General features: G+C 43.8%; 1 protein-coding gene and 1 long non-coding RNA gene across 3 annotated transcripts; both read right to left on the bottom strand.

Moving 5' to 3' along the window:
* Positions 1 to 31607: 31607 nt before the first annotated feature.
* On the bottom strand, positions 31608 to 68095 carry LOC120993249 (cysteine-rich venom protein 6-like). Of its 2 annotated transcripts, none has more exons than XM_040421801.1 (4): positions 68036 to 68095; positions 49234 to 49297; positions 48339 to 48374; positions 31608 to 32061 (listed from the first exon to the last, which is right to left on the bottom strand). In XM_040421801.1, exons 2-4 carry the CDS (start codon positions 49268 to 49270, stop codon positions 31712 to 31714), a joined length of 423 nt encoding a protein of 140 aa, XP_040277735.1. In that variant the 5' UTR covers positions 49271 to 49297; positions 68036 to 68095; the 3' UTR covers positions 31608 to 31711. The 2 variants fall into 2 exon arrangements, with proteins under 2 accessions (XP_040277735.1, XP_040277741.1); XM_040421807.1 differs by having other exon boundaries at positions 67970 to 68057.
* Positions 68096 to 68582: 487 nt separating this feature from the next.
* LOC120986813 lies at positions 68583 to 106257 on the bottom strand. Its single transcript, XR_005775802.1, has 3 exons — positions 106071 to 106257; positions 104524 to 104727; positions 68583 to 68685 (listed from the first exon to the last, which is right to left on the bottom strand). It is a non-coding gene; the product is annotated as an uncharacterized LOC120986813 (long non-coding RNA).
* Between the last annotated feature and the right edge of the window lie 11372 nt (positions 106258 to 117629).

The following is a 117629-nucleotide window of genomic DNA, read 5'->3' as shown; positions in this document are numbered from 1 at the left end:
GACACATCCATCAGGTGGTACAGGACAGCCAATTGAGACATTTCAGCACATGGACATACCCCCTACCTTATAAATAAACCTGATATGGCCGCCATTTTACATTCAATGTTTTGCCAGTGTAGGGAGAGGTTGCTGTGTGGAGCAGGGACAGGCTGTTAGGGACACCAAACGCTAGTTAATAGGGCCACAAAAGTCCTTTTAAGCACTGGTACAGGTGTGCTATCGATAGGTGTGACATACTGAGGGGTGCAATATACTTATAATATACTTTTATAATGAGTCAAAAACACATAGATCTATATAGTGATCACCTGGAAGTCAGGGGCCTAGGGGCTAGGGGCTTACTAGGGCCATTTTTATATAGGGTAAGGTTCCGGACGGGGTCGCTCTTATCAGGGCGGGTGGTCTGTGGTTAGGCTATCAGGGCCAGAATAGCACCCCCCGGTTTTTCAGGTTCGTCTGCCATTAAAATGAATGGGAACCGCCGCGAACTTGCGGTTTGCGAACATTTGATTTGATGCCAGTTCGTCCATCACTACAGGCATATATTGTGAGTTATAAAAGAACGAAGTCCGGCTCTCAAGTGGTTTAGGTCTTCTGACCCGCTTTGCACGGATCCGGTTCACACCCTCCAAATATGCAGCAAAAAATTGAATTGTATCCAGAAAGTAAAATCAAGGGATTTTTATTTCTTACATTAAAAATATATATAGACAATTAATCCTCCTGCATATCGATTAACGCGCTTCAACCTTCAACAGGTCTTCTTCATAGATTCATAGTATAACAATAGTCAGCCAAAGGCATGTTACTAAATTTAAATAGGAAGGGCAGAGTCACATGACACTCTAAAATCCACCCAACAAATCAGCTGCAAAATCAGTGATGGGTAATATTAACCCTTTTGTTCATGCTTCTGGCTGAAAACTGACACGATCTACATAATAATACAATACACTGAATATTAATAATGCAATAAAATATCTGTATGGTAATTAATTTCAAAAGGTAAACTGAATTCAAAGTAAAGATCCAAAAAGCTTCTCTAAGGCCTCATGCACACGACCGTTTTTTTTTGCGGTCCGCAAAAACGGGGTCCGTAGGTCCGTGATCCGTGTCCGTTTTTTCTTCCGTGGGTCTTCCTTGATTTTTGGAGGATCCACGGACATGAAGGAAAAAGTCGTTTTGGTGTCCGCCTGGCCGTGCGGAGCCAAACGGATCCGTCCTGACTTACAATGCAAGTCAATGGGGATGGATCCGTTTGACGTTGACAAAATATGGTGCAATTGCAAACGGATCCGTCCCCCATTGACTTTCAATGTAAAGTCAGGAGTCCCTATTATACCATCGGATCGGAGTTTTCTCCAATCCGATGGTATATTTTAACTTCCCATCACCATGGGAACGCCTCTATGTTAGAATATACCATCGGATTTGAGTTAGATCGTGAAAACTCAGATCCGACAGTATATTCTAACACAGAGGTGTTCCCATAGTGATGGGGACGCTTCAAGTTAGAATATACTACGAACTGTGTACATGACTGCCCCCTGCTGCCTGGCAGCACCCGATCTCTTACAGGGGGCTGTGATCCGCACAATTAACCCCTCAGGTGCCGCACCTGAGGGGTTAATTGTGCGTATCATAGCCCCCTGTAAGAGATCAGGTGCTGCCAAGCAGGAGGGGGCACACCCCCCTCCTTCCCCAGTTTTAAATTCATTGGTGGCCAGTGCGACCCCTCTCCCTCCCTCCCCTGTATTGCATTCATTGTTGGCCAGTGTGACCTCCCCTCTCCCCCCCTGCATTACTGTACATTCATTGGTGGCCAGTGCGGCCCCCCTCCCTCCCCTGTATTACTGTACATTCATTGGTGGCCAGTGGGCCCCCCCTCCCTCCCCTGTATTACTGTACATTCATTGGTGGCCAGTGAGACCCCCCTCCCTCCCCTGTATTACTGTATATTCATTGGTGGCCAGTGCAGCCCCCCTCCCTCCCCCTCCTAATTAAAATGTCCCCCCATCATTGGTGGCAGCGGAGAGTTCCGATCGGAGTCCCAGTTTAATCGCTGGGACTCCGATCGGTAACCATTGCAACCAGGACGCTACTCCAGTCCTGGTTGCCATGGTTACTTAGCAATTTTAGAAGCATTATACTTACCTTCGCTGCCTGTGACCGGCCGGGCGCTCCTCCTACTAGTAAGTGAAAGGTCTGTGCGGCGCATAGCTTATAGCACAGACCTGTCACTTACCAGTAGGAGGAGCGTCCGGCCGGCCACAGACAGCGCAGGTAAGTATAATGCTTATAAAAATTGCTAAGTAACCATGGCAACTGATAGGAATCTCTGAGTCCCACTTGGTACCCCTGGCACCAAACTTCTAGTATCGGCTTGGTTTGAGTCCTTTTCTGACGTCAGGAGAGCGCTTCACTCAGTAGGTAACGAAAGACACAACAGTGATGTACTGAATGAACACTCTAAGGTTTATTTTTAATGCACACAGGTTATATAGAGGGGGCTTTACCCTCTTTATTAGCATCATCGTATGTTATGTATTTAACCTATCATATTAACACGTTTCATTCTACGTTTACAGAAAGAGAAACAAAAACGGAACTTCCATATTAGGAATATTGTCCGGGAGTAGTGCCAAAGAGATAAGATTCAGGGTTACAGAGAATAGAAACCTTACAGTATATTAGTTTCACAGCAATCAGAGTTAGTACCTAACATAGAAATGAAACTTCAGCAAAAAGCAGAATTGATTTTGACATAATAAAGAACATGGATTCCTTTCAAATCCCCTCTTAAGAACCTTTAGTGGATCACACTACATGGTTCTTTCCTTTCTTGTCCTTTTTCTCTCTATACGATATTAGGTAATTCTTATACCCATCTGGGCTTCGATCCTCCTGGGGTAGAGTAGTCTGATATAATGACATATTAGAGAGCCCTTTTTCTAGCATTCGTCTCACACAGGGAATAACACATAATGCTACTACACCTATTACTACAATTACTATTAGTATGACAATCCCTAGTTGCATGAGACCTTGTTTCCAACTTGTGAACCACCCAAAGTATTGATCCCATGGATCATTTATACCTGAGTTCTTTTTCAGTTCTACTGACAGATCTTCAAGCTTTTTTATAGCTATTGTGACCTTACCAGTGGGGCCAGTATTATTTGGTATGTATGTGCAACAGGAGGTTGGATCAATCAATACTCGGCACACTCCGCCCTTCTCTGCTAGAATCATATCCAACACCATTCGATTCTGGAATGTCATGATCGAGTCTGCTTGTAGTTCTTCTGCTACCCCTAGAAATGCATCTCTGGTATAGTTTACAAACCTTTGCTGATTGTAGTATATGTAATTTATCCAATCCACATTTTTATTCACAGTAATGATGGGAAATATTGATTCAAATCCGGCGGCTACTTGATCTCTAGCTTTGAACTCATCTGGGACCCCTCTTGGAACACCTATTGCATCTATATACACATGGGGATCAAAACTTGAAAGGGGGGCGCTTCTTTTGTTTCTCTTTAGCACCCCTTTGTCTATAATATCCGATTCAGTAAAAATGTGCATGTTCATTAAAGCTTTGGCAAGCGCACATTCACCTTTCCAGGCACCTTCCAATCTGGATCTTATTTTTCCATCTCCACAGATCCAGTACACATCTCCTATGGAGTACACTTGGTTCTGAGTGAGGGATATGTTCAGATTGCTGTATTTGTGACAATAACCTTTGGTGAAATTCTGTACATTCCTCCCATGTGTACTCCCCTTGTAACATGTGTAGTTACCTGGATATACCTGGATACCTGTCCCTGGGCGAGGATTTTTTAACAAAAGAGGGTATTTTGATTTCCATTCTGTACATGCACTGTGGTTATAAGACATATTAACAAAAAGAGTCAAAAAACATTCTTCAACACTTTCTGGTAACACTAGGGGTACGGAACCTAGGTGTGGCTTGGCAGCACCGCATATGTAAGAGTTACTTTTATTCACAGAGGCTGCACTATACTTCATCCACTCCAGCAACAAATTAGCATCAGAAAAACCCGTCCCCATGGCCAAAGTATCCTCATATGTGGAATTAGATATGGCCCTTAGGTTTTTTAGAGAAACTATATGCGGGGCTAGTGGGTTTTTGGGGACACCTGTGATGGGCTGGTATTCCTTAGACTTATACATATCTCTAAGTTTGAACATTTGTGTTACCTGAGAAGTCTCAGCTCCCCACATGTTATGGAAGTACCATCCTAATACATAATCTCCTTCATCATATTTACCAGGGTTGTCTATTGTCAATACAATCTTCATTTCCGCTGACCTTTTTTTGCAATGATACATTGAAGAGGTGTCCACATAACACGTCCCTCTCTCAAGGAGTGTCATTCTAGTCAAAAGGGACTTAGAATTTTTATCCCTCCTTTTGAGGGCACTTTCTGGTTTATATCCCCATTCTGTCCCTGTATTCCATCCCACTGATCCCCAGTATCCACAACCTTTTCCCCAGTATGAGTCTGTTACACATATATAGGCCTGTCCTTCTACATAGTCGTTGGAACAATAGTTATAATATGAACATGTTTTCAAGATATCACAAAGGCAAAAGGTGAGTGTTAGATGAATTATACCAAAAAGTGATGACGCCGCCCTTGCTAGTTGCGGCTACTTCTCCCTTACTACTAATTGGTAAAATCAACAAGATTATTGAAGCAATCTTAGTCAGTACATTCAACCATTTCCCAGAAAGGAGTGAGGAGCTCATCATGTTGGAGGTCAGGGCTGTCTGCCCCCGTTAGTACCTCTAGGCCTTGTTGGAGGTCAGGGCTGTCTGCCCTCGTTAGCACCTCTTGTCCTTCTTCAAGGCCAAGGCTGTCTGCCTCCGTTCCTGCCTCCTCTCTTTTTCTCACAAGCTTCACTCGGGTGGCGTGGATCCAAGTTGGAGATTGTTCAGTCAGCACAGCTGTTCTGGTCACTGCAACCACGGCAGTGGGTGGGCCATATGCGAAGTCACCTTGGGATTTTGCTTTCTTCAGTGTTTTGATCACTACCTCATCCCCCACCCTGTATGGGTGGGTGGGTTCCTGTGGAAGAGAGGGAGACTTACAAGCAACTTTTTCCTCAGTTTTATTAAGAACCTGTATCAATTTGGTGACATATTCTTCCCTTATTAAATCAAGATCACCTTCCTGCACTATCATTGGGCGTCTTGCCCAGGGGGTGGGGAAAGGCCTTCCCATGAGTATCTCGAATAGTGATAACCCTAACCTCTTATTAGGTGTCATCCTTATTTCTGCAAGTATTATGGGTAGGATCTCTTTCCATTTTTCAAAAGTACCTGCAGTGGCCTTCCTCAATTTATCTTTGATAGTCCTGTTCATGCGTTCCACAATGCCAGAACTTTGCGGGTGATATGGAATGTGAAATTTCCATTCTATATGTAGTAATTTAGCAATTTCCTTGTTGAGTTTGGAGGTGAATGCTGGCCCTTGGTCAGATTCAATCATCAGAGGGCATCCCCACCTAGGAATGATTTGTTGAGTAAGTATCCTTGCTGTTGTTTTAGCATCCTCTGATTTGGTGGGGAATACTTCAGGCCATCTGGAGAACATGTCAACAATCACCAAAGCATATTCCTGTCTACCATGAGTTTTGGGAATATGTGTGAAGTCTACCTGTAAATGGGTGAATGGAGTAGTGGGATAGTCAAGGTGTTGATGGACTACCTTCAAGGGGTTGTTGGGGTTGTTCCTCAAACATGTAATGCACCTGTGTACATATTCTGTTACTAACTTTTTGATGTCAGTAATGTAAAAATCTTGACTCAACAATGACTGAGTTGTCTGTATGCTGTTATGTCCTGCTCCATGGAAATGTGCTATGAAGATGGAAGCACTGTGTTGGGGAATGCATGGTCTCCCCTCTTTGCAGAGTAATTCTGTCTTAGAATTTTTCTGCAATACTGGATAACACCAGTCTTGCCGTTCCTGTTCAGTGGCGTATCTTTGAAGATCGGTAAGCATTTGTGACATCTCAAGGGTTGGAGGTGCCAAACATGGCATCTCCCAATGTTTACATGGACCTGAGGGGCTGTAGTCGGCCGCTCGTTTCGCCTCCCTATCTGCCAGCGCATTGCCCTGTGAGACATGATCCTTACCATTGGTGTGTGCCTTGCAGTGGATAATTGCCAATTGTGAAGGCAATCTGATGGCTTCAAGTAGATCTGCGACCAACTGTGAGTGTGAGATGCGTTTACCATCTGCTGCAGTGAAACCTCTTCTGTGCCAAATCATTCCATGATCCCACACTACCCCATGTGCGTACCTACTGTCAGTATAAATGGTGACTGGTTTTTCAGCATGTAGAATGCATGCCCTGGTAAGGGCAATGAGTTCAGCTGCCTGTGCAGACTGAAACTTTATGGGCTTTGCCTCTAGTACAACATCTGGGAGCATGACAATGGCGTAGCCTGTACAGTAACTGGTGTCATTTGGTCTGGTGCATGAACCGTCTACAAAAACCTCTGGAGCACCTATAATGGGTGTGGATGACAAATCATGTCTTGGAGAAGTTTCGTGTTCCAGGACCTGTAAGCAATCATGTGTATCTGTGAGGCAATCTTCCTGTCCTTTAAGGCCTAAGAGAGCATTCAGTATTGGTGCTGGTCCTGAGGTGTGGGAAGCATACTTGATTTCGAGTGAAGGGTCACTGAGCAGTAGTACCTCAAATCCTGAAAGCCTTTGTGCAGACATGTGTTGTGTGTGGATGCCCTTGAGTAGGCCTACAACATCATGTGTGGTGTGCAAAATGGTGTAATGTCCCATTGTAAAAGGAGTTGCCAACTCTACCATCATAGCACAGGCTGCAAGAGAACGCAGACATGCCGGCATCCCTTGGACAGAGGTGGGCATTACCTTCGAGAAAAATGCACATGGGCGCAACTTGCCTCCATTTTCTTGTGTCAGCACGCCCGCCATGGTTTTACAGTTTTGTCGTGCAAACATGTGGAAGGGCAGTTTGTAGTCAGGGAGGCCCAATCCTGGACTTGACATTAATGAACATTTCAGATAATCAAATGCATTGTACATTTCTGAAGACCATCTTATTAAATCAGGTTTGTCCTGCAGTGTTGCCTGTCTCAAGATATTATCATGGTAGGAACAGTCTGGGATCCATTGTCTGCAGTAGTTTATCATTCCAAGGAAGGATAGCATTTCCTTCTTGGAGTGCGGGGTGACCAATCCCGCTACAGACTGAACTCTCCCTGGACTGATCCTCCTTTCCCCCTTTGTCAGGACAAACCCCAAGTATTCGACTTGCTGTTTACACCATTGCATTTTCTCTAATGACACTTTGTGTCCACATTCAAACAACCATTGTAACAGTGATATACCATCCTCAATGTTGGCCTCCACTGACATACTGCACAACAGTAAATCATCCACGTATTGCAACAACACAGAACCTTGGGGGGGGGGGGGTGCCATGGTTTTAAAGTCATTTGGAGGACAATGCTGAACACTACAGGTGAATCAGCATATCCCTGTGGCATTCTTGCCCAGGTTAGTTGTCGCCCCTCGAAGGAAAAAGCAAAAAGTAGTCTGGTCTTCTTGTCAACTGGGATAGAAAAGAATGCATTTTTCAGATCTATCACACTGAACCAAACAGCGTCTGCTGGAATGGCAGATAGCAACTGAGTAATGTCAGGTACAATAGGGGCTATAGGCACAATGATGTTGTTGATTTCCCTTAAATCCTGCACAAAGCGAATTGAACCATCTGCTTTTGCCACAGGATTTATGGGAGTGCTGAAGGGTGAAATCACCTCTTCCAGGATGCCTTCCTTTAAAAACTCTTCGATCATTGGCCTCAAGCCCTCAATTTTTTCTGTGGACAACGGGTACTGTTTCTGGAACACTGAGAGGACACCTGATATCACAGTAGCCTTGTAAGGTGTGCAATCTATGAACCCCGTGTCATATTCATTTGAAGACCATAATGCAGGGTTGATGTTGTTGAGTTCTGGGTGGTCCTGTATGTTTGCAAGAATCAGTGGCACTGGTGTAGAGATTGGAATGAGATCTGAGTGTACTCTTATGCCCTGATTTTTGGCTGACACTTGTAAATCAAGCTTAATGAACAAATCTCTCCCTAACAGGCTGACAGGGCAATCTGGTATAATGCTGAAGGCATGGTCTGTGATGTACTCCTTGTCCATGGTCTCAAGTGGTAGTGAGTTAGTTTTGAAAGTTTTTGTTAAAACCCCATTAATTCCCATAGAGGGCTCAGATTTTCTCAATGGTCCCTTGTATAAATCTTTACTTAACACACTTGAAGTTGCACCGCTATCTACCATGAATCCTACTCTTCTTCCTCCCACTCTCAGTAGAATAACAGGTGTGTCTTTCCAGTGTGTGGTGACCTGTGTGAAAATCGGGGTACCTCCCTCCGGGCAGCATCAGTATGATTGTTGTTGCTGATTCCAATCAATGGGGAATCTTGGTTGTTGGCCTGTTTGTTGGGGTCTTTGTTGAGGAAGGTTAAAAGACTGTGTATTTGTGTCTGGTACCTGACTTTGGCCCTGTCTACCCCGGTGCCTCCTGGGCTGTGTACACTGTCTTGCCCAATGTCCTTCTTTCCCACAGTTATAACAACAGTTATTTTGTATCTGATCTTGTGGGTGTCCTTGCTGCCACTGTGTGTTCTGGTTGTAACTAGTATGTCCTCCTCTCCTCCTTCCTCTGCCCCCTCCCCTGTTGTTGGCATAGGCATGTGTGGGTGTGATTTTTCTGATTTCGAAACATCCTGCTGATTCCTTTTCATAAAGGTGTTTTTCAAAAGTGACAGTGTCATCTGAGGTCCATGAGGATACACCTTGTTTCACTGGAAGGGTTAATTTGTCCGACAGATTGTTAATGAATGTGGAGATGATCAGGCTGTCGTTCTGGAGGGTAGGGAGTCCTGCCTCCAGTCTCCAACAGTCCATGAATCTCTTCCAAAACTCAGTAACAGACTCTGTGGGCTTTTGTTTACAAGCTACAGCAATAGGCAGAGATGATTTTTGTTTGAATACCTTATTCATATGATCCTCAACTTGGGTCCAAATCTTCTTCATTCCTTCTTCTGTATTGCATATGTACCGGCTGGCATCAACAGTTCCATCTACTAGTGTAGAAATGGATGGGACTTCATCCCAATCCCAAGCAGTATGTGTCCCTATGATGCCATCTATTATGAGCCTTAAATCTTCTTGTGTACAATTTCTGCCTTTACAAGCCTTTTTAAGATAGGTGATGGTTCCCAAAGGAGCCACTGTGGGTTTAGGGCAGTGTTTGATAATTTTATTAAGGTCCTCGATGTCCATGGGTTTCTTCATTAAGTGTTCTCCTATTGTTATGAAGGGTGCACTGAGTTCTACCTGTTCTTCTTTAGCTTCTATTCCCTTGCTGCGTGTGTGGTACTTATATTGTTCTGCAGCTTTCTGTTGTTTTTTACTGTATTTTGTTTTCTCTAGGTCGTCATGGACCTGCATAAATGTAGCACCTATATCTTCGTCCTTTATCTCCTGCATGCTTGGACATATGTGTCCCGGGTTTAGTCTGAGATGGTGTGCAGGGGCGGACGGGACAGTGTAAGGTGGTGGGTTTGGCTTTTCAGACACGTCTTTTAATTCTGTTCTTTTCTCCATTTTATGTAACTGACTGTCATCTTTTGGAATCTTATTAGTTTTCCCTTTCTTCTTATTTGATGGTACATTGTACCAATGTGGGGCTATCTCCAACCATTGTTCACCCCCTTGTATCATGTAATCCATATTCCAGGACGGATCATGGTCAAAATGTGGCCATGCTTCTTTGTCTTCCAGACAAAGACCCTTTATCATGTCCATGTGGTACGGGCTATTATCGCCGTCCCTGGGAAAGGGGCTAGCAGCTTGCATGAACTCAGTCCATCCAGCTAAGTTATCCACCCATGGGTTAACTAGGAAGTAATTTGTGGGACTACACCGTGCAACATAAACTTTGCATGTTTCTCCCGTCTCAGGTTTGGGATAATTGGTTTTAGACTCTTGTGATCCCATTCCGTCTGATATTTTAATGATGCTACTTTCCTAGGACTGGCTGCACTGAACCTTTAAGGCTCAGAGAAATTAATCCTGTCAACTAGGCAAAGGACTCAGGTCTGATCACAATATATCAGAGAGTTTCATCAAACATATAATTTGTTGCTTTGGTCTGCTGCTTGTGTTCACCTATCTGCGGGTTAACGGATTGCTCCCAGCCGGGGGTGGGGCGTATTGCAGACCTCCGCAACACAGTAAAACAACAATGCAATGTCCTTAAAACTCTATGCAAATAGGGGGCGGAGCTTGCGCCGGAGCCGAATGGTCGCATCTGGTTGAGCTCCGTGCTTAGACCTGCTGAGAACGAAGCTACCGCAAGCTACAAAGACCTCCTAACATGGTCAAGATCGGAGGACAGAGACCCCTCAACCCAGGAGCCATCCCTAAAGCTCCGAATCCTAATTCAGGTATGGCTAAATACCTTAAAAAGCAAGCGGCTGCTCCGGGGACTAAAGAATCCAAGATGGCGCCGCCGAGTGAGCGCACCTCTGATGGCGGCGAGGAGGGACAGTCAGAGGTGGAAAGTGAAGCAGGGGACATCGGATCCCCTCGGGCATTACCAGTGTCCAGGAAATTTATAAAGCAAGCGCTGGCTGAAGCCTTGCTGCCGCTGCGACAGGAGATATCTGGCCTCACACAGGAAATCCATCATGTAGGCCACAGGGTAGAAACCCTGGAAACGTCACAGGCCGCTATGATTGAGCATAACACTGCGATCGCCCAATCTCTCACCATATGCCAATCACACATCAATGCCCTCTACAATAACCTGGAAGACCAGGAAAATCGTGGACGCAGGAACAATCTGCGTTTTAGAGGTATACCAGAGCATGTGAATAATGAAGAAATCATACCAGCGATTTTGTCCGTTGCAACCTCACTTCTAGGCGGTGAAGATCCCCCTAACATCCTAATTGAAAGAGCGCATAGAGCTCTTAGGCCCAAGCCAAAAGGCAATGAGCCTCCAAGGGACATAATTTGTCGCTTCCTGAATTTCGCGGATAAAGAACGAATTCTAACTGCCGCAAGACAGGTGAAAACTGTCACCTATGACAACATACCTATCTCAATATTCCAAGATCTAGCGCCTGCTACGCTCCAGAAGAGAAAAATCCTCAAGCCCCTTACTGATTTTCTACGTGAGAAACTGATCCTTTACAGATGGACCTTTCCATTTGGACTATCGTTCAGTTACTCTGGGAATTTCATCAGAATCTCGACCTATGCAGACCTACAAGATTTTCTCTCATGCTCAGATGTCCCTTCTCTAGAAATAGCCTGCTGGGACTCTGTTTCTGATATCACCTCTCTTCCAGATTTACCGAAGATGACACCCTGGGAAAGAGTAGGCACTCCTAAACAGCAGAGAGCAAAGAGAAGAAACAGCCCCTTGACGCCTAAGAGAATTGCATGGTCCACATCTTAATGTCTGATGGACAATTGATGTCTCTAACCTTAGGTTACTTTTGTCCGTGACCTCATCTGTCCTCCTTCCTCTCCTCTCTCCCTTCCCTTCTTTTTTCCAGCTTTACTCCCCCTTACCACTACTCTTTCTCTCCACCTTCCTTCCATCTCCCCTTCTTCCCACCTTCTTCCCCTTTCCCTCTTCCCCCTCTCTCACCCTCCTCCTTTTTCGCTTCACTCCAATGGTCTCAACATCATATACTCAGTCTTTCTTTAGCAGGTCGCTTTATATGGGGTTATTACCTCCTTTCCCCCCTCTCTTTAATTGTTAAATATCTGATTGATAAGTGACAATTATAATCCACACTAATGTTGGTTGCACAAACGCGACCCTGTTTTAGGTTTTGTTATATGTTTGTAATTCTTTTTTTATTTTTTACTTTTCTGCTATTTCACATTCAAGAGATATTGACACACTGTATGGGTGTTCTCGGGATTGTGATGTGCTGGGTCCTGACTCCTCTTGAGGCTGCCAATCTCACCTTTCTCTCCCCTTCTGATGCCATAAACTATAGCGAAATCCTCCCTGCCCATTCCTCCACAATTAATCCACTATGACAGATTTTAAACTCGCATCCTTCAATGTGAAAGGATTAAGATCACCCTCTAAAAGATCTCAGATCTTCTCCCTTCTCTGGAAGGAGAGATGCTCAATTATCTTTCTACAGGAAACCCACTATAAACAGGGAAATTACCCTGATCTCTCCTACTCTAAATTCCCAGATTGGTACCATTCTAGTTCTGATGGGGCGGCCTCCAGAGGAGTCAGCATTGGCTTAAAGAGGAACTTCCCTTTTCAATACTCCTCCCACATCGCAGACTCCGAGGGAAGATATGTTATATTAAAGGGCCTTATTGGACATAAAATGTTCACTTTGGTTAATGTCTATGCCCCTAATTACGACCAAGTCCCTTGGCTTTTGAAGGTTCTTTCTATTGTAGAAAATATCGGAGAGGGAACAGTTATCCTGGCTGGTGACCTAAACTTAGCCTTACATCCGCTCTCAGACACTTCGTCTAAGAAGTCTTCTACTTCGGGTAAACTACTAAAAAAAGTTAGGCGTAAGCTACATGATTTAGGTTTAGTTGACATATGGAGAAGTATGAATCCGACTGGTATTGATTACACCTTTTATTCGGCTCCTTCTCATTCATACAGCAGAATCGACTACATCTTTGTGCCTAAAGATTTCTTACACCAATCCTCTGATCCACAGATTGGAAACATCACCGTTTCAGACCACTCTCCAATTTTTTGCTCCTTCCACCCTCAACCTGGATCTGGTAAGTTCTCCGGTTGGAGACTTAATGAGTCCATATTGAGCGACACTAGCCATGTTTCCTTTTTCACCTCCCTTCTAGAGCAATACTTCAAGTTAAATGATTCCCCTGAAATTTCCGCACAGACACTATGGGACGCCCACAAAGCGTATATACGCGGACAGTTCATAAGCAAATGCTCTCACCTAAAAAAATTAGCTGACAAGCACTTTTCATCCCTCTTAGACCGCATTCATACCTTAGAGAACCTACATAAACAGACGTTGGACCCCCAACAACTGACTGAATTATTAGCTACTAGATCTGAGCTGAAAAATATCTTAAATAAAAAATCAGCTAAATATTACCTTTCCTCCCAACAAAAATTTTATGCCCACGGCAATAAAGCCTCAAGATTCCTTATGAACAGAATTAAAAAAAGAAAAAATGATAGGTACATAGCCTCTATCAAATCCCCTCAAGGACACCAACTTTTTTCACCTGAATCTATTGCGGAACAATTTCGTGTTTTTTATAAAGATCTTTATAACTTACCCCCCCCCGTCTGGCATTATGTCAGCCACTGGATCAATTTGTCACCCCAACTCTTTCTTAGACACTCTCAAATTACCTTCTCTGACCTTGTCCCAGAGGGAGGACCTTTCAAAGCCCTTCGACCTGGCTGAACTTTCTAAAGCCCTAAAATCCTCTCCGAAGAATAAATGTCCCGGCCCAGATGGTCTCCCGACTGTTTACTACTCAGTTTTCCAAAATATATTAGCCCCCTTTCTCCTTCGAGTTTGTAACCAAACTCTTCTAAACTTTCCCCTCTCTACAGACATGATGAGAGCGGTGATCTCGATCATTCCAAAAGAGGGAAAAGATCTTACTAACTGTGCTAACTACCGCCCAATATCCCTCCTAAACACAGATTTGAAAGTACTGGCGAAAATGTTAGCAAACAGAATACAGCACATCCTTCCTGTTTTGATACACCCTGATCAAGTAGGGTTTGTCAGAGGAAGAGAGGGGAAGGACAACACTACTAAGATTCTCAATGCCCTATATTATGCCTCCAATAAAAAACTCCCATTGGTTCTCCTAGGTACCGACGCGGAAAAAGCATTTGACGCATTAACTGGTCATATATAAAGCTTACATTGCAGAAATTTGGATTTCCTGAATCTTATATTCAAGCTATCTTTGCAATGTACTCTAATGCTTCCGCGTCGGTCCTAGTGAATAATCATATTTCAAATAACTTCCAGATCAAAAATGGCACTCGCCAGGGCTGTCCTCTCTCCCCCCTTATTTTCGTATTAGTTATGGAAACTCTCATGCAAGCACTTAGGCAAGAGGAATCCATCAAAGGGTTAAAGATTGGTTCACAAGAACATAAGCTAGCCGCTTTTGCGGATGATCTTTTGATCCTAACCACTAACCCCAGTACCTCCATGACTAAAATACTTCATACACTAGATGTTTTTAGTTCATTCTCTAACTTCAAAGTCAACCCCCAAAAGTCTCAGATTTTACATATTGGTTTATCCCCTGCGTCCGTTAAAAAAATCCAAATTAATTCCCCATTTAATTGGACGACACAACTCATAACATACTTAGGAATTAAGATTAATGCCCATTTACCAGACCTCTTTCATTTGAACTATACCCCCCTTTTAAAGTCTATGGCCGCTCAATTGGACTCACTAGAAAAACATTTCCTCTCTTGGTTTGGAAGGAAAAATATTGTAATGTCATTGGTCATCCCAAGACTGACTTACCTCTTCCAGGTTCTCCCCATCATGATCCCTCGGTCTTTCTTCATCAAATTAAATGCACTGATACGACAGTTCTTATGGGATAAGAAAAAGCCCAGAATTTCACTTTCCTCCCTCATAAGACCGAAAAAACTAGGAGGTATAGGCCTTCCTGATCCCGAACTATACATGAAGGCTATACACCTTTGTAGAGTGGTTGATTGGATACGTTCTCCTACACATAAAACATGGCTCCATATTGAAAATTCCAACTTTACTTCCTCTATTAGATCCCTTCTACTCTCGAACAAGCCACTATCTCACCTTCCCCATATGACTAACCCTTTAATAAGGTCTACTATTAACGTATGGAAGTGGTTCTCTTCCAACTATGTTGACCAATTGCCTTTGTCTCACCTCCTTCAAATCAAAGATATATTTTCTCTCGCCCCTAAGGAAATAAAATCTTCCATCCCCACCCAACTTAGATCCTCATCTTCTCCTATATTAGAGCTACTGGATAGTGATGGCTGCGTTCCCCCTGAATCTATTCTAGCCTCCAATAGCGGTATACTGCCAGCTAATTTTATTGCTCTCAAATATCTCAAAGAAGAGCTGCTCAGTTACTCCAAATCTATCCCCATGACACATACCTCTGGATGGTTCGAGAATCTGATTTCCTCTACCACTTACCCACCCAAGTTAATCTCCTTTCTTTACAAAAAGCTCATTCAGCCTCACACGAGAGTTAAACCCTCATATATAGGATTATGGGAAAAAGATCTAGGCAAACAATTCTCTGATACTGAGATTAATTCAATGTTGATCACCCCACATAGGTCCTCAAGGTGCGTCCGGGTGCAGGAGAATGGTTACAAAATCCTGTCCAGATGGTACAGAACACCTGATAAAGTGGCTCTCATGTACCCTGGCGTACCAGACTTGTGCTGGAGATGTGGCTTAGATAAAGGCACTTTCATGCACATTTGGTGGAACTGCCCTCCTCTGTTAGGTTGGTGGGAACAGATTTTCCGCGTTAGTAACTCTATAACTGGTTCTTCCGTCCCATGCACACCTGAAATCGCCCTTCTATCTCTAGATACATCCAAATATGATAAAAGTCATGGTCTACTTTTACACCTTTTGTCAGCGGCTCGTCTCCTTGTTCCCACAAAATGGCGCTCTGACGAGATCCCCTCCATTGAACAGTGGACGAACAAAGTTGACCAAATTTATCATCTTGAGGAGCTTTCCAATTGGGAGTTGGGTTCCAGAAAGAAATTCCTCTTGACTTGGTCGGCCTGGAGGAGACATAGAAACTTCTCTTAACTTGCCCTTCCCTAAATAATTTTGAGTTGTCACATTTTGGTCAAATGGGTTCCATAATAGCTTGATAGCTAATAATCTATTGATGTGCGGTTATATGATTATTCCCTTAAACTGGAATTTTGCTCATTTTCGCTGTATAGCTACTTCAAGGTTGACACATGTAACATCCCCTGCTACGTCAGGATATGACAATTGCTTCTTGTAATGTGATATATTCTTCTTTTTTCTTTTCTCTTTCCTTTCTCTTTTCTCTTTGTATTAAATTACAAAAAATCAATAAAAACTGTTTATAAAAAAAAAAAAAAACTCTATGCAAATAGTGAACTTCAGTCCGTACACTTACCACCCGGACATCAGTATCCTTATATCAACTCTAATATTCTTATACTTTAAAACAGCTTTAAAAAGTAAAGAGTCCAACCAAGCTCCGTCTTTGTCTCCCTGAGACAATATTATCTAGTGCGCACTATATTTTCTCTGAGTGATCCTCACGGCGGACTCCCGGAGTCCCCGGGTCACTCCCCCAGACTCCCGGAGTCTGTACCCTGTATCCCTGATACAGTAATTATACTAGAAGTTGTAGGTTCTAACCGAACACGAGGAAAACCTTCCCGATCCCGGACGCGAGCCCCCAAACTGATAGGAATCTCTGAGTCCCACTTGGTACCCCTGGCACCAAACTTCTAGTATCGGCTTGGTTTGAGTCCTTTTCTGACGTCACGGAGAGCGCTTCACTCAGTAGGTAACGAAAGACACAACAGTGATGTACTGAATGAACACTCTAAGGTTTATTTTTAATGCACATAGGTTATATAGAGGGGGCTTTACCCTCTTTATTAGCATTATCGTATGTTATGTATTTAACCTATCATATTAACACGTTTCATTCTACGTTTACAGAAAGAGAAACAAAAACGGAACTTCCATATTAGGAATATTGTCCGGGAGTAGTGCCAAAGAGATAAGATTCAGGGTTACAGAGAATAGAAACCTTACAGTATATTAGTTTCACAGCATTTAGAGTTAGTACCTAACATAGAAATGAAACTTCAGCAAAAAGCAGAATTGATTTTGACATAATAAAGAACATGGATTCCTTTCAGCAACCAGGACTGCAGTAGCGTCCTGGTTGCCAGGGTTACCGATCGGAGCCCCAGCGATTAAACTGGGACTCCGATCGGAACTCTCCGCTGCCACCAATGATGGGGGGGGGATTTTAATTAGGAGGGGGAGGGAGGGGGGGCACACTGGCCACCAATGAATGTACAGTAATACAGGGGAGGGAGGGGGGGCCCACGGGAGGGGGGGCCCACTGGCCACCAATAAATGTACAGTAATACAGGGGAGGGAGGGGGGGCTGCACTGGTTTACCAATGAATGTACAGTAATACAGGGGAGGGAGGGGGGCCCACTGGCCACCAATGAATGTACAGTAATACAGGGGAGGGAGGGGGGCCGCACTGGCCACCAATGAATGTACAGTAATACAGGGGAGGGAGGGGGGGCCCACTGGCCACCAATGAATGTACAGTAATACAGGGGAGGGAGGGGGGGCCGCACTGGCCACCAATGAATGTAATACAGGGGAGGGAGGGGGGGGCACACTGGCCACCAATGAATTTAAAACTAGGGAGGGAGGAGGGTGTGCCCCCTCCTGCCTGGCAGCACCTGATCTCTTACAGGGGCTATGATACGCACAATTAACCCCTCAGGTGCGGCACCTGAGGGGTTAATTGTGCGGATCACAGCCTCCTGTAAGAGATCGGGTGCTGCCAGGCAGCAGGGGGCAGTCATGTACCCAGTTCTTAGTATATTTTAACTTGAAGTGTCCCCATCACTATGGGAACGCCTCTGTGTTAGAATATACTGTCGGATCTGAGTTTCCACGAAGTGAAAACTCAACTCCGAAAAAGCTTTTATGCAGACAGATCTGCGATCCGTCTTTGTGAAAGTAGCCTACGGCCACGGATCACCGACGCGGATACCAATCTTGTGTGCATCCATGTTTTTTCACGGACCCATTGACTTGAATGGGTCCGTGAATCGTTGTCCGTCAAAAAAATAGGACAAGTCGTATTTTTTTGACGGACAGGAAACACAGATCACGGCCGCGGATGAACAACGGTGCATTTTCCGAGCTTTCAACGGACCCATTGAAAGTCAATGGGTCCGCAGAAAATCACAGAAAATGGAACATGAGGCCTTACCAGAAGCAATTTTTTTTAAATCACCCCCTCTTTTATGCAATTTTACTTTTTAGGAAAAATTTGATTCGCACCGAATTCGAATTTCCTCATGCTTCGTGGTAACGAATCAAATTTTTTCCTAAAATGGCTGCTGCACTTGTGAGGACACGGAGCAAGGAACTCTGGGAAGGCGGGTCACCCATAATGCCATGCATTCAGCCAATCAGCAGCCAGCCAGCCCTGTGATGTCACAGCCCTATAAATAGCCTCAGCCATCTTGGATTCTGCCATTTTCCAGTGTACTTAGTGCAGGGAGAGACGTCAGCAGGCGCTAGGGACAGTGCTAGGAAAGACTTAATTGTGCTAAAAAAACTATTTACAAGTGCATGGAAAGATTATTCAAGGTGTAGGGAAAGGATAGGGATGAATCATTCCACACCTTTCAGTAGGGGAGGTTAAAGCCTGGGTAATAGGAACAATCCTATTACACCTTGCTGCACTGGTTGGGAATCCAAATTGCCATTATACAGCTCTGTAATTCCAGCAAACCGTTCTTATTAGGGTGCACGTGCTGTTTGATACAGCCATTAACAGGATTTATTACAAGGAAATATTTCTTTGTCTTATTTGCCCTTGTGCAGTGCAGTTATATTTTCTAAAGCATTTTTTGGCTTGTATTAGTGGGAAAAAAAGGGCTTATTAGTAGGGTTGAGCAAACCCGAACTGTAAAGTTCGGGTTCGTACCGAACTTTAGGATTTTTAGACCCCGGACCCGAGCCCGAACCCGAACATTTTAGTAAAAGTTCGGGTTCGGTGTTCGGCGCTTTCTTGGCGCTTTTTGAAAGGCTGCAGAGCAGCCAATCAACAAGCGTTTAACTGTGTGCCCTTAGAAGCCATCACAGCCATGCCTACTAATGGTATGGCTGTGATTGGCCAGTACAGCATGTGACTTAGCGCTGCACGTCACTCTGCTGTTACTAGTGTAGGGAGAGGATGCAGCTGGTGATTTCAGGGAGAGAATAGGACTGAATCTTTGTTCAGAACGTGAATCTAACTCAGCGATCGACATACAATTAGTTGTGTGGGTGCAGGGCACAATCTTTTTATCCTGCCCTGCGAAAAAAAACAACTTTTATCCGTCAGTTAGGTGGGCGGCGGTGGCGGCGGTGGCGGCCATTTTATGCAAACTCAGTGCACCAGCACTGCATCTGAGCTTTTGTGACATTGAAATCCAAGCTTGAAAAACTGCACTAATATTCTTGTTGTAAAAAATCACCCTTTTTTGGCAATATCTAACATCTGGTGCATTTGCAGGATTAGTCAGTGTGCAATTTAATCTAGAAATACAGCCATAATTTTCTGGGTTTTTAAAAACACATTTTTTTTGCCAAAATCCACTATTTTACAGATCTGCAAGTGTGAAATTCAAGTTTAATGTATACAGCTTTCATATTCACTTTTTTGGCAGTATCCAACATCTGGATTAGTCAGTGTGCAATTTAAGCTAGCAATACAGCCATAATTTCCTGGGTTTTTAAAAACACACTTTTTTACCAAAATACACAATTTTTCTGGCCTTGCAGCATCAGCACGTGTGAAATTCAAGGATTATATACTGCTGTCATATTCAGTTATTAAACAAACACAAGTTTGAGGAAAAAAGTTTATTTTGCAGCCTTTGCTGCATATGTCATTGTGAGATACAGTCTTTACATAGTGTGGTTCTATTCACTTATTTGAAATAAAGCCATTTTGGGCACAAATATTTAATTGAGGCCTACTGTGGGTCAGGGCGTGTGAGATACACCCTTTATATACTGGGGTTATATTGTTCTATTAATAAAACACCCTTTTTTGGGCAAAATACACAATTTTCCTGCCCTTGCAGCATCTAGACGTTTGAAATTCAAGCGTTATATACTGCTGGCATATTCAGTTTTTTTTTTTTTTTTTTACAGGTGATTAGTAGTTTATTGAGGAGCAGAACAGGTACAGTATATAACGTATTACTACCAGTGGCAGTATCTCATCATGTCTGTCAATGTCTATGTAGAAACAAATCTGATTATGTTTTTTTTACACTAATCTTTGTTAACAACATGACAACATCAACTAGAGACAGGCAGACATTTTACAATATTATCTACAGACAGACACATACTGTAGTAGTAGTTACTGTTTTAAGCACTACAATATCATCATTTTATTTTTTTATTAAATATTTTTATTAATCATCCAGCAATACACGTTATCTAAAAATAACATTAACAAAAAAAATTTTTAACCCCCCTTTCCCCCCCCTCCCCCGCGATGCGTCTACATTCACCGTCAGTCCTCGGTTCTAAGACCGAGGAAAGTGGTGACAAGTGAGGACCGAAAGTTCTATGGATTCCAGTCTCCCCAGATTTTAGTCCATTTTTTCTCCATGTTTCTCTGCTTATACAGAATATACTTATATCTCTTAGTAATGTTTACCAGATTTAACCATGTCATAATCAGTTATTAATCAAATACCCATTTTGGGCACAAATCTTTAATTGCGGCCTAGTGTGGGTCAGGGCATGTGAGATACACCCTTTATATACTGGGGTTATATTGTTCTATTAATAAAACACCCTTTTTTGGGAAAAATACTCAATTTTCCTGGCCTTGCAGCATCTAGACGTTTGAAATTCCAGGGTTATATACTGCTGTCATATTCAGTTATTAATCAAATACCCATTTTGGGCACAAATCTTTAATTGAAGCCTAGTGTGGGTCAGGGAAGTGTGAGATACACCCTTTATATACAGGGGTTCTATTCAGTTATTTGAAATACAGCCATTTTGGGCACAAATCTTTAATTGTGGCCTACTGTGGGTCAGGGCGTGTGAGATAAACCCTTTATATACAGGTGTTCTATTCAGTTATTTCTAATACAGCCATTTTGGGGACAAATCTTTAATTGCGGACTACTGTGGGTCAGGGCGTGTGAGATAAACCCTTTATATACTGGGGTTATATTGTTCGATTAAAAAAACACCCTTTTTTGGGCAAAATACACAATTTTCATGGCCTTGCAGCATCTAGACGTTTGAAATTCCAGGGTTATATACTGCTGTCATATTCAGTTATTAATCAAATACCCATTTTTGGCACAAATCTTTAATTGTGGCCTAGTGTGGATCAGGGCGTGTGAGATACACCCTTTATATACAGGGGTTTTATTCAGTTATTTGAAATACAGCCATTTTGGGCACAAATCTTTAATTGCGGCCTATGGTGGGTCAGGGTGTGTGAGATACACCCTTTATATACAGGGGTTCTATTCAGTAATTTTAAATACAGCCATTTTGGGCACAAAACTTTAATTGCAGTCTAGTGTGGGTCAGGGCGTGTTTTGCACAGGAGGAGTGGGAGACGCTAAACGTTCGGTCTGTGAGGTATGATGTGATCCAGGAGAGGGCCAGGTCAGTGATGCCAAGGGATGAGAGAGTTTGCAACACAAGGGAGTGGTCAACAGTGTCGAAGGCAGAGGACAGGTCAAGGAGAAGGAGGACAGAGTATTGTTTCTTGGTTTTGGCTGTCAGTAGGGCATTGGTGACTTTGGTGAGGGCAGTCTCAGTCGAGTGGTGGGGTCGGAAGCCAGATTGTAGGCGGTCAAAGAGGGAGCAGGAGGAGAGGTGAGAGGACAGTTTTGAGGCGTACGGAAAAAGTGATATGGGGCGATAACTGGACAAAAAAGATGGGTCAAGTGAAGGCTTTTTGAGGATGAGTTTAATGGGGAAGACACCAGAGGTTAGTGATAAGTTGAAGAGATGAGTTAGGGCTGGGATAAACACTGTGGTGAGGTTAGGGATGAGGTGGGATGGGATTGGTTAAAGTGCACAGGTGGTGAGATGTGATCTGGAGAGTAGAGTGGAGAGTTTTTCTTCTGTAATAATGGAGAAGCGGGTTTTGGGAGAAGAGGACCGAGTAGTTGTGTAGAGTAGTTGTGTAGTGAAGCTTTCTCTGATGTTGACTAGCTTTTGTTTGAAATATTTGGCAAAGTCCTCAGCTAAGAAGAGAGGAGAGGGTGGGGGGCGCTGGGGGACGGAGAAGGGAGTTAAAAGTGCTAAAAATTTGTTTAGTGCTGTGGGCCAGGGAAGATATGAGAGATGAGAAGTAGGCCTATTTTGCATCAGCGAGTGAGGATTTGAATATGAGGAGGAAGTGCTTGTATGCAGTGAAATGATCTTTAGAATGGGATTTCTTCCATCGCCGCTCAGCAGCCCTGGAAGCTTGTCTGAGTTTTTTGGTCAGGTTGGTGTGCCAGGGTTGTCTGTTAATTTTTCGGGTTTTGTTGTGTGTGAGGGGGGCAACAGTGTCCAGAGCTGTACTTATTGTGGTGTTATATAGAGTGGTAGCAGCATCTGGGTCTTGGAGGGAACAGATGGTAGAGAGTGGGAAAAGAGAGTCAGAAAGCAAGCGAAAGTCGAGATGTTTAAGGTTCCTGCGGGGGTGTGCTAGTGTGTGGCCCGGGGGAGCAGCAGAAGAGACAAATGAAGAGAAGGTGAGTAGGTTGTGGTCGGATAGGCGGAGAGGCGAATTAGAAAGGTTAAATAGGGAGCAGAGGCGGGTAAAGATAAAATCCAAAGTGTGACCGTCTCTGTGGGTGGGAGCTGAAGACCACTGTGATAGGCCGAAGGAGGAAGAGAGCGATAGGAGTTTCGAGGCGGCCGAGTGGCAGGTGTCAATAGGGATGTTAAAGTCACCCATGATGATAGTGGGGATGTCGGCAGAAGGAAAGTGTAGTAGCCAGGTGTTAAAGTGGTCAAGAAAGATGGTGGCTGGGCCTGGGGGGCGGTAAATGACGGCTACTTGAAGGTTGGAGGGAGAGTAGATGCGAACAGAGTGTACTTCAAATGAGGTGAGCGTAATGGAGGGTGGCAGTGGAGTTGGGCTGTAGGAGCGGGTGTCTGATAGGAGAAGACCAACTCCACCACCATGTTTGCAGCCGGGGCGGGGTGTGTGAGTGAATTGAAATCCACTATAAGAGAGTGCAGCAGGGGAGGAGGTGTCAGAGGGTGTCAGCCATGTTTCTGTGAGACCCAGAAAGGAAAGGTTTTGAGAGATGAAAAGTTCATGAATGTAGGACAGTTTGTTACAGACAGAGCGTGCACTCCATAATGCTCCTGCAAGAGGAACCAAAGGAGCAGGGGTCACAGGAATGGTTATTAGGTTTAAGGGGTTGCAGAAATTTGTAGAAGGAGATTTTTATTGGGACGTAGAGGTGATAGTGGGGATTTGCTGAGGGGGGCCTGGATTTGGAGAGATATCACCAGCAGTAAGCAGAAGCATAGAAAGTGTTAATAGGTGAGAATAGGAGAGGGCAGGCGGTATCTGTGTGTGTTTGGGAAGGAAGTGTTTTATGTTGCCAAACAGGTTTGTGCAAGTGGTCAGATGAGAAGGTAAGATGAAGGAAGAGATGAATAGTTCCTTGCTGGGTGAATGGACGTGGGGATATTTCAGGAGGTTGTGCAGAAGTGGCAAGAGTAAGAGGAAAAATTGAAACATTGTTTGCATTAACTATGTCTGTAATTACCTGTGGTCCCCTTCTGGTCCAATTCTGGTATAATTCAGTCTGTGCACATAAGAGTTGCACTTGAGAGATGTTGCATGTTCAAAAGACCAAGGTCTCAAAATACCTAGGACCTTAGATTTATACTACTTAGTGTTCAATCAGGTGTGACCAAGAGGGGAGGGGGCTACATTTGGCCTAATCAAGGAGGACCAGATACAGGGGTGAAATAGTCAATGTAAACAAATACTCAATAAATCCACAAAGAATGGGTCGCACTACTGTATGGGAAAACCCGGATGGGTGGTCACAGCCCGCAGATTCACCCAATCTAACAAGCAAAAATTATACAAAAGAAAGGGCTGGGCACTGACTATATCTAGTAGCCGTAGTGCTTTATTAAATAAAATCAATTAATATATTATTAAAAACACATATTCTACCACACATTCATACACATCGATAATGGTATCTAAAATATAAATATAATCACTGTGACACAATGGTAAAAGGACCTATTTGGTATATATAAAAGTCAGATATAACCAATAATAAGCATATGACTAATAATACGCATATGTGGAGGATAAAAACAGAAACTATCCGAATATTCAGTCCAATATCAGAGGTATATCATATACAAAAAGTCAATCCGATATCCTGAAATCTTCTACAGAGACTAATAGTCCTGAATTCAAATGTTCGCACAGTTCAAAGTAACAGCGTTAATTTCCAAATGGATAATTTGTCAGTTGTGTAATAGTCTACTCACATAATAAATGTACTTGAGCGGCTCAGATCAGCAGTCCGCGTCGTCCCGCGTAATAGTCAAGGTATGATCTCCGCTTGTATGTGTGAGCCTCAACTTCACAATGGAATAGTCTTTGATAACTCCTAGTAGGTTTCACAGGGAGTTTTCAACAAGCTGTTTTTCAATTGAACAATCAAAGTTCCTCACTTACTAGCGCCAGTAGTATCTTTATAGTCCACAGCTCTGCAGATATGCGTTCCACCTTCAGTTTGTTTTCTCCAAAAAAGGGGTCGAAGCTGCAAAGGTTGGTGGTCCTTAAGTCCAATCGGGGGGTCCAGTACCAGACGCGTTTCGGGGCTCTTAGTGGCCCCTTCCTCAGTGGTTGACCTCCCCTCCCTAATGTCTCTCCTTTTATAGAGGACTTCGGTAATCAATCCTACTTGGAAATGAGCCAAGTATTCCTCAAATTCTGAAATGGATCGGGTTCTCCTCAAAATCTGTGGTGGATCTCAATATTGGGATCTCTTCAAATAAATCAATATTAAATGCATCAAAATGTCCTCCATACTCCTTTCCATAATTTTCATTAGATATGTATAGATCTGGATTGTATATATCGAAGATACACCAAATATAAAGAAACCGCTTGTGCGGTATTGATGCGTCTTTGTTGCATATTTTGTTGCATTTATATTCAAAACAATCCAGATTTCATAACTGTATAGATCCCTCATATACATATCTATAAAAATATATAAATATCAAATAATAGGTCACCATCGTGTCAGGCTATGTTATATAGCCTAATTACAGTAAGCCGAAGATTTTGCAATAAATCCAGCAGGGAAGGAGACATTAATAGTTCAGACAAGACATACCAGGATTTAGAAGGAGAGATTAGAGGGGTGGACAATATCAGACTGTGGAAAACTGGGTGCAGCAGTAAGCTTCAGACAAGAAGCTTATTATAACATTGTACACTGAATTATTAGAATATACATAAAGATAAAACGTAACCTTTAATAATTTTACTATGAGGGTCCATTCACACGTCTGTAAGTGTTTTGCGGATCCGCAAAACACAGACACCAGCAATGTGCATTCCGCAATTTGCGGACCGCACATCGCCGGCACTATAATAGAAAATGCCTAATTTTGTCTGCAATTGCGGACAAGAATAGGACATGTTCTATTTTTTTGCGGAAATGGAAGCACGGATGCGGAAGTGCAGATCCGCAAATGCGGATGCGGACAGCACATTCCGGCCCCATTAAAAATGAATGGGTCTGCACCCGTTCCGCAAAATTGCGGAACAGATGTTGACCCATTTTGCGGAAGTGTGAATGGAAAAGATATTCCTCAAAATGAAAATAAATTAAATTATTAAAGTTAAGCAAAAAGCATAGATGTGGTAGGCAATAACAAGTGCTCGGCGGCACTAAATTAGGTTCTCGGCGTCACCAAATCAGAAACCATATGTCCTACCACAAACCGGGGGGTTCCGGTGCACATCCATGAATCCTGGAGGGAAAGCAAAAAACATCTATCCCTGGGCTAGATGATGATGTGGTATTGAAGGACAGGGTGGGCAAAGAACTGTCCCTGGTATTGCCCTACAGTGGGGTGCTATTCTGGCCCTGATAGCCTAACCACAGACCACCCACCCTGATAAGAGTGACCCCATCCGGAACCTTACCCTATATAAAAATGGCCCTAGTAAGCCTCTAGCCCCTAGGCCCCTGACTTCCAGGTGTTCACTATATAGATCTATGTGTTTTTGACTCATTATAAAAGTATATTATAAGTATATCGCACCCCTCTGTATATCACACCTATCGATAGCACACCTGTACCAGTCCTTAAAATGACTTTTGTGGCCCTATTAGCTAGCGTTTGGTGTCCCTAACAGCCTGTCCCTGCTCCACACAGCAACCTCTCCCTACACTGGCAAAACACTGAATGTAAAATGGCGGCCAGATCAGGTTTATTTATAAGGTAGGGGGTATGTCCATGTGCTGAAATGTCTCAATTGGCTGTCCTGTACCACCTGATGGATGTGTCATGGGTCAAAGTTCTTCACAATGTAAAAGAATATGGCGGGCGCAAATATCTCCATATGTTCGCATGTTCGGCGAATCGCGAACATTTGGTCCATCTACCACTCAGGTATCAGCCTCATCCAGTACCAGTGGCGAGACTGATTTTTTAGAGAGAGGTTCACCAAGACCCAGAGAAGGAGGCCGCCGAGGAGGTCAGGGAAGAAACACAAGAGGAAGAAGACGTGGGTATTATCAACAACAGCGGGAACCAATTGGAACGAGATCCACTCACCAGATATGATAACCCAGACCGACCAACCAACTTCAAATGATCTAGTCATCAACCTATCACATAAAACCTTGTCAAACGATGAAATATCTGCACTGACCCCTACCTCCTTGACAAGGAAATGTCAAAGTTCTTCAGAGCCATCAGACTTCAGGCATACATTGAGAAGCCATCATGGACCCTAACGAACCAAGACGTCCTTCCGCCCTTCCAGGATCGCATCAAAGGCTGTAAACCTCCAAGTCGATTCATCCCCCCCAACAAGGTTTGAGGTGGTTGAAGAATATATCTCACATGTCTTACAAGACCTCAGATCCTTGGAGAAAAGATCTCCAACTACTAAGGTAAGACATAATATATCTAAAAAACAGTCCCTTGCCATAAAAAACCCACACGACAACAAAGACACATTAATCAAGCCGGCTGACAAAGGCTCGGGGATTGTTGTGATGGACAAAACGGACTATAGACAGGAGATCCTTTGGCAACTTGCAGATCGAGGGATCTACTTACCTATAGACTATGACCCTACCAGAGACTGTCTTAAGGAACTTTCTGGTATAGTTGAGACAGCTCTCAACAATGGTATCATAAATAGAAAAACAGCAGATTACCTTATTCTGACTCACCCCCGTATCCCGGTCATCTACATATTACCAAAAATTCATAAGAATAAAGATCACCCCCCAGGCAGACCCATAGTCTCTGGTTGCGAGTCTATCTCCCAACGAGCAGCTAAAATGCTAGACAACCTTTTAAGGATATATGCACAAAAAGGTGTCTCCTTTATCCAAGATACTACAGATTTTTTGAACAAAATTCAATGTCTGCAATTAAAGGGTGATAATATTCTTCTTGCAACAATGGATGTCAGTAGCCTCTATACTAATATCCCCACCAATGAAGGCATAGAATGTGTCAGAGAAACCATCCGACAAGAAGCAGAGTTCTCTGTTTTAGAACAAGAATTCATTATCTCTCTCTTATCCTTTGTACTTAAAAATAACTATTTCCTCTTTGAGGATCAATTTTACTGTCAGACCTCCGGGACAGCTATGGGCTGTAATGTGGCACCTACCTTTGCGGTTCTATACATTAACCATTTTGAGAACCTTTTTGTATACACTAATGAGTTGTTTTGTAAACACGTGAAATGTTGGTATAGATATATCGACGATATCTTCTGTATTTGGCAGGGTCCATCAGAAGATTTGTATACATTCCATAGAACCATTGACTCGGCCACAGATTCCATCTCTCTCTCCTTGGCCTGCAGCGACACCGAGATCTTTTTTCTGGACGTTCTACTCAAGGTAAGAAATAACACACTACATACAGATCTTTATACTAAACCCACAGATAGGAACAGCCTTTTAAGGCACAATTCATTTCACCCCCCTGGACTTATCCGCTCTTTGGCACGTTCACAACTCATACGAGTTAAACGTATTGTGTCGGATCCAAATATCGTCAATTCCCGACTTTTAGAAATGTCCAATAAATTCCTCAACAGAGGTTTCCCACAACACGTTTTAGAAGACCACATTGAGAGAACGACTCACCTTTCCAGAACTGATCTACTCAAACCCAGACCTCCCAGGCTTGACCATCCACAGACACGTATCCCTTGCGTCACCACATTTTCTCATCTGAGTTCTGATATTAAATGAATCATATACAAACATTGGTTCGTATTATCAAATCATTTCACCAATATATTTCAAGACAAACCTCTAATGTCATATAAGAGGGCTAAAAATATCAAAGACAGAATTGTACGATCTGACCTTGGTTCCAACAAGGTACATAGCATACAAAGCACAATCACTGGCTCCGCCATCAAAGGAACATACCCTTGCCTGTCTTGTGCACAATGTGGGAACGTCACAAAAGGCCCCACCTTCACACATCCATCTACCGGAAAAGCATACAACATTAATGGACACTACTCATGCCTTTCTAATTATGTAGTTAACCTAATCAAATGTCCATGTGGCCTTGGATACGTTGGAGAAACAATCCAAAAAATCTAAGAACGCATATCTCAACACAAATCAAATAAACGCACTGTTAAGTTAGAGGCCCCCCTGGTACAACATTTCATTAAACACAACCATTCAGTTAGTCAACTTCGATTCCAGGTTATTGACTGGATACCGCCTCTAAGACGAGGGGGTAATCGTGAACTGCAGTTACAGGAGAGAGAGATGTCGTGGATCCGACGTCTCAACACCCTTGAACCCAATGGTCTTAATAGAGATTATGTCTTAGATTAAAAATTCAGCCTCCTCTTCTATGCTAACCTTTTTTCCTTTATATTTCATTCTAGAGCCAGAGCCGTCTAATAACGGGTGGCGACACTCGTGAAGCACGCCCTAGCCTGTTGGGTTTGTATACCCGACTCAGCTGTTGGTGTATGTCTTATGTGATGTCTGTATTCACACTCGAACTATGTTGAACAACTGTACCACTGAGGTCTTACTTTATTCCTCCTAAAAACTCTTATGACATCACATTTCCCCTACATTTTTGACTAACATATGCTCACCGACTCTCCACTAGGGCTCTTATACATATAAGTACCTGTATACGCACAGGCAGAAGTATGCTTCAGTGGCACCCAATCCACGCGGCCATATATTAAAAAGTCATATCTAACTTCAGGAACTAACAACACTCATAAAGTTACATATACACTTTTTATATCATGGGGTCCTCACACCATGATATCCCATATCATGTAATATTGCACCCCCTGTACCATGTGACCAGAAATCAACTGACCGATCATATACTCGTATTGTTATAATGGTATTTCCCATTTAAGCCATGCCACACTAACAATTTGCCATTCTCTAAATTATATGAATAGATCCACATCTCTTTTTAATATATGAGCGATTTTCCCTATCCCAAGATGGCCGCCGCCTATTACCCGGCTCTTGGGCGCATGCGCGCAGATAGAGCGATTTTCCCTGCTCCAAAATGGCCGACCTCTGCCATCCGGCTCTTGTGCGCACGCGCGCACAGATAATCTAAACCATATGTCACTTGACCAGGCCGACGCTCGATAATGACACTCGCAATATCGCGAGACTTCGAGCGCCGGTTACAAGGCGCAAATCGGCCTATTTAAAGCGCGGACTGGCGTGCTTCAATCATGCCGGCCATTTATTCATATGAGCACATAACCAGGTAAGCAAGCCCAACCTTAGCTCTATCTGAGCAGACACTTATGTAGGCTTTCTATTCTATCCATATGGCTCTCTATTACTGCTTGTCATTTCTTTTATTTCACCTCTAGTAGGATGGGAGGACCGCTCCCTATATATACACACAGTGCATATAGTGTATATATCTAGTGCCCTTACCTCGGTATTATTATCTCCCCTCTTTTACTCTATCTGTTGTACATCTCATCAAGTGGTCCAGCTTGTTCTGATGTCTGATGCAATTGATGTGTTTAAGGCCTCATGCACACGACCATTGTGTGCATCCGTGGCCGTTGTTCCGTTTCCTGTTTTTTTACGCGGACCTATTGACTTTCAATGGGTCCATGGTGAAATCGGAAAATGCACCGTTTGGCTTCCGCGTCCGTGATCCGTTTTTCCAGTCTGTGAAAAAAATATGACCTGTCCTATTTTTTTCACGGACAACGGTTCACGGACCTATTCAAGTCAATGGGTCCGTGAAAAATCACGGATGCACACAAGATAGTCACCCGCGTCCGTGATCCGCGTCCGTGATCCGTGTCCGTTTTTCCTATCATTTTCAATGCAAACTTGACTTCGTTTATTTTTTCACTTTTCATGTCCGTGGATCCTCCAAAAATCAAGGAAGACACATGGAAGAAAAAACGGTCACAGATCACGGAACAACGGAAATCCGTTTTGCGGACCGCAAAAAAAACCGGTCGTGTGCATGAGGCCTAATGCTTATGCATGTTTTCTTCAATAGAATGCTTGCTATTATGAATTTATATAGCCATAATTTTTTCCCATGGAGTAAATGGGATTCGTTATTTCATTAGAATCATGTATTTCGTTTATTATTTGTCATTACAATCATGCAGCATATCACTAAATTATGTATAGGAACCATACATTATGTGAATTATGTACTTATATAATTTTTTTTCCTTTCCTGTTTTTGTCGTTTTTTTGTATTACAAAATCATGTACCTCACATATTATATATTCACACATATTTATTTTCTTACATCAGCCTGATGAAGGGCATGCTTTCTGCCCGAAACGTTGTTTCAAAAAGGACCACTATGTCCGGCTAAAAAAAATCTATTAATCAAATTTGGAGTGCTGTCTAAATTGTTGAATATTTATACGTTCCAAGAGGTGGAGCAAGGAACATACCGAGACGTGCACCCAATACCAGTCAGTAAAAGATAGAGTGCCGTGATCATTACGAGATTCTAATACTAAAGTTCCCCGCAAAACGACCGCCGGGCGAACCGCAAGGCCATCTCTATATGCTTGCAATAGAGTTGTGCCTATACATAGCACAACTCCACAAAGTGAGCCTCCAACTGTTTTCAGAGTGCCGTCTGCAGGATTTAAAATTTATATTTTCAGAACTATATCACTAAACTAAAGGAGAAAGTTATGCATCACTACCTATCCTCGTCCACTAACTATGTCTGTCAGCAGTTTTGTATCAAGAAAACTGCTGACAGATTCTAAGACAAAAAGACTTTGTTACAAATAAGAAGGATCACAATCAGATCAGTAGATCATTTCCACATCAATAAAGATTGACTGTGACCTGATCAGTCAAAGGTTGGTCAGTGAGTGGTCAGAGACCCTGATCACTTAATGAATCAATAAAAAAAGAGAAAAACAATTACTGCAATCACTTTATTTTCATTAGAAACATCTCAATATAATTGGATATGGACACTTTAAATTTTGATGAGCACTAATAACACACAAATAGGACAGTTTACTTGTTGGAGCCACTTTGGGGGAGATCCTGAGGAAGGACACATCTGTTGCTGTCAGGTAGGCGCTCATAGGTGGGTTTACAGATGCAGCCTTTCAGACAAAGCATTAGGCATGTGAAAGGAGGTTTTACTTTAGGGCAGGGATTGATACATGAGGTATATGTTGTGTTGCCACTGCAGAGCTTGCAATTGTCAGTTTCCACACATTCACCTAAGCCATTATCTACAGTGCCGGTTTTGCAGAAACATCCTATAGCACACTTTTCGGCACAATTAGGCCTCAGGTTATCGCAGGTTGGTGGACAGGGGCTCCCACAATAATCACGTTCTTTGTCTTTAGCACAGATGACTGCAAAAGAAGGAGATAAAGTTAAAGGGATGACCCAAAAACAGCCTACACCTTTCCAGAGGATGTTTGTACTATCAAGACTTTTCACATCAATGAAGCTGAACTGTAATACCAGACACAATCCATGTACAAGAGGGGGGTTGTTTCTGAAAGCAGCCATTGTATTCTTGGTCAGACCCTTGCCTACCATAGAGGCTCAGCAGTCACATGACTCTTGAGGACACGACTTTAATAAGGCAAGACAATAACTACAGCAGACAATGGATGGGACATTAAACTTCTGGCCCACAGGAGACCAGATAAAGCAAAGACTGGAGCCTCGTTGTTGGAACAGAGCACCATTGAATATGTGAGTGGTTGTTTTTCTTTCCTGTAGACACTCTCCCAGCCCTGGATTGAATTTGTGTTGGGGTTGTAAAACCCCTTTAACTAACCAACAGAAAAAACTATAAACTCACAAAGAAATGTATGTAATAAAGGCAACCAATGTACAATATGTAAATATACTGAGTTCTTATAAAAGTGACCAAACAGCAACGATGGTCCTGTTGCGTTCCTTTATCTGCTGTGCTGATTAGAGACGAGCGAAGTTGAAAAATGAAAAATTTGATTTGGCAGCTTTGCCGAAGTTCACAAAGAAACTCGATATGTTATGAATTACTTCATCACAGATCGCTTTCCATTTTACTGATGTTCAAATGTGGTTAAAATGGAAAATAATGAAATTGCTAAAACGGAAAGCAAAACTGAACACTGTAAACGCATTACATTTTGATTCATCCTCATGGAGTTCAATTAACTGAAAGCAGCTTTTCATCAGGTTTCTGTTCAAAATATCAGTTGAACTCTATGAGGGTGGACAAAACGGAATTCCATTTAAAGTGTTCTGTATCACTCTCTGTTTTGGAAATTCCGTTATTTTCCGTTTTAGCCACTTTTGAATGGATTGCTATGGAAACTGAAACATTAATGTGAACCCCAAAATGATTCGTTACCACGAAGCGCGAGGAATTTGGATTTTTTAGAACCAAATTCGGCTTTGGATGCTTTGCTCAACACTAGTGCTTATCTGCCAGTCCAGATACAGTATCTCACAAAAGTGAGTGCACCCCCCACCTTTTTGTAAATATTTTATTATATCGTTTCATGGGACAACACTGAAGATCTGACACTTTGATACAATGTAAAGTAGTCAGGGTACGGCTTGTATAACAGTGTAAATTTGTTGTGCCCTCAAAATAACTCAACACGAAGCCAATAATGTCTAAACCGCTGGCAACAAAAGTGAGTACAACCCTAAGTAAAAATGGCCAGATTGTGCCCAAAGTGTCAATATATTGTGCGGCCACCATTATTTTCCAGCACTGTTTTACCTCTCTCGGGTATAGAGTTCACTAGAGCTTCACAGGTTCCACTGGAATACCCTTACACTCTTCCATGACGACATCACGGAGCTGGTGGATGTTAGCGACCTTGCGCTCCTCCATTTCCGTTTGAGGATATCCCACAGATGCGCCTCTCCACTATCTCTTATGGTTAATATAATGTCATTCTTTGCATTAATCTCCAGATCCTGCCAAATGCGTATATTTATTTCCATGTTTGATGTACTGTGCCTGGTTCACCAGCAGATGGCGGCAGTATTGGCAAAATTAGTTTACCTGGAATGGAGCATTTTGTTCCATTCTAGCCCTCTGTAGAGAGGGAGAAGTTTAGTTAGTGAAAGTCAGTGTGGAGTATCCCTTTCGAGGGGAAGGCTGTGTGCCAGCCAGCAGAGCACCCTCAGCTCTGCTGGACCTGTAGGCCCATGCTACAAGCCTCAAGAGCCAGGGAGAGACAGCTCCTCTAAGTAAAGAAAGCTAAATACAGACGAGATGACAAAGTTAAGTTGCAGCATACAGCAAAGGAAAAGATTCCTATATAATCCTGTCAGCACAGCAGAGACAGAGAGTAACAGATGTAGCAGAGCGGAGTGCGTTTTCCTGCCAGAATTCATGCCAAAGCCTGCTGGTGACCAAGATAAAATTGGAAGATTGTTGCCTGATGAAAGTTTATTCAAGTAAAGCGGTTATCAAGTTCATTACAAGGTCTGGACTCAATTTATTTCATCATCCCACCACCATTCAAATACCCCTTTTTCTGAAACGGACGGCCACGCCTGGGGTTCCAGCGTATCCAGGTAGGAGCAACGTGACAATTGCACCGCCTCATCTAAAGGGACATTATAGGCTACTAGTGTAGATCGAGCACCAAAGTGCTCGGGTGCTCTGGCCGAACACAGCGGGAAGCTCAGGTTCTCTACCGAGCACCCGAGTAAGTCAATGGGAGAACCCGAACAATAAACCAGGCACCCCCCTGCTCTGAATAGGGGAGGGTGACTGATTCATAGGAAAAGGTCAGAAATAGATGGAAACACCACTGAAATGGTTTGGGAACAGCATGGGGAGGATGTCTCGATGCATCTTGGACTCCTAGGTCGCTGCAGGGAACCATGTTGTCCGAGTAGTACGCCACTTTTACAGAATGACAATAATACGCACAAAACTGAAAAAAAAAAAAAAATTTTAGAGGGAAAATTGTTAAGAAACATTCTTTCCTGTATATTTACTTGTATATAAAGTGCAAGTGCTGCTAAAAATTACAAGGAAGAGGTACTCCGATACAACCTGTATATCACATAATGGAGCGACTCATTCTCATTGTGGTACAATTGTTCAGGTAGTGGGTAGGGATGAGCGAACCCGAACTGTATAGTTCGGGTTCGTACCGAATTTTGGGGTGTCTGTGACATTTTCGTAAAAGTCCGGGTTCGGGTTCGGTGTTCGGCGCTTTCTTGGCGCTTTTTGAAAGACTGCAAAGCAGCCAATCAACAAGCGTCATACTACTTGCCCCAAGAGGCCATCACAGCCTTGCCTACTATTGGCATGGCTGTGATTGGCCAGTGCCGCATGTGACCCAGCCTCTATATAAGCTTGGGTCACGTAGCGCTGCACGTCACTCTGCTGATACAAGTGTAGGGAGAGGTTGCTGCTGCGACGTTAGGGCGAGATTAGGCAGATTAACTCCTCCAAAAGACTTAATTCAGTGATCGATCTCCAGCTGTGGATCATTGAAGTGCTGATATTGAATTGCTCACTTTTTTTAGGCTGCCCAGAGCGTTTTTATATCACTTTTTTCTGGGGTGATCGGCGGCCATTTTGTGGCTTGTGGTGCGCCAGCACAAGCTACCACCAAGTGCATTTAACCATCAATAGTGTGGTTATTTTTTGCTATATCCTACATCAGGTGCAGGCTGAGCCTGTGTCACCCAAGTGCATTTAACCATCAATAGTGTGATTATTTTTTGCTATATCCTACATCAGGGTCAAGCTTTCATCAAGTGCATTTAACCATCAATAGTGTGGTTATTTTTTGGCCATATACTACATCAGGGGCAAGTTGAGCCTGTCACCCAGCGCCTAAAAAATAGGCCTGACATTTCTATTCCTCCAAATCAGTACAGTTTTAGCTGGTCAAGTTATATTTAGTGACCGTAAAAGCACAGTTTTTGTTCTGGGTTGAAAAACTATTCCCAAATTTGCCATTCTCAAAATTAGTAGTTTCTGCTATATCAGGCCTACTTTAAATCTATCCCAAAAAGGATATCTTAGATTCAAGGTGCTGATAGTGTCATTCTGAAAAACTTAACACACACGCTACAGTGCAGATACAAGTCTAATTCTGTGATTAAAGGTATATCTGTCACACAGTGCGCAAAAAATAGGCCTCACATTTATATTCAGCTAAATCTGTCATTACTGGTGTGCCTGTATTAGTGTAATACGGTACCTAAATAGATAGCCAGATAGTGTTAGGTGTCTGTAAAAAAAGGCCTGAATTTTAATTCAATACATTGGCCCGAATAATATTTTTCTTATTGTGGTGAACGGTAACAATGAGGAAAACATCTAGTAAGGGACGTGGACTCGGACGTGGACATGGTCGTGGTGGTGTTAGTGGACCCTCTGGTGCTGGGAGAGGACGTGGCCGTTCTGCCACAGCCACACGTCCTAGTGTTCCAACTATCTCAGGTCCCAGTAGCCGCCAGAATTTACAGGGATATTTGGTGGGGCCCAATGCCGTTCTAAGGATGGTAAGGCCTGAGCAGGTACAGGCATTAGTCAATTGGGTGGCCGACAGTGCATCCAGCACGTTCACATTATCTCCCACCCAGTCTTCTGCAGAAAGCGCACAGATGGCGCATGAAAACCAAGCCCATCAGTCTGTCACATCACCCCCATGCATATCAGGGAAACTGTCTGAGCCTCAAGTTATGCAGCAGTCTCTTATGCCCCAAAGGCAGCTTCAAGGAGTTCCCTGGCATGGCACTTCTTCAAACAATGTGCTGACGACAAGACCCGAGTGGTTTGCACACTGTGCCATCAGAGCCTGAAGCGAGGCATTAACGTTCTGAACCTTAGCACAACCTGCATGACCAGGCACCTGCATGCAAAGCATGAACTGCAGTGGAGTAAACACCTTAAAAACAAGGAAGTCACTCAGGCTCCCCCTGATACCTCTTCTGCTGCTGCCACCTCGGCCTCTTTTGCTGCTGCCGCCGCCTCGGCCTCTTCCTCCGCCTCTGGAGGAACGTTGGCACCTGCCGCCCAGCAAACATGGGATGTACCACCAACACCACCACCTGCGTCACCAAGCATCTCAACCATGTCACACGGCAGCGTTCAGCTCTCCATCTCACAAACATTTGAGAGAAAGCGTAAATTCCCACCTAGCCACCCTCGATCCCTGGCCCTGAATGCCAGCATTTCTAAACTACTGGCCTATGAAATGCTGTCATTTAGGCTGGTGGACACACACAGCTTCAAACAGCTCATGTCGCTTGCTGTCCCACAGTATGTTGTTCCCAGCCAGCACTACTTCTCCAAGAGAGCCGTGCCTTCCCTGCACAACCAAGTGTCCGATAAAATCAAGTGTGCACTGCGCAACGCCATCTGTGGCAAGGTCCACCTAACCACAGATACGTGGACCAGTAAGCACGGCCAGGGACGCTATATCTCCCTAACTGCACACTAGGTAAATGTAGTGGCGGCTGGGCCCCAGGCGGAGAGCTGTTTGGCGCACGTCCTTCCGCCGCCAAGGATCGCAGGGCAACATTCTTTGCCTCCTGTCTCCTCCTCCTCCTTCTCAGCTTCCTCCTCCTCTTCTTCCACCTGCTCATCCAGTCAGCCACACATCTTCACCACCAACTTCAGCACAGCCCGGGGTAAACGTCAGCAGGCCGTTCTGAAACTCATATGTTTGGGGGACAGGCCCCACACCGCACAGGAGTTGTGGCGGGGTATAGAATAACAGACCGACGAGTGGTTACTGCCGGTGAGCCTCAAGCCCGGCCTGGTGGTGTGCGATAATGGGCGAAATCTCGTTGCAGCTCTGGAACTAGCCGGTTTGACGCACATCCCTTGCCTGGCGCATGTGCTGAATTTGGTGGTGCAGAAGTTCATTCGCAACTACCCCCAAATGTCAGAGCTGCTGCGTAAAGTGCGGGCCGTCTGTTCGCGCTTCCGGCATTCACACCCTGCCGCTGCTCGCCTGTCTGCGCTACAGCGTAACTTCGGCCTTCCCGCTCACCGCCTTATATGCGACGTGCCCACCAGGTGGAACTCCACCTTGCACATGCTGGACAGACTGTGCGAGCAGCAGCAGGCCATAGTGGAGTTTCAGCTGCAGCACGCACGGGTCAGTCGCACTGCGGATCAGCCCCACTTCACCACCAATGACTGGGCCTCCATGCGAGACCTGTGTGCCCTGTTGCGCTGTTTCGAGTACTCCACCAACATGGCCAGTGGCGATGACGCCGTTATCAGCGTTACAATACCACTTCTATGTCTCCTTGAGAAAACACTTAGGGCGATGATGGAAGAGGAGGTGGCCTAGGAGGAAGAGGGGTCATTTTTAGCACTTTCAGGCCAGTCTCTTCGAAGTGACTCAGAGGGAGGTTTTTTGCAACAGCAGAGGCCAGGTACAAATGTGGCCAGACAGGGCCCACTACTGAAGGACGAGGAGGACGAGGATGAGGAGGAGGTGGAGGAGGATGAGGATGAAGCATGTTCACAGCGGGGTGGCACCCAAAGCAGCTCGGGCCCATCACTGGTGCGTGGCTGGGGGGAAACACAGGATGATGACGATACGCCTCCCACAGAGGACAGCTTGTCCTTACCTCTGGGCAGCCTGGCACACATGAGCGACTACATGCTGCAGTGCCTGCGCAACGACAGCAGAGTTGCCCACATTTTAACGTGTGCGGACTACTGGGTTGCCACCCTGCTGGATCCCCGGTACAAAGACAATGTGCCCACCTTACTTCCTACACTGGAGCGTGATAGGAAGATGCGCGAGTACAAGCGCACGTTGGTAGACGCGCTACTGAGAGCATTCCCAAATGTCACAGGAGAACCAGTGGAAGCCCAAGGCGAAGGCAGAGGAGGTGCAAGAGGTCGCCAATGCAGCTGTGTCACGGCCAGCTCCTCTGAGGGCAGGGTTAGCATGGCAGAGATGTGGAAAAGTTTTGTCACCACGCCACAGCTAACTGCACCACCACCTGATACGGAACGTGTTAGCAGGAGGCAACATTTCACTAACATGGTAGAACAGTACCTGTGCACACCCCTCCACGTTCTGACTGATGGTTCAGCCCCATTCAACTTCTGGGTCTCCAAATTGTCCACGTGGCCAGAGCTAGCCTTTTATGCCTTGGAGGTGCTGGCCTGCCCGGCGGCCAGCGTTTTGTCTGAACGTGTATTCAGCATGGCAGGGGGCGTCATTACAGACAAACGCAGCCGCCTGTCTACAGCCAATGTGGACAAGCTGACGTTCATAAAAATGAACCAGGCATGGATCCCACAGGACTTGTCCATCCCTTGTGCAGATTAGACATTAACTACCTCCCCTTAACAATATATTATTGTACTCCAGGGCACTTCCTCATTCAATCCTATTTTTATTTTCATTTTACCATTATATTGCGGGGTAACCCAAAGTTGAATGAACCTCTCCTCTGTCTGGGTGCCGGGGCCTAAATGTGTGACAGTGGCCTGTTCCAGTGGTGGGTGACGTGAAGCCTGATTCTCTGCTATGACATGAAGACTGATTCTGTGCTGACATGAAGCCAGATTCTCTGTTACGTGACCTCTCTCCTCTGCCTGGGTGCCTAGGCCTAAATATGTGACAGTGGCCTGTTCCAGTGGTGGGTGACGTGAAGCCTGATTCTCTGCTATGACATGAAGACTGATTCTGTGCTGACATGAAGCCAGATTCTCTGATACGGGACCTCTCTCCTCTGCCTGGCTGCCTGGGCATAAATATGTGACAGTGGCCTGTTCCAGTGGTGGGTGACATGAAGCCTGATTCTCTGCTATGACATGAAGACTGATTCTCTGCTGACATGAAGCCAGATTCTCTGTTACGGGACCTCTCTCCTCTGCCTGGCTGCCTGGGCCTAAATATGTGACAGTGGCCTGTTCCAGTGGTGGGTGACGTGAAGCCTGATTCTCTGCTATGACATGAAGACTGATTCTGTGCTGACATGAAGCCAGATTCTCTGTTACGGGACCTCTCTCCTCTGTCTGGGTGCCGGGGCCTAAATATGTGACAGTGGCCTGTTCCAGTGGTGGGTGACGTGAAGCCTGATTCTCTGCTATGACATGAAGACTGATTCTCTGCTGACATGAAGCCTGATTCTCTGTTACGGGACCTCTCTCCTCTGTCTGGGTGCCGGGGCCTAAATGTGTGACAGTGGCCTCTTCCAGTGGTGGGTGACGTGAAGCCTGATTCTCTGCTATGACATGAAGACTGATTCTCTGCTGACATGAAGCCAGATTCTCTGCTATGGCATGAAGAGACTGATTCTCTGCTGACATGAAGCCAGATTCTCTGCTATGGCATGAAGAGACTGATTCTCTGCTGACGTGAAGCCAGATTCTCTGCTATGGGACCTCTGTCCAATTGATATTGGTTAATTTTTATTTTTTAAATTTTTATTTTAATTCATTTCCCTATCCACATTTGTTTGCAGGGGATTTACCTACATGTTGCCTTTTGCAGCCCTCTAGCTCTTTCCTGGGCTGTTTTACAGCCTTTTTAGTGCCGAAAAGTTCGAGTCCCCATTGACTTCAATGGGGTTCGGGACGAAGTTCGGGTCGGGTTCGGATCCCGAACCCGAACATTTCCGGGAAGTTCGGCCGAACTTCTCGAACCCGAACATCCAGGTGTTCGCTCAACTCTAGTAGTGGGCCTCCTACACTCATAAAGCCTATGCACTAAGTGAAAGGGCTGCCAAAAATTACAAGGAATCGGTGGTCCAAAACCCCCTTTTTTACACATAAAGGAGGGCATCATACACACCCTTGAAAAATTATGATTGATGGCCTGCCGGTGACCCTCAAAAACATTTGGAGCAAGGGCCTGCTGATCTGACCATCTAAAACATTAGGAGCGAGGGCCTGCTGCCGCATTGTTTACTCTAGATAACCTCTGGGCTATTGCACGTCCCTGTGACGGTGACGATCCATTCGGATGTCTGCCCTATCAACTTTCGATGTTCTTTTCTGCGCCTACCATGGTGATCACGGGTAACGGGGAATCAGGGTTCGATGCCGGAGATGGAGCCTGAGAAACGGCTACCACATCCAAGGCAGGTCAATGGCTGAAATCAGATTGGCTGTTGTTGCCTTGCCCCTTTTTTCCTAATTGTGAACCACCTACAGAGGGTGGGTCAAGATATTAAAGCACAAGCGTCCAAGGAAGGCAGCAGGTGCGTGGCAATTATTCACTCCCGGCTCGGAGAGGTAGTGACGATAAATAACAAGGGGCCCTGTTATTGGAATGAGTACACTTTCTGTTAACAAGGATCTATTAGAGGGCAAGTCTGGTGGCAGCAGCCGACTTGTTCCTTGCCTCCACAACGTTCACCCAGTGTGCCGTCATGGTGAGGATTGTGTTGACCAGACTCTTGGCTAATGAGACTGGACTTGTAGGTGAGGGCCTTCTGCCACTTTGTTGACTCTAGATAACTTCTAGGCGATCGCATGTCCCCGTGACGGCGACAATCCATTTGGATGTCTGCCCTATCAACTTTGGAGCAATTTTTCAACAAGGACCTTCTGGTATAGCACCGTTTTGCTTGTCCTCTCCACCAGAGGAATGAGAGATGAGAAGTTCTCTTTGTAGCGGGGGTCAAGAAGGGTGAACAACCAGTAATCTGTGTTGTCTAAAATGCGTATAATGCACGGGTCGTGGGAAAGGCAGCCTAACATGAAGTCAGCCATGTGTGCCAGAGTACCAACAGGCAAGACTTTGCTGTCGTCATCAGAAGGTGATCTGACCCTGTAAAACATTATATGCGAGGGCCTGCAGGTGAGCTGACCCTGTAAAAAATTATATGCGAGGGCATTACATGCGACGAATAAGCATGTTGATATGATGGAAAAGGAGGAGGATGAGAAATGGAAGATTTAACCATATACCCTTTTTTGTGGTAGAAAGGGTGCATGGGAATACAGTGTATTGAGTACATTAAACAACACATTTAAAGTGCCTTTGTTCATCCGCTTTCCCCTAGGGGAGTAGAGAAGTCTGGGGCAATCCAGGCCTTGATCATTTTTATAAGAGTCAACCTGTCAGCATTTTTAGTTGACAGGCGGATACGCTTATCTGTTATAATGCCACCAGCAGCAGTAAATACCCGCTCAGACAAAATGCTGGCGGCAGGGCAGGCCAGCACCTCCAAGGCGTAGAGCGCCAGTTCGTGCCACATGTCCAGCTTGGACACCCAGTAGTTGTAAGGCACTGAGGGATCACTGAGGACGCTGACACGGTCTGCTACGTACTCCACCATCTTCCAAAACTTTTCCCTTATTGTGACACTAGGTCGCCCATCAGGGTGAGGGTGCTGGCGGGGTGTCATGAAACTGTCCCATGCCTTGGAGAGTGTTGCCCTGCCTCTTGGTTGCCCAAGGAACTACGGACTCTGCCGCCAGCATTTTTACATGAAAATTTTTGGAGCAATTTTTCAACAAGGACCTTCAAGTATTGCACCGTTTTGCTCGTCCTCTCCACCTTTGGAATGAGAGATAAGAAGTTCTCCTTGTAGCGGGGGTCGAGAAGTGTGAACACCCAGTAATTTGTGCAGAGTACCAACAGGCAAGACTTCGCTATCGTCATCAGGAGGATCACTCTCAATCTCTTCATCCTCTTCCTCCTCTTCTGCTCCACCACGCTGAACAGATCAAAATAAACTTCCGCTGATGTAGCGGAGGCAACTGTCTCCAGCTCCTCCTCCTCTTCATTGTCCAATTCGCGCTGAGAAGACGGACGGAGGGTGGTCTGGCTATCACCCTGTGTAATGTCTTGTTTCCCATTTCCACCTTTTCCACATGCAAAGCGTCCTCCTTAATTGTGAGCAGCGAGCGTTTGAGTAGACACAGAAGTGGTATGGTTACGCTGATAATAGCGTTATCGCTGCTCACCACCTGTGTTGATTCCTCAAAGTTTCTTAAAACCTCACAGAGGTCAGATATCCATGCCCACTCCTCGCGTCTGATTAGCGGAAGCTGACTGGAAAGGCGACGACCATGTTGCAGCTGGTATTCCACTACTGCCCTCTGCTGCTCAAAAAGTCTGGCCAACATGTGGAACGTCAAGTTTCAGCGCGTGCTCACGTCGCACAACAGCCGGTGAGTTGGCAAGTTAAAGCGCTGCTGCAGCGTTGACAGACTGGATGAAGCTGTCGATGACTTGCGGAAATGTGCACACACACCTTTACCAGTAGCTCAGGGAAATTGGGGTAGGTTTTGAGAAACCACTAAAACACAAAGTTTAAAACGTAGGCTAGGAATGGGATGTGTGTGAGCTTACTGAGCTCCAAAGCCGCCACCAAGTTACGCCCATTATCTCACACAACCATGCCTGGTTGTAGGTTGAGTGGAGAGAGCCACAGCTCAGTCTGGTCTCTTATCCCCTGCAACAGCTCTGTGGCGGTGTGCTGTTTGTCTCCTAAGCATATCAGCTTCAGCACGGCCTGATGACGCTTCCCCACTGCAGTGCTACACTGCTTCCAGGTACCGGCTGATGGCTGACTGGTGCTGCCCGCGGATAATTCGGAGGTGGAAGCGGAGGAGGAGAAGTGGGGGTTGGAGCCACTAACTAAGGTGCTGGCGGAAACCCTGATGGAATTAGGGCCCGCAATCCTCGGCGTCGGTAGCACCTGTGCCATCCCAGGGTATGACTCGCTCCCAGCCTCCACAATGTTCACCCAGTGTGCCGTCAGGGAAATGTAGCATCCCTGGCCAAATGCACTTGTCCATGTGTCCGTGGTTAAGTGGACCTTCCCAGTAACTGTGTAGGTCAGGGCACGTGTGACGTTTCGGGACACATGTTGGTGTAAGGCGGGCATGGCACACCTTGAAAAATAGTGGCATCTGGGGACCGTGGGATGGCGGCCGAGTACCGTGGGATGGCGGTCGACATCAGGCTGTGGAAGGCCTCAGTGTCCACAAGCCTAAATGGCAACATTTCCAGGGCCAGTAATTTTGAAAGGTGCTTATTTAGTGCTATGGCCTGTGGGTCGGTGGCAGGGTATATGCGCTTGCATTCAAATGCCTGGAGTAATGACATTTGGACGCTGCGCTGGGACAGGGAAGTGGATGTGGTCGCTGATGGTGCTTGCGAAGGTCCAGGTGCAGGGCAGGAAGCATCCTCACCTACGCCTTCGATAGGCGATTGGCCAGCACGTACCATAGGGGAAGAGGAGGCAGTGGTGTGACCCGCAGACACAAATTGTGGACCCAGGCGTTCGTCCCATTAATTATGGTTCGTGGATGCCTTGTGTCGGATTATGCTGGTGGGAGTGAGGTTGCTAGTGTTCACGCCCCGGCTCATTTTGGTGTGGCACAGGTTGCAAACTACTATTTATTTTGTCGTCCGCACTTTCCTCAAAAAAGCGCCATACTGTGGAACACCTACCCCTTGGCAAGGAAGATTTCCGCAAGGGGGTTCTCCGTGGAACAGTTGCGGGCCTGTGTGGTGTGGCCCACCTTCTCCCTTTTGCCACCCCACTGCCTCTTCCAGCCTGTTGCGGTGCTACAGATCCCTCACCCTTTGTATTGCTGTCCTCACTCAGCTTTCCACCTTCCCGGGTTGAGTCAGTGACCTCATCGTCCACCACCACCTCTTCCACTTCCTCACTCTGATCATCCTCTTGATTTGTTGACCTATCAACAAACTCAGTGATTGACAACTGTTTTATCCTCTTCATCAACAACTTGAGACAGTAATTCCGGTTTACTCATTGGCAACTGTGTCTCGTCATCATCCACCTAATTAAACACTAATTGCCGTTCCCCACCGTAAAGGTCTTGTCATTGTGGATGCTTAAGAGGTTGGGAATCAGGGCACAAAATTTCATATCCCTCTTCAAGCGTGCTTGGCGAGAGGGCACAATGAAGTAAGGGCAATGAAAAGAGCTCCTCGTAATTTCCGAGTGTGTGATCACTTGTTTGGCCAGACTCTCCATGGTGGGAGAAAGGAGGATCAGGGGGAGGATTCTGTTGAACAGACTCTTGGCTACTGAGACTGGACTTGGTGGAAGACAGGGTGCTACCTAACCGACTGGAAACATTATCTGCCGCAATCCAACCGACCACCTGGTCGCACTGGTCTGACTTTTGAAAGAGTTTTGTCCTGCGACACCCTGAAAACTGGGACATGAAGCTAGGCATCGTGGATGATTGTTTTTCTTGTGCTCTGGCAGCAGGTACAGTTTCAACACGCCCAGGGCCACGGCCTCTGCATGAACCATCAGCATCACAGACTTACCTGTCCCTTAATGCTTGCCTTATTCATATTAAATGTTATATGCACACTTGACACACAAGATGTGGCACGGAAGTCACAGTTCACAGCAAGCACAGTATATGGAAAAAGTACGTAAAAGTACTTGAGGGGTCAATTGTGCGGATCACAGCCCCCTGTAAGAGATCGGGTGCTGCCAGGCAGCAGGGGGCCGTTATGTCCACAGTTCTCAGTATATTCTAACTTTAAGCGTCCCCATCACTATGGGAATGCCTCTGTGTTAGAATTTACTGACGGCTCTGAGTTTTCACGATCTAACTCAAATCCGATGGTATATTCTAACATAGAGGCGTTCCCATGGTGATGGGGATGCTTCAAGTTAAAATATACCATCGAATTGGAGAAAACTCAGATCCGATGGTATATTAATATTATCCGAACACCGAACCCGAACCTGAACTTTTACTGAAATGTTCGGGTTCGGGTGCCGAACACCGTAAAGTTCGGTACGAACCCGAACTTTACATTTCGGGTTCTCTCAACCCTAGTAAAGAGGAATGGTCAAGAATTACTCCTGACCGTTGTGCACGTCTGGTTTAAGTTATTGCTGCCAAAGGAGGTTCAACCAGTTATTAAATCCAAGGGTTCACATACTTTTTCCACCTGCACTGTGAATGTTTACATGGTGTGTTCATTAAAAACATGGTAACATTTAATTCTTTGTGTGTTATTAGTTTAAGCAGACTGTGATTGTCTATTGTTGTGACTTAGATGAAGATCAGATCACATTTTATGACCAATTTGTGCAGAAATCCATATCATTCCAAAGGGTTCACATACTTTTTCTTGCAACTGTACTTGTCCTTGTACTCCTCACCTGCTTGCCACCACACACGATTGACACCATCTGAACCAAATAAGTTTATCTTGGTCTCATTAGGCCACAGGACCTGGTTCCAGTAATCCATGTGCATAGTCTGCTTGTCTTCAGCAAACTGTGGGCTTTCTTGTGCATCATCTTTAGAAAAGGATTCCTTCTGGGACGACAGCCATGCAGACCAATTTAATGCAGTGTACAACGTATGGTCTGAGCACTGACAAGGATGACCCCCAACCCTTTAACCTCTGCAGCAATTCTGGCAGCATGTTTATTTTGAAAACACAACCTCTGGATATGACGCTGAGCACGTGCACTCAACTACTTTGGTCGACCATAGCGAGGTCTGTTCGGAGATGAACCTGTCTTGTTAAACTGCTGTATAGTCTTGGCTACCGTGCTGCAGCTCAGTTTCAGGGTGTTGACAATCTTCTTATAGCCTAGGCCAGTGATGGCTAACCTTGGCACTCCAGCTGTGGTGAAACTACGACTCCCAGCATGCTCCATTTATTTCTACAGAGTTCTGAGAGCAGCCAAGCAAGGGGGGCATCTTGGGAGTTGTAGTTTTTCCACAGCTGGAGTGCCAAGGTTAGCCATCACTGGCCTAGGCCATCTTTATTGAGCAACAATTCTCTTTTTAGATCCCCAGAGAGTTCTTTGCCATGAGGAGCCATGTTGAACTTCCAGTGACCAGTATGAGAGAGATGACACCAAATGTAACACACCTGCTACCCATTCACACCTGAGACCTTGTAACACTAACGCGTTACATGACACTGGGGAGGGAAAATGGCTTATTGGGCACAATTTGGCCATTTTTACTTAGGGGCGTACTCACTTTTATTGCCAGCTGTTTAGACATTAATGGCTGTGTGTTTAGTTATTTTGAGGGCACACCAAATTTACACTGTTAGACAGGTCGTATACTGACTACTTTATATTGTATCAAAGTGTCAGATCTTCAGTGTTGTGAGATACTGTGTATACAATCCAAGATTATTACAATTATAGTGTATGCCACGAGAATGAATAATTCACACAGGGCTTCATAACATAGAGGACATTGTCAGAAGCATTGCTCTGAGAAAACTGGTGTGTGAGGTCTAGTTAATCTGATCAAATCCTTCATCAGAAGGTTCTTCTTTCATCAGGAATCTTTACAAAGGAAGATGTTTCTTCAGAAACATGTCATAAAAGGTATGACCCAACCAACTATCCATACCTAGTGGCGTCACTCACCTGGCACTAAGTACCTCATGGATTTTGTATGTCAGAGCAGCACTATTAACCGAGGTCTCTCCGTTGTGAGACTCCATCTATGCATTACTTTCTGGTGGTACATGCTATACTTGGATTTTCCTTAGATTACATATTCTGATCAGCAGATAAAGGAATTTAACGGGAAATTCCATTTATGAGGCAAACCTCATCATTGGTCACTTTCATTGTAACTCTGTATAGTATAATACAGTTAAATATTAAACACCGGTTGCTTTTATCATATCTGTTGTTTTGTGAGGACGAGTTAGTTGTTTTTGGTTTGTCACCAATAATAGAAAGTCTGAAAGGGAATGATGATTTTTAATTAGAAGGAACACTACAAGTAAAACCGAATTATTCCTAGTGCAGGGTCTGGGGACTTTACATGAAAAGCATGACACGGAGATTCATTTGAACCCATGCAACTAGGCATAATGCAGCAAACCAATTAGGCCTGATGTGTCCCTTTAAGTAAGAAAATAGTCCCTAAACTGGCATTTCAGAGTCCCATTTTGTGATGGAAGCTGCATCCAGATGCTTCCTACCCTGGTCAGATGTTCTGCCTACACTTACCTTCCCCTTCTGTTAAAGGGAACCTGTCATCAACTTTATGCTGACCGCACTGAGGGCAGCATAAAATAGTGACAGAAGTGCTTCAGCGTGATGTCATTAGCTAAAAGTAAGTGGTTGCTGAGGACCAACATCATAATCATTGCAGCACAGGCCTTGAAAAGAGTCAAATCTACTTGTGAAGAGTCATGGTATTCATAATCTTCTGCTCTCTCACCTATCTGCTGATGATTGGCAGTTCTCTCCTAGAGAGAAAGAGAGAAAACTAGGTAGAAGACTGTCAGTCATCAGCAGGTGGGCAGGAGAGCAGAAATTCATGAATAACCATGACTCTTCTCAGGTGGCCGTGACTCTTTTCCAGGCCCGGTCTGCAATGATTGTGATGTTGGTTCTCGGCAACCACTTACCTTTAACTTTTAAATAACAGACCTCTGAAATCAACTCACCTGTCTCTACTTTATAATGCCGTTAATATGGGCAGCATAAAGTTGATGACAGGTTCCCTTTAAGTGAGTGATGGGAAGAAACAACAATTCTGAGCCCATTTTATGGCCGGAGCAGCAGCTGTCACTTTGACTAATGGACTGTTACCTGGGGACTATAGACTCCATATGGAGAAAACTAAATCTAATGCTTATATAGCAATAGTAATTATATAATGTAGAATATCACATAGAACAAAATCTGGGGACAATTAACACATCTTTAGGGTTTAAATCCTTACTTTCTGATTCTGTGGTCACCAGAGCGAGGAGCACACCTGCAAAAAGAAAAACAAAAATTCTTAGTATATATAGAGTAAAATCCAAAGAACACATACAATGTGAGGGGTTATAAAGAAACTGGTATATAAGGGTATAACAGTCCAACAGTCCAACAAGATGAAAGGTATGAGAGGGACTACTGAGGTACCAGCTACAATAGGGTCTGGCCACCACAAAGGTCCTATTGAAAGTTATCAAATTGACAATAATGCTATAGCCCCTCCCCCCACCATCAATAATAATTTGGAAGTATCTGTCTTTTAATGAGCAGACAAATGAGATACAACTACTGAATACTTTCATTGCCCACCAAGGACCAGACGTTGACTGTACCACTGCCTGTAAGGATGCAAACATTTTACTAGAAATTTTGAGCGACTATGGTTTTTTACGGGAAGGCTTATATTTCTCTTACAGCAGATGGCAATGACCTAAGGGACATCACTATATGTTCCTACAATGTAGTGAGGTTCACAAATCTGTGATTTTGTAGGCTCCACCTTTTGAGGACAATCTACTTGGTGACACTGCTGTATTACTTGCTGGTCCTAGCTAGTACTGAGGAAGATTCATCAGCTTCAGAAACATAGAGATGTAAGGGTTTAGGTGTATGTAGCTGATTGGTATCATATAGTTCAGCAGATAAATTGATCTTGAGATTGTGCTGAGACTTCCTGCTCTGAAAGGGAGAGAAAGAGCTGGTAGAGTCTGAAATCTAAACTGTTCATTATCTACAGAGACCCGAGTGACAATGAAATACTAGTAAAATGAAAAGTAAAAACGGATGCTTTTACTTGGGGATGTAATTTGTAGTAAGAAACCATAGTATACAAACATATCATATGTGCAACTCACTTAGGGATATCAGCAGCAATGTGATTGTTCGTGTCATGTTTAACTGGGAGGTCTAACTTTTTTCCTGTAAATAATGAATTGAATTGATTAGAGTGATCAAATATTATCAGAGGTCTGCAAATATACTTATAGGATTCACACTTTGTCTGTTCTTGAACCAAGTTGCTTCCCCACTCCCAACACACACACCATGATGGCACATTTGAGTAAATCAGTTGGATAATTTCAAAGTATGACAACTTCATTTCAGATTGAAGTCACATCCACAATCTACTGATGGATGTGGGTGCAGCTTCTCTAATCTCTGGTGATCTGTAGGGGAAGCACAATGTGGCCGCTCAGTTTCCCTGCAGTGGCCACTTCAGGAGAAATGTGGCATTACATGTCAGCAATACAAGTGAATATGCAACTAGAGATGGCCTTGCAGTTCGCCCGGCGGTCGTTTCGCGGCAAACTTTGCTCCTTCGCTATTCACCGAACATGCGAACATATGGCGATATTCTTTTGCACTGCGCCTAACTTTGACCCATGACACATCCATCAGGTGGGACAGGACAGCCAATTGAGACGTTTTAGCACATGGACACACCCTCACCCTATAACAGAACCCGATCTGGCAGCCACTTTACATTCTGTGATTTAACAGTGTAGGGAGAGGTTGCTTTGAGGAGCTGGGACAGACTGTTAGGGACACCAAACGCTAGCTAATAGGGCCACAAAAGTCCTATTAAGGACTGGTATAGGTGTGCTATCTATAGGTGTGATATACTGAGGGGTGTGATATACTTATAATACACTTTCTAACATAGAAAGTATATTATAGTGCATTTTTATTGTGCAGCAGTTGTGTGCGGTTCTGCTACGATACCGCAGCTATATAGAGGTACAAACACTATTGGAATAACTAATTGCAACTGGTGTGATATACCTCTTGCCCCCAAAAAAACTGATTGAGGGGTGTGATATAACTATAATATAATTTATAACATAGAAAGTATATTATAGTGCATTTGCATTGTCTCAGCAGTTGCGTGGGGTTCTGCTGCGATACCGCAGGTATATAGAGGGACAAGCGTTATTGGAACAACTATTTGCAATGAGTGTGAAATACCTGTTAACCCAAAAAAAAAAAAAATAGATTGAGAGGTGCGATATTTCTGCTTCCACAAAATACTGATTAAGGTTTTGATATACCTACTTCCACAAAATACAGATTGAGTGGTGCGATATACTTGCTTCCACCAAATATTGATTCAGGTGTTCTATATACCTGTTTCCACAAAATAATGATTGAGGGGTGCGATATACCTGCTTCTGCAAAATATTTATTAAGGGGTTCTATATACCTGCTTCCACAAAATACTGATTGAGGGGTGCAATATACCTGCTTCCACCGAATATTGATTGAGGCCTGTGATACACCGGCTTCCACAAAATACTGATTAAGGGGTGAGATATACCTACTTCCAACAAATATTGATTCAGGGGTTCTATACACCTGTCTCCACAAAGTAATGACTGAGAGGTGCGATATACCTGCTTCTACAAAATACTGATTAAAGGGCTCTGTATATCTGCTACTACAAAATAATGAATGAGGGGTGCAATGTACCTGCTTCCACCAAATATTGATTGAGGCCTGTGATATACTGGCTTCCACAAAATACTGATTATGGGGTTCTATATACCTGCTTCCACAAAATACTGATTGAGGTATGAGATATACCTGCTTCCACCAAATATTGATTCAGTTGTTCTATATACCTGTTTCCACAAAATAATGATTGAGTGGTGCGATATACCTGATTCTACATAATACTGATTGAGGGGTTCTATATACCTGCTTCCACAATATACTGATTGAGAGGTGCAATATACCTGCTTCAAAAAAAATATTGATTGAGGGGTGCGATATATCTGCTTCCACAAAGTACTAATTAAGGGGTTTGATATACCTGCTTCCAAAAAAAAGAGATTGAGGGGTGTGATATACCTGCTTCCACAAAATACTGATTAAGGTGTTTGATATGTCTGCTTCCACAAAATACTGATTGAGTGGTGCGATATACCTGCTTCCACCAAATATTGATTCAGGTGTTCTAGATACCTGTTTCCACAAAATACTGATTGGGGGTGGGATATACCTGCTTCTACAAATACTGATTAGGGGTTCTATATAACTGCTTCCACAAAATACTGAATGAGGGGTGCGATATACCTGCTTCCACCAAATATTGATTCGGGGGTTCTATAAACCTGTCTCCACAAAGTAATGACTGAGAGGTGCGATGTATCTGCTTCTACAAATTACTGATTAAAGGGTTCTATATACCTGCTTCCACAAAATACTGATTGAAGGGTGCGAATTTTCGCAAAAAATACACATATAGATTGTAATTTAGCTAATATAGTGCTATAATCCTTTTTTTTTTCTCTAATTTTTTTTGCCTCTTCTGAACTTTAGTTTTGGAAAATATGTACACTATTAAAAAAATTACTATAGCAGTATATTAGCTAAATTACAATCTATATGTGTATTTTACGAATATTCTTAATATTGCTCTAACTCCGTCTTTTAGAATATTCGTAATATTCTAAAAGACAAAGTTAGAGCAATATTAAGAATATTCGTAAAATACACATATAGATTGTAATTTAGCAAATATACTGTTAAAGTAATTTTTTTAATAGTGTACATATTTTCCAAAACTGAAGTTCAGAAGAGGCAAAAAAAATTAGACAAAAAAAAAAAGGATTATAGCACTATATTAGCTAAATTACAATCTATGTGTACTTTTAGGATATTCGTAATATTGCTCTAACTCCGTCTTTTAGAATATTACGAATATTCTAAAAGACGAAGTTAGAGCAATATTAAGAATATTCTAAAATACGAAGTTAGAGCAATAATATTCGACTTTGGCATACTGCTCCCCGACAAGCGTCCCCGTCACCATGGGAACGCCTGTGGGTTAGAATATACCATCGGATCTGAGGTTTTACGATCTCAGGGAAAACTCAAATCCGATGGTATTTTCTACCCCACAGGCGTTCCCATGGTGACGGGGACGCTTGTCGGGGTGTTTGTTGTATGCTGAAGTTGATTAAATAACGATTTTGTCATGCGCTCGGGCACACATATTAACCATTACGATTTTTCTGTTGTAATATTCGTGAACTCGAATATTATAACCGAGATTATTGGTTTCGATTAGAATAGGACGAATATTCTAAAATTGAATATACAGCAATATATTATTTATTTCGAATATTCCGGTCCATCTGAAAACGTGATTCTTTCCAGCTTCAATTCAGTTGCTTGTGGGCCAATGGCTCATTGACCCACAAGCAAGAAGCAGGGAGGAATCATATATTTTCAGATAAAAAATATAAAATAAAAAAATACGAATATTCGATTTTGCGAATATATGGAACTATATTCTAAATATTCGCGAAATCTCGAAATTGCGATATTCGAGATAAAAATTGAAATTCGAATATTCGCGCTCAACACTACTATATACCTGTTTCCACAAAATTTTGATTGAGGGGTGCGATATACCTGCTTCTACAAAATACAGATTAATGGGTTCTATATACCTGCTTCCACAAAATATTGATTGAGGGGTGCGATATACCTGCTTCCACAAAATACTGATTTAGGGGTGCAATATACCTGCTTCCACAAAATACTGATTAAGGGGTGCAATATCCCAGCTTCCACAAAATACACATTGAGGGATGCTGTGGCGAAACCAACCTCGCCACTGGGTTTCGGGGGGGCCTGGCTACCAGCCTCTTGCCTCAGGATTATGGCCCATACTAACTTTAAAGGAGAAGACAGACCGGCCGCACAGCTTAAATCTGTCTTTGGAATTGTATATTATGTTATGTGAGGGTACCCAGATAGCTAATTTTATTGTATTCGTGTAGTCTGAGTGCCATTCACCTAATAATATGCACTCAGACTTGAGCTATCTGGGGATATGTTAAATGTCTGTGTTTACTGTAAGGGTTGTGACATTGCATGTTTAAATGGTGATTTCTGTCCTGTTGTCCCCACATGTGTATTGGCGATTTCCCTTTGTCTTGAGAGATAATTGAATTACTCCTCGGGTGTCTCCAGGGCAGAGAGGAGGAAATCATGATGCATTGTGGGGATGTATTGTGTCTGTGTATCCTGAATTGCTGCATATCTGTCCTGTGTCACAGTCTTCCTTCTGGTCCCCTAGGGGCGTGTCCACCAGATGGGGACCTGCATAAATATGGGCGGGTAGCCCTCAATAAAGAGTGCCTGTTTTATCCTTCATCATGTTGAGGCTGGTGTTTGGGTAACTGATCAACACTGGGGGATTGCTATACGCTGAAGATTTGCTATACTCCCCTGGCTTTATTACTATCTCTTGTAAGAGCTGTTCCTGCTCTCTGGATGTAGGAGAGGTTCACCCACTGGAGCCTGGAGCCTTGTCGTAGGTCCAGGGTGGGTAGGAGACGGTGAGACCTCAACCAAGCTTCGGCGGTTCGTGGGGTCTGCAGTGCGTACGGTGTAAAGTGGAGTGCTTGGAGTCCTCGGAAAGCACTAGGAGCATCTATCAACGGAGGTACCCGGTCGGGGTGTCAGGAGATCCGTTACAGGTGCGATATACCTTCTTCCACAAAATACTGATTAAGGGGTTTGATTATACCTGCTTCCACAAAATACAGATTGAGAGGTGCGATATACCTGCTTCCACAAAATATTGATTAAGGGGTTTGATATGACTACTTCCACAATATACTGATTAAGTGGTGCAATATACCTGCTGTCATCAAATATTGATTCAGGTGTTCTATATACCTGTTTTGTCAAAATATTGATTGAGGGGTGGGATATACCTGCTTCTACAAAATACTGATTAAGGGGTTCTATATACCGGCTTCCACAAAATACTGATTGAGGGGTGCGATATCCCTGCTTCCGCAAAATACTGATTGAGTGGTTTGAGGTACCTGCTTTCACAAAATACTGATTGAGGGGTGCGATATCTCTGCTTCCACCAAATATTGATTTAGGTATTCTATATACCTTTTTCCACAAAATACTGATTGGTGGGTGCAATATACCTGCTTCTACAAAATACTGATTAAGGTGTTCTATATACCTGCTTCCACAAAATACTGATTGAGGGGTGTGATATACCTTCTTCAACCATATACTGATTGAGTCTTGCGATATACCTGCTTCCACAAATACTGCTCTTCTCTAGGGACTTTGGCATAGGGTCATTTTGAAAATGACAGGCAGAGGATGAGGCAGGTGCAACAGGCCAGAGCCAAAGTGGGAAGTTGGAGAAGGTGCGTGTGATTATGTCAATGGACGCACCAGGGTTGGTTTAGTGGCTCACTCAGCCTTCCGCTTCTGCACCCTCCTTATCCTCTGTATCTGCACCCTCCTCACTATCTGCTGTGTGCACCCCCAAAGACACCACCACCACCACCATAGCCTCTCCACTCGAGTCAGAGGAATTATTTTCACATCCATTCCCAGACCTTACCGATGCGCAGCCATTAATGGCATCGGATGAGTTAGAGGAGGTAGCAACGGCCGCCATCCAGCGGTGTGACGACAGTACCCAGAGCAGCCCAAGAAGGGTGGTCCCCACTGTTGCTGCCTACTCCGAGATATCTAATGTCAGTGTTGGTAAATTTGACAATGAAGATGTGTCAATGGATGTCACATAGGTGCTCACAAGAGAGGAAAAGGTGGGGAGTTCAGAGGGAGAGACGGAGCAGAAGATAGGGAGGAGAAGGAGGAGAAGCAGGCAGAACTCGCAGTGCACAGGATGCAAAAAGCAGACTGCAAATGTATCTGTAGCGAGCCATCCACCATGCACGGTTACATCTTGCGCTCCCATGACGCCGGCACATGGCTCCGCAGAGTGGGCTTTTTTTAACGTGTCATCTGCTGACAATAGTGTTGCCATCTGCAGCCTGTGCTGTAAACGCATAAGTTGCGATAAACCCAACACTCACCTTTGGACGACTGCCTTAAGAAGGTACCTGGCAACGCCGTCAGAACCCACAAAGCCCCACTCCCGGCGCTCCACATCCTGCCTCTTCTCCTATCTCCTTCCATTTGTCCTCCACTCCACCTTCCACCGTGCCATCGTCGCGTTCATCTGGCAGAAGGCAGGCTTCCGTTGCCCAAATGTTGGAGCGTAAAAAGTTGATGACGCCAGATAACCCTCTTGCCCAACGGCTGACCCGCTGGGTTGTCCGAACTGCTAGCCCGCCAACTACTGCCATATATACTGGTGGACTCGGAGGCCTTTAGAAAATTACTGCAATGGAAAGTCCCCGAAAGGAAATATTTCTCACAGAAGGTCATCTCAGAGCTACATGGCTACGTTCAGCGGCAAGTGAATATATCTCTCGCACACAGTGTCAGTGCCAAGATACATCTGACCACAGACACATGTTCTAGCATACACAGGCAGGGAAGGTACATAACTTTTACTGCCCACTGGGTGAACCTTCTGACGGCCGTCAAGCATGTAACCCGTGGCACCCGTGTGGATTTGGTGTTCCCGCCATGTAATGCATTAAGGCCTGCCTCTTCTTCTCCTCCTCCTACTCCATCCTCCGTCTCCTCCTCGGCTGACTCCTGCTTTTCAACTGCTACTGCCTCTACCGCTGCCCCCCATAAGCTCCCCAGAACCTATTTGACGTGCCAAGTGAGACGCTGCCATGCTGTGCTGCAGCTGTTGTGCCTGGAAGCCAAGAGCCACACTGATCCTGCACTGCTTTCAGCTCTGCGGTCACAGGCCGATCAGTGGCTAACCCCGCTCAATTTAAAAGTTGGTAAATTGGTGTGCGACAACGGTGCCTGTAACGGAACGCCTAGCACCCCGACCGGGTACCTCCGTCGATATATGCTCCTAGTGCTTCCAGAGGACTCCAAGCACTCCACTTGACACCGTACGCACTGCAGACCCCACGAACCGCCGCAGCTTGGTTGGGGTCTCACCGTCCTCCACCCACGCTGGACCCAAGACTGGGCTTCAGCTTCCAGTGGGTAAACCTCTCCTACATCCAGAGAGCAGGAACCATGAACAAGCTCTTACAAGAGCTTATACTCAGGGGAGTATTGTGATATAGCAATCCCAAAGAGTGTAGTTATCGCATTCCCTAAACATGAGCCAAAACTTCATGAAGGTATAAAAGCAACCACTTTATTCTAACACACAAGCATTTTATACACATCTTCCAACAAGGCCACCACCCACAGGGTTTTGTAAAAACAGCCAATCACATGCATTTACAGTATTCAAACCTCCCCAGCAATTGTACACAAAATCCCCTTCCCTCTGTCTGTAACGCAATAAACAAAATACAATGAGCATTGTCTGAAACGCAATTAACTAACACAATGAGCATTGTCTGAGACGCAATCCACAAAATACAATTACCAAATGTAATGGACTAACTTGAACCCTGGTCTAATTCGTGGGGGTGAGAGTTCAAGTTAGTCCAAGTCCTTTGTGAACAAATGAGGCCTGGCTGATGAGAGGGCCCATAATCCTGGGGCAAGAGGCTAGTAGCCAGGCTCCTCCAAAACCCAGTGGCGAGGTTGGTTTCGCCACACATCTCCCCCTCCTAGGGAAGACTAACCAGATACCTGACCTCACGGTCAGTACCTGAGTTAGTCTGGCAGTCCACCCACAACCCAATACTGGACCTGTTGAATTTTTGGGCCTGGCTCTGTTCTGTATGTCCCCAGCTATTGAGTGGGCATCTGCTACTCCTTGCTTCCTTGTGGTTCTCTACCTTAGATCTGTAGGTACTTGGTGGGCAGAGGCCGACTGCGCTCTGGACAGATGCCAGCTCTTCCGCTGGGGTAGCCAGTGGGGAGACAGCCTGTGGACACAAGGATAGGGGAGGGCAGAGGCCAACTGCGCTCTGCCCAGATGCCAGCTCTTCCACTGGGGTAGCCTGTGGGAAGTCCGGCTCTGGAGAAGAGGATAGGGGAGGGCAGAGGTCGACTGCACTCTGCCAAGATGCCAGCTCTTCCGCTGGGGTAGCCTGTGGGAAGTCCGGCTCTGGAGAAGAGGATAGGGGAGGGCAGAGGCCGACTGCGCTCTTCCCAGATGCCAGCTCTTCCGCTGGGATGGGGTCAGGGAATCCTGCCCCCAGGACCTTGTTGCGGATCAGCTGTGGAGAAAAGGGATCGTTTACCTCCTCCTCCTGGCATTCCTGCAGGGTTGGTGGGGGATCCGTACCGGCCGTCAAGCATCCCGGTAGGCCTGGTGCAGAGACTGCGGTCCCATCTGCACCTGCCGACTGGGGTTCCTCCCAGTACCAGTCTATGAAGTCCCCTACCTCCACAGTTGGTGAGGAGGTAGGGGATACCTCAGCTTGCCAGGGGTAGGGCTGCAGGTCTGGGCCTGGTATCCAACTGTCTTGTATCTTGCGCTGGGCTTGAATGGAGCAAAACAACTGCTGATAATCTTGCTCCAGCTCCCACTCCCTTTGGACCAGAAAGGTCAGATCTGCCCTCACCCCACTAGTTGTAGGCCAATTGTGCAAGTCCCACCTGTAGTCAGTAATGTCCCAAAATCTAGACTCTTCTGTGCTCCCAAAGTCAATGTCTTCAAAAGACTCCCACAATAAACCAGGGCAATTATATTCCTCACCTTCGGGCTTGGCGTACTCCTCCATCCATGGAGACTGTCGTACTGTGTCCCACCATAGTGCTTGGTAAGCGTCATCCAGCCAGGTCTCCTGCCATACCAGTGTCTCAAGCTCTGACACCCACTCCATCAATGGTTGCTCTCCCAGTAGAGGTAATCACAGCGCCAATCGCATTCGCAATCTCTGCTCCTCACTGGGAAGACTCTCACCCCTCCGACGCTGCACGTCCTCCAGGGCCTGGTGCCTTTCTGCTTGGCATCCCTGTAATCCGGGTGATCTTCCTCATGGAATGCTGTGCAGGAACCAACGGCATCCATATTGCTGTAGTCAGGGACGCTGTACGGATACTAGCGTTGCCCTCAATGTACTCCACGAACGGTGTCTCCGAGCTGCTCCTCCTCACACTAGGACGCTATCCCACTGCTTGCCACCAATGTAACGGAACGCCTATCACCCCGACCTGGTACCTCCGTCGATATATGCTCCTTGTGCTTCCAGAGGACTTCAAGCACTCCACTTGACACCGTACGCACTGCAGACCCCACGAACCACCGCAGCTTGGTTGGGGTCTCAACGTCCTCCACCCACGCTGGACCCAAGACTGGGCTTCAGCTTCCAGTGGGTGAACCTCTCCTACATCCAGAGAGCAGGAACCATGAACAAGCTCTTACAAGAGCTTATACTCAGGGGAGTATTGTGATATAGCAATCTCCAAGAGTGTAGTTATTGCATTCCCCAAACATGAGCCAAAACTTCATGAAGGTATAAAAGCAACCACTTTATTCTAACACACAAGCATTTTATACACATCTTCCAACAAGGCCACCACCCACAGGGTTTTGTAAAAACAGCCAATCACATGCATTTACAGTATTCAAACCTCCCCAGCAATTGTACACAAAATCCCCTTCCCTCTGTCTGTAACGCAATAAACAAAATACAATGAGCATTGTCTGAGATGCAATTAACTAACACAATGAGCATTGTCCGAGACGCAATCCACAAAATACAATTACCAAACGTAGTGGACTAACTTGAACCCTGGTCTAATTCGTGGGGGTGAGAGTTCAAGTTAGTCCAAGTCCTTTGTGAACAAATGAGGCCTGGCTGATGAGAGGGCCCATAATCCTGGGGCAAGAGGCTAGTAGCCAGGCCCCTCCAAAACCCAGTGGCGAGGTTGGTTTCGCCACAGTGCCAATCTGCTAAGCCCGTTAAAAAAGGGCAAAATGACACACGTGCCATGCATGGCACACATCCTGAACTTAGTCTACCAGCGATTCATTGCCAAATACCTCGAAGTCCAGGACGTTTTGCGGCAGGCCAGGAAAATCTCTGGCCATTTTGGAAGATCTTACACGGCCACGGCTCGCCTTGCTGACGTTCAGCAGCGACACCACCTGCCCATCAGACGTCTGATTTGTGACAGCACGACGCCCTGGAACTCCACCTTGTATATGCTTGATAGGCTGCTCCAGCAGCAACGTGCCGTTAACGACTACCTGTACCAACTCTGCGGCAGGACAGGTTCTGTGGAGCTTGGTTTCTTTTCTCCGCGTCAGTGGCTGCTCATGAGCGACACATGCAGACTTCTGCAGCCATTTGAAGAGACCACCAAGCTGATCAGTCGCAGCAAGAGAAACCCCTGGACTACTGGGTGTGCAGGCTTGACCTGTGGCCAGAGCTTGCACAATTTGCCATAGAACTCTTGGCTTGCTCCTCGTCAAGTGTCCTGTCCGAATGGACGTTTAGCGCAGCAGGGGGGATCGTGACCGACAAGCACACTCGCCTAGCTCACGACAGTGTGGACTAACTCACATTTCTAAAAATGAATGAGGCATTGATCTCAGAGGAATTAAACACCTGTGACGACCACATGCAATTGAATTTACTCATGTCAAACCACACATATCCGCCACCACCCAGAACAAAGAATGGTCCTTGTTTTATGAATATACAGCGTCATAAAAGGCCTTTTCTGTTAGGTGAATGCCTAATTTTGGGGACCTGTACTCCACTGGACTACAATAAAATTGTTATTCAGTGACCGCCTAATGTACAGTTGTGTTCAAAATAATAGCAGTCAGACATCACTAACCTGATCAATCACTGTTTTTGGTAAAAAATTATATTTCTACATGGCAAATAATTTACTAGCAGGTGTAGTAGAGTAATAGAAATCCAACAGACCAAACAGTCATGACATGCATGCTGCTGATTCTGTGTAATTGAATCACTAATTGAAAGGGGCATGTTCAAAATAATAGCAGTGTGGAGTTCAATGAGTGAGGTCATTCATTCTTTGAAAAACAGGTGGCAACTATTGCCCTTATTTAAAGAGGACCTTTCACTAGAATAAGACATCTAAACTAACTATACAGACATGTAGAGCGGCGCCCAGGGATCTCCCTGCACTTACTATTATCCCTGGGCGCCGCTCTGTTCACCCGGTATAGGCTCCGGTATCTTCATAGTTAGGCTCTACCCAGGGGAACCTGCCGGCGTCTCATTCTCCCATGCTGTAGCGCTGGCCAATCGCAGCGCTCAGCTCATAGCCTGAGAGAAAAAAAAGCCTCTCAGGCTATGAGCTGAGCGCTGCGATTGGCCAGCGCTACAGCATGGGAGAATGAGACGCCGGCAGGATCCCATGGGTGGAGCCTAACTATGAAGATACCGGAGGCTATACCGGGCGAACGGAGTGGCGCCCAGGTATAACAGTAAGTGCAGGGAGATCCCTGGGCGCTGCTCTACATGTCTGTATAGTTAGTTTAGATGTTTTATTCTAGTGAAAGGTCCTCTTTAAGGCAGAAAATGTTGTACATGCTGGTTACAGTGCATTTCTCTCTGAAATTCTGAGGAAAATGGGTCGTTCCAGACATTGTTCAGAAGAAAAGCGCACCTTGAATAAAAAGTTGATTGATGAGGGGAAAACATATAAAGAAGTGCAGAAAATGATAGGCTGCTCAGCTAAAATGATCGCAAATGCTTAAAAATGGCAACCAAAACCTGAAAGACGTGGAAGAAAGCAAAAAACTACCATTCGAATGGATAGAAGAATATCCAGAATGGCAAGGACTCAGCCAACAATCAGCTCCAGGAAGATCAAAGAAGGTCTAAAGTTACCTGTGAGTACTGCTACAATTAGAAGACGCCTATATGAAGCCAAGCTATCTGCAAGAAGCCCCCGCAAAGTCCCACTGTTTAAAAAAAAAAAATGTGCTGAAGAGGTTACAATTTGTCAAAGAGCACATTGACTGCCTAAAGAGACATTTTGTGGACTGATGAAAGTAAGATTGTTCTTTTTGGGTCTAGTGGCTGGAGACAGTTTGTCAGACGCTGAATTCAAGCCACAGTGCACTGTGAAGACAGTGAAGCATGGTGGCACAAGCATCATGATATGGGGATGTTTCTCATACTAAGGTGTTGGGCCTATTTATCGCATACCAGGGAACATGGATCAGTTTGAATACATCAGAATACTTGAAGAGGTCATGCTACCTTATGCTGAAGAGGAAATGCCCATGAAATGGGTGTTCAATCCCCGGATCTTAATCCAATAGAAAACTTGTGGGGTGACATAAAAAATGCAGTTTCTGGGGCAAAACCAAGAAATAGAGAAGAACTGTGGAATGTAGTCCAATCATCCTGGGCTGGAATACCTGCTCACAGGGGCCAGAAGTTGGTTGACTCCGAGCAACACAGATGTACAGCAGTTCTCAGAAACAGGGGTTATACAACCAAATATTAGTTAAGTGATTCAAAGGAAAGCCAAATATTCAAACATTTTTCAGTTTATACGGATGCAGTAGAGTTAACACTCCTGTTTTCTGAGTTGTGTGTATAGTGAATGTTTGAGTTTGTAAAGAAGAATATAAACACTGCTATTTTTTTGAACAGTCTAATATTCACTTTTCTACAATTTTTTTTAGAGGAACAACACAAATTTTAGATATTTTTCTTCAAGTTCATGTGTCCAGCTTTTATTTACAATAAAATTCCCTCATAAAATAACAATTCCACAGAATGGAAAGTAACAGAAAATTACATTAAAAAAATTAGTATATACTATATATCGCTTGATGGTATACAGTATGTTGCAACCAATTGTGGTCTCAGTCCCTCTTCAGGTTCCTATTGCGGAGCTCACGCAATTTGCTGGAACCTGTATTTGTGTGCAGCGGTATTTATAAAAGTAACATAGTCCTCCAGTTCTCCACAGTATGTTTGTATTAGAACATAGTGATCTTATTGCTACTTTATATTGCACTTTCCATACGTTTTGTATTTTGTTATGAATTTTTGTTCGATGCAATTTACAACAGTTTCGCTTACCAGCGTTCAGGAGTCTTTGTGCAATATGACCGATAATGGTCTAAACATACGTGGCTTCCTCTTATGTACTTTTTTCTCTGAAAATGCTGTGTTCCCCCGTCCATTGTTGGGCTCGTGGCGGGCTCTTGTTTCAGCGCATGCGGGCTGTGGATCCCGTGACGCCAACTCCGCTGTATCGCACATGCTTTCCTTGATGGAGGATTTTCGCTTTACCGCTTGCGTTATATTGCTTTTCCAAACGCGTTTCAAAACCTTCAAGGTTTCTTCTTCAGTGGACAAAAGATTTTATATAAAATGAGGGACAGGATGCCGTTTTTATTGGGTTATCAGCGCAGTCTTTTGAAAAACCCAGACCAGACTTTGTTAGGTCTGTATAATTACTGAAGACATGGACCGGACCACTATCACTTTTAGGGCTTGTTCACACGACCGTGCCGTTTTTTGCGGATGCCGCCCGTGTGCCTTCCGCAATTTTTGGAACGGAACAGAAGGTCCATTATAAAAATGCCTATTCTTGTCCGCAAAACGGACAAGAATAGGACAAGACTTAGGACAAGATAATTTTTGCGGGGCCATGGAATGGAGCAATGGATGCGGACAGCACACATCGTTTGCGGACCCATTGAAATGAATGGTTCCGTATACGCAAAAAACGTTTGTGTGAATGAGCCCTTAGTCTCTTATTCACATGTTGCGACATATTCAATTTCTTATAATACCCTTCATGTGACTGATAGATCGTCACATATACTATACGATGTGTAGGGAGCAGTGTGTTATGTTATATTCTTATAACCCATGAATAAAAATAAACATGTAAAATAAAAATAAAAAATAATCATAAAATGTAAAAAGTGCAAAAATACATAATATAAAATACAGAAATATAAGATACATTTTTGCATAGATGTTTTGAGGTCGATGGGAGGATGCAGGTCATGTCGATGCGCTGGAAAACAGTCTGGCATCGACATGTCGTGTAAATCTACCGTTCACAGAAAACCCAAAATTTCCAATTCCGAATCGAGTCCCAAAGGAGCCCATAGTCCAAATTCATAGATCATTCTAGATTCATATCTTGACATTTTCGAGATGAAGTCTCCACCCCTCCAATCTTTCTTCACTGATTGGATTGCTGGCATGGCGTATTTTAAAATGATACTAAAGGGTATGTTTCTCATATCCTTTTTTGATATTGTTAAACCCTAGTTTTAAACGTTCTTCCTTTACGGCCTATGTACTGTTTAGCACACGGGCCTTCCAGGACGTATATAACTGCTTAACCCCTTAAGGACCCTGCCTTTTTTCACTTTAAGGACCAGGCCATTTTTTGCAAATCTGACATGTGTCACTTTATGTGGTAATAACTTTAAAACGCTTTTACTTATCCAGGCCATTCTGAGATTATTTTCTCGTCACATATTGTACTTCATGATAGTGGTAAAATTTGTATTTATTAAAAAATTTACCCAAAATTTGGAAAAAGTTGAACATTTCCAAATTTCAATTTCTCTAGTTTTATAATAGATAGTAATACCTTCAAAAATAGTTATTACTTTACATTCCCCTATGACTACTTCATGTTTGGATCATTTTGTGAATGCCATTTTATTTTTTGGGGATGTTAGAAGGCTTGGAAGTTTAGAAGCAAATCTTGAAATTTATATTCATAATAGAAATAGGCTTACATAATAGAAATCACCCAAAAATGGCACAATTTTAGAAACTAAACCCCTCAAGGTATTCAAAACTGATTTTATTAACTTTGTTAACTATTTAGGTGTTCCACAAGAGTTATTGGCAAATGGAGATGAAATTTCAGAATTTCACTTTTTTGGCAGATTTTCCTTTTTAATCCATTTTTCCCAGTAGCAAAGCAAGGTTTAAAAGCCAAACACAACTCAATATTTATTACCCTGATTCTGTACTTTACAGAAACAACCCATATGTGGTCATAAACTACTGTACGGCCACACGGCAGAGCCCAGAAGAAAAGGAACACCATATGGTTTTTGGAAGGCAGATTTCACTGGAATAATTTTAAGCTGCCATGTCACATTTGAAAACCCGCTGATGCACCCCTAGAGTAGAAACTCCAAAAAAATGCCCCCGTTTTGGAAAGCAGTTTTGTTGGTACTAAGTACATATGATTTTTGGTTGCTCTATATTACACTTTTTTGTGAGGCCAGGTAACAAAATATAGCTGTTTTGGCACAGTTTTTAATTATTGTTATTTACAGTGTTCATCTAACAGGTTAGATCATGTGGTATTTTTATAGAGCAGGATGTTATTGACGTGACAATACCAAATGACTACTTTTTTGGTTGTTTGTTTCAGTTTTACATAATAAAGCATTTTTGAAAATTTAGTGTCTCCATATTCCGAAAGCTATAGTTTTTGGGCGACTGTCTTATGTAGGGGCTAATTTTTTTCAGTATGAGATGACTGTTTGATTTGTACTATTTTAGGGTGCATATGACTTTCTGATCACTTGGTATTACACTTTGTAAGGTGACAAAAATGGCTTTTTTGACACACTTAAAAAAAAAAAAGTACAGTGTCTACCTGAGGGGTTATGTCATGTGATATTTTTATACAGCAGGTTCTTATGGATGCGGCAATACCTAATATGTATACTTTTTTTATTTAAATGTTACACAATAACCAGCATTTTTTAAACAATAAAATCATGTTTTAGTGTCTCCATATTCTAAAATCCATATTTTTTTTTAATTTTTTGGGTGACTGTCTTAGGTAGGGTATAATTTTTTTGCTGGATGAGATTACGGTTTTATTGGCACTATTTTGGGGTGCATGTCTTTTTGATTGCTTTCTGTTACACGTTTTGTGATGTAAGGTGACAAAAATGGCTTTTGACACCGTTTTTATAAAAAAAAAAATTTACAGTGTTCGGCCTCATCCACACGGCCGTTGCTTTGGTCCGCATCCGAGCTGCTGTTTTGGCGGCTCGGATGCGTACCCATTCACTTCAATGGGGCCGCAAAAGATGCTGATAGCACTCTGTGTGCTGTCTGCATCCTTTGCTCCATTCCGTGGCCCCGCAAAAAAAATGTAACATGTCCTATTCTTGTCCGCGCTTTGCGGACAAGAATAGGCGTTTATATTGAAGGCTGTCCGTGCCATTCCGAAAATTGCAGAACGCGCCCTGACACCATCCGTGTTTTGCGGATCCGTGATTTGCGGACCGCAAAACACACCACGGTTGTGTGCATGCGGCCTTCACCTGAGGGGTTAGGTCATGTGATATTTTTATAGAGCAGGTTGTTATAGACATGGCGATACCTAATATGTCTAATTTTACATTTAACACAATAAAAGCATTTTTAAACAAAAAAATCATAATTTAGTGTCTCCATAGTCTGAGAGCTAGAGTTTTTTTTTTTTTTTTTATGCGATTGTCTTCGGTAGGGGCTCATTTTTTGTGGGATGAGGTAATGTATAGAGTGGTACTATTTTTGGGGGAATACATCTTTTTGATCACTTGGTGTTGCACTTTTAGTGATGTACGGTGACAAAAAAAATTGCTTTTTTAGCACAGTTTTTATTTTTTTATTTTTTTACAGTGTTCAGCTGAGGGGTTAGGTCATGTGATATTTTTATAGAGCTGGTAGATTCGGACACGGCGATACCTAATATGTCTACTTTTTTTACAAATAATTTTTCTTTATTTTGTGAAAAGGACGCTTTTTTTTTTTACTTGAAACTTGCCTTCCTCTGGATTAACTTGCAGGATAACAGGCCGAACTGGATGGACAAATGTCTATTTTCGGCCTAATATACTATGTTACTTTTAATTTTAATTTTTTTAACTTTATTTTTATTACTTTTTTTTAACTTTACTATTTGTCCCACTCTGGGACTTCAACATTAAAGGGTCGGATCCCTGTTTCAATGCAGCACGAAACATCTGTATTTTGCTGTATTGAACTGTTAGTGTCTTACACTGTAAGACGCTAACAGTTGCCTAGGAGACCCAACCTAAAGGCTGGGCCCCTTAGGCCTCCGTACATGCCGGGCCCCAAGCCATGAAATGGCAACCATAGAGTCCCCGCCACAATAGCGCGGGGACCCGATGGATGAGGTGAGGGAGAGCAAACCTCCCATATGCCGCGGTCAGCGCTGACCGCGGCATATGAGGGGTTAATCCAGTAGCATCAGCGTTATCACCGATGCTGGTCGATGCAGCAGGGATCCGGCTGTCAGTAACAGCCGGATCTCTGCCGCTGATTGTGGCACCGCACGTGGGGGGAGGAAGGACCGCAGGACGAGAATGCTCTAAGTACTGGGGCACTAAGTACCAGCCCTTTAGGACAAGCGTTCTCGTCCTGGGTCCTTAACGTGTTCGTTTCCCACTCAAATGCATTTGCCTTAGATGTTATCTTGATAGTCTTCCTTTTAAAGTTGGTAGCTCTACAATTGATAGATGTCCCTCATCTGTAAAATCCCTTTAAATTTGCCCATGGTGTAATCATGGGTTTCTTTTGATCTTGTTATTGTTGGGTCTACTTGTAGTCCTAAATTCGGAGCTTTTGTAAATACAATGGGATTTTTTATTTTTTTGGGAGAATTGGCGCCAGACTTCTATCTTCCTTGAGCAAATGCCAATAGATATTTATAATGACTGATATTTTCTTATATTCTACATTGAAAGGTAGTACTATTTTGGATGACTCCTCTATTTTATCACTTATTATATCTTTTGTTTCGAAAAATGACTCTGTCAAGTTTTTTTACTCTGTTTAGTGAATCATCCAATAGTTGTATAGGATATTGTTTTCCAAGATACTGGACTTTCATAAATTTTGCTTCCAGTTTGAATTGATCTTCCCATGTGCAATTTCTTTTGAGGTGACGGAACTGGCTAAAGGGTACATTTAGCAGCCAACGCAGTAAATGGCAGCTGGTATTCAATATGAAGCTATGTTTTGCTACCGACTTTTGATGGGTACTGCATATCAATTTCGATTCTCTGACCTCTATACTGAGATCAAGGAATTGTATTGATTGTGCGCTTACATTTGATGTAAATCTTAGATTTAACTGGTTATTATTCAAATACTTTATAAATTTCATTAATTCCTCATATGAATATTTCCAAATTAAAATCATATCATCTATATACCTTCGCCAGAGCCATTGTATCCAACAAAAAATTCATACCAAATTACAAAACGTATGGAAAGTGCAATATAAAGTAGCAATAAGATCGCTATGCACTAATACAAACATACTGTGGAGAATTGGAGGACTATGTTACTTTTATAAATACTGCTGCACACAAATACAGGTTCCAGCAAATTGCGTGAGCTCCGCAATAGGAACCTGAAGAGGGACTGAGACCACAATTGGTTGCAACATATAACATAAAGCAATATATAGTATATACTAATTTTTTAAATGTCATTTCTGTTACTTTCCATTGTGTGGAATTGTTATGTGCTAAACTCTGGTGAGCTCCTCATAACAATAGTATTTTTTATATATTGGCTAGCCTCAAACTGCTTTCCAGTGGGTGATAAGAATTTAGGAAGGACTTTTACTCATCATTTGAAAGGCAATAGAAGAAAATAATGGATAAGAATCTGCAATGGGAGCCTGATCCTGCTTTCTACTCTAAGAGTTGGTAGAACCAATCTCTGGATCCTTCGTATTGAAGTGCATGTAGAGGTATGAACCAGCCCCAAAGTGAGGCCCCTCTGTGATGTTAGTACATACCTATCATATTGGTGAAATAATATAATATCTTTTCTTCCAGATAAGAGTAGAAGCTTTGGTACATACCTGGATGATGCACTGTGTATTGTCTTCTGGTGATGCAATGATACTACTGGTGCGCTATTATATATACATTGAGGGTATGGGTGTGTTCATGGTGTGTGATCGGTGACCTAGTTTTGGTTTATAATGTGTCATTGATGTCATTATGTAATATGTAATTATTTTACCAGGAATACATGAACATTATGATCTGAAGAGCTGGTACAACTTTATGTAAATCACTAGTGTTGAGTGAAGCGAAGCATCAGAAGCAGAATTCGGTCCAAAGTTTAGGAAAACTTTGATTTTAAATTAATCCAAATTTCCTCCGGCTTTGTGGTAACGAATCATATTTTCCTAAATGGCGGCTGCACATGTTAGAAAGTGAAAGTAAGTGTAGAGGAGAGAAGTCTCATAACGCAAGATCACAAATAATGCCGTGCGGCCAGCCAATCCTCAGGTTGCCATCCTCTTGTGATGTCACAGCTAGGCAGAGCCCTATCGCTGCGACCTTGACCGCAGGGGCAATGTGTGAGTGTGGTGGTCTGATGGGTGTAGTAGTTGGTACTCACGTTTCTGCAGCTCCCTGGGCCGGCGTGCAGTGATGAGAAGGAATTACTTCGGAGCTTATTCTGGTGTTAAGGAATCTCCTGCCAGATGTTGGTTGAGGTGCCCTTGATGGTACAGGGTTTAAGGTGCAGGGAATGCAGGGTCAGAGATTTCATTAATGCACATTTAACTCTGTATTCACAATTATTGAATAATGTGTCACTGAATTTTAATATACATTAATCACGTTTATTATTGTGGTATGAATTACACTGGATTTTGGGTATGAAAAAATGATTGAATTTTGTTTTAATTTTAATCATGCATACGTAATTATGTTATTGTACCATTGGACTAATAATTAACTATTAACAGATATTTATATTAGTTTATTACAGCACGTTTAGCACTTTATAAGTAAATAATGCACTTTATAAGGAGAAAACCGCTTTCATAGAGATAAAAATGTTTATAACTCGTTATCTAATTGTTTTTGAGGATACTATATATAGTTTTAATTATTGTCCTTCTTTTAAAAGTTATTTCCCTCAGTATTAATAATATGGCTATGTGCGTATGGGGAGTCTGCCTGCCACGGTGCTTCTGCCAGTCTCCAAGGAGATGAGACACAGACAACGTCAACCTACACATGTAACAGAAGCCTTCTGTTTGTCTGTTGGAATATTGGGAATTTTGGGGTACTTTTTAATGCGTTTTAAAAATAAAATGTGGTTTACTGTCTGGAGATGATTGGGTTACCTACAGTGTCTGACTTAATTATTTCCCAGTCATGGGGGAGACATTGTACGTCCTGTATGGGAGTCTTTATACACAATGTGGTTTTACTGTCTGGAGATGATTAGGTTACCTACAGTGTCTAACCTGATTATCTCCCAGGCAGAGGAGAGACATTGTGTGGGACTGTCCCGGATTGTGTGACTATTTCCATTGGTCTCTGTGTTTGTCACACAGTTCTCCATCAGGTCCCCAGGGGAGGTCCCCTTCCACAAAGACTGGTAAATAAGGCCAAGGGTGGCACCAATAAATGTTGATCTTTTTACCCACAACTCGCAGCCTTGTCTCGTGTTGTAGGGAACAGCTATATCACTACTACCTCTTGAAAGAGCTGCACAGCTACTGGAAATCGCAACTTGGCTTGGAAGTCTCTGGAGCAGCTCTACAGTGCCACGCTGACCAGGGGAGAAGGACGTCGCCAACGGTAGATACCGTTACATTTGGTGGCAGCGGTGGTGTAACGGTCACGTCCACACACACACACAGGGGGATGGGTAGTGACCACTGCGCTCCACCATCACCCCTGGCCCTGCCTACTTGCCTCACGAGTCCTGATGACAGGGGACAACTGGACGGCAATCCCTAACTTAGGATATGTGCAGGGAAGACAGACAAGACAAAATACGGAACATGAACGGACCGGGTCAGAACCAAGAGAGCTACGCAGTACAACGGATTAAGCAAAGAATGGTCAGGAGAAGCCGGGGTCAAATACCAGGAGAGTAGCGAAGTACAAGAGGAGTCCTAAGAGAGTAGTCAGGTGGGAGCCGAGGTCACAATACCAGGATGGATGCGCAGTACAGGAGGAGCAGGCAGAGGATCGTCAGGGAACAGGATCAGGTAAGTATTCAGTAGTCCAACAAATAGCCAGGAACCTAGAAATTAACAGGCAACCTGTGGCCAGCAGGCTGCCTGTATTTATAGTGCGGAGTGAGGGTCAAGTGATGTGGCCAGCGTCACATGACCGACAGGCCAACCAGTCGAGCACCGAGTGATCAGCTCGGCGCTCAAGGCAGACTAGGAGCAGGGAGCCACCCAGCCAGCAAAGCCGCCCTGGGAATGAGGTCAAGCACAAATCCTCATTCCCAAAGCTAAGCAACAGGTCTGCGGGCAATGGGGGACCGAGTGCACCTTCTGAACCCCGTGACAGTACCCCCCCTTTTACGAGGGGCCACCGGACCCAAGACTTCAGGCGATGGCTTTTCTAAATGAAATTTGAACCTCCCTAGCAGGTACCCAAGATCTCTCTTCAGGTCCATACCCCTTCCAGTGAATCAGGTACTGCAAGGCATTACGCACCTTCCTGACATCCACTATTTTAGACACCACATACTCGACAGCATCATTAACAAGAACCGGCGGAGGCGAGGCTTTTGATGGTACTACCGGTTCAAAATATTTTTTAAGCAGAGATTTATGGAACACATTATGAATGTGGTATGACTCGGGGAGCAAATTTTTTAGAAGTTACCTTGAGAGATAGATTCTTGGAGGACAACCATACTTTATCCCCAACCTGAAAGTTCACCCCCCTTGAACGTCTCCTATCGGCCTGGAGTTTTTGAGAACTTTGAGTCTTTTCTAGGTTCGATTGAACCCGGCCCCAAACTGTGCACAGTTCGGAGGAGAGTTTATCCGCTTCAGGGTTAGAGGAGGAGACGGACGACCCAGAATGAAAACGGGGATGAAAACCATGGTTACAAAAGAAAGGGGAGACCCCAGCAGAAGAATTGACACGGTTATTCAAAGCAAATTCAGCCAATGGAAGGAATTTGACCCATAATTGCTGGTCATCAGCAACATACAACCTCAAGAATTGTTCCACAGACTGATTAAGGCGTTCAGTCTGCCCATTACTCTCAGGATGGTAGGCAGAAGAAAAAGACAATGAAATTTTACATCTTTGACAGAAGGCCCTCCAGAATTTGGACACAAACTGCACACCCCTGTCAGAAACAATGATTTCCGGGATGCCATGTAAACGAACAATCTCTCTCACAAAAATAGACGCCAGGGTTTTAGCATTCGGAAGTTTAGACAGGGGAATGAAATGAACCATCTTGCTAAATCTATCGACCACTACCCAAACCACAGTCTTACCCTCCGCCAGCGGTAGGTCAGTTATAAAGTCCATTGAGATATGGGACCAGGGTCTACTGGGAATGGGTAGGGGTCGTAGGTTACCAGCAGGGCGAGTCCTAGGTGTCTTAGACCTGGCACAAACCTCACAGGCTGACACGTAGGACTTGACATCCCTGGTCAGAGTGGGCCACCAATAGGATCTAGAAACCAGATCCTTAGTGCCCTCAACACCCGGATGTCCACAAAAGGCAGAATCGTGACACTCCCCCAACAACTGGAGACGAAATTGTACGGGAACAAACAACTTATCTGTTGGGGTGGATGCCGGTGCCAGATGTTGTTCAGCCTTAATGCGAGCCGAGATATCCTGGGTTAGAGCTGCTAAGAAGATGTTTGCTGGTAGGATGGATTCAGGCGGCGTCTCAGTGGTTTGAAAGGCATGGAAGCTCCGGGATAATGCGTCTACTTTCACATTTTTACTTCCCGGCCTGAACGTAATGGAGAAATCAAAACGGGTAAAAGACAGAGCCCATCGGGTTTATCGGGGATTCAACCTCTTAGCCGACTCGAGAAACATTAGGTTTTTATGATCAGTGACAACAGTTACTCGATGCCTTGCCCCCTCCAAAAAATGCCTCCACTCCTCAAATGCCTATTTAATAGCCAGCAGCTCCCTATTCCCAATGTCGTAGTTTCTCTCCGTAGGAGAGAATTTCCTGGAGAAGAAGGCACACGGTCTCAGGTTAGTGAGGCTAGCAGGACCCTGTGAAAGAACTGCTCCTGCGCCGTCCTCGGACGCATCTACCTCCACAATAAAGGGTCTCTCCTGATCAGGCTGGATCAGAATGGGAGCGCTAGTAAATGCCTTTTTTAATCTTTCAAATGAAGAAATGGCCTTGGTAGACCAATTCTCCAAATCCGCCGCTTTCTTAGTAAGGTCGGTCAATGGCTTAGCAATTACAGAAAAATTCATGATAAATTTACGATAGTAATTAGCGAAACCCAAAAACTGTTGTAAAGCCTTTAAGGATGAAGGCCTTACCCATTCCTTAATTGCTAAAACCTTACCAGGATCCATCTTAAAGGCGTGAGGAGTCAAAATATGCCCTAGAAACAGTATCTCCTGTACACCAAAGACACATTTCTCTTGCTTAGCGGATAGCTGGTTCTCCCTCAACTCCTCTAATACTTGTTTGACATGAGACACATGAGATTCGAAATCAGGAGAGAATATCAAAATGTCGTCAAGATAGACAATAATAAATTTACCTAAAAACTTTCTAAGAATATCGTTCATTAAGTTTTGGAACACAGCTGGGGCATTGCTGAGTCCAAAAGGCATCACCTGATATTCAAAGTGTCCTATCGGAGTATTGAACGCTGTCTTCCATTCGTCTCCCTCCTTGATTCGGATTAGATTGTATGCTCCTTTCAGGTCAATCTTGGAAAACCAGGTTGCCCCCAGAACCTGGTTAAATAAATCCGGAATCAATGGGAGAGAGTATCTATTTTGGACAGTGATCTTATTTAGTCTCCGGTAATCAATACAAGGCCTAAGACCACCATCCCTCTTTTTAACAAAGAAAAACCCTGCTCCCATAGGAGAGACTGAAGGTCTAATATGCCCATTAGCAAGGCTCTCCTTAATATAATCTTCCATAGCCTTGCGTTCGGGCCCTGAAAGATTATAAATTCGCCCTTTAGGAAATTCGGCACCCTCTATTAGCTCTATGGCGCAATCATACGGTCTATGGGGCGGTAGAACCTCTGGAATAGGGGATGAGAATACATCAGAATATTCTTTAATAACAGAAGGTAATGTATTAGACCTTACTGAAACCCCAGCCTGGACCACGGACAAGCATGAGTCACACTTAGGTCCCCATTTCACCAACTCTCCTTTGAACCAATCAATTGTGGGGTTATGTAAACGGAGCCAAGGCAACCCTAGTACCACCTCAACCGGTAGGTTCTCCAAGACAAAAAGAGAACATCTCTTGGAGTGGCACACACCCACGGTCAGAGAAATTTCAGAGGTACATGACCTCACCGTACCACCAATCAGGGGAGTAACATCAATAGCCATGACATGGATAGGTGTAGGTAAAGCAAACATTGGAATACCCAATTTACTAGCAAATTCTAAGTCAATAAAGCTGGCCGCTGAACCGGAATCAATAAAGGCCTTACCCGGCCACTTATTAACCCCCAGAGAAATTGTTATGGGTACCAAAAGCTTATATTTAGAAAAATCAGGGTGTACCTGGTCTTTAGGTTGTCTTGCCTTAGGAGACTTGTCAGAGAGGACCCTCTTAGGACACTTGTTGATCCAATGGCCAGGATCTCCACAGTAGAAGCACTCTCCGCGTCTGAGACGAAGATTACCCCTGGTCATGCCAACCTGCATGAGATCCTCGGTGGAGACCTCAGTGTTGTCCCTGGAAAAGGCCTCTGGCTGGACCACCATCTGAGAACAGAACTGTCGTTCCTGTCGTCTCTCTCTAACTCGTCGGTCAAGTCGGACAACTAGGGTCATCATCTCCTCTAAGATCTCTGGAACTTGATAACTGACTAATAGATATTTTAAAATATCAGACAGACCAGACCTAAACTGACTCTTCAGGGCTGGTTTATTCCATCCAGAGGGGACACACCACCGTCTGAATTGGGTGCAATACTCCTCCGCAGGGAGATGGCCCTGAACCAGTGCCCTAAGAGCCGTCTCGGCTACCAGGGCCCTGTCTGGTTTGTCATAGAGGGTACCCAGGGCCTGAAAAAAACCCTCCACGGAAGTCAGACAACTGGCCCCAGGAGGTAACGAGAATGCCCAGTCCTGGGGATCACCCTGTAGTAGAGAAATAATAATCCCCACGCGTTGGCTCTCGGGACCGGAGGACACGGGGCGCAAACGGAAGTAGAGTTTGCAACTCTCCTTAAAGGAGAAAAACCTCCTCCGGTCTCCAGAAAAGGGTTCTGGGAGCTTGATCCGGGGTTCAACATGTGGACTGGGGGGCAGAGGAGTGGAATAACCTTGCCCTAACTCAAAAGAACGGAGTTTCCCTCCTAGCTCCTGCACCATCTGTGTCAAGTTAGAGACATGGTCAGTCAGGGTAATAAGAGGATTCATGATACAGTGGTTGTTGGGCCTGTTAATCTGTAACGGTCACGTCCACACAGGGGGATGGGTAGTGACCACTGCGCTCCACCCTCACCCCTGGCCCTGCCTACTTGCCTCACAAGTCCTGATGACAGGGGACAACTGGACGGAAATCCCTAACTTAGGATATGTGCAGGGAAGACAGACAAGACAAAATACGGAACATGAACGGACCGGGTCAGAACCAAGAGAGCTACGCAGTACAACGGATTAAGCAAAGAATGGTCAGGAGAAGCCGGGGTCAAATACCAGGAGAGTAGCGAAGTACAAGAGGAGTCCTAAGAGAGTAGTCAGGTGGGAGCCGAGGTCACAATACCAGGATGGATGCGCAGTACAGGAGGAGCAGGCAGAGGATCGTCAGGGAACAGGATCAGGTAAGTATTCAGTAGTCCAACAAATAGCCAGGAACCTAGAAATTAACAGGCAACCTGTGGCCAGCAGGCTGCCTGTATTTATAGTGGGGAGTGAGGGTCATGTGACGTGGCCAGCGTCACATGACCGACAGGCCAACCAGTCGAGCACCAAGTGATCAGCTCGGCGCTCAAGGCAGACTAGGAGCAGGGAGCCACCCAGCCAGCAAAGCCGCCCTGGGAATGAGGTCAAGCACAAATCCTCATTCCCAAAGCTAAGCAACAGGTCTGCGGGCAATGGGGGACCGAGTGCACCTTCGGAACCCCGTGACAGGTGGGATGGTTTTTCTACCCCAGGAAGCGTGAAGGTCGAATGGAAACCCGATATGAGCAGCTAAAAAGGACGACCTTCAAGTATCTACTGGAAAGCTGTGGAGGGAGTGCCAGCAACCGACCTAAGAGTGAGCTGATTGCGGAGTTACAGCAGCTGATTGCAGAGTTACAGCAGCTGGATCGGAATTCTGCCATGGCTGAAACCCCCTATCCCCATCTGGAGACAAAACGGCTCGCATAGTGAGGGAGCGGTTGGCGATCTATGGGCCAAACCCCTCTGAGGAACGGATTGCACAGATTTTTGCCCAGGTAGCAGTGGAAGCTGATGTGGAGGATGATGAGGTCCTCGACCCCACATGGAATCAAGGTCATACGAGTGACCTATGTAGTTCGGAGGAAGAGGCGGTGGTCGCACAGAGCCACCAGCACAGCAGAAGAGGGTGCAGGGTGCAAAAGCGGAGCGGCCGTCCTCTAGACAGTACGCCTGCCACCGCCCACCGCAGCAAGGGACCGAGCACACCAAAGCCAGCTTCAAGGAGTTCCCTGGCGTGGCAGTTCTTCAGACAATGTGCTGACGACAAGACACGAGTGGTTTGCATGCTCTGCAATCAGAGCCTGAAGCGAGGCATAAACGTTTTCAACCTGAGCACAACCTGCATGACCAGGCATTTAAGTGCTAAGCACGAGCTGCAGGGGAGTAGACACCTCAAAAACCAAGAAAGTTCTCTCGCTCCTGGGTCTCCAAGCAGCTCCACAATGTCCCACGGAAGCTCTCCATCTCCCAAACACTGGAGAGGAAGAGAAAGTACCCCCCTACCCAAAAGCGATCCCTAGCCCTGAATGCCAGCATTTCTAAATTGCTGGCCTTTGAAATGCTGTCATTCCGTCTGGTGGAGACAGATAGTTTTAAAGGCCTTATGGCGGTGGCTGTCCCACAGTACGTCGTGCCCAGCCGCCACTAATTTTCCAGGCGAGCCATCCCTTCCCTGCACAACCAAGTAGGATACAAAATCAGGTGTGCACTGCGCAACGCCATCTGTGGCAAGGTGCACCTCACTAAGGATACGTGGACCAGTAAGCACGGTCAGGGACGTTATTTCTTCATAATAGCACACTGGGTAAATGCAGTGGCGGCTGGGCCTGAGGCGGATAGCAGTTTGGCGCATGTCCTTCCAACACCGAGGATTGCAGGGTGCTTCAGATTGCGTCCTGTTGCTTCCTCCTCCTACTCTGCTTCCTCATCCTCTACCAGCTCCTCATCCGGTCAGCGTATCACCTTCACCACCAACTTCAGCACAGCCAGGGGTAAACGACAGCAGGCAGTTTTAAAACGTATCTGTTTGGGGGACAAACCGCGCAGGAGCTATGGACTGGCCTTGAACAACAGACCGATGAGTGGTTTGTGCCAGTCATCCTCAAGTCCGGCCTGGTGGTGTGCAATTATGGGCGAAATCTCATAGCAGCTCGGGACTAGCCGTTTTGACGCACATCCCTTGCCTGTCGCATGTGCTGAATTTGGTGGTGCAGAGTTTCCTTAAAAATTACCGAATATGTCAGAGCTGCTGCATAAAGTGCGGGTCGTCTGTGCGAGCTTTCGGCATTCTCACCCTGCTGCTGCTCGCCTGTCAGCGCTGCAGCGTAACTTCGGCTCACCGCCTCATATGCAATGTGCCCACAAGGTAGAACACCACCTTGCACATGCTGGCCAGACTGTGCGAGCAGCAGCAGGCGATAGTGGAGTTTCAGCTGCAGCCCGCATGTATGCGCTGTTTCGAGTACTTTACCAACATGGCCAGTGCCGATAATGCCATTCTCAGCGTTACTATTCCACTTCTATGCCTCCTTGAAAAAACGCTGCTGGCGATGATGGAAGAGGATGTGGCACAGAAGGAGGAGGAGGAAGAGGGATCATTTCGTAGGGTTTCAGGACAGTCATTCCCAAGTGGCTCCGAGGGTGGGTTCCTGCACCCACAAACGCCAGGTACACTATTGTCTAGCCAGGGCACAGTTCTGGAGGATGACGAGGTGGAGGATGAGGAGGAGGAGATGGAGGAGGAGGAACCATGTTCACAGCAGGGTGGCACCCAGACCAGCTCATGGCCATCACTGGTGCATGGCTGGGGGGATACAGAGGACACAGATGATACACCTTCCACAGAGGACAGCTTTTCGTTGCCTCTGGGCAACCTGGCACACATGAGTGATTACATGCTGCAGTGTCTCCGCAATGACCGCCGAGTTGCCCACATTCTAACTTGTGCTGATTACTGGGTGGCCACTCTGCTGGATCCCCATTACAAGGACAACGTTCCATCCTTAATTCCCTCACTAGAGCATTATCAGAAGATGCGCAAGTACAAGCGCATGCTCGTAGTCGCGCTGCTGGTGACATTCCGACCTGACAGCGGGGGCACAGTGGAAGCACAAGGCGACGGCAGAGGAAGTGGTAACCAACGCAGCTGGGGCACCGCCAGCACCTCAGAAGGCAGGGTTAGCATGGCCGAAATGTGGAAAAGCTTTGTCAGCACGCCACAACAACCAGCACCACCAGCTGATATGGAACGTCTTAGCAGGACGCAGCATTTCACCAACATGGTGGAGCAGAATGCGTTCACACGCCTACACGTACTGAATGACGGGTATGCTCCCTTCAACTTCTGGGGCTCCCAATTGGGCACATGGCCTGAGCTTGCTCTTTACGCCTTGGAGATGCTGGCCTGCCCTGCAGCCAGTGTATTATCTAAACGTGTGTTTAGCACGGCAGGGGGTGTCATCACATACAAGCATGTGTGGGTGTGATGTACCACTGCTATACCTATTAGACCGGTAAAAAAAAAAAAAATTGTCAGTTACATTTTCTGGTGAAATTCACCTATTTTTGGGTGTGATGTACCACTGCTATACCTAGTACAGGCATCTTCAAACTGCGGCCCTCCAGCTGTTGCAAAACTACAACTCCCAGCATGCCCAAACAGCCTACAGGTATCAGCCTACAGCAGGGCATTGTGGGAGTTGTAGTTTTACAACAGCTGGAGGGCCGCAGTTTGAGGATGCCTGACCGGTAAAAGAAAAAAATTTTTTAGCTGAAATTCACAAATTTTTGGGTGTAATATACCCCTCCTCTACCTAGTTGACAGCTTAAGAAATTTCAATAATTTTTCTTTTACCTTTTTGGGGTGACAATAAACAATTTTTTTCTGTCATAGACCCCTGCTCTACCAAGTTTACAGGTTAATAAATGACTGTAATTTTTCTGTTACATTCTTGGGTTGACATTTTACTATTCTGGACGTGAATAAACCCCTGCTCTGCATAGTTGACAGGGAATAAAATTTACTAAATTCTTCATTAATTAATGCACGCCACCTCCTTTCATTCAATGTTTAAACTTTAACAAGTTGTACCACATTTGCGCTTCAATAATTTGTCCCACAATTGCGCTTTACTAATTTGTCCCACATTTGCGCTTCAATAATTTGTCCCACATTTCCGCTCAATCAAAAAAATTATTATCCATTTATCTCCCTTGGATGTGGTCTATCTTTCTCACGCTCCCTCGCCAGTGTGGAACCCTGATTCGCCGATAACCGTGATCAACATGGTAGGCTCAGAAAAGAACATCGAAAGTTGATAGAGAAGATATGCAAATGGGTGGTGGACATCACAGGGACGTGCGATCAGGCAGAAGTTATCTAGAGTCAACAAAGCCGCAGCAGGGCCTTTCCTGGTTAACGTTTCCAAATCTAAAATACCACAGTGACATTCATTATACGTTTTTATTAATCATTCCAATAACAGGGCATGTTAAGAGTCCTGTATTGTTATTTATTGTCACTACCTCCCCGAGTCGGGGGTGGGTAATTGCCACGCCTCCCCTAATTTCCTCAAAATTCTTCAGTTTTAATAGCTTCTCCCACATTTACGCTTCATCATATTGCAGCCATTGACCTCCCTTGGATGAGGTCTCCCTTTCTCACGCTCCCTCTCCGGGGTGGAACCCTATTCGCTGATAACCGTGATCACCATGGTTGATAGAGCAGATATCCAATTGGACCAAGAACATCACGGGGACGCGCGGCATGGTGGGGCAGTATGTTTGCACACTCCTACACGAACTGACTGATGGTTCTGCCCCAAGCAACTTCTGGGTCTCCAAATTGGGCACATGGCCTGAGCTTGCCCTTTACCCCTTGGAGGTGCTGGCCTGCCCTGCAGCCGGTGTATTGTCTGAACGTGTGTTTAGCACAACTGGAGGGGGTTATCACAGGTTATATTTCGCAATGTTTTGGGGTGTACCCTAATTTAAAAAAATAAAAATAAATTTAAAACCAAAAAACTGTGTAGGCTACCTCCTCCTCCTCCACCGCCGCTTCCACCTACACTGCCACATCCACCGCCTCCTCAACCTCCTACTCCATATGGACCTCGTCCTCCTAGATCACGATTATTATTTTTTATTTATGAGTATTTTATGTTATTTTAAGTCATTTCCCTATCCACATTTGTTTGCAGAGCACTTGCCATGCTCTTAACCACATTTTACTGCCATTTGCAGCCCTCTAGCCCTTTCCATGACATTTTTACAGCCATTTTAGTGCTCAAAAGTTCGGGGCCCCATTGACTTCAATGGTGTTCGGGTTCGGGGTCAAGCTCGGGTCCCGAACTCGAACTTTTTTCTGAAGTTCGGCTGAACCCTTCGAACCCGAACATCCAGGTGTCCGCTCAACTCTACTTAATAGCCGTTATGTGGTGAAGTGAGAAAATTACAGCCCTTTTTGCCGTGTATTATTGACACAAAAAATATATATTTGCCGTTCAGCGGTGCAGTTATATGTTCAGTGATGTCAACACAAACTTACTGCTGACACTCTCTCCACTCTGTCAGGGGAGGAGGGTGGTTGCTCTACTTGTATAATCGTTTAATAGAACAGGTTCTGTAGACATCTATGTGGAATCAGCTGACGACGGGGTAAAAGGAGTGTACTTCTTCTTGGCGCTAACTTCGACCTGTAAGGCTGAGTTCACACTTGAGTTATTTGGTCAGTTTTGGCCCCGTGACTGCCCAAATAAGAGAAGTGTGCAGTGATTCTAAGAGCAACGCCTGTCATCTGCATGTCATACTGACTCACAGTATTGTTTCACTACCACAGCAGACTCCCTATGCGTGTTACTGCAAGGCACAGTGTTCTGCACCACTATACAGGCTCTCTGCAGCCAGGAAATAGCAGTTTTTTAACGCGATTCGCCGCAAATAAATTCGGCGAACTTGCCGAATCGAATTTTTGAAAAATTCCCTCTTCTCTACCAGTTACTTTAAGAGAAGCTACTCTATTGTTGTGTTGTTCTACAAAGTGCTTGGACGTTCCAGACATATTGCGATTTTTATTCTTGTTGGTAATGTCATTTAAATGTTCAAGGAAACAAACTTTCAGTCTCCTAGTAGTGCTGCCTATCTAGACTATATTGCATTGTGTGCATGTAATCATGCAAATGACACCTTCCAAGTTACAATTTATGTAATTTTTTATTTTATATTTGTTTCTTTTAGAGTGTGTAAGAATTCCTTGGTTGAATGAACGTAGGTGCAAGTTTTACATGGGTGATACCCACAAGGACAAAAACCTGAGTGGTAAAGCCTTGTTATTTTAGTGATATTAGTTTTTAAATCACTGGGTGCAGTTTTCTGACCTATTGTTGGGGCTTTCCTATATGACACTCTTTAACCCTCAGATAGAATCTGATGTAATTTTTCATCCTCATGTAATATTGATATGTATTTATGAAATAGGGCACATACTTGATAAAAAAAAAGAAAAAGAAAAGAGGATTATACTGTAAAGTAAGTGTCGGTATAGATTTATAAATATTTTTATTACATTCTTCTGTTAGAAGTTCTTGTCGTGTGATTCTATTATTTACTCAGGCATTAGCCTGTTTTACATCCAATCGGAATAACCCCTAGCTGCTAGTCTGTTTTGTATACTATTAACTTCAGACTGGTAAGTTTTTTCAGTACTACAATTGCGTTTAGCTCTGATTAATTCTCCTGTGGGAATGGCCTTCAGGGTGTGTTTCGGATGATAGGTGTTTGCATGAAGGACTGTGTTACCCGAGGTCGGTTTTCTATATGTAGTTGTAATGATCGTCTGATTTGGTATACCCTGCAATTAGATCTTGAAAAGTAATTTAATATTCATTAACATTAGGAGTAATCCAAGATTGCATTTATTATTATTCAAATAGGATATAAACAGGGGTACGGCAGATATATCTCCCTGACAAATAAATAGCAGGTCATCGATGTACCTGCCGTACCACCTGATACTATTCAAAAAAGGGTTATTTTAATTATAAATGTAGATTGATTCTCAATAAGCCATGGCCAAATTTGCTAGGGAAGGGGAATATTTCGCACCCATTGGACCACTCCTTGAGTAAATAGAAATTATTTTATAAGATAGCACAGCAAAGCGGGGTACAAAAACAACTTAAAGGATGTCTGCCAGCAGGAAATTCTCTGTTAAACCAGGTACTGTGCCTTCTAGAGTTAGCTTAGCTGAATGTAATGATACCTCTCACTTCTTGATTCACAGGGCAAAGTAAGAAAACTGTGCAGAAACATAGCCTTGTCAATCAAAAGCAGAGGGAGGGGCTGGCAGGTAAAGCAGGAGGAGCAAGGGTGCACATAGTGGCTTGGACCCGCCCTCAGTGCACTTAAATGCTAATTTGCATATGAATAAAAACAACTTTTTCTGCAAAATTAGTCAACGGGTCACTAAGTGAAGGGTATTATTACATTGAGTTGAGCTAATCTCACAAGTAGTGCCTTGTTTACTCTTCTAGTAATAGATTTCCATTAAGCAACAGGTTCACAATCAAAGCATAATAAAAAGAGTCATCCCTGCATTTAGATTACACATGATTTTCTTTACCCTTCTTAGCAAAGAAACAACAAACTTCTATTTGATAAATTCATATTACTAGTGCCTTCTAAATGATTACATTTTTCAACAGTAGGATGTTGTAAATCTGTCAATATAGGTGATATACAGCTAACTCAATGGCATATATGATTCCTTACACTTATACGACACAACAGTGATAACTGGATAGAACAACAGCTAACAGACTCAAAGCTGTTATCTGTTGTATGGTCAGCAGAGACTAAGGCCATCCCTAGGTATTCACCAGAGCCCACCACAAAGCAGGATGGACTTGGCTGCTCGGGACCCAGGCTGCATCTGCTTTAAGTAAGGAGTAAGGAGACAGAATACAGGTACAAGTTAGCAGGTCGCAGGCTTCACCAGATAATCAAATATAGGCAGAGAAAATATAAAAAGCCAAAATGAAAACTGGTATTGTACAGATATAGCCAAACCAGAAGATGAGAGGTTAATCAGAAGAACAAGCTCAAGTCCAAACTAGGAGGGTACAGATTTTGCCAAATCAGCAGATGAGAAGTTAATCAGTAGCACAAACGGGTCAGTGCACGGAGGGTTAACAAGCAGCTATAAAGTTCAGTAAGAAACCCCCAAAACACACACAGGAGCCAGGACACAGTACGCAATCACAGGCACTGATCACTGATCAAGATAATTCCTTCTTGGCTCTTGGCCCAGGATAGGATTAGTTAATTAATTAATTAATTAAAAGATGAAATTATGCCAACATAAACTACAAAGTCACTGGTTACAATATGATAGTCAAGATGGTTGAACACAGCATGGCTAAATTAAAAAAAAGCCTAAATATCCTTCAGCTTCTTCCACTAGTTTATGCATCAGTTTAATATTGAGAAGAGTTACATAATCACTCGGGTTCCCTTCATGCTTGAGGGCACAATGTGAAGATAAACCTTGCTTTAAATATTTCCTCCTGATGTTATACTTTACCTATGTTGATTTAACCTCTCATGTAGTGCTTGCGTCATGTGTCCCACCTACTGAAGGCCACACACACACTCAACCAAGTAGATGGTATTCCCATTTACTTTAGATCGAAGCACAGTGTGTCCAGTCATCAAGCAACATTGACATCTTTTTGCTCTACATCTATAACTTCCTAGTTTTGTATTCCTAGTATTTTCATGTGTACCCCTATGTTACTTAAGTTGAACCGTTGCCAGCATATTTTTTATACTGGAGGCTCTACGATAGGTAACACTTGATCATCCCAGAATACTCTTATTTAAAAAGGATCACTCAACAGTAATGGCCAATGCATAACATTTTTTTGACTTCCTGGTGTGAGGATGAAAAGGTGGTAAAATTTTATTTAAAGTCCTTCCCAACCGCCTTTGTACTATGGTCTTAGGTCTCAGACATTGGGACTGATTAAGCTCCTTAGCTCTTCGGTATGCATTCTCAACTAACTTAGTGGGGTAACCATTTCCCTGAACCTCTTCTTCAGGAGTTGGGCCTGTCCACAGAAGGTAGAATCTGCAGGACAGTTTTTCCATATCCTTTGAAACTTGCTATAGTAAATATTTAACAACTGTTTTTTAGTAATGGTGGCTCGAGAAATGCAGGTAACTATTACTGTTAACTGCTTTAAAATGTATGTAGGTGATAAAACAGTCCTCTTTATGGGTAACAATTATATCCAAGCATTTCAATCACGCTGTGACTAAGGGAGAATTTAATACCCCATGTAAGATACACACTGGTCAAATTGGCTTAGAAATTTCCACTAGGGATCCTCTCATTTATAGATAATATATTAATTAATTTGAAATAAAGGTTAAGTTTTATATCTATAAATGAGAGGATCCCTAGTGGGAATTATTTGGCCAATTTGACCAGTGTGTATCTTAGATTTATTAACCTTAAGATCCATCTCAAGGGATTATATGTTCTCTATAATAACCCATGTGTTATCATTCAACTCAGCCTGAAAAGCTCTAATAGATACATCATCCCCTCATCAAATAAAAAAACCTTAAGCATGAAAGGAACCCTGAGTGCATTCGGATTATGCCCATTGACCATACTCCACTTAGCACTTCATGAGTAACTAAACTAAGCTAACCGTTGCGCCGCTATCTACACCTGAAATACACCTAATTTAGGAATATTTCAGTATAGTAAATGATCCCCCAAGAGTTTAATTTAGACAGGCAGTCTTAAAATTTGCCACATTTATCTCTGTGGATATGGCTGGATGATAAACTGTTTAGTCTGATTTTGCACCACTTATTTGTTGGCTTAGATGTTGCTTCATTTTTCGATGCATGGCGGTGCATTTAAGTCACAACCCCTTTCCAGTGAAGCTACAACTCATTTTCACCAAGCAATGTCTCGTTTTCTGGAGAGACATTAGAAAAGTTGAAAAGTGTCTAAAATGCATGGTAAATGCAGTGCACAGCTTGTACACCAGTTTTTTTGTGTGCAAATTGTAATAAAAAAATGGGAGTATTTTCAATAGAAAATTTGCCATGAGTGTATGCATAGCCCTCACATTTTAGGATGATGGAAGGAAACAGACACAAGCATGACTCACACAAGGACTACCAAAGAAGGACTCGGGTCTCTGGTCTCACCAGCAGCGTTGTCCTCATGCTGACCTTATTATTCTGCCCTGTCAATGATGAATATCAAAGGAAGTTAACTCTTTCACTGCTGTCAAGATAAAATTCTGCTCAAATACCCTCCCCCAACTAAAAGGTCAGCATGCCAAGAGATTGCGTTACTTGCCCATCCTTGGCATTTCCTCACTTGAAAGCAGTAAACCAAATTTTCCACATGTCATCAAATGAGTCATTTGCTGCTCCTCGTCCTGCTATGTATTCAATTCAAAATTCCTTGAAGGATCTTCCTGTGAGCCATTATTGTAAGGTACAAACATGTAATTCGAATATTTTAATCTATGGTGACATCAGTTTTGTACTTTGCATATCTAATGACTACTGTTAATAAATGGACTTTTCTAGTTCCTGCTCCAATTAGAAAACAAACAATCACATAAATATTTGCTGAGTGATTATAATTAGAGACGAGCGAATTTTTAAAAAATTAAATTCGACCGGTTTGCCGAATTTTTCCAAAAATTTGGTTTGATCCAAATTTATTCGCGGCAAATCACGTTAAAAATGGCTATTTCCTGGCTGCAGAGAGCCTGTATAGTGGTGTAGAACACTGTGCCTTGCAGTAACACACATAGGGAGTCTGCTTTGGTAGTGAAATAATACTGTGAGTCAGTATGACATGCAGATGACAGGCGTCGCTCTTAGAATCACTGCACACTTCACTTATTAGGTCAGTCACGGGGCCAAAACTGACCAAATAACTAAAGTATAAACTCAGCCTTACAAGTCGATGTTAGCACCAAGAAGAAGCGCACTCCTTTTACCGCGTCGTCAGCTGATTCCACATAGATGTCGACAGAACCTGTTCTATTAAACGCTTATACAAGTAGAGCCCCCGACAGAGTGGAGAGGGTGTCAGCAGTAAGTTTGTGTTGACGTCACTGATTATTTTGCCCTTCCTCTGATCCGCCAGAACAATAACCCCCAAAAAACGGATCCTGTCTGTTGAGCATCCGCCTTCACTCGGTCAGCATTTGGTCAGTAATCCATCAGTATTGCTAATGCCAGAAAATTAGGAGTGGATCCAAAACAGAGATGACACATGAACGGAATATTTGCATGTCCATGCACATGTGGTATGCTGGAGGGGCACTGTGAATTGTACCTACAGTGGAGGATGAGGAGGCAGAGTCGGACATTGTCGCAGGACCAACGGCGTTAGAATGTGGAGGCGGAAGTGGCGTCACCTGGCCAAGTTGCTGGTGTGACTGTGCAGGAACCACATTCACCCAGTGGGCCGTAAAGCATATGTATTGTCCCTGACCGTAGTTACAGCTTCACACGTAGGCGCTGCCATGCACTTTGGCAGACACCGACAGGCTTAAGGATTGGCCCATTTTCTGCTTTACATATTTGTGCAGGGCTGGTACTGCCTTTTTCACAAAGAAATGACAGCTTGGGACTCTCCACCTCGGCTCGGCACACACCATCAATTCTCTGAAAGGTGCAGAGTCCACCACTTGGAAAGGGAGGGACTGAAGCACCAGCAACTTGGACAGGAGCACGTCCAGCTTCTGCGCCGTTGCATGAGTGCACGTATACTGCTGTCTCTTGGCAATCACTTCGGTGATCGATTGCTGACAGAACGACTGATGAGGAGTAGGAGGGTGAGGAGCAGGAGCATCAGGACCAGCAGATGATGGGAAGGACAGACAACTCCCTTCAGCTGAGGTGGTGGAGCCTTGACTGCCTGAAATTGGCTGCCTGCCACTGGGTGATGTAGTGGTTGCTGCGGCAGGCTGAACCACCACATCGGAGCCATGGTTCTCTCAGGCCACTTTATGGTGACGCTGCATATGTTGAATCAGGGCCATAGTGCCAACATTGACAACATGGCCACGCTTCACCTTCTGCCCACAGATTCTACATATGGCCATGTTCACCTCCTCCGGCGGCTTAACAAAAAACTGCCACACCGCCGAGTAGGTGATTTTACCCCCAACACTACACACTGACTGACTGCTACTGCCGCTGCCTCGGTGAACCCGTGCACCGCTACTTCCTGGGCAGGTATGCTACTGGGAAGCGGGTGGTCTATCCCGGGCCTGTTTGGGTCCTGGCCTCCTACTGCTGCCACCCTGCTGACTCCCGGCCACGCTAGTGACTTGCTGGCTCTGCTGCTGCCTTAGGGGCAAACTCCAACCCTCTTCTCCTGATGATGATGAAGCCCCTTTGTCACCCAGCTCCCAAGTGCAATCAGCTACATCATCATCGAGTACTGTCTGCACATCACTGATGTCCTCCTCAACTGTCTCTGGGTCAGGAGCCTGACCGCTTGTAACACCAGATCCCATGCCACTCTCCTCATCACTACTTGCCCGCCTAGTGGAGGAAGCGGCGGATGTCTCCTCCACATCTTGGCTGGGCAGTGGCTGCTGACTGTCCTCTAGTAGCTCGTCCTCACTGTATAGTGGAGCTGAGCCCACAGCATATAATACTTCTCTGAGGGAAAAGAAAAGGACAGAGGCAGATTGAGGACAGGTGAGGGCACAGGGCCTGCTCCCGGGCCATGCCAACTAAGGGTTGTGTCTGACGAACCTACTGACTCTTGGCTGGGTTGTCTGATGTCACTTGCAACAAAGTCGAAGATCGAGTCAACCATTCAAGCACCGCTAGGTTGCTGGTCAAGACACGACCGCTAGCTGACACTGGGAGATCAGGCCTCTGTAAGCTGCCACAGCGCCTTACTCTGCTGTGACCTCTGCCTGCGCCAGAAACATTTAGGCCTCTGCCACTCCCCTGTGTAGGGCCTGGCACTTCTCTGTCTGACATACTGTTACAAATAAATAAATAAAAAGGAAAGTAAAACACCCCAAAAAAAGTCTGTAATTTTCTCACACAACGGCTAATATGCCCTTTTTTCACACTAATACACCCCAAAAAAGGGCTTTAGAACATATAACTACACCGCTAACCAGCAAAAATATTTTACTTTTGCCACTAATAGATGCCACAGAAGGCTTTAGAACATATAACTGCACCGCAAAAGGGCAAATAAGACGCAGAAATATTTCCTTGTAATAAACCCTTTTAATGCCTGTATCAAACAGCACTTGCACCTGAATAACAAGTACGGTTTGCTGGAATTACAGAGCTGTATAATGGCAATTTGGATCCCCAGTCAGTGCAGCAAGGTGTAATAGGATTGTTCCTATTACCAAGGCTGTAACCTCCCATACTGAATCCTGTTTTACATAAATGCTGTGGAATGATTCCTCCCTATCCTTTCCCTGCACCTTGAATAATCTTTCCCTGAACTTGTAAATCATTTTTAGAGCACAATGAAGTCTTTCCTAACACTGTCCCTAGCGCCTGCTGACGTCTCTCCCTGCACTAAGTCCACTGGAAAATGGCAGAATCCAAGATGGCTGAGGCTATTTATAGGGCTGTGACATCACAGGGCTGGCTGGCTGCTGATTGGCTGCATGCATGGCATTATGGGTGATCCCGCCTTCCCAGAGTTCTTTTCTCCATGTTCTCACAAGTGCAGCAGCCATTTTAGGAAAAAATGCAATTCGTTACCACGAAGCGTGAGGAAATTCGGCTTCTGTGCGGATCACATTTTTCCTGAAATTCGGATCGAATTCCACTTCGTCAGCTTCGTTTCGCTCATCTCTAGTCAGATCATTAGAAGACAGATACTTCCAAATTAATACTGACGGTTTCAGGTAGAAGGGGGCATAGTATTGTGTATACTCTACTAACTTTCAATGAGGGACCCTGTGGCATAAAAAAAAAATAAGTGGCCCCAGATAATAACTAAAGCCAAGAGGTATTAGTATAATGATAGATATACTGTGTGTGTATAATTTTTCTAATATGTTCAGCATAGCATGCTCCCATAGATGAGAGGCTGTGTGGGCGGAGCAGCTGCAAAGTGAAAGTAAAAATCCCAGCATGCATCACAGCAAGCATCTTCAGAGGAGTGGTCACATGACATCCCTGGCCAACTGTGATACCATAGTAACAACAGCACCTCATGTGTCATCTCATCGCAGGAAAAGACCGGCATTCGCTGAAATGGATATGATTCTTCTTTCTTTTTTATTGCCAAACAAATAAGTGTGCAACAAGCGGGATTTAAATAGCCCGCCGGATCTGGCGTCATAGAATATGACGTCAGGTAGTCGAGGCAACAAATAAACAAAAGGAAACAACAATGCAGGGTGACAATACAAATGGGATTACACAGGGTTACATACTGAAAATCCAAAGTTAAGTAAATTAGTACGCTCGTTTGCTATTATGCCAACAAAAGACACAACGTCTTGTTAGTTGCTAAAGGGATAGTACACAATAAAAACCTGAAAGAGTAGTTTCAAAATTCATTATGTTTTCTGTAAAAAAAAGTTTTCTGTTTAGTGATGAACATTCACTATATAGATAATAAATAATAAGCCATGAATCCATATAAGGATTCATGAGATATTCATGAAATAGGGCGAAACTACGTTCACAAAAGACAATTGAGTTCATATTCGCGATTCAGGCCCTTTAGATCCAAGGTCTGCAACCTATGGATCCAGAAGGCCTCGTGTTTTTTTTTAACATCTGAATCCTATCACCACCCCTCCGTGATGGTAATACTTGTTCTATAATTTGAAAACGTAGTTGGGAAACATTGTGACGACATTGCTCGAAATGAAAAGGAATTGTTAGTAATAGGTTCTTTTTCCGTATAGTTGATTTGTGTTTACAGAACCTGTCTTTCATCCGAGTTGATGTCTCACCAACATATACTGTACCAGCCCACACGGGCATTTCAATATGTATATGACAAAATTGCTATTACACGTGAAAAAACCTTTGATGGGAAATGTTTCCCCTGTGTGTGGATGAGTGAGGTATTCTCCCCTAATAACACTAGAACAGTGGATACATTGCAGACAAGGAAATGTGCCCTTCCTAGGTGTGGATATTATCATTTGTCGTGATAAGCTTTTGCAACTCCCTATATCAGCTCTAATTATGGTTTCTCTAATATTTTTGGGCCTTCTATAACATACCATAAGTAAATTTAGAAATTCCTGTATTGTTGGGTATGCCTTCCTTATGATTTCCCAATGTTTATTAACCACCTCAGCCCCCAGTGCTTAAACACCCTGAAAGACCAGGCCACTTTTTACACTTCTGACCTACACTACTTTCACCGTTTATTGCTCGGTCATGCAACTTACCACCCAAATGAATTTTACCTCCTTTTCTTCTCACTAATAGAGCTTTCATTTGGTGGTATTTCATTGCTGCTGACATTTTTACTTTTTTTGTTATTAATCGAAATTTAACGATTTTTTTGCAAAAAAAAGACATTTTTCACTTTCAGTTGTAAAATTTAGCAAAAAAAACAAGATCCATATATAAATTTTGCTCTAAATTTATTGTTCTACATGTCTTTGATAAAAAAAAATGTTTGGGTAAAAAAAAATTGGTTTGGGTAAAAGTTATAGCGTTTACAAACTATGGTACAAAAATGGGAATTTCCGCTTTTTGAAGCAGCTCTGACTTTCTGAGCACCTGTCATGTTTCCTGAGGTTCTACAATGGCCAGACAGTACAAACACCCCACAAATGACCCCATTTCGGAAAGTAGACACCGTAAGGTATTCGCTGATGGGCATAGTGAGTTCATAGAACTTTTTATTTTTTGTCACAAGTTAGCGGAAAATGATGATTTTTTATTTTTTTTTCTTACAAAGTCTCATATTCCACTAACTTGTGACAAAAAATAAAAACTTCCATGAACTCACTATGCCCATCAGCGAATACCTTGGGGTCTCTTCTTTCCAAAATGGGGTCACTTGTGGTGTAGTTATACTGCCCTGGCATTCTAGGGGCCCAAATGTGTGGTAAGGAGTTTGAAATCAAATTCTGTAAAAAATGACGAGTAAAATCCGAAAGGTGCTCTTTGGAATATGGGCCCCTTTGCCCACCTAGGCTGCAAAAAAGTGTCACACATCTGGTATCTCCGTATTCAGTAGAAGTTGGGGAATGTGTTTTGGGGTGTCTTTTTACATATACCCATGCTGGGTGAGATAAATATCTTGGTCAAATGCCAACTTTGTATAAAAAAATGGGAAAAGTTGTCTTTTGACAAGATATTTCTCTCACCCAGCATGGGTATATGTAAAATGACACCCCAAAACACATTGCCCAACTTCTACTGAATACGTAGATACCAGATATGTGACACTTTTTTGCAGCCTAGGTGGGCAAAGGGGCCCATATTCCAAAGAGCACCTTTCGGATTTCAATCGTCATTTTTTACAGAATTTGATTTCAAACTCCTTACCACACATTTGGGCCCCTAGAATGCCAGGGCAGTATAACTACCCAACAAGTGACCCCATTTTGGAAAGAAGACACCCCAAGGTATTCCGTGAGGGGCATGGCGAGTTCCTAGAATTTTTTATTTTTTGTCACAAGTTAGTAGTGATGTCGCGAACATAAAATTTTCAGTTCGCGAACAGCGAACGAGAACTTCCGCAAATGTTCGCGAACTGGCGAACCGGGCGAACCGCCATAGACTTCAATAGACAGGCGAATTTTAAAACCCACAGGGACTCTTTCTGGCCACAATAGTGATGAGAAAGTTGTTTCAAGGGGTCTAACACCTGGACTGTGGCATGCCGGAGGGGGATCTATGGCAAAACTCCCATGGAAAATTACGTAGTGGACGCAGAGTCGGGTTTTAATCCATAAAGGGCATAAATCAACTAACATTCCTAAATTGTTTGGAATAACGTGCTTTAAAACATCCAGTGTGTGTATACGATCAGGTATGATGTTGTATCGATCAGGTAGTGTAAGGGTTACGCCCGCATCACAGACATTGACAGACCAAACTCCCCTTTTAATGCACCGCAAACAGTTCATTTGCACAACCGCAAACTCCCCATTTGCACAAGGTTGGATACCAAGCTAGCCACGTCCCGGTGATGTCATTGAAGGTTTCTTCCTCCACCCAGCCACGTACAACACCAAGGGTCCCCGAAAGGTCAATTGAATTGATTTTTCGAACGGGGAGATGGTTAAAAAAACGCTGGCTCCCTCCCCTTTGTTTTTATCCACGGTGACTGCGTCTGCGCCGTGCAATTTACTGTCACACCCGATATGAGTGGTATTTTCTGTAGTACTATTCTCATCAGTTTAATCCCTCTAACGTCCCCGACTCCCCAATCTGGGGGCCATTTATTAAACAGATTTTTCGGACGGGGAGATGGTTAAAAAAACGCTGGCTCCCTCCACTCTGTTTTAATCCACGGTGACTGCGTCTGCGCCGTGCAATTTACTGTCACACCCGATATGAGTGGTATTTTCTGTAGTACTATTCTCATCAGTTTAATCCCTCTAACGTCCCCAATCTGGGTGCCATTTATTGAATAGATTTTTCGAACGGGGAGATGGTATCAGTGGTTGGCACTGGCAGTGGGCACACTACAGTCAGTAGAAGCGGGCCTGACACACACTGGCAGCAGGCAAGCAACTGAAATTACACTAAAGTGTAAAAATTAAATGCCTTATTTATCGGCAAGCTACTGTGCCACCCGGTATGAGTGGTTGGCACTGGCAGTGGGCACACTACAGTCAGTGGAAGAGGGCCTGACACACACTGGCAGCAGGCAAGCAACTGAATTTAGACTACTGTCTAAAAATTAAATGCCTTATTTATCGGCAAGCTACTGTGCCACCCGGTATCAGTGGTTGGCACTGGCAGTGGGCACACTACAGTCAGTGGAAGCGGGCCTGACACACACTGGCAGCAGGCAAGCAACTGAATTTAGACTACTGTCTAAAAATTAAATGCCTTATTTATCGGCAAGCTACTGTGCCACCCGGTATCAGTGGTTGGCACTGGCAGTGGGCACACTACAGTCAGTTGAAGTCGGCCTGACACACACTAGCAGCAGGCAAGCAGCTGAAATTACACTAAAGTGTAAAAATTAAATGCCTTTTTTAAGCAAAGTCCTGTGCCACTCGGGATGACAGGGGTGGGCACTGGCAGTGGGCACACTACAGTCAGTTGAAGTCGGCCTGACACACACTGGCAGGCAACTAACCTTAGATTAAAGTGTAAAAATGAAGTGCCTTTTTTTTAAGCAAAGTCCTGTGCCACACGGGATGACAGGGGTGGGCACTGGCAGTGGGCACACTACAGTCAGTTGAAGTCGGCCTGACACACACTAGCAGCAGGCAAGCAGCTGAAATTACACTAAAGTGTAAAAATTAAATGCCTTTTTTATGCAAAGTCCTGTGCCAGCCGGTATGAGTGGTGGGCACTGGCAGTGGGCACACTACAGTCAGTGGAAGTCAGCCTGACACACACTGGCAGGCAACTAACCTTAGATTAAAGTGTAAAAATTAAGTGCCTTTTTTTAAGCAAAGTCCTGTGCCACACGGAATGACAGGGGTGAGCACTGGCAGTGGGCACACTACAGTCTGTGGGCCTGCAGCTCCTCACACACAGGCAGGCCAGGCAACTGCAATATGTATATAAAGGAAAAAAAAAAAGCAGACTAATGTTGCAGCCCTAAAAAGGGCTTTTTGGGGTGCTGTCAGGACGCTGTCCTTACAGCAGAGATCAGATGAGTCTTTCAGGACTGGAGTGGACACTGAATTCACTAGCCTAGCTATCGATTTCCCAATTAAATCAGCAGCAGTTACAGTCTCCCTCCTCTCACTAAGACTGCAGCTTCAGAATGAATCTAAAATGGATGCTGTGCAGGAGGTGGGAGGGTCTGGGAGGGAGGGTATGCTGCTGATTGGCTGGAATGTGTCTGCTGACTGTGAGGTACAGGGTCAAAGTTTGCTCAATGATGATGTATAGGGGGCGGACCGAACATCGCATGTGTTCGCCCGGCAGAGGCGAACGCGAACAAGCTATGTTCGCCGGGAACTGTTCGCCGTCGGATAGTTCGGGCCATCTCTACAAGTTAGTGGAAAATGATGATTTTTTTTTTTTTTATACAAAGTCTCATATTCCACTAACTTGTGACAAAAAATAAAAACTTCCATGAACTCGCCATGCCCATCAGCGAATACCTTGGGGTCTCTTCTTTCTAAAATGGGGTCACTTGTGGGGTAGTTATACTGCCCTGGCATTCTAGGGGCCCAAATGTGTGGTAAGGAGTTTGAAATCAAATTCTGTAAAAAAATGACGAGTGAAATCCGAAAGGTGCTCTTTGGAATATGGGCCCCTTTGCCCACCTAGGCTGCAAAAAAGTGTCACACATCTGGTATCTCCGTATTCAGTAGAAGTTGGGGAATGTGTTTTGGGGTGTCATTTTACATATACTCATGCTGGGTGAGAGAAATATCTTGGCAAAAGACAACTTTTCCCATTTTTTTATACAAAGTTGGCATTTGACCAAGATATTTATCTCACCCAGCATGGGTATATGTAAAATGACACCCCAAGGTATTCCGTGAGGGGCATGGCGAGTTCCTAGAATTTTTTATTTTTTGTCACAAGTTAGTGGAAAATGATGATTTTTTTTTTATTTATTTTTTTCATACAAAGTCTCATATTCCACTAACTTGTGACAAAAAATAAAAAGTTCCATGAACTCACTATGCCCATCAGCGAATACCTTGGGGTCTCTTCTTTCCAAAATGGGGTCACTTGAGGGGTAGTTATACTGCCCTGGCATTCTAGGGGCCCAAATGTGTGGTAAGGAGTTTGAAATCAAATTCTGTAAAAAATGACGAGTGAAATCCGAAAGGTGCTCTTTGGAATATGGGCCCCTTTGCCCACCTAGGCTACAAAAAAGTGTCACAAATCTGGTATCTCCGTATTCAGTAGAAGTTGGGGAATGTGTTTTGGGGTGTCTTTTTACATATACCCATGCTGGGTGAGATAAATATCTTGGTCAAATGCCAACTTTGTATAAAAAAATGGGAAAAATTGTCTTTTGCCAAAATATTTCTCTCACCCAGCATGGGTATATGTAAAATGACACCCCAAAACACATTCCCCAACTTCTACTGAATACAGAGATACCAGATGTGTGACACTTTTTTGCAGCCTAGGTGGGCAAAGGGGCCCATATTCCAAAGAGCACCTTTCGGATTTCACTCGTCATTTTTTACAGAATTTGATTTCAAACTCCTTACCACACATTTGGGCCCCTAGAATGCCAGGGCAGTATAACTACCCCACAAGTGACCCCATTTTGGAAAGAAGAGACCCCAAGGTATTCGCTGATGGGCATAGTGAGTTCATGGAAGTTTTTATTTTTTGTCACAAGTTAGTGGAATATGAGACTTTGTATGAAAAAAAAATCAAAAAAGAAAAATCATCATTTTCCACTAACTTGTGACAAAAAATAAAAAATTCTAGGAACTCGCCATGCGCCTCACGGAATACCTTGGGGTGTCTTCTTTCCAAAATGGGGTCACTTGTGGGGTAGTTATACTGCCCTGGCATTTTCCAGGGGCCCTAATGTGTGGTAAGTAGGTAAATGACCTGTGAAATCCGAAAGGTGCTCTTTGGAATGTGGGCCCCTTTGCCCACCTAGGCTGCAAAAAAGTGTCACACATGTGGTATCTCCGTATTCAGGAGACGTTGGGGAATGTGTTTTGGGGTGTCATTTTACATATACTCATGCTGGGTGAGAGAAATATCTTGGCAAAAGACAACTTTTCCCATTTTTTTATACAAAGTTGGCATTTGACCAAGATATTTCTCTCACCCAGCATGGGTATATGTAAAATGACACCCCAAAACACATTCACCAACTTCTCCTCAATACGGAGATACCACATGTGTGACACTTTTTTGCAGCCTAGGTGGGCAAAGGTGCCCAAATTCCTTTTAGGAGGCCATTTTTAGACATTTGGATACCAGACTTCTTCTCACGCTTTGGGGCCCCTAAAATGCCAGGGCAATATAAATACCCCACATGTGACCCCATTTTGGAAAGAAGACACCCCAAGGTATTCAATGAGGGGCATGGCGAGTTCATAGAAAAAAAAATAATTTGGCACAAGTTAGCGGAAATTGATTTTTATTTTTTTCTCACAAAGTCTCCCTTTCCGCTTACTTGGGACAAAAATTTCAATCTTTCATGGACTCTATAAGCCCCTCAGCAAATACCTTGGGGTGTCTTCTTTCCAAAATGGGGTCATTTTTGGGGTGTTTGTACTGCCCTGGCATTTGAGGGTCTCCACAATCATTTTCTCCTTATATTGAGCATACGGGTAATGAGATTTTTTTTTTCCGTTCAGCCTCTGGGCTGAAAGAAAAAAATGAACGGCACAGATTTTTTCATTCGCATCGATCAATGTGGATGAAAAAATCTCTGCCAAAAAAATAAAAAGGAGGGGAAAGGCGTCTGCCAGGACATAGGAGCTCCGCCCAACATCCATACCCACTTAGCTCGTATGCCCTGGCAAACCCGATTTCTCCATTCACATCAATCGATGTGGATGAATAAATCATTGCCGGGATTTTTTTTTTTTATATATATATACAAAGTGTTTGCCAAAGTATATGAACACCGCCACCTCCTCAGCTCATATGCCTCGGCAAACGTATCTTTTACTGCAGAGGAGAAATCTCGTCTTGCAGCGCCGCATACACCGACTTGCGTGTAATCTGACAGCAGCGCAATGCTTCTGTCCGAATGCACATCAGTGCTGCAGCTAGTCGATCGGTTGGTCCACCTGGAAGGTAAAAAAAACAAAACAAAAAAGAAAAAACCAGGCCGCAAAGCAATAACTTTATTAACTTTAGAACAGAACATATCAACTTTTTTAAACTTTTTAAACTTTTTTACTTACCGGTAATTTTTTTTTTGTTTAGTTTTTTTTACCTTTATAGAACAAACCTCTCCTTCCCCATGGGACAATGTGCAAAGCGCAAATCGCCCAAAGATGTGGCAAAGTACGTTATGCACTTTATCCCAGGTGAAAGGAGAGGTTTGCAGCAGCTGTGAGTAAAAGGGCCCTAATAGCCCTGTGTGCCTGTCCTGTGAGATGCAATTCCTATGCTAAGTGTACCTGTGTGTGGTACTTCCGGAAACACTCTCCATAGCATAGGGCAGGGTGGTCAGCACAGTCAGGACAGAAATAGGGGGTGTCACGCCTTATTCCACTCCTGCTACAGACACGACATCTTTTTCGGGGTGACGGTTGGGTTGAGGTACCAGGAACGACACTGGGGAAATGTCGCTCGTGTAGACGGCTAACTACACTGGTGGATGGGGCCACGGAACCTCCTGGGTAAAGGAGGTTCTCGATGATCTCTTCCTAGAATTTGAGGAAAGATCGTGTTCTCCCAGCCTTACTGTAGAGAACAAAACTATTGTACAGCGCCAATTGAATTAAATATACAGACACCTTCTTATACCAGCCTCTGGTTCTGCGGGAAACTAAATACGGAGACAACATCTGGTCATTGAAGTCCACCCCTCCCATGAGCGCATTATAGTCGTGGACACAGAGGGGCTTTTCAATGACACGGGTTGCTCGCTCAATTTGGAATGTCGTGTCTGCGTGAATGGAGGAGAGCATGTAAACGTCACGCTTGTCTCTCCATTTCACCGCGAGCAGTTCTTCGTTACACAAGGCAGCCCTCTCCCCCCTTGCAAGACTGGTGGTTACAAGCCGTTGGGGGAAGCCCACGCGACTAGTTCGCGCGGTGCCACAGGCGCAAATCCGTTCTAGAAACAAATGCCTAAAGAGGGCCACACTTGTGTAGAAATTGTCCACATAAAGATGGTACCCCTTGCCGAATAAGGGTGACACCAAGTCCCAGACTGTCTTCCCACTGCTCCCCAGGTAGTCAGGGCAACCGACCGGCTCCAGGGTCTGATCATTTCCCTCATAGATCCGAAATTTGTGGGTATAGCCTGTGGCCCTTTCACAGAGCTTATACAATTTGACCCCATACCGGGCACGCTTGCTTGGGATGTATTGTTTGAAGCCAAGGCGCCCGGTAAAATGTATTAGGGACTCGTCTACGCAGATGTTTTGCTCAGGGGTATACAAATCTGCAAATTTCTGGTTGAAATGGTCTATGAGGGGCCGAATTTTGTGGAGCCGGTCAAAAGCAGGGTGGCCTCTGGGACGGGAGGTGGTGTTGTCGCTAAAATGCAGAAAACGCAGGATGGTCTCAAATCGTATCCTGGACATAGCAGCAGAGAACATGGGCATGTGATGAATCGGGTGCGTGGACCAATATGACCGCAATTCATGCTTTTTTGTCAGGCCCATGTTGAGGAGAAGGCCCAGAAAAAGGCTGGGCATAATAGCTTCCCGGGTTTGCGGTTATAAAATGTGTGGCATACCGGTTTGTCTCTGCCACGACTAAGTCCAAGAGCCCCGCAGTCAAGAACAGCTCAAAGAATCCCAGGGCCGAACCGATTTGAGCCGTCTCAACCCGAACTCCAGACTGGCCGGTGAAAGGGGGAACTACTGGTGCGGCTGAAGTTGGTGACTGCCAATCAGGGTTTGCCAGCACCTCAGGGATTCTAGGGGCTCTACGGGCCTGTCTGTGCGGTGGCTGCGACGGGGTAACTATTGCACGTGCCACCGTACCAGCTTCAACTGCCCTTCTGGTGCTCGCTACTTCACCATGTTGTACGGCAGTGCTGGTACTAGGTCCAGGAAGGGCTGCGCTGCTGGTGTATGCCTCACCACGTGATCCGGCAGCGACAGCCCCACTCTGCTGCTCTTGAAGCGGATCCTGCGCAACCTGTGGTCTAGCGACATAGGGCCGGGTACGCCTGGTGCTGCCAGGGACCTCCACCTCCTCGTCCGAACTTTGGGTCAGAGAGCCACTGTTTTCCACAGGTTCATATTCTGACCCGCTAGATTCGTCAGATGAGGGTTCCCACTCCTCATCCGACTGGGTCAGAATCCTGTAGGCCTCTTCAGAAGAATACCCCCTGTTTGACATTTTGGACTACTAAATTTAGGGGTATTCCCTGAGACTACCCAAGAAAAAAAGCAAACATGTCTTACAAAGGGGAGGCTAGCGAAGTACCGGAGGCCGCTGCGGTTGATAAAAAATATCAAAACTGATTTTTTTATCGCCGCAGTGCGTGTAAAGTGAATGTGCAGTGATCAAAAAAAAATATTTTTTTGTCACTGCGGTGGGGCGGGCGTGGGTGAACGCACGTGTGGGCGACCGATCAGGCCTGATCGGGCAAACACTGCGTTTTGAGTGGAGGGCGAGCTAAGGTGACACTAATACTATTATAGATCTGACCGTGATCAGTTTTGATCACTTACAGATACTATAAAAGTACAAATGCTGATTAGCGATACACTAATCAGCGAATAAAAGTGACTGTGGTGCGGTGGGGTGGGCGCTAACTGATGCTAACTACCTAACCAAGGGGCCTAAACTATCCCTAAAACCTAACAGCCAATACTAGTGAAAAAAAAAAGTGACAGTTTACACTGATCACTTTTTGTCTTTCACTAAGTGATTGACAGGGGGCGATCAAAGGGGTGATCAAAGGGTTAATTGGGTTGCAGGGGGGTGATCAGGGGCTACAGTGAAGTGTTTGGTGCTACTCACAGTTCAGTCTGCTCCTCTGCTGGATCCAACCGACGAAAAGGACCAGCAGAGAAGCAGAGAAGCCATATAACAGATCATATTTACTAATATGATCTGTTATATGGCCAGTGATTGGATTTTTTAAAAATCGCCAGCCTGCCAGCCAATGATCGTTGCTGGCAGGCTGGTGACGAACTTCTTCTTTAACTTTTGCCGGCCCGCGATGCGCATGCGCGGGCCGGCTTTGAGCGAAATCTCGCGTCTCGCGAGATGACGCGTATATGCGTGACTCTGCGCAGCGCTGCCACCTCCGGAACGCGATCCTGCGTTAGGCGGTCCGGAGGTGGTTAATGACACTCCTAAATTTGTTAATCTAGGGGTGGTACTTCACTATAAAAGGTATTATCTTGTTTGTTTGATGTTGTACTAGTCCAGACACTGTATTGGTCAATTTATCACGTTCATGTTTTAGAAGGGGTGCAGGATATTCTCTTGCTAAAAAAAAATCATGTCCTCAAGACTAGTCTCCTTAACCATGGGATCTGAAACTATTCTGTCCACACGCCGAAATTGTGAGTATGGTAAAGGTTTTTTTAACCGCAGACGGATGGTTACTTGTAAAATGCAGAAGACCATTTCTGTCAGTTTCATTGACGTATAGATCAGTCTGTACCAAACCTCCTTCATTATGAATGATCCAGATGTCCAGGAAATTGATCCTCTCACTACCCCAATATATGGTAAATTTGAGTTCTTCCCATATGGAGTTCAAATAAGTGGAGAAATCAAGTAAGGATTGAATGCCGCCCCGCCATACGCAAAAAATGTCGTCGATAAAACTACGCCACAAAATGCAGTGTTTCTTATAGGATTCATTACCATAACTGTATGTGTGTTCAAACCAGGCCATATAACAATTGGCGTATGGCGGTGCGGCATTCAAACCCATCGCGGTTCTCCGCCGCTGTTGGTAAAATGTATCCTGGAACAAAAAATTGTTTTCTTTCAATACAATTTCCAGAAGTTGCATGAAAAAATAAGTGCTCATATGATTTGATGGTCCTTACAATTGAACACCTTACTAATGCTATTACTGAAACTAAAGCGAATATTGCATATATTGAACAGCAGTTACATGACTCATTAACTGCAGATGATCTCACTGCCTTAAAATCTAAGGTAGAGAAAATTTGCTCTGACCTTAAAAAGGACATAGAGAACACTAAACGCCATAAATTTGCCAGACACTCTGAGGATTACGCCGGCCCTGACACGTGCACTGCGCAGGAATATTGGAGTGCCGGCTGTTCTCCTCTGTTCTTCACAGACAATTCAGCATAATGGTAAGAATCTCTGATTACCAGCAATGAATAAAGATCATTACCGTTTACACAAAATATTGTGATATGTACAGTACAAACATGTAAGTCTATCTATGAACTATCTATCTATCTATCTATCTATCTATCTATCTACCGATCTATCATCTATCTATCTCTTATATATCTATCTATCTCCTATTTATTTCATATATATATACACTCACCTAAAGAATTATTAGGAACACCTGTTCTATTTCTCATTAATGCAATTATCTAGTCAACCAATCACATGGCAGTTGCTTCAATGCATTTAGGGGGGGTGGTCCTGGTCAAGACAATCTCCTGAACTCCAAACTGAATGTCAGAATGGGAAAGAAAGGTTATTTAAGAAATTTTGAGCGTGGCATGGTTGTTGGTGCCAGACGGGCCGATCTGAGTATTTCACAATCTGCTCAGTTACTGGGATTTTCGCGCACAACCATTTCTAGGGTTTACAAAGAATGGTGTAAAAAGGGAAAAACATCCAGTATGCGGCAGTCCTGTGGGCAAAAATGCCTTGTGGATGCTAGAGGTCAGAGGAGAATGGGCCGACTGATTCAAGCTGATAGAAGAGCAACGTTGACTGAAATAACCACTCGTTACAACCGAGGTATGCAGCAAAGCATTTGTGAAGCCACAACGCGCACAACCTTGAGGCGGATGGGGTACAACAGCAGAAGACCCCACCGGGTACCACTCATCTCCACTACAAATAGGAAAAAGAGGCTACAATTTGCACGAGCTCACCAAAATTGCACTGTTGAAGACTGGAAAAATCTTGCCTGGTCTGATGAGTCTCGATTTCTGTTGAGACATTCAAATGGTAGAGTCTGAATTTGGCGTAAACAGAATGAGAACATGTATCCATCCTCTGATGGCTACTTCCAGCAGGATAATGCACCATGTCACAAAGCTCAATTCATTTCAAATTGGTTTCTTGAACATGACAATGAGTTCACTGTACTAAAATGGCCCCCACAGTCACCAGATCTCAACCCAATAGAGCATCTTTGGGATGTGGTGGAACGGATGTGCATCCCTCAAATCTCCATCAACTGCAAGATGCTATCCTATCGATATGGGCCAACATTTCTAAAGAATGCTATCAGCACCTTGTTGAATCAATGCCATGTAGAATTAAGGCAGTTCTGAAGGCAAAAGGGGGTCCAACACCGTATTAGTATGGTGTTCCTAATAATTCTTTAGGTGAGTGTATATATATATATAGTACAGACCAAAAGTTTGGACGCACCTTCTCATTCAAAGAGTTTTCTTTATTTTCATGACTATGAAGGCATCAAAACTATGAATTAACACATGTGGAATTATATACATAACAAACAAGTGTGAAACAACTGAAAATATGTCATATTCTAGGTTCTTCAAAGTAGCCACCTTTTGCTTTGATTACTGCTTTGCACACTCTTGGCATTCTCTTGATGAGCTTCAAGAGGTAGTCCCCTGAAATGGTCTTCCAACAGTCTTGAAGGAGTTCCCAGAGATGCTTAGCACTTGTTGGCCCTTTTGCCTTCACTCTGCGGTCCAGCTCACCCCAAACCATCTCGATTGGGTTCAGGTCCGGTGACTGTGGAGGCCAGGTCATCTGGCGCAGCACCCCATCACTCTCCTTTATGGTCAAATAGCCCTTACTTTCAAAGTTTTCCCAATTTTTCGGCTGACTGACTAACCTTAATTTCTTAAAGTAATGATGGCCACTCGTTTTTCTTTACTTAGCTGCTTTTTTGTTGCCATAAAACAAATTCTAACAGTCTATTCAGTAGGACTATCAGCTGTGTATCCACCTGACTTCTCCTCAACGCAACTGATGGTCCCAACCCCATTTATAAGGCAAGAAATCCCACTTATTAAACCTGACAGGGCACACCTGTGAAGTGAAAACCATTTCAGGGGACTACCTCTTGAAGCTCATCAAGAGAATGCCAAGAGTGTGCAAAGCAGTAATCAAAGCAAAAGGTGGCTACTTTGAAGAACCTAGAATATGACATATTTTCAGTTGTTTCACACTTGTTTGTTATGTATATAATTCCACATGTGTTAATTTATAGTTTTGATGCCTTCAGTGTGAATCTACAATTTTCATAGTCATGAAAATAAAGAAAACTCTTTGAATGAGAAGGTGTGTCCAAACTTTTGGTCTGTACTGTATATATATATATATACATACATATCAATGTTTCATCTGTCTGCCTATTTATCTATTATCTATCTATCTCATATTGTGCTTCAGTTACAGGAATTTACGTCTCTGTAGCACCATGGTATGGAGGTGAGCCACTGTCACTTAGCCACTACCATGGAGCAGTACACCATGGTCACCAGTGCCCTGTGCACCCTGGTGCTGCTGGTCCTGCTGCTGCTCACTGCAGTCAAGCTGTGGGAGCTGTACTGTTACAGAGACCCCGGCTGCCAGTACCCGCTGAACCCTGGTGCTATGGAGCTGCCTTTCTTTGGAGAAACCTTGCAGATTGCGCTACAGAGACGTAAATTCCTGCAACTGAAGTTCAAAGTATGGACACATCTACAAGACGCATCATGGGCACTGAAACCCCGACCGTGCGCATCATGGGCACTGAAAACGTGCGGCAGATCTTCCTGAGGGAGCACAAGCTGGTGTCTTAGCACTGGCTGGAATCAGTCTGTACCATCCTGGGGGCCGACTGCCTCTCCAATCTTCATGACAGCCAGCACAGGCACATAAAGAAACACATATACACATGCAGTGGCGTAACTAGCAACGGGGCTTCAATATCTCCACCTTCTGGTTCCATGTGAACCATCAATGGTCACATGCACTGGTGCAGCCATTGACTGCCCTCAGCAGTGATGTGTCCCCAAGCACAATGTGCGAGTTCCCCGACCCGAACCCAAAATTTGCCTGAACAGTATTGGTTCGAGTTCAGGCTTTCAGTTCTTCAATCGGCGCAGGCGCACTGAGAGGCGGCCGCTTCATCCTCAATGCGCCTGCGCCGGGTGTAGATGTGACGTCATCGGCGCAGGCACATTGAGGATGAATCGGCCGAGTGAGTGGCCGCCTCTCAGTGCGCCTGCGCCGATTGAAGATAGGTACGGCTGCGGCGCAGGCGCCAGATATTGAATGAAAACAGGCAGGGCCAGCGGAGAAAGATCCCGTCCGCTGGCCCTGTCAATCAACAAGCAGAGGGGCGTCATTACCATTGGAGGATGCGGCTGCTACCAGCAAGTAGCCGCCCTACTTGCTGGTAGCAAGGTAATTTACATATTATAAAAATAGGGTTTTAGCAAATTCTACTGAACCAAAATTCTTATTTTACTTATGTATGGATAAATCGCAGTGTAGGGGTTATTATTAAGCAAAAAAAAAAAAAAACGGTTTAGTGGGCTGACAGAAGCCCTTTAACTATTAACGTAGGATAAAGTACAACTAGGAATAGGGGTGGGGGGAGATTAGAGGGCCAAATGGTTCTTATCTGCCGACACATTCTATGTTTCTGTTAGTTCGGTGGGTGACATGTACCCATTTTTGGTGTGAGATACATGTGCACTTTATACGTGACAGGGAAATTAATATAGATTATCTGTCTGTTAGTTCGGTGGGCGACATGTACCCATTTTTGGTGTGAGATACATGTGCACTTTATACGTGACAGGGAAATTAATATAGATTATCTGTCTGTTAGTTCGGTGGGCGACATGTACCCATTTTTGGTGTGAGGTACACGTGCACTGCATATGTGACAGGGAAATTAATATACGGTAGTTAATCTTGATAAGTGAGATGATGAAGAAAAAGCGGCACTCACCAATTGTTGTATTGATAGTAGCTTTTATTCCGGGTAATAACATGCTAGATGCGGGTCACTGCACAGCAATCCAAGGCAACAGCCGTTTCACACTAAACAGTGCTTTGTCAAGCCTCCTGTGACGTGGTTGAAGGGTGGAGTAAATACCACACTCCCTCCTCCACGTGACCAGTCAACAGGTGAGACAATTACATGTCCATGTATCTAATACAAATACATACAATGTTAAGAATAACATAGAAACATAGAATATAAAGACAGCCAGGTCATTCTTATCATTCAGACCCAATGGTCCCATGGCATTAGTTTTAATAATCCACTCAGCTTCTTTTTGTAATAGTTTACGCTTTCTATCTCCTCCTCTCATAGGTAATTGAACTACTTCTATGCCAGCACATCTTAAAACCTTTTGATCTCCCTGTGTATATGTTCAATGAGGCGACTCGCTCCGATACCAGTTTCCATTGATTTCCTATGTTCCCTAAAATGAACATATAGGGGCCTATAAGTTTTACCAACATAGAATCGGCCACATGGGCAGAGAATAACATATACAACATATGTACTTTTACAATTAATACATTCACTTACTGTGTGTTGTATACCTCCTACATGAATTGATGCGCCTCTGTGCACAAAATCACACATAGAGCAGTGTCCACATCTAAAGTTTCCCCTTGGTCCCCATCTCTCCAACCAAATGGTTTGCGAGCTCACAAAATTACTGTTAGTAATTACATCTCCTATAGTTTGACTACATCTAAAACTAACAATTGGCATATTCTGCGTTTTATCTCTCAAGAGGTCATCTCTTTGTAACATATTCCAATTGTTCAGAATAGCTTTTTTAATTGTTTGGGGCATAGGGGAATACTCAAATGTGAACACGGCTCTAGCGTTCTTTGGGAACTGTCCTCTGATCATATTTTTCTTTTTCTTGTGTGATATCAGACCATTTTTCCTTTGTGTATACGCTTTTTTGTAAGCTTTATCAATAACATGCGCTGGATATCCTCTTTTTAATAATCGTATTTTTAGATCTCTACATTGTTCTTCAAAAACTTCTCCACTTGTAATTATTCTTGCTAACTGCAAAAATTGAAAACTCTTAAAATGAAAACTCTTAAAATGTAATAAAGCATTATTAGAAGTGGGTTTTCTATACATTGTGGTGTCTAGACTGCCTGCTTTACACTAACCTGAAGATCTAAAAACTCTAATTCTTGTTGTTCTATTCTACTTGAGAATCGCATATTCATATCATTGATGTTATTAAGATGTTCTACAAAGGAGTGGAACAATTTCTTATCACCAGCCCATACAATAAAGACATCATCGATGTATCTTAAAAATATCCTAATATGTTTCACATACGGATTGGCAACTGTGAAAATATATTTCTCCTTAAAGGCTGCCAAGAACAAATTAGCAAAGGTACAGGAGACCGGCTATTTGACAGTGTCATTGCTGATCATACATAAAGGAGTTATGCTACAATACAAATTACAATGCTTCCTCTATGAACTCAGTATAGTGCGCACTCTTACCGAGCCTAGTCAATAAACTGCAGATGGTTTGTACTCCTTGCTCCTGGGGTATTCTTGTATAAAGACTTTCCACATCTATTGAAGCCAGCAGATAATCTTCTTGCCACTCAATCTCTTTGAGAGCTCCTAAAAAGTCACCGGTGTCCTCCAGGTAAGACGGAATCCTTGGTAAAAGCGGTCGTAAAATCCAGTCCAAATACTGGGAACGGGGCTCGGTCAGTGACCCGATGCCCGACACGATGGGACGTCCTGGAGGATCCACCAGTGACTTGTGGATTTTTGGAATATAATACCATACTGGTTTAATAGGGAAAAGTGGATAGAGCTTCTCTGCAGTACGTTTGGATATAAATCCTGTGTCTACATATTTCCAAATTAGGGCTCATAATTGTTTTTGATGTTTACCTATCGGGTTCGTTCTAAGCGGCATATATGTGTTACTGTCACTGAGCTGACTTGCTGCCTCCTGCATGTATTGTGTTGTGTACATCACAACTGTCTTTCCACCCTTGTCGGCCGGTTTAATTATATCTTTATTCTTAAAATTCAATCTAGAGCACGAAGCTCTCCTTCTTCCAGGTTGGATCCCTCTAAGATAACTCAAGGCTTAAATTTCCTTGATAACCTGACTCTGAAAGAGGTCAAGGCTACTACCGGCTGGCAAGGGTGGAGTGAAAGTAGTTTTGACTCCCTTTGTGAACACCTGGTGCACATCACTTGATTCTGATTGTTTATCTAATTCACACCCTTGTAATTCTAATAGAATATCTGTCATCTGTCTGTCAGGGGACCAATCATGATTGGGGTCTCTAACTCTTTCAACTCTTCAACATTTCCATTTCTATCATGAAAATATTTGTGTAAATTCAATTTCCTCACTGCTTTGAACAAATCTATTTCAAAGTGTATATCATCAAACCCATTCACCATACCAAAATTAAGTCCCTTAGATAAGAGTGACAGACAGTCTGTATTTAGATGGACAGTCAGATTCACCACATTATGTCCCACTGGTAACTCTTGAATATCCCCCACATTGAGTGCTAGCTCCTCCAAGCTACTGGTTTCCTTTTGTATCCACTTCTTTGCAGTTTTTCTGTTCGGTCTCCCTCTTCTTGTGTTACTCCTAAAGGGGCTGCTGATACATCTGAATCACTGTCAGCTATTTTCATATTGATCCGATCTTGGGAGCGTTTGTTTAAATCTTCTGAATCGCTTGAATCTGAATCTGTTGTCCAATATTCTCGGGACCGTTGTTTATTTGGACGTCTCCTCTGTGCACGTTTTTGAATCATCCAGTCAAAAATATTTCCATTGTCGTAGTCATCCTTATCACGCGAGAATTTATCTTTCTTTTTCTCTTTTATTTCAGCTTGTATCGGTATGAAGCGTTTTTCCAATTTATTTAGAGAAGTTTGAAACTGGTTATCTGTTCTCCTCGCTCTCAATTCATTTTTAGCTTTCTTTAGTTCAATTAGCACTTTTTCATACTCTTTTTCATTGCGTAATAACACCAATTGCATCATTTGAAAGGAACATTCTAGTTCTAGAAAATTTGAGTCATCTTGGAATTGGGAAATGTCCTTATAAACTGTGCCCGCATTTCAACGTCCTTGATTTACCGCTACTTTGCATGAACCGTAGTGTCTATTTCTGAATCCATGTCAATTTCCACACTTGCACTTTTGTGCGTGCTCTGACTGTTTAAAGACATAGTCCAACAATGCAGTGTTCAAAGATAAAGAAACAGTCGGCACTGCACTGTGCGTTTTTTTAAATAACTTCTGACCGGATTCACGCTTGCCACGGCTGCTCACGCAATACAATGGTGGTGCTCTGCTATTAAAAGTATTGAATTCAATCATGAAAAGTGAGATAGTAACATAGTAACATAGTACATAAGGCCGAAAAAAAGACATTTGTCCATCCAGTTTGGCCTGTTCGGTCTAGTAGCTATAGCCTGTAATATTATTACACTCCAGAAATACATCCAGGCCCCTCTTGAATTCCTTTATTGTACTCACCTGGAGGAGGGAGTGTGGTATTTACTATACCCCTCAACCACGTCACAGGAGGCTTGACAAAGCACTGTTTAGTGTGAAACGGCTGTTGCCTTGGATTGCTGTGCAGTGACCCACATCTAGCATGTTTTTACCCGGAATAAAAGCTACTATCAATATAACAATTGGTGAGTGCCGCTTTTTCTTCATCATCTCACTTTTCATGATTGAATTCAATACTTTTAATAGCAGAGCACCACCATTGTATTGCGTGAGCAGCTGTGGCAAGTGTGAATCAGGTCAGAAGTTATTTAAAAAAAACGCACGGTGCAGTGCCGACTGTTTCTTTTTCTTTGAACACTGCATTGTTAGTCTATGTCTTTAAACAGTCAGAGCACGCATAAAAGTGCAAGTGTGGAAATTGACATGGATTCAGAAATAGACACTACGGTGGATTTATGCAAAGTAGCGGTAAATCAAAGACGTTTAGATGCGGGCACATTTTTTGCACAATGCAATGAAAAGGACAGCCTACAGGTCATGAGTTTAAAGACATTCGAAATTAAAGTAACTCAGCTGTCTGAGAAAGATAATTACTATTATCTTGGACAATTAACTCATTAAAATCATATGTTGCACATAAGAGAGTCTCACGGGGATTAAGAGTTTATAAGGACATTTCCCAATTCCAAGAATGTTCCTTTCAAATGATGCAATTGGTGTTATTACACAATGAAAAAGAGTATGAAAAAGTGCTAATTGAACTAAATAGAGCTAAAAATGAATTGAGAGCGAGGAGAACAGATAACCAGTTTCAAACTTTTCTAAATAAATTGTAAAAACGCTTCATACCGATACAAGCTGAAATAAAAGAGAGAAAGAAAGATAAATTCTTGCATGATAAGGATGACTACGACAATGGAATTGATTTTGACTGGATGATTCAAAAACGTGCACAGAGGAGGAGACGTCCAAATAAACGACGGTCCCGAGAATATTGGACAACAGATTCCGATTCAAGCGCTTCAGAAGATTTAAACAAACGCTCCCAAGATCGGATCAATATGAAAATAGCTGACAGTGATTCAGATGTATCAGCTGCAACGTTAGGAGTAACACAAGAAGAGGGAGACCGAACAAAAAAATCGCAAAGAAGTAGATACAAAAGGAAACAAGTAGCTTGGAGGAGCTAGCACTCAATGTGGGGGATATTCAAGACTTACCAGTGGGACATAATGTGGTGAATCTGACTGATGTCCATCTAAATTCAGACTGTCTGTGACTCTTATCTAAGGGACCTCATTTTGGTAGGGTGAATGGGTTTGATGATATACACTTTGAAATAGATTTGTTCAAAGCAGTGAGGAAATTGAATTTACACAAATATTTTCATGATAAAAATGGGAATGTTGAAGAGTTTAAAGAGTTAGTGACCCCAATCATGATTGGTCCCCTGACAGACAGACAGATGACAGATTTTCTATTAGAATTATAAGGGTGTGAATTAGATAAACAATCAGAATCAAGTGATGTGCACCAGGTGTTCACAAAGGGAGTCAAAACTACTTTCACTCCACCCTTGCCGGCCGGCCCGGTAGTAGCCTTGACCTCTTTCAGAGGCAGGTCATCAAGAAAATTAAAGCCTTGAGTTATCTTAAAGAGAGATCCAACCTGGAAGAAGGAGAGCTTTGTGCTCTAGATTGGATCTCTAAGAATAAAGATATAATAATTAAACCGTCCGACAAGGGTGGAAAGACAGTTGTGATGTACAAGACACAATACATGCAGGAGGCAGCACGTCAGCTCTGTGACAGTAACACATTTATGCCCCTTAGAACTAACCCGATAGGTAAACATCAAAAACAATTGAGAGCCCTATTATGGAAATATGTAGACACAGTATTTATATCCAAACGTACTGCAGAGAAGCTCTACCCACTTTTCCCTATTAAACCGTGTCGGGCATCGGGTCACTGGCCGAGCCCCTTTCCCAGTATTTGGACTGGATTTTATGACCGCTTTTACCAAGGATTCCGTCTTACCTGGAGGACACCGGTGACTTTTTAGAAGCTCTCAAAGAGATTGAGTGGCAAGAAGATTATCTGCTGGCTTCAATAGATGTGGAAAGTCTTTATACAAGAATACCCCAGGAGCAAGGAGTACAAACCATCTGCAGTTTATTGACTAGGCTCGGTAAGAGTGCGCACTACACTGAGTTCATAGGGGAAGCATTGTAATTTTTATTGTCGCATAACCCCTTTATGTATGATCAGCAATGGCACAGTCAAATAGCAGGTACATTCATGTTTTGTCGGTCTCCTGTACCTTTGCTAATTTGTTCTTTGCAGCCTTTGAGGATAAATATATTTTCACAGTTGCCAATCCATATGTGAAACATATTAGGATATTTTTAAGATACATCAATGATGTCTTTATTGTATGGGCTGGTGATAAGAAATTGTTCCACTCCTTTGTAGAACATCTTAATAACATCAATGATATGAATATGCGATTCACAAGTAGAATAGAACAACAAGAATTAGAGTTTTTAGATGTTCAGGTTAGTGTAAAGCACGGCAGTCTAGACACCACAATATATAGCAAACCCACTTCTAATAATGCTTTATTACATTTTAAGAGTTTTCATCCCCCACATGTGCTGACAGCAGTCTCTTATGGCCAATTTTTGCGGTTAGCAAGAATAATTACAAGTGGGGAAGTTTTTGAAGAACAATGTAGAGATCTAAAAATACGATTATTACAAAGTGGATATCCAGCGCATGTTATTGATAAAGCTTACAAAAAAGCGTATACACAAAGGAAAAATGGTCTGATATCACACAAGAAAAAGAAAAATATGATCAGAGGACAGTTCCCAAAGAACGCTAGAGCCGTGTTCACATTTGAGTATTCCCCTATGGCCCAAACAATTAAAAAAGCTATTCTGAACAATTGGCATATGTTACAAAGAGATGACCTCTTGAGAGATAAAACGCAGAATTTGCAAATTGTTAGTTTTAGACGTAGTCAAACTATAGGAGATGTAATTACTAACAGTAATTTTGTGAGCTCGCAAACCAATTGGTTGGAGAGATGAGGACCAAGGGGAAACTTTAGATGTGGACACTGCTCTATGTGTGATTTTGTGCACAGAGGCGCATCAATTCATGTAGGAGATATACAACACACAGTAAGAGAATGTATTAATTGTAAAACTACATATGTTGTATATGTTATTTTCTGCCCATGTGGCCGATTCTATGTTGGTAAAACCTATAGGCCCCTATATGTTCATTTTAGGGAACATAGGAAATCAATTGAAACTGGTATCGGAGCGAGTCGCCTCATTGAACATATACACAGGGAGATCAAAAGGTTTTAAGATGTGCTGGCATAGAAGTAGTTAAACTACCTATGAAAGGAGGAGATAGAAAGCGTAAACTATTACAAAAAGAAGCTGAGTGGATTGCGGACAAGGATAGGACTGTTCTATTAGGGGCCAGATGTTCCATTCTGCAAAATACGGAATGCACACGGACGTCATCTTTATTTTTTGCGGTTTAATTTTTTGCGGACCACAAAATACATATGGTCGTGTGCATGAGCCCTTATGTTTAGGAGGCAAAGAATATAATCATTGTGGGAGCAGCTGTCCACCAACCTGTTATAACCTGGAGCCTCTTTGAACTGCAGAGTGTGTTCCAGGATGTTTCTGCATAAACGGCACTGTAGATAATGGCTTAGTGAATGTATGGAAACGGAAAAGTGCGATTTCTGCAGTGGGAACACAACATATATCTTATGCAGCGGTCCCAGCACTCCTCAAGTCAAATTCTGCCCAACAGTCTGCATTGAGAAGTGCGTGTGTAAATGTGGCTATGTGACCCTACCTAACAGCAACAGATGTGTTCTTCCTCAAGATCTCCCGAAAAGATCCCACATGTACCTTATTAAGAATTGTCAACATTTTAAGTGATCTCAATTATATGGAGACATGTCTGATATGAGGATCTCTGACTGCTCTCTGACCAATCTCTAACCAGTTCACAGCCGCCCAGGTTCAAAAGGGCATATGGTGTACTTTGATGGTGAGTGCAATTGGAGGCAAAGAGAGCAAGTTGCCTATAGTACCATGAAGGCTTGCAGTACAAACAGTTTAGTTCCACCTACCTTACAGAGACTGTTAATGTTATAGAGACTGCACACAATGGTTCCTGCCCAATTCTGTTTCTTTCTGAGATTGGCTTCTTTCACACTTTTTGGCTTCTATACTCACCTCTCTGAAGCTCTGGTCTGTTCCCTTTTTAAGAGTTGGCAGCAACTTGTCAAGTGACCATCTCACAGGACTGCATCACAGATAGCTCCTGTTAACTAGAGATTACTAAATTTCATGAAATTTCTATTAGGTTTAAATTCTATAAATTCATTCATCAGACTCCATTTGTTCTACGGTAAATATGACTGGAAACAAAATTCCCTCAATTGTCCTGAAAAGTCATATATGACACTCAGAAGTCTCCTAGGACTGGATCCAACCCCTTTTAAGCACTAAGACAGCATTGGTAATGTCAGAGAGATGGTGACACACATGGCTATGGTAGCTGGTGGTAGCAAACAGCCTGTTTAACGCCTTAGTGACCACCAATACATAATTTTATGTTGGTCACTAAGGGGCCTTAGGCTAGGCTGTGGACTAGTCTGAGCACTGCACTAGTCTCCCGTGCAGTGGAGAGAAAGAGCTTGGCTTCCACATGAGGGCTGGGCTCCTCCTCTAACTGTCTGGATCAGCAGACGCATCGATCCAAGCCATTTATCCCCTTAGATGCTGTGACAAATAGCGACCGCAGCATCTAAGTGGTTTAGCATCTCAGGCAACGTCACAGCAAATGAGATTGTATGGTGCCAAAGTCTTAACATGGTTGCTGGAGACCTAATGAAGGCCCCAAGTCTGTCTGCAGTGTATAGGCTGACAGTATTATATAGTGTACTGCATATGCAGTACCGTATATTATACAAGTGATCAGAAAATTGTCTGTAAAAGTCCCTTTGTGGAACTATAAAAAAATACACCCTCTTACATTAAAAAAAAAAAATGCTTTTTAATGAAAAAAGTTTCAAAAATAAAATCCCCATATTGGGTATTGTTGTGTCTTTAAGGAACCACACTATTAAATCTTTAGTTTTAGTGTTACAAGGTGTGAATGGGGAGCAGGTGTGTTCCATTTGATGCTATCGCTCTCACACTCTCTCATACTGAAGTTCCACATGGCTCCTCATGGCCAAAAACTCTCTGAGGATCTGAAAAAAAAATTTTTTGGTCTACATAAAGATGGCCGAGGCTATAAGAAGATTGTCAACACTCTGACACTGAGCTGCAGCACGGTGGCCAAGACCATACAGCGTTTTAACAAGACAGGTTCCACCCAGAACAGGTCTCGCCATGGTCGATCAAAGAAGTTGAGTGCACATGCTCAGCGTCATATCCAGAGGTTACAGCCTGTCAGTGCTCAGACCATACGTCGCACACTGCATCACATTGGTCTGCATGGCTGTCATCCCAGAAGGAAGCCTCTTCTAAAGATGATGCACAAGAAAGCCCGCAGTTTGCTGAAGACAAGCAGACTAAGGACATGGATTATAGTGTTGAGCGCGAATATTCGAATAACAAATTTTAATCGCGAATATCGCAACTTCGAGAATTCGCTAATATTTAGAATATAGTGCTATATATTCGTAATATCGAATATTCGTGTTTTTTTTTGCCATTCCTCTATACTTCTTGCTTGTGGGCCAATGAGTCATTGACCCACAAGCAACTTAAGCAGGGACTCAGGAGGAATCATGACTTCAGATAGAAAAAAATGATGAATATTCTAAAAAACTAATATATAGCACTATATTCAATATAGTGCTATATATTAGTTTTTTAGAATATTCATCATTTTTTCCCATGTGAAGTGAGCACTTTTAGTAATGTTAGTAATGGCCCATTACCTGCCTGCTTTTTGCTTGTGGGCCAATGTAAGAAGGCTGCAGTATCTTAGTCAGTAGTGAATTAGAATATTCATTATTTAATTTATTTTATGCGAAAAATTGGCAATGTAATATTCGCGTTAATCGAGTAAGGGCGGGTTATACTTATAGGCAACTTTCCTATTGCAATGGCTTGCTAGAATTCACGAATATGTAGAATATAGTGTGATATCTATTCTTAAAAATGAATATTCGTCATTTTTTTTTCATATGAACCCATTAGTATCACATTATGCATATTCGCGAATTCTAGCAAGCCAACCCAATAGGAAAGTTGGCTATGCCCTTACTCGATTAACGCGAATATTACATTGCCGATTTTTCGTCATCCGTGACTCACCTTCAGCTGCTCAGGCGTTAATCAGGGGTTACAAAAAAAAATAATTATACTCACCTCATCCACTTTGTCACGGAGAGGCCATCAGCTCCCGTCTTTATTGAAGAAAACCTGCAGGGAGCGATACCATAACACAGATGTGGTCGTGAAAGGTATTGTGCCTAGTTTATCAGTGAAGTTCACAGTGACAGGCTCCCTTTAATGGATCTCTTCTTTATTATCTTCATATATCCTAAAGCAGGGATGCCTATCCTGTGGCCCTCCAGCTGTTGCAAAATTACAACACCCTGCATGCCCTAATAACTGTAGACTGTCCGGGCATGCTGGGAGTTGTAGCTTTGCAACAGCTGGAGGGCTGCAGGTTAGTCATTCCTGTCCTAAATAAAGACATGAGAAGGATTTGACCAGCCTAAACTAGACCAACCCTTTAAATCTATGTTAAGAAATGTACCTATTGCAACATTTACTATGCAAAGCCGAGCACTGACATCATTGCAGAAGAAGCACAGACCAGGAAGAGAACAGGGTGTTGCACTAGTTACGGTATATGGTGATATTGTCACGGATGATGTTGCAGATAGCTGGAAGTTATGAATAAACATCCGACTGGCTTGATCCCAAACTAAGGAGCATAAAGGTGACCCCTATAAAACCCTAAGAGCTCACCCTGACTGCTAAGCACATACAAGGGTCTCAGAGGTAGACGATTGCATGCCTACGTACCTAGACTGTGTGACACCTGAAAACCCTAGACCTTCTCACAGAAGTGGCGGTGACAGATATACAAAGTACAAGCTTATGTTACTGCAGACTCGTTTATTGCTCTCATGTACACTGATTATTACTACACTTTCTTATTATGCACCAATATACACAATGTGTATTATAATGGATGATGCAAGATAGATCCCGTCATATTCTGTACAGTGGCAAGTAAAAGTGTTGGCACCCCTGGTCAAAATGACTGTTACTGTGAACAGTTAAAGGTGTTGTCCAGACGTTAATATTGATAACTGTCCCTTAGGATAGGTCAACAATATCTGATCAGCGGGGGTCCGACACCTGGCAGCCCTGGCGATCAGCTGTTGGAAGAGAAGGCGGCTCTCCATGCAAGCACCGCTTCATCTTCATTACACTGCACTTCGTCTTGGAAGTACTCATTCCATGTTTTATACGTTCAAAATAACAAAAAAGGAAAAGGGCCCAAAACAAAACTTTGAGCACCCTGCATAGTTAGAACCTAGTAGCACCCCCTTTGCAAGTATCACAGCTTGTAAACGGTTTTGTTGTCAGTCGGGAGTCTTTCAGTTCCTGTGAACAGTCATTCCCAACAATCTGCCCGTGTAAATGTGCCACTATTTAAGAAATGCTCGTTCATCGGCTTATCCAGTCTTTCATGCGGGCACTACCGATCATAGTTTCTGGGCAGCAGATCGTGTGTCCTAAACAACGATCTGCTGCTCAGAAACCATGAATCTATATGAGGACGAGAGATCGCAATAGTGATTCCTTGTCCTCATACAGTGAAGGAGATCGCTGCATGTAAATGTGTCTCCTCCAGTGAACGAGCAGCCGACTATCGGGAAGGCTGCAGAATCGTTCCGTCTATATCCACCTTTAGACAAAAATATAATTTACAGAATTCCCAGAAAGTAACAAAGGATTTTTTATTTCCAGAAAAAATATCAGGAAGATTTACATTGGGTTATATTGGGTCTGGCAAGTTCATAGGAGTGACACCTTGTGCTTACGCAGCCTCTTGGGGTTGAGCCTTCTGAGCAAGTTCTTGGAACAACTGTGTCAATACCTACGTTTCTTCAAACAACATTCAAATCTGTTCCGTGATGGAGAAAATATTTGTGACTGTGATTATGTAAGTAATGCACTAGCGACCACTGGCCAGAACAATAGCCAACAAACTCAAAGCAGCTATCTGTCATCAGACACCAATCCGGTTAGCAGAGGCTAAGGCCTGTATTACACCAGCAGATTATCTGACCAATATCTGTCCAATCAGAACAATAGTTGGTGTGTCTAACAGAAGATCTGTGTGTGTAATAGGCCTTCTGACCAATGATTGGTCAGAAAATCTGTCTGATAATCTGATACAGGCCTTTGCGCTGTTTCGCAGCAAGCGAGTTTTCTGTCTGGATGAACACATAGCATCTAGACTGATTCCTGACCCACTTATATCAATGGGTCTGTGCACATGAGCATTACAGTATTCATTACTGATCTTCACTGGTTCAGAAAAAATCGCAGCACGTTCTATATTGTAAGTTTTTCATGCAGCTCTGACTCCTTATAAGAGAATGAGTCTTGTGTGAAAAACAGTAGGCTTCCAGATGACATTCTTAAATTTTTTTTCCATGGGCGTAAAAACGCATGCAATTTAAATAACATCTGGAAGGAAAAAACGCAAACACTGGATGCAGACACAACTGATTGAACATGCGTGCAAATCCATCAGTTTCTTCCTGAACAGATCCTGACACAATCTGTATCCCTCATGTAGAAGAAGACTTAGGCTACTCCTTGGCATTCACCAGAGCCCGCTGCAAAACAGGATGGATTTCATTGTTAGGCACCCAAGTTGTGTCTGCAGAGTAAAGTGACAGAAAGCAGAGAGAATAAGTAAACAAGTCAAAATTAAAACCAGGAAGGAAAGGATACAGTCAAATCAACAGACGGGAGGTTAGAAGTAAAACAAGCTGAAGTTCAAAACAGAAGGGTACAAAGATAGTCAAATTAGAAGAAAAGGGGCTATTAGTTGCACAAGCCGAGTTTGGTATGCAGAGGGTTAACAAGCAGATACAGAGTTTAGGAAGAAAGCATAAAAACACCTCACTGTTGTCAGGCTCATCAGAATGCAGTAAAGCACAAAAACACACAAGGGAGCCAGGACACAATACACAATCACAGGCACTGACCTAGTATTTCCTGGCATATACCCTCCACTCTCCCTTACTGGATGCCAAGCCAGAGGCCTTAATGGCTCAGTGTCTCAAATCTCTGATTGGCCAACCTGTCAGATGTTGGCTGGTTGTCAGAGCCACACTAAAAGTGTTGTGATCCTCTGTTTCTCACAATAATGCTTCTTCGAGGTCCCATCAGGGACATGTAGAAATACAGTGTTAGAAGCCTGAAGATACAGGAACAAGATAATTACTTATTGGCGCTTGGCTCAGG

Source organism: Bufo bufo, chromosome 1 (genome assembly GCF_905171765.1).
Source record: "Bufo bufo chromosome 1, aBufBuf1.1, whole genome shotgun sequence".
NCBI lineage: Eukaryota > Metazoa > Chordata > Amphibia > Anura > Bufonidae > Bufo > Bufo bufo.
Note: the sequence above shows the minus strand (reverse complement) of the source record. Positions and strands in the feature narration are given on the sequence as shown.

Excerpts from the sequence above, each read along its gene's own strand:
- LOC120993249 (XM_040421801.1), bottom strand. The coding sequence starts at position 49,270 with ATGACACGAACAATCACATTGCTGCTGATATCCCTAA. Across the intron at positions 48,375-49,233 it reads ATTGCTGCTGATATCCCTAA|GTGTGCTCCTCGCTCTGGTG; the intron begins GTGAGTTGCACA and ends TTCTTTTTGCAG. Across the intron at positions 32,062-48,338 it reads GGTGACCACAGAATCAGAAA|TCATCTGTGCTAAAGACAAA; the intron begins GTAAGGATTTAA and ends CTTCTTTTGCAG.